The sequence below is a fragment of the Theropithecus gelada genome, chromosome 4, assembly GCF_003255815.1.
Source record: "Theropithecus gelada isolate Dixy chromosome 4, Tgel_1.0, whole genome shotgun sequence".
In the NCBI taxonomy this organism is placed as follows: Eukaryota; Metazoa; Chordata; class Mammalia; order Primates; family Cercopithecidae; genus Theropithecus; species Theropithecus gelada.
The window spans coordinates 141,496,123-141,640,301 of NC_037671.1; the positions used below are offsets into that span (position 1 = coordinate 141,496,123).

General features: G+C 36.1%; 1 protein-coding gene and 1 pseudogene across 2 annotated transcripts; one reads left to right on the forward strand and one right to left on the reverse strand.

The window, feature by feature from the left end:
* The first annotated feature begins 13,125 nt into the window (after window positions 1–13,125).
* RFX6 (regulatory factor X6) lies at window positions 13,126–69,793 on the forward strand. Its single transcript, XM_025383679.1, has 19 exons — window positions 13,126–13,406; window positions 13,710–13,866; window positions 16,629–16,752; window positions 18,461–18,522; window positions 30,679–30,756; window positions 31,882–31,909; window positions 48,262–48,369; window positions 53,348–53,425; window positions 53,540–53,653; window positions 55,362–55,411; window positions 56,449–56,608; window positions 57,819–57,963; window positions 59,579–59,688; window positions 60,635–60,752; window positions 62,197–62,319; window positions 62,977–63,183; window positions 64,534–65,046; window positions 66,272–66,484; window positions 68,960–69,793. Exons 1-19 carry the CDS (start codon window positions 13,184–13,186, stop codon window positions 69,133–69,135), a joined length of 2,787 nt encoding a protein of 928 aa, XP_025239464.1. The 5' UTR covers window positions 13,126–13,183; the 3' UTR covers window positions 69,136–69,793.
* Window positions 69,794–124,859: 55,066 nt separating this feature from the next.
* Window positions 124,860–125,322, reverse strand: LOC112623548 (annotated as a pseudogene). The gene has a single exon (XR_003119162.1). The product of XR_003119162.1 is annotated as a 60S ribosomal protein L35a pseudogene (transcript).
* Between the last annotated feature and the right edge of the window lie 18,857 nt (window positions 125,323–144,179).

Sequence of the window (144,179 nt, forward strand, 5' to 3'; positions counted from 1 at the left end):
CTCATAGAATCAGTGAGAAAAAAATACTGTAACATATAAAATACTTAACATAGTATCTAGCACATAATAAATGTTTCCTATATATTATTAAAACCTAATAGAGTCATTAATTCCTATATTGAATATTGAGCACCAGTTATGAGCAAAGTGTTACATACTATTAATGACATAGAAATTGATAAATGCAAAGCATTTATCCTTTCATTTCTGAAGAACTTATACCTCCATTCTAGCTGTCATAAGATTCAATGTGCTTTTATTCCACCATGTGTTTTTTCCAATTATGCTAAATTAGACTTTTTTCAGTTTGTCTTGGTTATATCCTCTGGGTCTTGAGTTTGCATTCAAATATATCAGATGCTTAGTTTTTGTTTATTCTATTTGCTTTTCTCTCATTCTCCATATTCTCTTCAGCATTTCTTGTTTTCCTGCTGGAACACAGGACTACACACAGGTAAATATGAGTTTCCAGGTCTCTTTGGATATCATGAAGCCACTGTACAGAAGAGATTGCTTGTTTGGGTGAGACGAGGCAGCCTGCTTCCTCAGCAAGTCTGCATGTGTCCTTTCACTGCAAATGTTAAAGTGTATCCCTGACAGGGAGAGAGAGTTTTACTTCTTCTGGGGTTTTCTACAAAGCTACCCACCCAGGGAGTATGTCATGCCTGCTGCTTACTGAATGAAGCAATGGAGATATCATATCCTTCCATTCCCTGATGGAGTAATCTTGATAAAATATGGGAAGGTCATGAGTTTGAAAAGGATATTTTACAATCATAACTCTAAAACTCAGAATTTTATTATATATGATATGGATTCATATTTCCACAAGCTTTCATGATCAGTAATTACTCTAGCTTAAACCATCTGGATTCATTCACATCAAGGTGGATGAGGAAATTATTGGAATTCTAACATAAGCCTTTTGTTGCAGTACTGACTTACTTTTTATCTTCACAGGCTTGTAATTATCATTACACTAGAACAGGGTCAAAACAGAAATTATCCTTACCATGATCATGACCCTACTAAAATCCTCATTTTTACCTTAATCATTTCCTGCATCAACCATTACAATTTCCTTATTTTGTTATGATTTTCCTGTGTCCTTTTATATCTACTAGTAAGTGAATGTTGAAGGCAGCTGGCAATCCATAGAGTATTTAATGGAAACTCCTCATAGGAGAATTTTCAATTAGTTTAATTTTCCCTATGTGATCAACCAGTAAGTTATATAACCTTGATAATTTACTTATTATTTCTAGAGGGACCAATTGACATATATCTCTCTCATGTGTTCCTTCAAAATTAACTCATGGTTATAAACAAATAATCAGCCACATATTTTATGTGATTTAAGTAATAAATCAGTAGTGATAATAGATAAGCTTTAAGGATGAAGTGTTTCACCTCATAAAATTGAAGCTTAGTTTACATTTACTGCAAGTTTGTGAATAGACTTATATGTACTTTGGTTTTACATCTGATTTTATGGTTTCCTATTTATCAGTGATTGAAGTTTCTGGAAATGTGAGTAAATAGGAATTACAAATAGATCAACCCAAAATGTGTAATCAAATGTAATTATTTGCTTCCCATGTTAGTGTAAATGTTATTACAGTTTACTTTTAGCTCTGCGTGCCATTTAATTTTTTTAAAGTTGACATACGGTTTTCAAAGTTATATATTTTCTGATTTGTTTTGTAATATTTTGATGCACCCAATTAATACTGAAAGATATATTGCTAAAATCATCATACTTTGACTTATATATGGAAACCCACATTTTTAGTTCTTCAGAATTTGGGAAAATAATCAAGAAGCCTTTTTATTTGAAATATTAACTACCTGGTGATATGGTTTGGCTGTGTCCTTACCCAAATCTCATCTGGAATTGTAGTTTCCTTAATCCCCACATGTCATGGGAGAGAACAGTGGGAGATAATTGAATCATGGGCAGTTACCCCCATGATGTTCTCATGATAGTGAGTTCTCATGAGATCTTACGGTTTTATAAGGGGCTTTTCCCCCTTTGCTTTACACTTCTCCTTCCTGCTGCCATGTGAAGAAAGATGTGTTTGTTTCGCCTTCCAGCATGATTGTAAGTTTCCTGAGGCTTCTCCAGCTATGCTGAACTGTGAATCAATTAAACCTCTTTTCTTTATAAATTATCCAGTTTTGGGTATGTCTTTATTAGCAGCGTGAAAACGGACTACTACACTTGGTATTTTTAGTGGTTTTGATTTTGTAAAATTTAGTGTCAAAGCCATCTTTTGACTTCTCTAATTGCCATCATCTTTATTTTATTTTATTTTTACCTGGAATGCCTGTTTGCTTGTTTTTCTTTCTTTCTCTTTCTTTCTTTCCTTTCCCTTTCTCTCTCTCTCTCTCTCTCTCTCTCTCTTCCTTTCTTTCTTTGTCAGAGTCTTGCTCTGTCACCCAGGCTGGGGTGCAGTGGCATGATCTCAGCTCACTGCTGCAACCTCCGCCTCCCGGGCTCAAGCAGTTCTCCTGCCTCAGTTTCCGAGCAGCTGAGATTACAGGCGCCCACCACAACATCCGGCTAATTTTTGTATTTTTAATAGAGATAGGTTTTCACCATGTTGCCCAGGCTGGTCTTGCACTCCTGAGCTCAAGTGATCTGCCTGCCTAGGCCTCCAAAAGTGCTGGGATTACAGGTGTGAGCCACCTCGCCCAGCCTGCTTGTTTTTTTAAAAAATGTAAACATGATTAGCAAACAATTGTCATCTAAGGATAAGTAAAAGTGGATTCTATCTATCACTGTTCTATTTATTTTGCACTTATATTTTTTCTTATTTTATGTGGAGTCATCAAAATTGAAATTTCACTTCACAACATCGTAGATTGTTAACTGAAAAGACAATACAGGTGAATTGCATGTGCTTTCTGATACAAGAATCAAGAAAAAATTCTACATGCAATATCATATTAATTAAATCGTGCTCACTATTTGTTTGTGAAAATGAAAAGAAACTATCTCCTGTTCTTTAAAAGAATCTGGAGAATGACTCAGCAATTTCCTGGTACTAGCCCCTCCACTCTACAAAGTAGAGAAAGTAAAACCCAGGCAATTCTGAAAGCATTTAGTGATAAACACATTCACAGAGTGATGGATGTTGCCTGGTGGAATTTCCCAACAGGTGTCCCCAAGGGGATGGCATTGATCCCCTTAGTCTCTTTCTGGCATAGAAAGTATCTGGTATACTTACTTGTATTTGTGAACAGACATCTGCTTGTCCCAGTGTGCTGGATATAACATTGTCGTTTTCTACATGTTGTGATCTGAAACACCAGGGAAGTACTGCTGAGACAACAGAGGGATTGTGATTACTGTCTCCTTCTTCAACCTGCTCCTCCTTAGCCAACCCCCCAACTCTCTTCTTTACACTGCCCTTCTGAAGGAACCAATGCTGAATTATAATCTTGCTGAAGTCCAACTTTATCATGCCTCTTAAGATTTTAGACCATGGCTTAGGCTGGGATACATTCTCTTCCCTCACATATTCTAAAGGACAATTTTCCTTGTACAAATGTGAGAAATTTATAAAATATGATACTCTATTGCTAATATTCATTTCACATATTTGATGAACTGCTTCTGAGGTGGGAACATGCATATTTCACAATGATTTCAGGTAATTCTGATGCAAGTGGCTCAGCTTCAAAAAGCACTGCTCTAATCTTTGGGTTGGGTATAGCCAATCATCTCTTCTCTTGACCTAATGTTTACTTACTTATTGTGTTATTCTATTGTTATTTATCCTCTGCAGGCACCCAAAAGTAATGTTATGGAAAGAACAGCATTTACTCAGTTCTTCCATTTGATAAATAGTCCAGCAAAGATGATATATTGGGCTCAAAAGCTTTCAAACAGAGTGAGGAATGAGAAATAAATGCATTGTACACACCGTCTTGGAACCACAGCCTTGAGTTAATAGACATAGTTATCCATTCCACTCAGTGACACAGTACAAAACTAGTAATTTAAACAAAACTAATTTGTTTAGCTTGAGGAAATTACATGAGTTCTGAAAAGAGTTATTGATTTCAATATTGTATTTTTAAAGCAGTGTATTTCATTAAAATTGCTAATGATTAGTAGATAGTATTGTGGTATACCAGGAAAGTGATTAAAATCAGCACATGAACATCTAATTTTATAACATGCAAAAAAATTGGAAGGCTAAGAAAAAATAAAAGCTATAATCCTAAATATTAATGGAGGAGGGATTCTAAGTAAAGGAGCCATTTAGAGTGTATTTCACAACTGAGCAATGACGGAGAAGTACATTGAGAAGAAAAACAGGTTTGAAGTCAGCTATTGATTACAAAAAATTCAGGGCAAATTTGTGAAAAATCATGTGTGCTGCCCTAAATTTTAGATAATTTAATTGCTTTTGTGTTGTTCACGACAGTAGATAAAACATGCCTAAAAATTCACTCTATAAGACATTTAATTTTAATTATTTGCCCTGTTATAGGAATATTAGGACTGAAAAGCAGTCTGATTTGGCCCATTCATCTCAAATGAGCACTGATAAGACAATGAGCAGTTAATTTCCTTCATCTTATAGGCTACACATTATGTTTTGAAATTAAATGCTTGATAAAATGTCATATCTTGTCACATAATTTATTTTCTGAAGTAATAGATACTTCAGCCCCAAAACTACTAGGAAAATGTGTGGCAAATAGAATATATTAACTGAAATTTTAAAAGTAGAGTTTGCTTAGCCCTGAAACACGCTTAATTTATTAAAAGGGTTTAGGGTTCACACTTGGAATATCTTATTCTGTTTACACATGTAGAGTGTGCCTTTTTGTAGACACTTCATTTCAAAGAAGCAGCTGCATAATTCTCTGGATTTGGGGGTAGAAGGAGAGATCTGCTTGCAAAATTACCTTCTACCTATGACCAGAAACTTTAGGAAGCTGTTTTAGAGTATAATATGGCAGCCAAGTTATTTCTCCCCAAAATAGGACATGTGTATACGTCTGTATGCATGCATCCACTTGTGTGAGTTCTGTAAAAAGTAAACTTGAAAATAAAGTACATATAATTTACATATACACAGACTTACAAAGTAAAAATTATTTTTCATTTGGTATATTTGTGTATATTAGTGCATTTGATCTTTATATGATCCTTTGAAGTAAGTTTTATTATTCAAAATCTCTCTCACCTTTGACTTCCTCTGTTCCCCTTTAAAAAAATAAAAAGCACACAAAACGCCCTCAAAAGCAAAAGATAAAAAATCGCTTCACACTTACTCTTCAAACAGCTTCTCTACTAGCTGCTACTTCATCATCTCTAAAGTTCAATTAACTTTTTGCGACATGCGAAGCAAAAGCCAATCTGTTACTGTATCAGTTAGTTTTTGCTTCAAATTTTAGTGGCTTTAAACAATATTTATTAGGACACTATTCTATGGGTCACCAATTTAAGCCAGGTTTGGCCAAGCTGAGCTTCACCAAGGTTCACTCCTGAGGCTGTAGTCAACTGGCAGGTCAATTAGAAATTGGTTATTTAAAATGGCTTTGTTTACATCACGTACATGTCTGGCAGTGGGGTCTTTCTGGCTAGCAGTATTTAATAGCTAGCCAGACCAACTGGATATCAGCTGAAGTAATGGGCTTAACATGTCTACAGCAAGCTAGCCTGGTCTTAGCCTCCTGGTAATGGTCTCAGGGTATCCAGAATCAGCAACAGAGGTGAAACCTCAATGCATGAGTTCTTTCCAAGCCTCTGCTTGTATGGTTGCTAATAGCTAAGTTCAGAGGCAAGATAGGAGGGTATTACCCAAAAGCATGGATAGAAGATGCATGAATCATTAGGGGCCAATATTATAACAATCTACCACAATCACCCTGTGTATATCCTCAAAATGTTCTTGAATCACTCCTTTCTTTTCTATCTTCACTGTCATAGCCTAATCCAAGTCTTCATTTTATCATTTGGTCTTCCTAACTTTCCTCCCCCACAATCCACTTACTTTTTATGATATTTTTCTTCCTAAACTCCTCAATGATTTGTTATTGTCAGTTATGATAAAGTTGTACACATTTCTTAGCTTGATCAAGCCCTCTCAAGATCTGACCTTAACTCATGGTCTTTCATGTCTCATGATGATCCTCTTCTCCAGCTGGACCCAAATACTAACTCCTCCAACCAGCTGTACTTTTTCTTGCCACTGTGCCTCTGTACATTCTATTCCCTTTGTGCGGAATGTATTTTCCCCACAGTTCCACCTGTGAATGCAAACAAATCCTTCAAGGCTGATTAAATGTGACATTTTCTGTGAAGTCTTCTGCCTGCCCTTCATGTACTCTTGTTTCTGTGTTCCTAGAGGACTTTGTACACACCATCATGTTGTACTTAACATGTTGTATTCTAAAATATCAACCTCCTCCATTAGACTGAGTATTGAAAATGAAATAAAACATCTTATTTATATTTGAATCACCAGGTCATGATATATTATTTTTGGTTGATGAATGTAAGGATGAAGGGTGCCACCAGTTTCCATTCACTTTTGTAACAAATATTTAATAGGTATCCACTATGTGCCAGCTGCTATTTAACACATACATTTAATGTTAAATTTGACTTGCAACTTTTATTTTTGCCATTTGCTATGTGTGCTTATTACAACAGTATGTAAGGAGCAGTTCTTGAATACACATACAGCAATAAATTACCTACTTTTGTACACTGACTAATATAATCTATTTTCTTTCTTCACTATTGCAAACAAACAAGTAGTCTTACATTAATCTAAAAAAGAGCATTAGACTATCTTTTATTGGAAATGGAAAGCAATGAAAGTTATATAATAACAATTGAAGACACTGGAATTTAAGGCTTAACAAAATAACTTTCAATAAAAAAATAGTAATTTTACATTCATTTAAAGGAGTGAATATTGAAATATTTTAGATGTATTTTCTCTACATTTTAACAGTAACATTATAATAAACATATATTTTCCAAGCTTTAACATATTTTATGATTAGAATAACTTTTTCTTTTCATGAAAGACCTTCCCATTTGTCACCACGAAATACTGATTCTTCGTTTCTGTCACTCTTCCCATTTCCAACTACAGGCTACCTTCCTGACTCTGATCCCTGACCAACAGGAATTCATTTCCTGGATTTCCCCCAAATTAATTTATTTTTTACATTGGTATGCAGTTATGGAAAAATGAATGGTTCTGCCAACACAGAAACTCGACCCATCAACTTGTCTCCTAAATCATAACCAACTGAATATATTTTATTTATCTTTCTCTCTTTTAAAAATGACTCCCTCAATCCTCTCAGCCTTTTATTGATCCTTCCTTTTCTTCACCTCTCTTCTTCATTTTCCATTTCCCCCATTACTTCTCTATTATTCTACATGCAATAAGGAAAAACATATGGCACAACCAAGATTGCAGGAGGAAGAAATTAGACTTGAGGAAGGAATGTAAACCTAATCTGTTGATGTTTATAGGATAACAGCAAAACTGATAGTTCATATTTTAAGAACAAGCCAGGGAAATTTGTCCAAATTTTATAAATTTCTTCCACAGCAAAGTCTTGGACTAAGTAGTAATTCTTACCTGGTAAGAACATAGCAGATTCTTAATTTTTAAAAATAATCTGGCTGGGTGCAGTGATTCACGACTGTAATCCTAGTACTTTGGGAGGCCGAGGGGAGTGGATCACTTGAGGTCAGGAGGTCAAAACCAGCCTGGCCAAAAGGATGAAACCCCGTCTCTACTAAAAATACTAAATTAGCTGGGTGCAGTGGTGTGTGCCTGTAGTCCCAGCTACTTGGGAGGCTGAAGCAGGAGAATCGCTTGAACCCAGGAAGCAGAGGTTTCAGTGAGCCGAGATGTCACCACTACACTCCAGCTTGGGCAGCAGAGCGAGACTCTGTTGCAAAAAAAAAGTCTGACCTTTCTTATTTTAAAAAAATTACTTTATTGAAACAAAATTCACACAGAAGTCATCATTATAACCATCTTGAAGAGTACAATTCAGTGGCTTTTAGTATAGTCATAATATTGTTCAATCATCATTGCTATCCAGAACATTTTTGTCATCCAAAAAAGAAACCTCATACACATTAGGGAGTCACACCTCATTTCCACTACTTCTAACCCCTGGCAAACCCATTAATCTATTCTGTCTCTATGGATTTGCTTATTCTGGACATTACATATAAATGGATCATACAGTATGTAGCCTTTTATATCTGGCTTATTTCACTTGACATGATGTTTTTAAGGTTCATACATATTGAAGCATGTATCATTGCTTCACTGTTTTGTTTCGTTTTATTTTTTTTGAGACAAGGTCTTGCTCTGTTGCCCAGGCTAGAGTGCAATGGCTGTGATCTCAGCTCAGCCACCTGAGTAGCTGGGATTACAGGCATGCACCACCATGCCCGGCTAATTTTTGTATGTTTCAGTAGAGATGGGGTTTTGACACGTTGCCCAGGCTGGTCTCAAACTCCTGAGCTCAAGCAATCCACCAGCCTCTGATTCACTGTTTTTTAATGACTGCATAATATTTCCTTATATGGATATACCACATTGTGTTTATGTATATAACAGGTGATGAACATTTGGGTTGTGTTAACTTTTTAACTTTTATGCATAATGTTGCTATAAACAGTTTTACACAAGCTTGGTGTATGAGCTTATGTTTCAATTCTCTTGAGTATCTACCTAGGAACAGAGTTACTGGATCACATGTTTAACTTTTTGAGGAACTGCGAAACTATTTTCCACAGTGGTGGTATCATCTTACATTCCTACCAGCAATGTATGAAGGTCCCAATTTCTCCACAACCTCACTATCATTTTAAAAAATTAGAGTGGGTGTGAAGTGATATCTTATTATGGTTCTGATTTGCATTTTCCTAATGAAAATGATATTGAGCATTTTGTGTGCTTATTAGCCATTTATATATCTCATCTGGAGAAATGTCTATTTAAATCTTTTACATGTCTTTAAATTGGGCTATTGTCTTTTGATTGTTGAGTTGTAAGAGTTATTCATATATTCTGATAGACGATTTTCAAATATTTTTCCACTGTGTGTTGTCTTTTCATTTTCTTGATAGTGTTTTTGATGTTCGCATTTTGGTGGAGTTCAGTTTATCTATGTTTTTTATTGCTTATACTTTTTGTACCACATTCAATAAACGTCTGCCTTATCCCAGGTGAGGAAGACTTACACCAAGGTTTTATTCCAAGAGTTGTACAGTTTTAGCTCTTGTACTTAGGTCTTTGAACCATTTTTATTTTTGCATATAGTGTAAAGTAGGGTTCCAAACTTATTATTTTAGATGTGGTTATCTAACTGAAAAGGCTATATATCCTTTTCCATTGAATGGTGTTAGTACTTCTGCCAAAAACCAGTATTTGTTGCTTCATGTATTTTGGGGCTCTGTTGTTAGGTTCATAACCTCATTTTACTTTTATTTGAAAGAAACAAAATGAAAGTCATTCACAGAAAGCAAAGTACTTGCTGTATTTATAAAATAATTTTGGTGAACAGAAAAACAAATTAGGAGAGACATGAACTTTCACAGAAGAAAATTTCATAGTATATGATTACTGCAGATAATGCTATGCCCAGAAATAACCTAGGCAAGGAGAAGGATGTTCCTCAAAATTCTTCTGCAATGAAAGACCAAAAATTTTTTTCATTGCTTATGTGAGCTAAAAATGATCTAAAGTTTCAGAATAAAAAGATTAGATATGTTTTATTGAAGGCTTACTCTGTTTCAGGCATTGTACTAGTTTCTTATTTATAATGTTTCATTTGATGCTTATATCAACTCTATAATGTGATGTCTTATGTCAGCAGGACCTGAGTCAAGCATTTTTCTACAAAAGCAATTTAAAGAAAGTGTTGCCAGGAGAAACAGGAAAGGGAGTAGGGGTAGCAGGACAGAGGAGGGGAAGAAGCCAAACATGGATGGGATTTTAGGAATGGTCTAGTGGGAGATGGTTTCAGCCCAATCCCATAGAGGAGCTCTGGGTTGTAAGTTGCACCTCAGATTTATCCAACATGAGGTCCAGGTTCCTAACCATCAGTCATTGGCTAAGTGCTCCCCAGGGGCACCTAGGCTGTCTCTGCCTATGGGCAATGGTGGTCTGGTAGCTAAGGGCAGTCCCTCCAAAGAAAAGTCCCAGGAGCTCTCAGGTGTTGGTCTTGGTGCTAGTATTGGAAACCAAAGGAGGCAAAAACAGGGTGAGGAGTGCCCAGAAAATGTGGAAGAAATCCAAGGGGATCTGAGCAGAACACCCACAAAATCTACTATAGATATGTACTATTTTTTCCAATTTTGAGAGAAGGAAATAGGCACAGAAAGGTCAAATGTCCAGAAGCACAAAGAGAATGAGTGCAAATGTACCTGCCTCCAAATTCCTTTTCCTTTTCCCTTTACTCTTGTGCCTCCAGTCATGAAGACACTGTAATTTGGGAACTTCAAACAATCTTCTCTTTCAGACATCATGTGTGTTTTTTCCCCTTAAAACAGAATAAACTTTTTCAGGTATTTTTTACTTACATTCTGTCAAACTGTAAGCAGAATTTTGTTCATTATTGTATTCACGGGCAGTTTTGCCCCTGGGAGACAGTTGATAGCTTACAAAATTTTTTTAAAGAGTATATAAAACATAAAAATCTTACAAATCACTATTTTAAAAGATCATTCTCCATTTTTATCTATTTTCTTGCCTAGGACTTTATGAGGTGTTTACCACTAATGCTTTTCTAAAACAGTAGTCTCATGAGCTCAGATTTGTTATAATAATTACAAACAGCAAATTAGGATATTGACAGCTTTTCCCCATCCTCTGCTTTCACCACATACCATACATTTGAGAAGGATGGCATTGATTCTTCTTTAAACATTTGGTATAGCCGGGCGCGGTGGCTCAAGCCTGTAATCCCAGCACTTTGGGAGGCCGAGACGGGCGGATCACGAGGTCAGGAGATCAAGACCATCCTGGCTAACACGGTGAAACCCCGTCTCTACTAGTCCCACCTACTCGGGAGGCTGAGGCAGGAGAATGGCGTAAACCCGGGAGGCGGAGCTTGCAGTGAGCTGAAATCCGGTCACTGCACTCCAGCCTGGGCGACAGAGCGAGACTCCATCTCAAAAAAACACAAAAAACAAAAAACAAAACAAAACATTTGGTATAAATCACTCATGAAGATATCTCATCCTGGGCTTTTTTTATGTTGGAAGTTTTTTGATTACTGATTAAATTTATTTACTTGCTATAGGCCTATTTAGACTTCCTATTTTTGAATAGAAGCACAAATAACTTTCACATCATTTTGTTAGGCAAACAGATTTACTTAAAATTAAGGCAAAAAGTTTACTTACGGCCTTAAGTGATCGTGGTTTTTGTTTCCATTGATCTGTTCAATTGGATAATTGCCAGATTTTCACGTAGTGTCTGTGTGACTTGCACACACACACACACACAAACACGTTATCATGTGGTCAGTATTTAAAAAAAAAATTCCAGTAATTTTCCTGAACATTTTTCTTCTTATCATTTCATATAAGTAGACGCAGTTAATCACTAGGACTCCCTTTACAGAATGAATCTGAGGGTATCTCTGTAAAGAGGCAATATTCTAAACTTTAGTACTGTACAGTTAAGCCCTCTGGCCTGAGCAGGCTCTGAGGCTTTCAGAGGACTGGGTAGAGAAAACTGGCAAAGTTGTCCTGAGGCAGTGGAGGGGTATATCCTCTTTAGGAGTTTTAGGAGGGTGGAGGGGTGAGTAGCCCCATCCTGGATCTAGCTGCTGGAGGTACCAGGTAAGGTGAAAACCTTTGACAAAGAGTTGCTGCCTTTCCCAACAAGTGGTACTAAAAATGGGGGAGATTCAAATCCACTCATAAGCTTAGCTGCTTTTGCTGTATTACTTAGACTGCATCGCTCCTTCCCATAACTCACCCTTCAGTCACCCACCACCTTGGATCCCACTTTGTATGTCCTATGTTAAATTTCAATGTAATGCAGTTTAATATTGTCAAAGTCGAAGGTTGATTTCTGTCTCTAGTGCTGCAAGAGAGGACGACAGGCTGTAGGTTGTGATGAAGCAATGTGAGTCAAAGCAGAATCCTTGCTTTTCTCGGAGAGCACTGGGCATATAAAGACTCCGGGCGTATTTGTCAAAAGAACAGAGGGTGGAAGGAAAGGAAGATGATCTGGCAGTCAGGTAACACCAACCCCAAGTCTGCACTGACCGCTCCCACCTAAAGAGAGCACAGATTATAATTTGCCCCCATGAGATTGCCATTTTGGGTTGGAAGATTGTCGCAATTTCATTTTTCACTTAAACAAACTTCTGTTGCCCTACTGCTAGATATGACATGAGTAATCGTCAGGGACGCGTTTAAATTACAAAATAAAGGTAAACGGGAGAGAAAGAATCTTTCCTCGGGGTTGAGGCCAGATCCTCCAGGGCTGGGAGACCCAGGAGTGCGGGCCACTGTGCGTCCTCAAGCAGAGGGTGCGTGATGAGATGGGATCTGTCCTCAAACGCTGAGAAGAGCCCTCACCAATCCCTCGGAAGGTTTCCGGAATAAAAAGCCCGGCTCCTGCTGTGCAAAGACTGAGCGGTACTCCGGAATACTTTTTCCCTGTTTCGGGGGTGCAGAGTCCAGGCTGCGCGGCCGGGTGCCCCAATAGTGTACCTTGAAAGTAGGGATGGGCCCAGTTACTGCTGGACTTTCCCTGCAGAAGAGAGTGAGCCTTCCCAGGATCTGTCTGCGAGCTCTGAGTGTGAAAACGGTCCTCCGACCAGCCCAGGTTGAGAGACCTGGAGGGAGGGGGAAGCTGTGGGCGTCCAGGGCGTGACCGGCGCAGGTGAAAAAGTGAGTTCGGAGGGAGCATCAGCCCGGACCGCAGACAGGTGGAGAAACGCAGTCCCACCGCGGCCCACCGCGGCCCCCGAGCGGTCTAGGCTGTACCTGTGCGCGGCGTCCCCTCTCCGCTGAGCCAGGGCACTCCGGAGCTTGCGGCCTCCTTCCCCGCCCCTGAGGCCCTCGGTCCCAGCCCCGCCCCGCCCCGCCCCGGGCTGGGGCACCGCTGGGGAACCCGCCGAGCGGCGCGCGCGGAGGTGTTGGGCGGCCAGGAGGATGGCCAAGGTCCCGGAGCTGGAAGACACCTTCCTGCAGGCGCAGCCTGCACCCCAACTGTCCCCGGGGATCCAGGAAGACTGCTGTGTGCAGCTCCTGGGCAAGGGCTTGCTAGTCTATCCGGAAGAAAGAGTGTACCTGGCGGTCGAAGCGCAACCCGGGGGCGAGCAGGGCGGCGGGGAGAAAGGCGAAGACCCGGAGCTGCCGGGGGCAGTGAAATCAGGTGAGTGCTCTGCCGCATCCGGAGCTGGGAAGGGGACGAGAACGTATTCTAAGAAGGGCACCCAATAATAATAACGCATCCCCAACATAAGGCAGAGGTAGAATGTTCTGTCCAAATCTTTGTATTTCCTCAGTAAAATGTCAAGTAGAGACTGTCAACTCTAAGAGATTTTGCATAACTCCCCTTTCCTCCCCTCCGCCACCAACCCAGTAGGCTACTGCTTTGAAGTTAAGGTACACTTAGAGGCTACTTAGTTGATTTTATATTCTGTTTTTCTTTATCATCCCTTCAACTGGCAATCAGAAATGCACTTAAACAATGGTAACTTTTCCTCTGAAGAAGAGGATGCCGACAACCACGACAGCAAAACCAAAGCAGCCGATCAATACCTGTCTCAGAAGAAAACCATCACGCAGATTGTGAAGGATAAAAAGAAGCAGACACAGCTCACGCTGCAGTGGTGAGACTCGCCCGCAGGGTACACTGAAGCACCTGTTGACGTTTGAACAGCTAGCGTCTTCAGGATCTTTGTTTTTCACAATTTACTTCTTCCTCAAACTTTTTGGGAAAGTTTAAAAAACCAATTAGAATTTAACCCAGATTTTTTTTTTTTCACTGAATTTTTAGTATAGAGACTTATACGAGTACTGATGAAGGATTTGCATTACAAATAAAAACCACATTACGTTGTTCCTTATTGACTAAAACCATATTTTCTTCAAATGTAAGCATTAATGAACGTTTTTTATGATTTATTGGCTTAAATGCAATCAGTTCAGTCCTTACACGTGTGTTATTTGATAGTTTTTGAGTTTATAAAATATGATTCTTAAAAACAACTTAAAACGAGGAAGGATCTTGACACTGCCTTTATTCATAAGAGGGCAAATTAAAAATAGTGTATACTCTATAAGATGAAATCTGTTTGAAGTAGAAGACATAGAAAAATCGCTTAAGATATCACTACTAATTTAAATAGATGTTCAACTATTTTTATAGCATCTGTCATATATAATTTATTATAATAAAATATTACAAATTGGTTTTGTGGAAAATATTTTAAAACCAAGAATTTATCAGTAGGATTTCCACATAGAGTGAACATTTTGTAATATCTATCTAAAAGAAAGAGGGCTCTAAAGTAAAAACATTATATTAAACTTCCCTACATAGTAGGAAGAAATAGGAGCATACATTTCCTCACAAATTCCATGTAAAAAACAAACTAATAAAAAGGATTACATATTTACTGATTAGTTACATAACCTAATTTTATATGGAGTATGACCTAAGGAGCCTTAGAAAAATAGAATATAAAGAACTAGTAAATTTTATTTTTATTATTTAAAGATTAAATTACAATTTACATATAGTAGTTTTTTGTGATTATATGCTTGAACCCTTTCAAATATTTGAAATATAAGCCAAGTATTCATCTAAAGTTGGAGTTTAACTATTGAAGTTGACGTCGTGTTTACTAGTTATGAATATACTAGAGCTGTTAAGTAATTGAGTTAAATATCAGGGATATTTAGGATACAGCTATTTGCAGCAGGATAACTGGGGCAAAAGCATTTTGGTTTCAGATATATTATTGAGCTGTTTTGAATGATAACTCTCATTTTTTCCATTTAAATTGAGTGTGTGGAAATATACATGTTTCTTTTATGAATAAATGTATACATAAATATGTATAAGTTAAGATCAAAGAAAAAGTTGTACCCCAGATGAACATCATACTTATGTCTAGGACGATTCAATATTTTGAAGACAAGGACAATGCCTACTACAACAATCTCAAAATAGCAAGATGAAATGTGAACATTGTGTACATGTAATTAAAATATAATTTTTAAATAGGTAAACATTTCTCATAAAAGTTTTCAAAGTTTTGAAATTATCACACATCATTTTTGTTTGAATTTTTCACATTCTGTTCTAAAAATGAATATTATACATTTTTAAAAAGTGAGTTACTCATATTTTGAGAATTTTTTTAAGGTTATAGATTATTTCAGGGCTGTTAAAAACTGGAACTGAAAATCAAAGTGAAAAAGCTGGCTGATTAATTCCAGTTTTCTCTATCAACTAGTATGTCATCTGATTTTATGTACATATATTGATTTCATATTTTGAAACACTAGATCTTAGGTTTTGGTTTTTTTTTTTGTTCTTCATTAAAAAAAATGGGTGACTGATATTTTACCTGTTCAGGGAATCCTTTCTTTAGCCTTTATCTTGTATACATTAGGATATTTTAAATCAAGTCTTTGAAGGGGTTCATCCAATTTTAATCTGCAGACTCTATATTGCATCATTTCTGCATTATAATAAATATTATCTTACTATACATAAAATTGGTATAAGTAAATTTTAGTCAAAATCACCTACTGAACTGTTAGGAAAACTGGGAATGGAATCTAAAAGTTTAATTTGTACATTGCTGTTTAGAAAGTTGTAACACAAATATGTATTTATTACATTTATATAAGTTATGCTTAGTTGCAAATTAAATGGAATTACTCCAAATTTTCAAAGGTTATATAGTTATTTTTATAATATAAAGTTGAAGGTGTATATATTATGTTTGGAGATATCCATAGAGAATTACATTATCTTTTAAGTGTATAAGATGTTTTAGATAATTATAGTACTGATCACAGTAGTAAAAAGTATAGGAATAGAAATACATCAATGTCATTTGAGACTTAAGTAAAATGGTTGATTCTCCTGTGTTTTGCAAGTAAATGCATCATTGTCCTTCCCTAATTATTCAGGGCTCAGAACTAGGTTTTGAATGAAAGTGAGAGAATGTTAGCATTTGCCAGCCTGAAGCTTGGCAGCCCTTTAGTACTAAGAATGTTTTTAAAAGTACCCATCATCTTCAATTTCACCATTCATATTTATATGTCACAGAGCAAATCATGATGAACCATGAGGTTTATATAGAAGACCTAATATTTGTGATGTGGACCAGGCATGGTTTTATGTTGGCCATGATATTTTAACTGTACTAGCAGATTTTTCACTGGGATTTTTGTACTTCTAACATTAATCCTTATAATTTGATTTAAAAAAATCCAGAATAAAAGGAAGTCTACTTATGTCTACTCATTACCTCATTTGTATAGAGTCCATATTCAGAATGGGTAATAAGTCAATGAGAAATTTGAAGGAAAAAGAAATAAAATATTTGACCTAATTTTTGTTCCTTTTTCTTAGGCTTGAAGAGAATTACATTGTATGTGAAGGAGTTTGCTTACCACGGTGCATTCTTTATGCACACTACTTAGATTTCTGTAGGAAAGAGAAATTAGAGCCAGCCTGTGCGGCCACCTTTGGAAAGGTAAACGACACATATTGGCTATAGTGACTTACAACTAAAGTCATGTCAGGCAGATAGCATGAAAACAAATTCATCTGTGCAAGTTCTCTTAGAGAATATTGAGACATTTGTTTTGCAGGCAGAAACTGTCTTAAGGACTCTGTTTGGGATTGCTATATGTTTATAACTTGATTTTGAATATTAGAACCCTAACTATTAGAAGATCTAATGTGAATTTAAGTCAAGCTTCGTTTAAGCAGCAGCATTTCCCTTCAAAGAGGGATGCATTAAAGTGTATAGTGGCCTGTGTTAAGAAGCAAAATTAAATGGAAGTGACAAGTCTCTTGCTAATGCAATTAGTGGTTAGTGGTTATCCTTATTTAGCTAGTCCCAATATATGAGTTTTTAAATAGGTTTTAAAATGTATTAAAAGTTCTCCTAATTCTCCATTTCTATATTTACATCCCGAGCCCCAAGATTTTATGATGGGATGGGTTAGAATTCTCTCATTTAAAAATATTTCTTTCTACCCAACCAGTATGGTTAGGATGGGAATCTGTATAACTGACATTACTATGCTTATATATATATATATATGGAGAGAGAGAGAGAGAGGAGAGAGACATCATTTTGAGAATTAATATCAATCTCTTAAGAAAGCCTTGTTCTTTAAGATTCGTGTCATACTGTGTTTGAGAACCTAGGATATCCCAGAAAAACTTTAGGAAGCTTGGGTCTCAAATATTGTCTTTTACAAATTGAAATCCAGATTCTAACCTGTAGAGGGACTCATTGTCCAGAAAATAATGAATACTATGGTTCAGCTTCTCATTTAAAAAAATAATAGTTTATTTTAACCTATTTATTACAGAGCGAGTGTGATATTATACATTGTGATGAGGTAATCTAGGTTCTAGCCTAGACTGGACTAATTTATTGTGAGACCTTCTGAAAAGCGCTTAATCTCTTTAAAATTCTGTTTACTCATTCTATTAAACGAGGAGTTTGGATAAGACAACTTCTAATATCTGTATTAACATTACCATTTTGTGAGTCCACCTTATGGGAATAATTCTTAACTGTTTGGCAGTCATGAAGCACCTTGAAAACCTGGTAAAACTATAGACCCAGACTCCAATAAATTAACACATACATAGTTTGCCATGGAGCTCTCTAAAGTTCATGTATGGATCTTCAAATATTGAGGTTAAAATGGTTTTCTGTAGAAGACTTTTAAACAATTTTTAATCAGATCCTAATTTTAGCAAATTTAGAGAAAGGAACATACAAAACAAAAATTTTATAACATTACAAGGGAGATACAGTAAGGCAGAGAAAGTTTTATATGTCCTTTTGGGTTGGGGATAGATTTTAAATTCTGGGTACATCTCTGTATGGAATTATATGAAGAGACCCAAATCTTCTCACTCCATACATAAATAAAGTAATAATTGCTTTGGTAGTACCATCAAGCAAAAGCAGATATTAGTATCATCTGCCTTGGAAATCGAGACAAGGTCAGTAGAGCACTTCAATAAAAAAAGTACCTCCCTGCCTCTGCTGATGTATTGCTTATCAATGTGTGTAAGTTATTACTTTTTCCAGACTAAGTATTCACTCACAGTTCATTCAGAGGTCAACATTTACTTTCCCCAAGTAATTGGCTATGAGTGGCTTGCATTAGAACCGTATACTTTCTAAAACCTAAAGTAATCGTTTTTCTTTTTAGACAATTCGCCAGAAGTTTCCCCTCCTAACAACAAGGCGGCTTGGAACAAGAGGCCATTCAAAGTAAGATACTAATGAACATATGTCAGATTCGGCTCTTGTGCATGAAGATTGACATAAATGTAAAATAAGTATTGTCTTTGTCAGTACAAAGAGAACCAGGTATTCTCCTGATGAAACAGACTTTTATCAACTGTGAGAACTAAAAAAAAAAAAAGTAGATTTTAGAATAATGTTTAAAAGGCAAATTTTACATATGAAAATCATAATATATTATTATTTCGGCTGAAATAATTTAAATGAGTCATTTTCATAATTTTTTAAATTTCATTTCTAATTTTATTTTTTTTCCAACTATGAAATAAAATTTTATTATTATTTTTATTTATTTATTTATTATTATTATTATACTTTAAGTTCTAGGGTACACGTGCATAACGTGCAGGTTTGTTACATATGTATACTTGTGCCATGTTGGTGTGCTGCACCCATCAACTCGTCAGCACCCATCAACTCCTCATTTACATCAGGTATAACTCCCAATGCAATCCCTCCCCCCCACCCCCATGATAGGCCCCGGTGTGTGATGTTCCCCTTCCCGAGTCCAAGTGATCTCATTGTTCAGTTCCCACCTATGAGTGAGAACATACGATGTTTGGTTTTCTGTTCTTGCGATAGTTTACTGAGAATGATGGTTTCCAGCTGCATCCATGTCCCTACAAAGGATAAGTACCATATGACCCAGCCATCCCATTACTGGGTATATACCCAAAGGATTATAAATCATGCTGCTATAAAGACACATTTTCATAATCTTGAAGTCATTACTGAAGGCACCAGTGTCACGAAGGAGGAATGTATGAGACTAACTATAGTGAACCAAGCAGATTCCACAAGGCTCCCAAACAGCAAGGCCCACACCAGGGGTTAAAGAGCTTCGAGTTGGAAGGAAGTGCCTTAGCATGCTTTAGGTTCTTCCTCTAGTTTTCTTTCCCAGAAAATAATTTCTTGATATCTCCTTCTTTTCTCTTCAAGACAAATGACATGCACAAATGACCTGTTTGGTCATCTCTTAATGTAAATAGAAACATAAAATAAGCTGTCACACGTTATCTTTAAATTTTCCTCTGTGTTGTGGCAGTCTCTGGAGAACCCCCAGGTACAGTTTCTTATTCAACAGCTATTTTCTCTGTGTGCTGTGTTTTCAGTTTCTCCTTTCCTTCTGCCTATAAGCATGTCCAGATCTCCTTTATGCTGAGAAAGAAAAAAGTTCCAACCTTCATGATTGCTCTAGTATTTCCCCCTTTGAATTGTTGCTTCCCTTACCACTGATCACATCCCTCTGACCTAGTCCGTTTCTCTACCTGGGCAAAAATCCAATGGCTGGTTTTTACTGTCACCCATCTTCCTTGGCTCCTGCCTAGCATTTGAACCAACTGATAATGCCCTCTTAAAATAAATAAATACAGAAAACTACTTCTATAGCTTCTCTGTCATAATATTATCCAGGCCCTCTTCTGTCTTCTACTGCTCTTTTTCTAGCTTGTCCACTGCCTCCTTCTGCCCTGACATCACATCCAACACTGACAAATGAAAGTATAATGTGGCCACATATTCAATTCAAAAAATTCTGGAAACCACATTTAAAAAGTAAAAAGGAAAAAGCAAAGTTAATTTTAATGTTTTATGTAATCCAATTTATTCAAAACATTATTGTCTCACTATGGAATCAACATAAAAATCATTAATCGGATATTTTACATTCTTCCTTCTGTACTACGTTTTTGAAATCTAGTGTATATTTTACACTTACATCACATCTCACTTTAGACTAGCCACATTTCCTGTGCTTACACCCACATATGGCCAGTGGCTTTATTGCTTTATTGGATAGTCAGCTTTAGACACTTGCCAAAAAATAGGTCCTACTTTTTGAATTCTTTTGAATATGCCTCTCCTCATTGCTACTTTCATAGCCTGGCCTTGGCTCTGTCTTTCTTGTCCATTCATGCAATTTTTCCAAACTGACCTTTTAAAGTTTAGATCCAATCATATCTCTTCTATGTTCAAAACCTCTGCTGGCTCATAATTTGTATTATTCATGACAAACTTTCCTCAACTTGACATTCAAGGTCCATCAGGATTTAGTCCAAGTTCATTTTACTATATCACCTATTTCTCACTTTCTAGCATGTAGCCTATGTACTCACCAAACAATCATCCCAGTAACCTTTGATTCACTCCAGCTGTCAGTCTTTTGTTTAAGTTTATGCTGTCTTCCCCTGGAGAATGTCTTTTCCCCTATATGTGTGTTGAAATTTTACCCATTTGAAAGAATGTCTCTTGAACTTCTTCCTTTAGATCTTTTCTTAGTCCATTGATTTATTGTAGGCTCCTTCTCTGCACCCTATGGCAGTTTGTTGGTACCTATCTTAATGTGAAATTAACTTATCTCCTCCTCTAAACAGATAATACATATTTTGAGGACAGAAACTTTGTCTCATTCACTTTTATATTCTTTCTGTAGGCCAATACATGACAGATTACCAATTAATACTTATTTAATTGATTGCAATTAATGTTAACATTATTGTGGCCTGGAAAGAGGAAATAAAATGCCAGATTCAAAAAGGCAAAATTGGGTCCCTTCCTTCTAACCAAGTCAACTTTATTTCAAAGTTTGATCAGTTTAACTGACTAGTGTCTACTGAATTTGATTCCTACTGAATTGTGTAGGTTGGGGAAAGATCAGATAGTGTTTAAAGTAAATAGATAGGTGGAAAGAGGCAAAGCAATGAAGAGAAACCCTCTTGACAGGATCTACAAGAGGGTGGGCTGGCAGGCTGCAGGGAAAGTCAATTAATCCTAGAAGGAGCCTTTAGGATTAGGGATGAATCATTAACCCTGTCCTTTGTGTTACAGTGGGGCTCTAGTACTTAGGTTGATGTAACAACATGGGGTGACTTTGGGCAATTTATTCGAATCCAAGAGCCATAGGTGTGCCCAACAGCAAGGCATTAACAATTTGAATTTTTTTTCTGCTGGGCTGATATGCCATTTGATTTTTGTGACATGACTTTTTTGATATCTTTATATCATAGAGAAAAATTAATTTTCCATATTTAAACTACAAATGGTAAAAAATATAGCAAAATGTAGTTTGTGTATCTTGTAAATAGTAATTTTTTTGATATAATTATTCTTAGCTAGGTATGTTTCTGCCTTTATTTCCAAGAAATATGCTTAGCTTTTATCTTGGAAGATAGAATATCAAAAGGCAGTATAGCCTAATGGTTAGGGACATAGGCTTTAAAGTTGGACAACTTTAAACATGAAGCTGATGTTTCCATGTATAGCTGTGTGACACCAGCTTTCCAGCTGGTGATTTATTGTAGGATTATTCAGCTTTTCACCAGTAAAGTGGATATGCAATATCTTATAGGATTGTTGTGAGAGTTAAATGAGATAAAGTATAGGAATGAACATAGGAGTGAATATACTTTGAACCCCACTATCCTTAATAATAAAAAATTAATGACTCAATATAAAACAATCTGCAATACAATTAAAAGTTATTATTTATTGAGTACTACACACACACACAGATACATGCACTCATCTCTAATCCTTGCAATAATGATAGAAGGTAGGAATTCCTGTATTACAAATAAGGAAATTGCATTTCAAAAGTTACTGGCTTGCCCAAGGCCACACAGATAATACACAATAACAGTATTGGCATTTGAATAAAAGTTTACCTGATTCTAAAGTTTATGTTTTATCTACTAGTAAAAGTTGGGAAACCTACTACTTTTTTTCCAATATCAATCGTATCAACAAATAATTGTTTAATTGAATGATTTCTGACATATAAGTTTTTTTTTTTTTTTTTTTTTACAGATCTAACAGTTCTTAAACTTTATTAATACATTAGATTCTTCTTCAGAGAACAAACACTTAACCATGCCACAATCATAAGGCATTTAATTTAGAGGTGTTTGTGTTTTATCTAACAGCAAATTTGTAGCACAAACACAATTTTATTTTCTGCCTTTTAATGTTAGTTCTAAACATTTCTCTGTTACATATTATCTTTGGAAACATTTCTAATGGCTGTTTATTATTTCATAAACTTACATTTTATAAAAAATATTTTTATGTCTATGGAAATACAAACAATTGAATGAAAGACAGAAATATAAAGTAAGTATACCTTAGAAAATCAGGGAATCATAATTTCTCCAAATTTTACTAGTAATTTTGCAAAATGTATTTTATTGTTATTGTAGTGTTTAATACAATACTTTTAGCATAGTATTACTAAACATTTATTGAATTATTTAAAAAATATAAATAAATGTGATATTTATTTTAACTTCCTTGGATTGCATACTAACATATACAAACATTGTGAAACTGTTCTGATGATGATTACTTAAAAAATGAGTTTTCAATTTGTGCCAAATTATTATAGGATAGCTAGAGTATGTCCAGTCATCTCACTGGGGACTATTAGACAGAATTTATTTTAGATTATGATTGACTCGAAAGGTTCTCCTGTACTCTGGGCATGAGATAGCACCTCCTTTTCAAAAATTGTTCTTAGATGTCTTTGAGGTTCATGAAGCAATGTCACTCTCCAAATTTTACTGGTCCCTATGTAAAACCCAAAGTTTGGAAAACACTAATCTATGTGACAAAGAGACAATTAGTAGGGCCTAAAAATCATGAATGAAGGTGGTGTCTATTTTCAAGTTCTATTTTCCTAAGTTTTGAAATAACTGGCTATTAATTACAGTAATGTCTTCACAACTCTCACATTTGTGCGTGTGCTACTTCTTTCCCTCACTAAAAATGAAAGATGAAAAAGTTTGACTGTATAAAATGAGCCCAAAATTTATTCAATTGAATGGAAGAGATAAAATATTTAAAACAGGTATACTAAAACAAAAAAATAGGCCAGATGTGGTGGCTCACTCCTGTAATCCCAGCACTTTGGGAGCCGAGGCAGGAGGATCATGAAGTCAAGAGATTAATACCAGCCTGGCCAACATGGTGAAATCCTGTCTCTACTAAAAATATAAAAATTAGCTGGGTGTGGTGGTGCGCACCTGTAGTCCCAGCTACTCAGGAAGCTGAGGCAGGAGAATCGCTTGAACCTGAGAGGCGGAGGTTGCAGTGAGCTGAGGTCGCACCACTGCACTCCAGCCTGGAGACAGAGAGAGACTCCATCTCAAAACAAAACAAAACAAAAATAAAAAAATAATAAAACAAAAAAATCTAAACACACAGGATCACTATGTAGGCCCAGATTTCATCCACTGTCAAAATTAGGAACAATTAAAAATGGAAGAATTTGTTTTCAGTGGCAAGTTCAATGTTCCACATGGGAGGCCGCTGCTCTGATGGTTATGGAAAAAAAATCTCTGAAGATGAACATGAGGGCTCAGGAAGCCTCACTCTAGGGCACCTAACAAGAGTGCTTTAGGGACAAAGCCAGTCAATTTGCAGGCAGATTAGCAGCTCAGCTCTCTCTCCAGTTCCTTCACACTTACCATCCCCTGCCAGCCAAGAAAACCAGCAACCCCTACAGTGGACACTCTACATTCCCAATACCAAGATAAAAACTGACTTTACATTCATGTTTCTTCTTTTCTTCCCTTTAATTTTGCTACCAATCCCAAAAATACATACCTGGTTTTATTATCTGTAATATTTTTTAATTCAGGTTTTAAATAAATAAAAACGAAACAAAGTTCTGTAAGTATAATAAGGAAGAATAATTCATGCATCTTTTATGGTTATGAATGCATTGAGAATAATCATTCTATTCCTGCTGACATTAATGTACAAAGTGTGATACTAAAGAGTTTTTGAGATGCAAAGAATTGTAAAATAGGGTGCCTGCTGGCAAAGAACTTTCACTATTCATCTTAATTGTTTAATAAGCATTTTACTGAAGGTCCCGTTACTAACTAGGCCCTCGGATACAATGATAAGCAAAAACCTTGTATCCTACCCTTGCTCAGAATGGCTTGGCTAAGTAAGGGAGAACATAATGGAGCCCACAAATAGATTTTACGCACATGGTAGACTGTTTGATTTTAAGTTACATTTTAATTTTTTGTAGACTTTGATCAACCAAATCTTGGTTTTCAGACATGATAGACAAAAGCTATTATCTTATTTATTAGTAGTGATTTAGTGGGTTAATAAAACTGATATGGCAGCTGCTCTTATCGTAGCAAGTTATTGCAAGTCCCTGAACAGCTTAATCCCATCATTTCCTTATCAGTTATCATTTGTGTAGTGTAAACTAACATCAGGGCTACTAGCTCAGTGGGAACATATGTTTCAGGAATTCTATATAAAGACTGAAATGGAAAAGAAGAAATAAAGATGCAGGTACAAATTGCTCAGCAAATGAAGGAAAGTATTAGGCACGAGGTAAATATTTTAGTAGTAAAAAAGAACAGCAATAATTTCATTTGTCATATTAAAAGTCTGTTATATTTTAATAACATGTTCATATTAAAATGTGGCTACAAGCATTAATTATTCTTCTTTATTCATAAATTTTAAATCAGATCTGTCATTTGACATAAGATTGAGGAAAGTTGCTAATAAATGAACACACTTTTCTTAGATAATCATAGAAGCTGCTTTTGTGACACATTTTCTTGGAAAAATTAGCTAATGATCCCCAGGATTTTTTGAGCACTTATCATATATTTTCTTTAATAGAAATGGATAATAATCATATAGGGAGAAGGAACTGTGATATGTTTGGGAATCTTTATTCAGAGTAACCTACAGGATAAGCATTAGGTAGTGTTACATAAATTTAAACAACGATTTCTTCCACAGTGAGACAAACCTCACTTTTTATTTAACATACACCAGCATATCTTCTTGTTATATTACAGTATGGATGGTAAATACTCCCTAGCAAGATTTATTTTAGGGTCGTCTATTAACCACAAAATAATGCTATAAAATATTGCAAGTGAGATGAAAAATTTATGTACACTTTGCATGAACTGTCTCTCCCCAGTTTTATGAGGTTTATCTTTAGTGACTAGGAAGACAGAAAGCTGCTCATTTATTATCTCTTCTCTGTTCTCAGAGACACTAAATCACTCGGATGACAAAATGTTCCTAGTTAGACTAAAAGGAAGATTAAAGGGAAAAGGTTATTTTGTTGGCTTCAGAAGAAACAGGGTATGAAATGTGCTAAAGCATTACAGTGGTCATTGCAAAATACTGAGGTTTGTATTGCTAGCAACAGTCTTTCCACCAAAGTACACCAATTTCATGCCCTTTATATATATTGTTTAGGTATGCAACTTTTGTTCACTCTCAGTGTGTTACTGATGACCTGGAAATGCAGTGTCAGAAGGTGGTTATTGAAAACACTCAGCTTTAAGAAAATTTGTTTTATTGGTTTCTAAATTCCTAGAGGAACAGATTGATTTAACCAGTAAATGTGTGAGGATTTTTCTTCATAGTAATTTTTAATGAATAATACAGTGAAGGGAAAGATAAAATTCTCATCCTCTAAATCTTAGAGTTTAGTATGGGAGGTAAGCCATGTATCATTAGAGATATGCCAATGATACAAGGACAAAGTTGTATAGGGTAAATGACCAAGAGAGGAGTTGTGGGAGTTCAGGAGTTTTCCCTGAGATATCAAGCAAAGCTTCATGTGTGAAAAATATGCCTTAAAGTATGATTAAGAAACGAGGACCTGATGGAAGAAGGGCTGTCCCAATGGAGAGTTAAAAAAACCAAAGGCAACACCATGGCTATGGCAAGCTATTTATGAAAAGCCAGTCATCCTGATAGTAATGGTCAGGTTTATATAGTACTTGTGATAGGGTTAAAGGAGTTAGTAGACTTCCTTATATCATGTTGGATAAGAGATTCTTTAATTTCTACCAAATTTTAAACTGTGGTGATATGTTTAAGTATATGATATTATATGAATTCTCTTAATGTGCAAAATTTTATGGTTTTGTGACACATTGTTATTTTTAATTTTTCAAGTTATTCATTCATTTATCTAACAAATGTTTATTAATTTCCTATTACAGGGAGCTTACATTCTGGGAGTTTATATATGGAATATCAAATATGAAACATCCAGATCAGTGGTGTGGGTCTTAATAATTCATGTTAGTTATCTATGGTTACATTACTCCTGTGAAACAAGAATAAAGAGTGTGTGTGCGTGAAGGCAGACATATTTGAACTACATTTCACTAGAACTTTCTAACTGTAAATAAAATTGCAATACAAAAGAGAGATATCTTTTGCATCTTGAGTGTGGAGGCAATATGGTTTGTGGAATCATGGGTTTAAATTTTGCCTTCAAACCTGTAACATTTTTAAACAAATCACATAATTTTTGAATGTCTGTTTTGGACTGGGGATATTGCTCTACTTGCAGGCTGCTGTGAAAATTTGAGATCATGTATACATACAATTCTTTGCATGTAGTAGATGTTCAAAAATGGTAACTATTTCTATCATGACTCATTATCACCTGCTTCAATGGTAGCAAATATTAATTTGGTATTACAATTCTCTCTTTGCATTATTTGTTCCCTCACAAGACTGTCAACTCCTCCAGAGACTCTCAGAGTCTCCACCGACTCTCCTCCACCTCTCTTTGAATCCTCAGCACATAGCACACAGTAAGCACTGAATACATGTAGGAAAAAAAAGAGTGTACTCTTTCACTGGTTCTCTATCTCCTGTCATGTATATAAGATTGTATTGATAGAATATGCTCAGCTACATCAACATTTCTAAAATCTAAGGTATTGCTAATAGGAAAAGGACATGCCATTTCTCTCTTGTAGAGCCGAATGTAGCTGACCAAGTCATTTTCTTCAGGTGTCAGTTTGTGTGTGGGTTTATGGTGTTATTTACATTTGACTTATACATAAAATACATATATTAATTAAAAAGCACCTTTTTAAGGTATATATAAAACAGTTACTTTTGGAATATAAATATTTTGGATATAGGTAGAGGAAGTAAATATTTCTATTTGTAAAGATATTCTGTCCTAATGACTGGGGACAGAAATAAGGGGGCCAAATCATATAGTCATTTATAACAATAAGAAATAAGTTGCATAATAAAACATTCTAAAAAGTCGTAAGAAAAAAATTACACATCTGTGTTAGTTAGAATTTATTTGGGCTTAAAATGTAGCAATTTTTTAAAAATGTGAATATCGGGTGGTTTTAAAAACTGCAAGTAAAATGTGCCTCAGTGCTGGTCAGTGTAGTCACTTTTCCATGACAGCAGGCATCAGGAGGTCATAGACTTGGGAAGAATTTGGAAACATGAATATTCCTGATCAGATTTTCAATGTCTGTTTTGTTCATCATTGTCCTAACAACTAGCACAGTGGTCAGGGCACAGTATCCACTCTGATATTTATTGAACTCATGGTCATCCCTTTGACTTGTCTTGCGATTTTTGTATACCACCTGTGAAGACAGTGTAGTTTGTTCTCAATCTGCATGGCAAACCATTTTACCACACTGAAAACAGGATCAGAGTTGAGAAGCAAGAAAATTGAAGTTATAATAAAAGAAGCTTATGCATTTTTAAGCCAATGTTTAACATGTATTGCTTTAGCAAGTGGCTAAAATGTAATTTAAGCTATAAAGCGTATGAACAAACAGTAAGCTTTGCAAAAAGAATACGAAATTACAACATCTTTCCATTCTAATGGATCTCTGTTTTCAAACATTACTTGATTTATTTCTTCTAATATATAAACATTTCTTTTGGTATCTTAGTTCTAAAATCTAAAAAATGAAATATTAGTAATTATTTCAGATTCTGGCTTATTAACTAATTCTAACTAATTCTACTAATATATGTGACTATCATCTAAATCTGCTGTTTTTTTTTCACAGTTTTAAATATTTCCCTTATCGATATCTATTAATATGGCTCCTTCGGTAAAGTCTTTATGACTTAAGTAAGCTTCTTTCTTTTCATTTTTAATTAGAGACATAACTCAGTTCAATATTTTGAAGTTTCTATTAAGTTTTCTATTTCCTTCATTTCTCCCTTTGTTCCATTATACCTTAGAGGTTCTTTTTTTCCATCTACCATAGGATTTCTTTTTCTGTACCGTAAAAACGAGCAGTTACGAGGCTCCTTTTTTCAGGTTAGCAGACTATAATTATACGTCTACGAAAATTGAGGACTTGAAAACATCTTCCCAGTCTTTCAGAATCATAAAATATCCTCATTTGCCTTGACCACCATATATTATTATTTCCCAAATATAACAACTCTTTCTGAAAACATTTGTTATAATATTTGTTGCTGCTGTTGTTGTTTTGATGTTTAAAAATCCTTTTTCCGTCATCTCCAATGACCTTGAATCAATGGAGGCAAGTTTGCTGCCGCAGTCCTGCCCTTAGAACCTGAGAAGAGAGAAGCCATCTCTGGGCCTCTTACTTTGGAGGGCTCATTCTGGCTGTCCTCCAGCTGCTGTCCTCACATGAAGCAGGAGTCCAAAGCCTGAGGGAATGTGTCCATCCAAAAACCACATCCCACTTTTGGGTCCCTGGGGCCCTGGAATTCCCTGTCCAAACTGCCCCAGGCCCACTTCTTGGGCCTGTATTGGGCATGTCCCAAGTCCATCCTCAGAAGGCCACACTGCTCCACTAGTGTTCATAACCCTAGACTGAGGTGTGGCCAAAGGTTAGCTGTTAGTGGGTGATGCAGATGCAGCTGTATCTTGGATGTGCAGTCCAGTTCCCTCACAGTGAACAAAGGAGCCAGAGCTGAAAAATGGGGTGAAGGTGTGGGTCTTCCCCCACCACCATGTTCCCATATGGAACTCCAGGAGTCTAAGAATGCTAAATTCATATTTACCTACCAGATCATTATGGAGGTAAATTGTCAATGTAAGAGGACAGGAATATTTTTGTTAGGAGTTCGTTAGCTCGATTTATAGTTTTCAAATAGCTATTCATATGATATGTAGGCTTCCATTTGTACTCCTGTCCTGGATCCTGAAAATGTTTAGGAGTGGAACTTCTTGGCCAGTAGTTCTTTACTGCTGAGGCCAGAGATGGGGACCTTGATGGATGAACTGAGGATTCATCCATTCAACCAGATGGATGAACTGTGGATTCAGATGGTGGATCCTCAGTTTAAAGGATCCACTTTAAACTCAGATGGTGATGCTCAGAAACAATGTTTTAAAATATAATTAGGCTGAAGTCCACTGGAAAGCCCCTCATTCTCTTTTTTTCATTCCTTTCCTGATCTTAGATGAATGCAAATTGAAGGAGTTGGTAAACAGTAGGTAGTTATGGGGGACGGATGGCAGAGAGTGGGGACTGACCACAGAAAGCAGATGCTACAGGATTCTGGCTATCCTCACTAAATGTCCACTATTCCACTAGCATGTGTATAATATTTGTAGTGTTTATATATGGATGCATAATATGTCAAGAGTTTGTGGCTTAGGAGAATGAGCTATAATTTGAGAATCAGTGAGCTGCTATACTTGTATTGTGACTCATGATCCATTGGCATACTTATAACAAATTATCTATGGTACCGTTACTTTCCACATGTCATTTTCATTGATTTACAACATAGCCTTCTCCCCATTGTTGCACGAAAGTTTGAAGTGAAAATAGTGAATTGGACTTTTGAGTCCTCATGAGGAAAATAATGTGTAAAGGGTCACATGCTTCATACATATTCCCATGCATGAGATTGGTCTTCCCCACACATAATGTCATACTCTTTTTTCCATTCAATAGATATGGTAAAGAAAACCATAGCATTTTCTTGTCCAGTTGACTAAATTCATGCTGAATCACTCAATTTGTAAATACATACAGTACATATACTTAGAGCCAATGCCTACATTTATACATTCTTGGGATCTGGAACCTAATGTTTTGGGGGATGTAAAAGGATTGTCAGTAGGTGATTCTCCTATCCTTTTCAAACCTAGAGTCAGAAATAACAACAATAAGTGGGAGTAGTGGCTATCAAAGAGGGATAGAGCACATTAAGATGCTACCTACCTGAAAAATGTCAGAAAAGAAAGGTCATCAGGGTTTGCAGTTCTTATTCATGGTTACTTCAGTTACACCTTAGTCTCTTTTTCCTCTTCAAAAATCTCCTTCATTAACACAGAGCTGGGTCCTGTCTTTGCTCTAGGTATCATTACTATGGGATTGGCATCAAAGAGAGCAGTGCATATTACCACTCCGTTTATTCTGGAAAAGGCTTGACAAGGTAGAGTTACACCATCTTCAAGACAAATTCTCTGTGTTTCTTTAAATATGCATGATACCTATTGAATAAAATGACTTCTTAATTTTCCTTATCAAAATGTTTCCATTTAAGCATCGGACCTTAATGTCCACTTTGTAAGGATGATTATATAATCTAGATTCCTGGGCAAATTATATAACTTGTCATAATTAGTGAGAAATTAATTGTGTACTAGGTGTTCCAGAGAGATGAAGAGGAGAAATCAAGTAAGCAGAATTGCTTTTAAATTAGTATTTACTAATAAAGCAAAGTCTATTTTCAGATTGGATTCAATAAAATAAAGGCAGTAAATGTAAATATAATTTTTTTTCTGAGACAACCTGTTTTAAAGATCTATGGGCTTCACTAGCACCTTACCAAGATAGAAAGTTTATTGTAAGAATCTCTAATCACATATACTTTGACCATGATCTTACCTTACGAAGGTGAAACTACTGACCTGTTTGGGTTTCTGTGAAAGGTAAAACATGAATGAAAATAAGCAGCACAGTGCTCTAAGCCACTGTTAGCTATCATGGGGATATTAGTAAGTGAGGTTACATCTAATGAAGCCAATGATATCACACATCATTCGTTTTTTAAACTGAAACTCAGAATAACTAGATCTGTATCTGAGATTGCCTTGTGGTATAATTTACCAGTAACTGCTCTTAGCTCTTAAAAGAAGAAATTATTTTTGAAAGTAAAGTATCTTTTGGATAAAAAACGTTTAGTCACTGAGTCATACTAAGATAAATTTAGATATTACAAGGAACATAAGGCTGCTTACTAGCCACCACCCCACTATAAAATGTAAATATAGCCTGGAACACACACACATGTTTAATAGCAAGTGTCCTTTACTTGTCTCAAATCTCACCTGACTTTTAAAAATATTATTCATTTTACTTTTTTTCTAAAGAACTTATTTTGTTGTAGTAAGTTGAGAAAGATGCTTGAGTTCTTTTAAAAAAGCAAATTTCTCCAGCTTATTTCCCTAATTATGGTATGAAATTACTGCTTCTTTAGGTTGTCTACATATCGCTGAATGCTATAGCTGTAATTTTGTTTGAACTGAACTAATGGAAAATGTTCTAATTTTTTAAGGTTTTCTGGAAGCAAGCTAAAGAATGAGGTAAGAATTCTTTTCATCTCGATTTTACATCTGCTATAATATGTCTCACAAGCTGAACAATACATGTTAATTATTCCCTTTGGCAAATGTAGAAATAAATGTTATTTATTAGGAATCCCTTGACAAAGGACTTCAGATACAGCTCAGTTAGATTTGTGACAACAAATGAATCTTTGTCTGGATCTACCAAACAACTTTCAGTTAACCTAGGAGAGATACATTTTTAATTATCTTTACCTAATATCAGATACTTACAAGACTGTAAAAAAAAAGACTATCATTTATCCAGAAAGTTTTCACTTAAATATAAACAAAAAGCTTAAGCTGAGGATATGGAAAGAATTGGTCTTTGGACTGTACCCATTTAGACAAAACATCTATTAGTTATCAAGGAGCCCAAATGCTATGCTACACTATGGTTTGTTTTACTACCTTGTGTACACACACATACACACACACACGCACACACACGTACACATGTGTATACAATCTTTCTCCCTAGACTTCCTCTCCACCCCCTCCTTCAAGAACAGACTTTATCTAAATGAGTTAGACTACCATCAGGGACTGCATGGCTAATTAGACACATGATAAGGCCTTCATTATCCTCAAGTTAACTAATCATTAAGAAGAGATGCTGCCAAGCTAAGGGCACATGACCATGTGTTGTGTAGTAAATCTGGACCTGAGGCAAAGTGTAACTCCATTAGTTTGGTGAAATGATGCAAGCATATTTTAAGAAATAATATGAGGCCCCCAACCCACTAAATGGCCAATTTCTTTCCACCAGTGCTTTTAATACAGTTAATGGCTAATTACATAATAAAAATCCTCCAGATTGCTCTTTTTATCAATGAAATAATAGCTCTTTATTAGATAAACAATTGTGAAACTGCAAAAATATTGACTTAGAGATACACTTTGGTTGAGTAAAGTTTATGTCAATAGGGAATTTAAATGATTTCTCTCAGGTGTTCTTTCTACTAGTTTGATGAGGTTGGTGGTATTAGCAAGCCCTCATCTGATAAATGGCAAGCCTTGTTTCATGGAACAAAAGAAAAATATTTCTCAGGTCTACTTTTTCCTTCTTAGAAGAGGATGCTACAAATGCTGTTGTAGATTTTATTACTAAAATTAAAATAAAATATTCTGATTAAACTCTATAGCCTAACCATTTTCTGTGGATACCTGAAGGCAATAATAGTGTACCATTACTTTGATGATTATAGAAATTAACACAACTAAGAGCTTTCTAAAGGCTCAGAACTACTCTAAATATGTTTAAAATGATAATAAAATATTTTCATAACACAATTGAAATTTTTTAAAAATTATTTTCTTTGGGAGGCCGAGGTGGGTGGATCACTTGAGCCCAGGAGTTCAAGACCAGCCTGGCCAACATAGTAAAATGCTGTCTCTACTAAAAATACAAAAAATTAGTTGGGCATGGTGGTACACGCCTGTAATCCCAGCTACTCAGGAGGCTGAGGCAGCAGAATCGCTTGAGCCCAAGAGGTGGGGAGGTTGCAGTGAGCCATGATTGTGCCACTGTACTCTAGCCTAGGCAACAGTGTGAGACCCTGTCTCAAAAAAAAAATTGTATTTAGGGTGACCAACCATCATTGGTGTGCTCAGACACAAAATTTTCAGTGCAAATCTTCATATACATCAGTTCATTTGAACATTCATAACTGTGAGGTATGGTGTCAGCATATTTACAGCTAAGAAAAATGAGGCTGAGAGATGTATTTGCTTTTCTAAGAGGTCAGAGAAAGATCCTATTTTTTTTAAACCCATGGTGAAGATATTAATTAACAGATATATGATATTACAGGTACTAGGGGACAAAATGGTGAATGAAGAGATTTGGTCCTGCCCTTCCAGAGCTTTACAGTATAGCAGGAAAGTATATCTTGAACAAGTAATTATAAGAAATTCTAAAGTGTGTCATGGGAGTAACTAGGTTTAGGGAGTTAAGGACATTCTTCACAGGAAGTGATATTAAGGAAATAACTGAGAATATAGTGGTAGTTTGGAGGAGGAGTGGAGTAGGGGAAGAGGGAAGAAGAGTGGTTAAGACAGATGGAATAGCATACGCCAGGGTTTCTCAGCCTCCATACTATGGAAATTGTGATTCAGATAATAATGTTTATGGAATATATCAAGTATATTGTAGGATGCTTAGTAGTATCACAGCATCTCTGGCCTCTACCCATTACATTCCAGTAGCAGGCCCCCACCCCCTTGTCGTGACAACCAAAAATGTCTCCGACATTACCAAATGTCAACCACTGGCATATGTGAAGGCAAGCAGAGGTGCATCACATTGTAGAAAAAATAAAAAAAATTATGCATACTATAGTATAGAATGAGGTAGAGAGTAAAATAATAGGTAGAGGCTGGATTGTGTATAGTCTCATTAGGTTAAGAATTCTGTAATGGGAAGCCACTAAAGGAGAGTTACGCCATCAGACTTGTGTTTTACAAAACTCATTCTGACCATGACATGGAGAATACATTAGAAGAGTGTAAGGCAGGAATCCAGTAGGTCCATTGGAGGCTATCTGGAGAGTCTGTGTAAGAGAAGATCTGGACTAGAATAGTAACCCTAGGGATGGAGAGAAGTAACTGATTTTAGTTGGGAAATATTGAAGGAGAAGCAGGTAGAAAGAGTAAAAAGATAATGGGTTTAATTTGGGACTTGTCATATTTGATGTGTTTGTGAAACATTTAACACAAATTTTAAGTGGGCAGTTGGATATATGTGATTGGAAAAGAGGACTTCAAGATTTAGTTTGATGGTGATTGAAGCCATGGTAATGGATAAAAACACTTAGGGAAAAAAATGAATGAGAAGACAAGAGGTTACCAAAAAACAGTTGTGAAAAATGAGAGGAAGAGCGTCAGTGAGATAATAGAGGAGAGTCTAGAGTGATAAGAAAAGAAGGAGGAGAATACAGTGTCGCAGGAGTCAGGAGAAAAAAATGCTCCCTACGGAAAGGAATGCTCAGATGGTGCTGAAAAGTCATCAAGATAAGGAGTGGAAAGGATCCATGGAATTAGTTAAGTGGAGATAACTAATGATTTCAGGGAGAGCCTTTGCAGTGGTGAGCTGGGGTTTGGTTTGTGAAATGAGTGGGAAGTAGCATTGAATGTAGAACATTTAGTCAAGTTCAGGGTGATAACTGGAAAAGGACTTGGGATTTGGGATTTTTCTGGTTTTGTTTTTGAGACAGAGTCTCTCACTCTGTCACCCAGGCTGGTGTGCAGTGGCACAATCTTGACTCACTGCAGCCTTAACCTCCTGGGCTCAAGTGATCCTCCCACCTCAGCTTCCCAAGTAGCTGGGGCTACAGGCACACACCACCACACCCAGCTAATTTTTTGGAATTTAGTTTTGAAGGATGATTAGACTAATGTCTAATGCTAATAAAACAGATACAGGAAAGAGTGAAGACTGAAAATATTAAAGAAAGGAAAGTTGAGAGCACAAGGTCACTGAGGAGGTCAGATTAGAGGAATTGGCACTAGAGAGGAGGAGCAGTGCTTCCATGAAAACTAGAAAGAGAAAGGGTAAGTTCGGATGCAAGCAGATTTGTAGATTTTTTTGGCAGAAAGTTGTGGTAGCTTCTGTTTGGTAGTTTTGCATTTCTCTCAGGAATGGTAGTGTAGGTCATGTGCTGTGGCAAAAGTCAGGGAAAGAAAGTAGGAGTTTGAGGAACTTAAAAGAAAGTCCCGAGGCCGGGCGCGGTGGCTCAAGCCTGTAATCCCAGCACTTTGGGAGGCCGAGACGGGTGGATCACGAGGTCAGGAGATCGAGACCATCCTGGCTAACACAGTGAAACCCCGTCTCTACTAAGAAATACAAAAAACTAGCCGGGCGAGGTGGCGGGCGCCTGTAGTCCCAGCTACTCGGGAGGCTGAGGCCGGAGAATGGCGTGAACCCGGGAGGCGGAGCTTGCAGTGAGCTGAGATCCAGCCACTGCACTCCAGCCTGGGCGACAGAGCGAGACTCCGTCTCAAAAAAAAAAAAAAAAAAAAAAAAAAAAGAAAGTCCTAGCTATTCTCAAGCAGGTTTCCTAGAGAGAATGTAGCCCTAATGCCCTAAGACACCCACTGAATATAAGGAATAAACTCTTTTATGCATGAGTGTTTAGAATGGTATTGATTAAGCACTATCCTTGAGAGAATTGACAAAATGGTTGTTCAAATCATTTTCTGTAGGACTTAATTTTCTCACTGATTTATTGAGATAGGTAGCAACTGTCTTTGTAGAAGACAAGAAAGATAGAAGATTGTAAAATTCTGGTATAAGCCAGAAGAAATGCAAAATATTCAGGAGCAGTTATAATAAGAGAAGCATACCGCCTTTTTGGAAAAAAAAGTACAGGTGTAAAAGAAAACTACAAATGAAATGACATACCATGTGCCTGGATAGGAATGCTAGATTATAAATACTCCAATTCTTCCTACATTAATTTAGACATTTTATATTCTAATGAAAATTTGAGTGGGTGATTAATTTTTGGAGATGAATATGGTTACGAGCTTAATCTAGAAGAATATACAGGAAGTAATAGTTAAGAGAAATGTAAACAAGAAGAGTGAAAAGGGAATTTGTCTGCCACGTATCAAAATATTATGACATTATGAGACTGAGTCAACTGTAGATGGAACAAATCTGCAGCAGAGATAGGGTACCTGACAAAAGACCCTAGTATTTATAAGGTTTTAGCATATGACCAAGGAGAAATTACAACAAATGAAGAAAGAAAATATTTCTCTGTGTCCTTTTTGGAGAAAGGTGGAGTACTATATAAATAAAATTATTCAGGGGATAATGTTAGAAAAATTGACTATTTTGCAAAAAAATTTCTATACCTCACAACTTAACAACTTATGTGAATTTCATATAAACAATTAAATATAAAAATAATACTTAGGAGGAAATATATATATCTATCCCACGTCTGAAAGGAGTTATTCACTTTCTAAGTATAAAAGCAGTTTAAGAAATTTCATAGGAAAAAGAAAAACACAGAGTTGGAAACTTCTTCGTATCAAAAGCATCATATACAAAATTTGAAGTCAAAGGAAAAACTGGGGGAAATACCTTCAGCAAATACGACAATAAAATTATATCTGTAGTACATAAAAATCCTATAAAAATATGAAGAGCACAATAAGTAGTAGAAGATGTGAATAGATGATTCACAGGAGAAAGAAAAAGCTGATAAATGCATGAAGAAAGGATTACCAAATAAACAAAAATTAAGATATCATTTTACAATATGAAACTATCAAATATTTAAAAATTATTGTGAAGTTGGCGAAGGCAGAATGAGGTAACTCTTTCATATCTTGCTGAAGGCAGAATGAATTTTTGGAAAATGTTTGGAAGATCTTCACCAAGAGTCTTTAAAGTGTTTATATCCTTTTCCTACTAATTCTACTTTTGTGTGGATTTTGTATGAATTTTTATTTTTATTTTTATTTTTTTTTTGAGATGGAGTCTCGCTCTGTCACCCAGGTTGGAGTACAGTGGCATGATCTCGGCTCATTACAACCTGTGTCTCCAGTGTTCAAGTGATTCTCCTACCTCAGCTTCCCGAGTAGCTGGGATTACAGGCGTGTGCTGCCACGCCTGGCTAATTTTTGTATTTTTAGTAGAGACGGGGTTTTGCCATGTTGGCCAGGTTGGACTCGAACTCCTGACCTAAGGTGATCTGCCCATCTCGGCCTTCCAAAGTGTTGGGATTACAGGCGTGAGCCACCACACCTCCCAAAAATAGGAAACGAAGACAGAAAATTATGCACAAAATTTTTATTGATTACAGTGAAAAACTATATGTAACCTAAATGACTAATATCAAAGAAATGGTTACATAATTTATTGTACTTTTGTGTGGCTAAATATTATTTATTAAAAGGCTCTTTTAATGATATAGAGAAATGTTAATTATGAAAAACGGACACAAAAGCAAATATATGTAAAATATATAAAACATAACTGGATATTTATAAATTATATACAGTTGGTCCTTGGCTTAAAATAGTTTGACTTACAATTTTTTGACTTTGTGATGGTGTGAAAGGGGTATGCATTCAGTAGAAAATGTACTTCAAGTACCCATACAACCATTCTGCTTCTCACTTTCAATATAGTATTTAATAAATTACATGAGTTATTTAACACTTAATTGTAAAATAAGCTTTGTGTTAGATGATTTTGCCCTACTGTAACCTAATGTAAATGTTCCAAGCACATTTAAGGTAGGCTAGGCTAAGTTATAATGTTCAGTAAGTTGGGTATATTAAATGCATTTTTGACTTACAATATTTTCCAATTGTAATGGTTTTATTGGGATGTAACCCCATTGTAAATTGAGAAGCACTGAATGACAGATAATTAATATCTATTACTATGTTGTAAAATATGGTAGCTGCTAGCCACATGTGACTATTAATTAAGTAAAGTAAAAAATTTAGTTTATCAGTCACATTAGCTACATTTCAAGTGCCTAAGAGTTATATGTGGCTAGTGGTTAGTGTATTGGACAGGAAAGATACAGAACATTTCTATCATAACAGAAAGCTGTACTGGACAGCATGGTTCTAGAATATGTATAGAATTCAAGTCAATATGAAAAGACAACCCAACAGAAATATAGCAAAGTATATGAAGAAGCAATTAATTCAGGGTAAATAAAGAATGACTAACAGTGCTAGTTGGCATTCTGGTTGACCAGTGTCCATAACATATGTTGAATACCACCCCTTGCCAATAAAAAAATGCTCAATCTAAATATTAATTAGGGAAATGAAAATTAAAACCCTAATGTGTGATTGTCTCACAAATATTACATTAACAACAATTAAAATGTCTAAAGACACACTGTTGACAGGAATATGGACCAAAGGAACTCTCATATAGAGTGGAAGGGACAATACCTAGTGAAGTTGAAGATTTACACACTTTATGACTGCATTCCTAAAGAAACCTTCACATTGTGCACAAGGAGGTGTGTATGAGGATGTTCACTGCGACATGGTTTATAATTGCAGAATACTCGAAAATAATCTAAATGTTCATTATGATATAATGGGAAATAAGTTTTTATACATTTATACAATAGAGTGCTATACTGCTTTGGGTATGAGCGAATGAATGATGGTTATAATAATCAAATTAGCATCATCTCAAAAACCTAAAGTTGAGTGAAAAAAACATATTGAAAGTACAAGGATACATACTGTATGGTACCAATTTTAAAGAACAGTATAATATTAAGAACATTTACATACTAGGTAAATTTTTTAATGTTTGAGTAGAAATGATCTAAACCAAGCCCAGAACATTATTTCTTGTGGGGGAAGAAAGGAATGAGATTAGGCAAGGCTGCTTTAGTATTGGAAATGTCTCATGTCTTAATCAGGATGGTAAGTGGGTATTTATTATTTTTTTCTCTGTATCTTTTAAAAAGTTTTAAATAGTTCAAAATATAAAAGCAAACAAAAACAACAGCAGCAAAAAACAACAAAAACAAAATAAAAAACAGGAAAAAGATGTTAAGAGCAGTTACTACTCAGTATTAATAATTGTTATTGTTTTAAATTTTTTATTCATAAATGGAGTGGTTTAAATTTCAGAAATGTCTTAGAGATTGTCTCAGAATCTGTTAATTCACAGGAATGAAACAAATGAACAAAACTTAATTATAATATTTTCTTCCTATCAAAGAAAGCTTTTCTTTTCCTGTGAGTCTTCTAGTGTGGGCCAAATTTTTGCTTCAAGCAGCTACTGAAGTTGACATTATTTCTTAGGGAATGGGTCCATTGATTTCATACACTTCTACCAGGAAGTTTCCTTGATAGCCTGAGTTTTCTTCTCTTTAACATCAACCATTCACAGCCAGTTGAACAACCTTGTACCAAGATAAATATCAAATCCTCTCTCCTTGGTATATGCTTTTCAAATATTTGTAGACTGTTATCATACTCTCCTTTGTCATCACTTAGCCAAGCTGTGCAGCTTAAGTCCTTTAATCTCTCCTCATAAATCAGACCCTCTTGCATTCTAGTCATATTTGTTTCTTTTCTGTAGGGTCCTTCTTGTTTTCTTTTAGAAATACAATTCTTAATAGTTCACCCAAGAGTACCAAAATTATCAGTTGAGAAAAAAAACAAAACAAAACAAACCCAGACCTCTGTAGCTGGCCTATGATCTGGCACCTCTTTTAGTACGATTGTAATAGCAAGCATATTAGTGAAATTAAAATGAGTGTATTTTACTATTTTAAAGATAATCACTCCTCCCTTTCTTTTTGTGTTACACTTACTGGATATTATTTGATTTATGCAATTTACATCATCTTTGTAACCAGTTGTTAACATATCCAAAACAAAATTAATTTTAAGGTTTTTTGGGGCCCTTTTGCCACTTGTTGATGTTGCACATATTGCTAGCTTTGATTACACAAAACTATTATTTACCAATATGAGAGTTTTTAAAAGTATTAGAATTAAAGTTACATACTTTATTTCTTAATATGTGTTTCTTTAGCATGCTAACATTTTTTATTGGGAAATGTATTATTCACAACACCCATACTCACCCAAATACACAAACACATGCATAGAATTTTAAAAATAATCATAATTTGAAAACTCAAGCCCTTTCTCATAATTGAAAAGAGAGAAGTCCTCTGTGCACCCACTTCAATCACTTTTTCATTCCTACTTATCAGAAGTTACCACTCTCCAGAGTACGGTGTTACTGTTTGTTTTTCTATAAAGTTTGCCACTTACAAATAGATCTCTCAACAACATATTGTTTATTATTTGCCCAGTTATATCCTACATAAAAAGAGGTTCCTTGTTTTCCCTGGGACTTTCTGCTTTCATTCAATGCTAGGTTTTGTGATTCTTTAATGCCAATATATGAAGTTCTAATTTATTTGTACTCCTGTATAATATTCCATTGTAGGAAACTATCCCAATGCATTTATTCATTCCATTGTGGATGGGGCTTTTTTTTTTTTTTTTTTGCCTGAAAAACAATGGTGACACAAGCAGTTCTCCAGGTACACATCTTTAGGAGTGGAATTCCAGGTCCTAAGATATACTCATCTTTAACTTTACTAGTAAAGCTGAAATTATTTTCCAGAGTGGTTGTATCAACTCCTGTCTCTCCAGCTGTGTGTGATCATTACTTTTGTACCTATTCTTACGCTTAGTATTAAATGACATTTTAGTTTTTGCCAGTCTTGTAGGTGTAAAATCGTGTCTGTGTTTTTTATTTGGAAATTGTTTTTAACAACTGATGAGCTAGAATGTATTTTTGGATTTTTATTGGCCAATTCTCTTCTGTGAAATGTTTGCTCAAATCATATCATTTTTTATTTTCAATTTTTAATCCTTAAGAGTTCTTTATATGTTCTGGATACTAATATCCTGTAAGTTATGTGTTGTAAATAACTTCTTCCTGTTAGTGACATGACTCAATACTCTACTGTATCTTTTGATGAAGATTTTTTTTTATTTTATGGTTAGTGCTTTTTATATCTTGTTTTTTAAAAAGTTATGTGTATTCCAAGATTATAATAATATTCTCTATAAACTTGAAAGCATGAAGTTGCTCTGAATATTTAAGTTATTTCATTTGTAATTGGTTTTTGTTCATATTTTTTATTGTGGTAAACTACATGTAAAATATACTATCTCAGCCATTTTTGAGTTTACAGTTTTGTGGTATTAAGTACATTGGTATCATTGTGTAACCATCACCACCAACCACCTTCAGAACTCTTTCATCTTGCAAGACTGAAACACTCTACTCATTGAACATAACTCCCATCTTCCCTCTACCATGTGCCTGGCCACTACCATTCTACTTTCTGTCTCTATGATTTCTACTACTCTAGAATCCTCTTTAAGTAGAATCATACAGTATTTGTCTTCTGGTGACTGACTTATTTCACTTACCATAATGTACTCAAGGTTCATCCATGTTGTAGCATATGTCAGAACATCATTCCCTTTTAAGGATGAATGATATTCCATTGTATGTATATACAGTACCACATTTTGCTAATCCATTCATCTGTCGATGGACATGTGGCTTGCTTCCACGTTTAAGCTATACTGACTAATGCTGCTATGAACGTGGTTGTACAAATATCTCTTTGAGATCCTGCTATAATTTTTTTGGCTATATACCCAGAAGTAGAATTACTGGGTCATATAGTAATTCTATTTTTAATTTTGATTAAATTTTTTGATTAAATTTAATTATTAAAATTAAAATGTAATTTAATTAAAATTTTAAATTTAATTTTGCTATGTAAAACCAAACTGTTTTACATAGCAGCTGTACTAGGTTACATTCTCACCAACAATGCACAAGGATTCCAATTTTTTCACATCCTTGACAACATTTGTTATTTTTGCTGTGTGTATTTATGTGTGTTTTTGTGTTTGTAGTAGCCATCCCAGTGGGTGTGATGTGGTATCTCATTTAGGGTTTGATCTGCATTTCCCTAATAATGGTAACATTGAGCATATTTTAATGCATTTGCTAGTCATTCATATATCTTCTCTGGAGAAGTGTATATCAAGTCCTTTGCCCAGTATGAATCCTTTTGTTTACTTTTATGTTGTTAAGTTTTAGGAGTTCTCAATATATTCTGTATAGTAATCCCTTATGAAACATGATTTGCAAATATTTTCTCTCATTCCATACATTGCCCTTCTATTCTGATCATAGTGTCATGTACAGTTACATGCATAACTTTTATGAACAAAAGTGTTTCTTTTTTTGGGGGGGGGGGGACAGAGTCTCACTCTGTCACCAGGCTGGAGTGCAGTGGTATAGTCTCAGCTCACTACAACCTCTGCCTCCCAGGTTCAAGCGATTCTCCTGCCTCAGCCTCTCAAGTAGCTGGGACTACAGGTGCGTGCCACCATGCCCAGCTAATTTTTGTATTTTTAGTAGAGATGGGGTTTCATCATGTTGGCCAGGATGGTCTCGATCTCTTGACCTCATGATCTGTCCACCTCAGCCTCCCAAAGTGCTGGCATTATAGGCACGAGCCTTTTTTATGAAGTACAATTTGTCTATTTTTTGTTGTTGCCTGTGTTTTAGTGTCATATACAAAATTTTTTTTCCAAATCACATGTCATGAATCTTCTACTCTATGTTTCCTTCTAAAATTTTTATAGTTTTAGCTCCTACATTTAGATATTTGATTCATTTTTGGTTAATTTTTGTATATGGTGTTAGGTAAAGGTCTGACTTTATTCCTTTGAATGTGGACATCCAGTTTTCCCAGCACCCTTTGTTAATAGGACTGTTCTTTCCCCATTGAATGGTTTGGCACCCCTATCAAAAATTATTTTACCATATCTATGAGAGTTTGTTACTGGCCTCTCTATTCTATTCCATTGGTCTCTGTGTCTGTCTTCATGACAGTACCATATTGTTTTGATTACTGTAACTTTATAGTACGTTTTAAAATCAGGAAGTCTTCTCTGACTTTGCTCTTCGTTTTCAAGATTGTTTGGCTACCCAGGGTCCCTTGAGATTCCACAGATATTTTTAGGATGGATTTTTCTTTTTCTGAAAAAACTGTCACTAGAATTGCATTGAATCTATATCTCACTCTAGGCAGTATTGCTATCTTTTTTTTTTTTTTTTTTGAGATGGAGTCTCGCTCTGTTGCCCAGGCTGGAGTGCAGTGGCCAGATCTCAGCTCACTGCAAGCTCCGCTTCCCAGGTTTACACCATTCTCCTGCCTCAGCCTCCCGAGTAGCTGGGACTACAGGCGCCCACCACCTCGCCCGGCTAGTTTTTTGTATTTTTTTTTAGTAGAGACGGGGTTTCACCATGTTGGCCAGGATGGTCTCGATCTCCTGACCTCGTGATCCGCCCATCTTGGCCTCCCAAAGTGCTGGGATTACAGGCTTGAGCCACCGCACCCGGCCTAGTATTGCTATCTTAAATATTAATTCTTCTAATCCATGAGAATAGAATGTTGTTTATTTATTTATGTCTTCTTTAATTTCTTTCAGCTCTTTTATGTAGTTTTTATTGTACAAGTCTTTCACTTCCTTGGTTAAATTAGTTTTAAAGTATTTTATTCTTTATGATGCTATTGTAGATGAAATTGTTTTCTTAATTTTCTTTTCAGGCTGTTCACTATTAGTGAATAGAAATGCAACTAGTTTTTGCATGCTGACTTTGAATCCTGCTACTTTGTTGAATCCATTTATTAGTTGTGTGTGTGTGTGTGTGTGTGTCATTTTTAGGGTTTTCTACATATAAAATTATATCATCTGTGAATAGAGATTTTTTACTTCTTCCTTTTCAATTTGGATGCCTTGTTTTATAATTTTAATTTTCTGTTTGCATAACTACTCTAGCTAAGACTTCTAGTACCATGTTGAGTAGAAGTGATGAAAGCAGACTTGCTTTGTTCCTGATCTTAGAGGAAAAGCTTTTGGTTTTTCACCATTAAGTATGATGTTTTCTATAGACTTTTCATAAATAACTTTTATTATATTGAGGTGGTTTTTCTATATGGCTGGTTTGTTGAGTATTATTATCATGAAAGGATATGGAATTTTTTCAAATACTTTTTCTGTACCTAATGAGATTATCATTTTTTTATTCCATTAATGTGATGTAATACATTTATTGATTTTTATATATTGAACCACCCTTGCATTCCAGAAATAAATCTCACTTATTTATGGTGTATAATCCTATTAATATGCTGTGGAATTTGGATTACTAATATTTTGTGGAGAGTTTTTGCATCAAAGTTCATAAGGGATATTGGTCTGCAGTTTTCTTGCCTTGCAATATCTTTGTCAGACTTTGGTATCAGGCAATATTGGCCTCACAGAGTAAGTTACAAAGTACTCCTTCCTCTTCAATTCCTGGGAAAACTTTGAGATGTATTGGTATTAGTTCCTCTTTAAATGTTTGGTGCAATTCACTGCTGAAGCCAACTCTGGAGCTTTTCTTTGAGTATGTTGGTTAATTACCACAAATTTGTAAAATTTCCAGTTTTTTTGCTATTATTTATTTCCAAGTTCATCCCATGTTGGTTGAAGAAGATACATTGTATGACATCTATCTTTTCAAATTCACTGAGACTTAGTTTGTGGCCTAACATATGGTGTATCCTGGAAGATGTCCATGTGTCCTTGAAAAGAATGTGTATTCTGTTGTTGTTGGGTAGATTATTCTGTATACGTTTGTTCAATCTAGTTGGTTTATTGTGCCGCCACATCCTCTATATTCTTACTTAACTTCTGTCTGGTTGTTCTGTCCATTATTGAGAATGAGGTGTTAAAGTCTCCAACTATTATTGTAAAACAGTTCATTTCTCCCTTTAATTTTGTCAATTTTTCTTCATATATTTTGATTATCTGTTATTGTCTGTTATCTGTACATACCTATTATTAGGTACATAAAGGGTTATGATTGTTAGACCTTTTTTGCTTTGTCAAAATTTTGTTAACATATAATATCCTTGTCTCTTGCACACCTTTTAAAATTTAGAGTCTATTTTGTCTAACTCCATTCTGCCAATATCTGTCCTCTAATTGGAGAGATTGATTCATTTACATTTAAAGTAATTACCATTAATCAACTCCTCATTATCCTCCATTACCCACCACACTTCCTAGCATCTTGTAACCACCATTCTATTTTCTAACTTCATGTGATCAAATTTTTTATCTCCCATATATGAGTGAGAACATGTGATATTTGTCTTTCTGTGCCTGGCTTATTTCACTTGCCACAGTATTTTCTAGTTTCATCCATGTTGTTGCAATTGACTTTTAAATTGATCTTGGATTCAGCAACTTTGCTAAAAAAAATTTTATTGTTAACCATAATTTTTGTGTAATTTGTTTTAGTTTTTCAGTGAAATCAGTTACATCAGCAGCAAATAATGCTAATATTGTCTCTTCCTTTTTGGTACTTAATCTGTCATTACTTTTTTGAGTTCATTATTATTCTAGCTATAAACTCTGGTATAGTGTTGAGTAAAAAAGGTGAGAGCAGGCAACTTTATCTTGTTTGTGATTTTCCAGAGAATTTTTATAGTATTTTGCCACTAAGTAAGACATTTGCTGTGGGCTTCTGATAGATATTCTTTGTATAATAATTAAGTTTTCCTCTGTTTCTAGCACACACGCACACACATGGGGGAGTGGGGAGAGAGAAAGAAAAAGAAAGAGAGAGAGAGGTTAATGAATGGTAGTGGATTTTAAACAAACTCTTTTTCCTGCATCAGTTGAGATGATTGTATAATATACAGCATTCTCCTGTTTGTTGTTAATATGATGAATTTAAACCTAACTTGAGTATGATCGTACTTATACACTACTTAATTTTGTTTGTTAATATTTTGTTTAATATTGTCTTAAGTGTAGTAATAAGTGAGATTGAAATATGATTTTTCTTTTTCTGTTCTTGTCTAGTTTTGACATATATGTTTTCAAGCGAATTGGGAAGTTATCCTTTTTTTCTGTTGTCAGAAAAAAATCTGTTAAGCTTGAAATTGTCTGTTTCCTGAATGCTTGATAAAAGGTCACCTGTTAAAATCTTTTGAGTCTATTTTTTTCTTTGTAAAAATATTTTTGATTACTAATTATATTTCTTTAATGGAAATAAGAGTATTCTTTTATTCCTACTTTAATTTAGTATCATACTGTGTATTGTCATTTTTGGGGTTTATATTTCTCTGTTTCTCTTTTCCTATATCACAAAATCACATATTGAGATGAAAAAACTCGACTTTCCACACAAGAGAAAAAATATATGAAAAGTGCAAACTTTTCTAAAATTAAGATTTAGGTAAATTTTTGTTATGCTTATCCAACAAATGTTAGTTTTCTATTTTGTCATATAACTTCCTTCCTTTAAGGATTAAATTATTTATTTTCTTGTTTTCTATATTATTTTTCCTATTTTTATTGACAGTAACATTCCTTGACAGTGCAATGATAATTGGTGCTCATAACTGGAAAACCAAAGCATTGAAAGTTTTTGAAGCATTTCTTAAATTAAGATAGATTAGTAAATAGAGTGGATTGGGATTAACTGTGCTATTATATCAGTTTATGATAATTATTAAATAAGTTATTAATTAAAAAATTAATAACTATACTTGAAAAGAGATAAAGCTAAAAATTTAAACCTCATTTTAAAAAATGAATTTCTACTTTATTTTCAATATAAAGCTTATTGAAATCTTATATCAAATAAGTCAACAAGAAATCAGGGCTTCTAAAATATCTGGGGTTAAAGGACTCAAAAATGTTCCCAGTTCCTTTGACTCTACCAATATAAGTTCTAGAAAGACAGGATGGGAACCCAATCTGTCTATGACAGTAATTAAGTTTTTGTCTACTAAACATCCTCAATATGACAAAGATAAAGGCATACAGTCTAGAAATAAATGTGAGAAAATTATGAGAAAGAACCAAATTTTGTCCTTGCCAGGGACACTTTATGTCCTTTATTATATTCATAATTTCATTATTTCCCCAAACTTTTGATTACAATCTGGTTTGTTAAAATTTTGCTTGGGGAGGAGGAACAATCAGTTATGGCCTGGGAGACTGATTTGCTGAGGCTCCGGTTCTGTCATGAATATACATTTGTTCTTTCTGTCTGGATTTCTTGTAAGTATACCAGCACAGTAGCATTGTAAGTTATTTGTCACTTTTCTAATTTTCTGAAAATGGCTTGAGTATGCTTTCCCCAAGAGATGTGAAAGAACAATACATGCCTGAATTTAGGGTAGAAGAAACTTTTTGTGTGACAGTCCAGTGCACTAGCTTGAGAATCGAAAATTAGACTCCAATAAAAATTTTAGTAGTACTTACCTCTGAGACTGAATAAATTATGTTCAATTATCTCATTTACTTAATTTGTAAAAAGGGAGGTTGGATTTGACAATTCCTGATCCTCTTGTAGTTAAAATAATTTCAATAGTTCCAAAGGCAGATCTTCCTAAACTTATGCCATTAGCAAATGTGTACTTAAATTTCTAAAAGTTGTGAAAACTGACAAATATTCAAAGCTAAAATTTGAAGTGATAGGAAAAATATTCTAACTATGAAACTATTTATTGAAGGTTTGAAAACCATTTGGCTGACATGTCTCATTTATTCAGTTACACAATCGAAACAGTTTACTCAAATCTCGTAAGTTCTCATGGTTTGCAAGATAAAGAAGAATTTAATTTTATGGATTTGTATTTTACTAGAATAGTACTTTGGAAGCATATAGTTGATAATGATGTATTTGTTTTCATTTTTCTAAATTATAGGGTGGCTTCACTCGTAAATATTCGCTTAGCTCAAAAACTGGAACACTTCTTCCAGAATTCCCCAGCGCTCAACACCTTGTATACCAAGGATGCATTTCTAAGGACAAGGTATCAATTACAGATACTTCTCTATTGATTTCCTGATATGTTGGCTCCATATGTCAATTTGCTGGGAATTTCATGGCACTGCAGGAAGCAATCAGAAATCTTCATAATCAAACATAATTGACTGATTTATAGGAGAGGCAAACTTTTGTTAACATTGATTAACACTTCCAATTAATTATTTACCATCTCCATGATAGTGTGTAATCAGAAGGTGGTAAAATAAACCTTAAAAACTAAACATTATTTTTCATTTAAAACTCTATTGAGGAAGAAAATACTAGAATGTGTCTGTCACATACACTTTCTTCAATTAAAAGTTTTATGTTTTCAATTATCTCCATTTTATTTCAGTAAATGGTAATCAAGCATTTCTCTAGGACAGAATCTGTCCCTAGCACTGAGGGACATGCTAGATGAATGCAAGGACTATGCTAGATGAGCAGGAACTTTCCTTACTTCTAAAATTCTGTGTCCTCTTATATTTGCATTATTTTTAAAGTTAAGAAAGAATCATTTTCCTTGGGATTCAGTTTATAAATAATTCTTAATATGACTTTTCAATGTTTATGTAATAGAGTGTAAACTAAATCTTCTATTTCTGTACTTCTAAAGTCATTTGTCGGGGATCTGTTGGCTGTTTAGTAGCAGAGACCATTATTAAATTAGAGCATAATTATTTCTACATTTTTGTTTCAACCAAAGTACACATTTCATTAGCATTTGAAGAAGACATCTCTTATAGTATATTGAGTCAGTTCATATTTCTGAGATACAAAGATAGAGGAATGTGATTAATGTCCAGATGCTTTACTTTAGTGATGGGCTTTTTGTAGAAATGAAGTAAAGATAACACGTTGATTTAAAAAAATGTTTATTGGCATATAAGTAGAGATGCATAGTAACTTACAGGGTTCATTTTTATGACAGCCATACCCTGTTAGTTAAGGATAGGCAAAATATTCTTTAAAAAGAGTGAAAACATGTCTTTTGCAGCAACATGGATGCAGCTGGAGGCCATTAACATAAGCAAATTAATGCAGGAGAAGAAAACTAAATACTACATGTTCTCACTTATAAGTGAGAGCTAAGCACTGGGTATTCCTAGTCATAAAGTGGTGACAGTAGACACTGGGGACTACTGCTGGGGAAGGGGGAAGAGGGAAATGGGTTGAAAAACTAACTGTTGGATACTAGGCTCAATATCTGGGTAATTGGATCATTCGTATTCCAAACCTCAGCATCTCTTGGTATACTTATGTAACAAACATGCGTGTGTACCCTGTAAGTCTAAAATAAAAGTTGGAAAAAAAATAAAGTAAAATATACCCTTAAAAAAAAATAGGCAAAGTATTGAAGATAATTCTCAAATGCCAAATCCAAGGAAGTCTCTCAAACTATGTTCACTTCTGACTGTTTTCTCCCATTACATTGCTCAAGTTTATCACATACTTTTTACCTTATAGATGTAATGTGTGATATGATGACTTCATATTTGAAAATCCCCCAGTGAATGTTAACATGTGGCAGTTTGTGAGGATTCCTGTGGAAATCAGGGGGATCTCAGTCTTCTGAGGGAGGGTTTTATTGAGTTACTTTTGTGGAGAGGATTGCTTCCAGGCAGACTTATCGTGAAGATGTTTATGGTGTAAATATACCTGGTGAGAGAGAGAGGGGGACCAAAAAGGCAAGCAACAAAGAAGAAAGGAGAGGTGAGAAACAGGCTCCAATAGTTTACCGGGAATTTCACGTTTCTCTGCTGGCCTCCAAGGAAGTTCATACCTGCCAATTTGAAAGACTAGTCTGTAGATCATTTCTCAGGTATCAAGGTGCTTTTATAACCCTTGGTTTCTACGTTCATTCCCAGTGGACTCCATCATAAAAGCCAGGGACTGACACTCTTTTTTGAGGACAATTTAGCTCTGTCACCTTCTTTGCCATTAGCCAGGCTCCTCAGGTAACTTATCAGTTCATAGAAAGTGTGGTGGGGCTAAAATCAAGCACTTAAGGCACCTGCTTCTTTTTCTTTTTCCTTTTGAGACAATGTCTTGCTCTGTTGCCCAGGCTGGAGTGCAGTGGCGCGATCTTGGCTCACGGCAACCTTTGCTTCCCGGGTTCAGCGATTCTCCTGCCCCAGCTTCTGTAGGTGGGATTACAAGTGCCTGCCACCATGCCTGGCTAACTTTTGTGTTTTTAGTAGAGACGGGATTTCCTTATGTTGGCCAGGCTCCTCTCGAACTCCTGACCTCAAGTAATCCACCTGCCTCAGCCTCCCAAAGTATTGAGATTACAGGCGTGAGCCACCGCGCCAAGCCAGCACCTGCTTCTTTAAGGCCGAAAGAATGGAGACTGCCCAGTGAAAAGCTGACCCCAGTGAGGGTACTGACTGAAGCCGGGGGCCTGCTGCTCGTAGTGTCTCTCGAGGCAGTTGTCTCCCCCACCATGTGCTCACTGTCTTTAGTGGAGCTAAGCCTTGCCTCTGCTCCTGCTCACTCTAATACAATGTCTATTCTCAGAAAATTGGCTAAGATTATGTTTACAAAGGATGCAAAGTACACTGGAATTAAAATTTATTGCCCTAAGACTATGTAAGTATTAAATAAACAAATTAAGTATTATACTAACAGTAAGTTTTAAAAATTTTGATGATTTGTATATAAAGCAATAAATTTTATAACAAATAGAAATACTTGTGAAGATAAAGGCTTACTTGTACTTTAATAGGTTTCAGGGCTCAAATGATTAATTTTAAAAGAGTTTATTGATACAGAATAGATGTACATATTTTGGGGGCACATGTGATAATTTAATATGCTCATATAATTTGTACGGATAAATCAGTGTAATTTGGGTTATTGATCACCTTAAATATTTATCTTCTCTTTGTGCTAGAAACATTTGTTCTCTTCTAGCTACTTTGAATATACAAGAGATTATTATAAGCTATAATCACCCTACAGATCTGTCAAACACCAGATCTTATTTCTTCTATCAAACTGTGTATTTGTACCCATTAATCAACTTCTCATTATTTTCCTCTCCCCATCCTCTTTCCGACCTCTGGTAACCACCAGTCTACTCTCTACCTTCATGAGATCCACTTGTTTAGGTCCCACATATGAGTGAGAGCATGTGACATTTGTCTTTCTCTGCTTGGCTTATTTTACTTAACATAATGCCCTCCAGTTCTATCCATGTTGCTGCAAATGACAGGGTTTTATTTTTTATGGATGAATTATATTCCCTTGTGTATATACCACATTTTCTTTATCCATTCATCCATTGATGAGCACTTAGGTTGATTCCATATGTTGGCTATTGTGAATAGTGCTGCCATAAACATGGGAGAGCGGATATCTCTCTTTGATATATTCATTTCCTTTTTTTGGATATATACAGAAAGGGTTAATTTTTGACAACAGTTATGATTTCCCTTCCATCTTTCATGTCTTACTCATCCTCATTTTAAACATATGACTTGGAATAATCTGAAAATATAATAGCATTGCCTGAAATATAGAGCAAGTCTCACTTGCATTGATGGTGACATATCCTGCTAGAGGTATTCTATAATCAGCACAGCTCCTTCAAATGGATCAATAATGTTCATGTCATGGTTATACTGCTCTGAGCTAAACCACAGAGATATGTGTATTGGGTTGTGGGAATAAAGGGAAATGCAAAGGGTTAGGATAGGACACCTCCATCACCACCACTACTCTAGATGCTATTGGAATCAAAATAGCTGACATCCATCAGTTTCTTAATATGTACTATGGATTATTCCAAACACTTTATATTTGTTAATTCATTTAGTCTTCCTAGCAACCCTATTTTATAGCTACGGTTATTATCATGTCAATTTTAGATATGAGGAAATTAAAGCACATAAATATCAAGTAGTGTGCCTAATGTTACGTAACTAGTAATAACTAGTAAGTGGCAAATTAGAGCTGAGATTGAAATCCAGGTAATCTGAAGGCAAAGCTCACACATTCAACCTCTAAACATTGCTTTTTTTCACATAGAGTTCATAACTGGCAACAGGTAGGGAAATTTCTAACATGTAAAATAAAAGTTTTAGTTTGAATGTTATTAAGTTGCCAGAATATTATCTAGTTTTAGCCTATTGCAAATTTTAGAATATATTTAAAAATTTTTAAACTATGCCATGCAAATATCCATGGTAACTTGAAAATAGAGACTTTTCATAATAGACATTCAATGTTTGAAACTTTTTTTTTGAAAATGCGTCATTTGGTATTATTACTAATTCCAGATAATGTTTAGTAAGGTCTTACTGGGTGCCAGGCACTGTTCCATATGTATCATATCTTATTTTATTTGATTTTCTTAATACCATGTAAGTAATATGTTATTATTACCTACTTAAAAAGCTTGGGGGCTCAGAGACAAAACCACTTTTGCAGTCATACCTGGTAAGTAGTGCAGTGAAGGTGGGCACCCAAGTTGAGCTGACTCCAGAGCCAAAATTTGAAATCGTTATGCCATACTGCTGCAAGCATCCACTTCATAAAACTGTGTGAAGATTTGATGTATTTTACTACTTTATGTTTATTTACCCAAATCTTTGTTACTAGTTTTACTACTTTGTTTATTTACTACTTTATGTATATTTACCCAAAAATTAATTTTAAAAAATTTAAATTTAAATTAAAAATTAAATTTTAAAATTTAATATTTTAGTAGGCATAAAACTAGGATGTTACTTTGGTCCATAGTACTCTGAAAAATTACCTTTTTCATACTATACTGTAGTTGTCCATTTGTTTGCTTTTCTCCCTTCACAAGGCACTAAGATCCTTGAAATAAGAATTTTGCCTTAATTTTTGAGTCCTCAACATTGAGCATACTGCTTGGTACATAATAGAATCTTTTAAAAAATGTGTGTTGAACAAATTAACAAGTAAAGGCAGTGTTAAAAGGGTGCTTTGGTTAAGCTTTTTCTTCCTTGAAATAGGTTGATACGCTCATAATGATGTACAAAACTCACTGCCAGTGTATCCTGGACAATGCAATTAATGGAAACTTTGAAGAGGTAAGAATGACAAAGAATGCTTTATTGACCCTATTATATATACTTTCATGTTCTGTTCTTAATGAGTTCATGTTAAAGAAAAAAGTCTTAACATACTTTTTACTCTGCAACTAGATCCAGCATTTTTTATTACACTTTTGGCAAGGAATGCCTGACCATCTTCTTCCCTTACTTGAAAATCCTGTTATCATTGACATTTTCTGTGTTTGTGACTCAATTCTTTATAAGGTAAGCACTCTGATATGTCTTAAACATGAGCCATTTATTTCTTTACATGGCATTCTATCTAAATTCTTGCAATATATTTTCAGTAAATGTATTATTTATGGCTGGAGATACACTATCATTTTTTTTCTGATGAGAAAGCAAGCAATTTAATAGTGCACGTTTAATAGTGTATGTGTTTTAATTGAAGTTTACATTAAGTAAAACAAACTCAATTTGTTTTTACAGCTAATAATGAATCTATATGTGGCACACTTATTAATATGTGAAAAATTAGTTAAATTTTATTAACTCTCTAAGGTGTTTTCAGATTAAAATAACACAATGGATTATTTTTCACAATGCCAGTGTTTTGGCAGAAAGCAGAATTAGGCACCCTCATGAGATTAATAACTTGAAAATCTCAAAAACCTCTAACTTTAATGCACTGATGTCTAATTCTCTTCTCAAACCAAATCAGAGTTCCTAAGTGTCTACAGAAGGATCTCGAAGACATCCTAAATAAGGACAAACTGATTGTCCTTCTAGCCAAACATTTAATGGGAGATGGAAAGAGGCTAATTCCTGACAGTCTCTTCCCTGGTGGCTACAGGCTCTAAGCTGACGGAGAAAACTATATTGCAATGTGGGTACTTTAAAGTGAGTTTGCCTACATTTGCCTGCTAACTTATCATAAGGAAAAACAAAAGCTTTCCCTTTAAAAAATAATCTGAGTTGGCAAGAAAACCCAAGCTGGACGCTGTTAACATTTAGGAAATAAAATCCTTCTAAGTTAGTTGCCACTATCAGATTCTCAGCTTTGCAGAAAAGTAAAACAAAAGCTATTTATAGATAAGTCCAGAAGCCCCTATGCAGACCAAGAACTAATGAGACAGCTTGCATAAGACAGCTCATATTTTTGTCCTCTATCCAGTACTTACTCATCATAGGAGAAAGGAGGAATAAAGTACAATATACTTTCTGCCTTTAGTTCAAGTTCAAGTTGAAAAAATTTCAAAGAAGAGTAAGAATTGTCTTTTTTTTTTTTTTCTGGATTGAATATGAATGCCATTCTTTAGAGAAAAACAGTTTAATTTGCATTAATTGTTTGTAATACTTAACACTTGAAAAGGCTCCCGAAAGGGGAGAGGAGGCAGCTCCATGAGGGAGTGTAAGAAAAGACCTGGGGCTCGTCCACACGCATTTCCATCAGAGCAAAGCTTTTTGGACTGTCATTCAGTTTGTCCAGGAAATACTTTTAAAACATATTTTTCCCTTTAAGTGATCTATTTTTTTTAGTCTGGTATAAAAATCCTGACTTTAAATATCTTTAAATGAACCCAGTTTCTCCCCCTCATGATGGACCCAGGCAGGCACAGTGAGCTCTGTAAGTAGAACGATGTAAGATGAGTTTCTAAAAAATCTTCCTCCCACCTCTAGAAAGTGGTCAGCTTTTCATCATAAAACAGTATATGATTACCACAGACCAATCCATTGGTAATTAACATACTGAGCATATACGTATACAGTGCTATCTCTTGTTTTTATTGTCATACATGCTCACACACAACTCATACATACATTCATGTTAGAGATAAAATTATAACTTTCAGAAAGGAGTTAACATGTTATTCTCTAGGAAGCTAGGAATAAAAAGTAGTTGGCCAATAATATGTCTTTCTATAGAAATACTACGTGAAGATTTGTATTAACCTCTTTTGCTATGATTAAGGTTCTTACAGATGTACTAATTCCTGCAACAATGCAAGAAATGCCTGAAAGGTATGTTCAGTTAATAAAACATGAGCATTCCTAGTATAGGATTTAACTTTATACATTATATTAGAAGAAAACATTAGGTAGTAATTTATTCATTTATCAAGAAGACTATTTTCTACTTGTGTCCCTTTGTATTTGCTGGAAGCGATGTGTCTTATAGTTGGGCCTCAATTAACAAAATGGGTGAAACAATCCTTCAATCCCTTTAATTTGAGAGTGGCTAAAGTGAAAAATAGATTTAAGCACTGTTGACCTTCGAGAAATTTTTCAATGGAAACTAGCTGGAGTATGATAAAAAAGATAATTAATGGAAAAGAACCACAATAATAAAAACTATAGGATAAATTATGATATTTTATTATTAACTTTTGTCTTAATTACAAAAGCAGAAAGTGGCATGATGAAATCACTGCCTTCTTTTAACAAAGGAATAAAATCTCAAATAGTTTATTGAAACAATACCAGAAGATTTTTCAAAAAACTTTTCAATATAAGAACAATAGAATTCTGAAAAAAACCCCAACTTTTTCTCTGAAAACAAAATCTAATGAAATGATAAAATTTATTTTAGTACTTTGGGGGTACAAATTCATATAGGACTGGACATAGTTGGTGCTCCAAAAATAGATGTTGCTTGATAAAACAAATTTTACTTTTTATTTACCTTTTCCTCTAGATTATTTCATCTATATGATAGTTGGTATTAGCCTGACCAATAATGTCTTTTAATCAATTGTAGTCTTTAAATATCTATTCTGTACTCTGAATTGGGTACTTGAAGTGGAGTTCGAAGAGCTTGAGTGTTTTGACCAAGATGATAACAAAACATCTCATGTACCCCATAAATATATACATCTACTATGCATCCACAAACATTTAAAAAATATATCATAGAAAAGATGATAAATGGCAGACCTAGGCTGTCTGACTTCAAAAGTACTGCTCATGAAATCATAGAATAATAATATACCTCAATTAAAATATAACTGTTTAATGCATTTTTTAACAATGAAGCATTTAACACATAGCCTTCTTTGTAGCTTATTAGCAGATATAAGAAATTTTGCTAAAAATTGGGAACAGTGGGTTGTTTCATCCTTGGAAAACTTGCCAGAAGCCCTAACTGATAAGAAAATACCTATTGTGCGAAGATTTGTATCTTCTCTGAAACGACAAACATCTTTCTTACATCTTGCTCAGGTATGTTGATTGCTAAGCTGAGAGCATTTGAATTACCATATAAAAAATGAATCTTCTGGCCGGGCGCGGTGGCTCAAGCCTGTAATCCCAGCACTTTGGGAGGCCGAGACGGGCGGATCACGAGGTCAGGAGATCGAGACCATCCTGGCTAACACGGTGAAACCACGTCTATACTAAAAAACACAGAAAAAACTAGCCGGGCGAGGCGGCGGGCGCCTGTAGTCCCAGCTACTCGGGAGGCTGAGGCAGGAGAATGGCGTAAACCCGGGAGGCGGAGCTTGCAGTGAGCTGAGATCCAGCCACTGCACTCCAGCCTGGGCGACAGAGCGAGACTGCGTCTCAAAAAAAAAAAAAAAAAAAAAAAGAATCTTCTGATAAGGACAGATTGAGGAACTTTCACAGATTGAAGGGAGCTAAGTAGACAACAACTAAATGCAACATGAGACCCAAAAATGAATGCTATGATAAAAAAAAGCACATTAGTGGGAAAGCTGGTGAAATTCGAATTATGTCTGTAGTTAATAGTATTGTACCATTGTTAATTTCCTGATTTGGGTAATATACAATAGTTACAGAAGATGATAAGAAGCTGGATGGAGAGTATATGGAAATACTCTGCACTACCTTTGCAACCTCTCTGTGATTTGAAATTTAAAAAACTTGAATGCAATTTAACATTTATTTGCCATGTGAATCTAATTGCTACAAATAAGGTTGTGAGAAATTAGCCTATGTGATACTTAATATTGTGAAACCACAAACTTAACACATTTTAAACTGCCGACTAATCGTAGCTCTTTTAAGTAGGGAGAACAAAAGTCATTCATAAATTAAGAATTACACATTATATAGTGTTAAAATCGACTTCTCTTTCCCCAAAATGATTATTTGCTTTATGAAGATTTCTTGCCTTCTAAATTTTAAAAGACAAGCTTGAGATAATTTCAGATAGGAAATGTAACATTTAAAAATTCTTATTTTATGATCATGGACAAAGAAAATCCATTTATGTTTTCTAAGTTAAAAATAATTTTCAAACTTTTAACAGAGATGATCATGAGTCTCAGCTGCTGTTTTTATCTTTAAAACAAGAAAAAAGTTATTTATGATACTTTTATCTCAAGGAACTATTTTTCTGATAGCTAAAAATTTCTTCTAGATACATTAGAAATGATAATAGTGTAGTGTCTTCTTTACTTTCTCTATGCAGATTGCCAGACCAGCTCTCTTTGACCAGCATGTCGTTAATTCTATGGTATCTGATATTGAAAGGGTTGATTTGAACAGCATTGGCTCTCAAGCCCTTCTTACCATTTCAGGCAGCACAGACACTGAATCTGGTATCTACACTGAACGTAAGTCCATTCTCTTTGTTTAGAACAAGGTTTCCCAAGCTCAGGAAATTGACATCTTGAGCTGGGTAACTCTGTTGGAGGAGCCTGTCCAGTGTGTTGTAGGATGTTTAGCAGCATCCCTGACCTCTACCCATTAGATGACAGTAGCAGCCTCCCCCAAGCTGAGACAACCAAACAGGTTTCCCCACATCGTCAAAGGTGTTCTGGGCTGAAAAATCACATCTGATTTAAAAAAAAAAAACCTGGTTTATAAAAATATTTTTAATTTACAAAATTATCTTCTAATAAAAAATAGTTATAATTACTGTGAAAATACAGAAAATATTGAGGAAAATAAAAGTCATCTATAATCTCATTACCTAGAAATAAATGAAATGGAAATAATCTGAAAATAATCAAAATGGTTTTGAGTTTTGTAAGTTTTCTTTCAGTTTTACATTACATGTGTACAAATTTGCATGTGTTTTATAGTCTTGTCATCCTGTGTTGTATGATACATATCAAAATGGTATCTCAGCACAATACTGCTTTTCAAAGCAGACTCTCTACTCAGGTTTAGACCATCTGACAGAGACTACCAAGCCAATATGTGTGGCTAGACAACTAGTCTTGAATTCCAAGGGATAACAGCCACTATTTTTTCCTCCCACTGTCTTTGAAAAGACAAAGCCTGCAGCCTCCCATACACTGGTGCACAAACTATGGACTGCTCTCTGGGGCCTAATGTCAACTCCAATTTTTATTTCCTAACGTAAAATAGTATTACCTTTTGAGATTCAGTAAACCTTAAACCCTTTAATAGAAGGGTAGTCTTAAACTGTCCTTTTAAATATTACATGATAAAACGTTATTCGGGTAAATGGCTCAATTCTGCAGTGAAGAACTTAACTTTTACTAAAGATAAAGGATATTTTGGAAAGCAGGAAATCACCAAGCTTAGGTTCATTCATTAGCTTTTAACTAATCTGTTCCATTTAATGAAAACATTAGACTCAAAATGAATATTTAACTACATAACCAACTTAATCTTCCCTAGTATATGCATACATATATATATAATATTGAAATCTATATTTCAATATATACCAAGATATATACACTTATTAAAATTTTGGGCACACTTCTAGAGGCTGAGGTGGGAAGATTCTTTGATCCCAAGAGTTCAAGACCAGCCTGGGCAACATAGCAAGACCTTTCTCTACATTTTTTTTTTTTTAATTTAGCCAGGCTTGTTGGTGCATGCTTGGAGTCCAAGCTGCTTGGGAGGCTGAGGCAGGAGGATCACTTGAGCCCAGGAGTCTGAGGCTGCAGTAAGCCATGATCATGTCATTGCACTCCAGCCTGGGCAACAAAGCAAGATCCTCTCTCTCTGTCTCTCTCTCTCTCTCTCACACACACACACACACACACACCATTGAAGAGTACAGTACTAAGGATTTTTTTGTTACTGTTTTCAATATATGATATTAATTCTTTTCACCATTTATCTGTCTTTCCCTTTCATGCTATCAAGGTATTGATGATTCCTAGTTTTAGGTTTTCTCTTGGATTCCAAGTAGAGTGCAATATTCTGTTTTCTTTTCTGTCTTTTTTTTTTTTTTTTTTTCCTGGGTAGATGACTCTATCACTGTGTTCCAAGAACTGAAGGATCTCCTTAAGAAGAATGCCACCGTGGAGGCTTTTATTGAATGGTTGGATACTGTGGTAGAGCAGAGAGTTATTAAGGTACTTTTTAATGGCAGATTCAGAAAATAAGTTTCTTGTTAAGAGTAAATGCTAAACTGGCTATAATTTTTTGACTGGGGGAGAGGGGTGGAAGGCGGTGTGTGTGAAGGCTTTGAAAAGCTTTTGATGCTCTACGAATAAGGCAGGTCAAATATTGAGATTAGGAGTATGTCAAGATTTGAGAGCACTGGGCATGGATTTCATTATATTTCTCCTTTCTCGCCCAAAGACCACAAGATGCTCTGCCTTCCCTATCAGTCAATAACATTACAGCTGATAACATCAGTAGAGAAAGATAAACCTAGAAACTGGAATGATCTGGCCCGTTTCTAAAAAGCAAGATTTCATAAATGCTGATGGAAAACATGGTTCCAAGCATTTGCATTTCTGAATTCCAAAAGCTCAGTATTTTGTGTTTTCTCTGTGGTTTCTTAATTTTCTTCAGTTAACCTAGTCATCCATCATGAAACAAGCAATAAGAACAAATATATCCATCACTAGTTGGTGTTAGCTATTCCATATCAAGGAAAGTAGTTATAGTTTGGAGACTTTTTTCCTTCTGGAAGGAAAATAGCTTACCATTCAGTACCAAAGAAGCCAATCATTCACAAAAATATATAGCCCTTCCTTCACACCTCACTTTCTGTTCTTTTTAAAGCTCTGTCAAAGAAAAATTAAAAATAAAAATATTTTGAAAATTATTTCATTTTGCTGTCTAATTCTGTTAGGAAACAGAGCCATATTGAATACAGACTTATTACCCTTAGAACATCAGCAAAGACCAGCTAACATGAAATTCCCAGGACAGATAGTTTTATTTGATGAAATAAATGCCATGCCATCTGTCCATTTGTTAGACAGTATATTTACCTCTTGATCTAACATAGGATTAATGTAGTACTGAGAGGACAGATTTTATAGTTTCATTTTGTTCCTTTACTTTTAGACCAGCAAACAAAATGGAAGGTCATTAAAGAAGAGAGCTCAAGACTTTCTGTTAAAGTGGAGTTTTTTTGGTGCTCGAGTAATGCATAATCTCACCTTGAACAATGCATCCAGTTTTGGTAACATATGTGCATTATAAAACTGTTCTTACATGAATTATATCATTTGTTCCCCAGTCACATCTCCTGTCAATTTTTAAACATGTTACATTGTCACTTCTTAAACTGTATCTAAATATGGAGCTATGAGAAAATGGTAGTTATGAACCTGGGTTTAGGAGTCAGACCATAAGCAGGATTAAATCCTAACAATGATCCTCTCTGGCTGTGGGCCAATCTGCTCACTGAAGAAGGGGAAGAATATTCTCTTCAAAGGGTTATGTAGGTACTTTGGTGAGATGATGTTTATAAAAACAAATTGCCTAGCACTCAGGAAATGCTTAATGCATAGCAGCTATTATCATTACATTCCATCAGTGCTTGGATAAATTTTATTTGTTAAACAAATGATAATTAAGACATTATTTTACAAAATTATTATTCATTGCAATATGGCAAATTTCTGCATCTTTTCTGAGCACCCATATAGCTGCACTCCAGGAATCAATAAACAGCTTAGAAGACACACTCTCATGTCTCTTACCCATCTTTCCTGTTCTATACGCCTTGGGAGACACAGAGGGTTAAGTTAGCTTTTTATAAAATTGAATACCTTCTTTTTCCTTAAAATTCCTGAGACTCCTGTTTTATACTTATAATGTTAAACTCATGGGTAGGAACTCTGCATTTGGTAGCTGCATTTCAGGAAATCTTCACATTATGAAAGAGATTACAATTAACTAAATTGTTTGTATTTAATGTTCTGTAGAATTAAATAAAATCAGTGAATTTGTATTGAAGAATAAACAAAATGCATTGTCTATTATTTGAAATAGACTTCCCATATTTAAAGTTTTATAAAATATACAGCATTGAAGTCTGGTCTTACTACGAAAAATACTTTTGTTGGAAAATCTATTGAATAGTTAAAAGAAGTTTTAGTTTTCCAGAACATATTTCACTTGAAATTTACTCTTTTAGTTTTTGCCAAATCTAAGAATATTTTGTTTCAGGCTAGAAAGATAACTCTTTACTTGCCTTTTTTCAGACCGTGTTCACCATTGTCTAATTATTTAGTACAAAGTAAACAGAAATAGAGCAGAGTAGAGTCATTCTCCCCAAGTTAAAGCTTATCACACTCCAATGTGTGCCCTCTTAAAGCATAAAGCATGTCTCACTTTCATCCGTATTTTCCTTTGATGTAATTAGTGGCCAAAGAGCTGGCAGGACAGTACACACAGAGAGCAGGGCAGGCAATACACAGAAAGATCAGAGATCCAAGTTAAGCATGTTGGTCTTAGCAGGTCATTTAAAGTCCAACAAGTATTTGTTTATTTCAGTTGCTCCTTGTAAAGTGTTGCGAGATGGTCACAAAGATAACTGACTTCTCTTTCCCTTTCCTTCTCTTTCTCTCCCCTTTTCACATTTCACACTGTCCTCTCTTCATTCTCCATCCATAAACAAGGTTCTTTTCATTTGATTCGAATGCTTCTTGATGAATACATTCTCCTGGCCATGGAGACCCAGTTTAATAATGACAAAGAGCAGGAGTTACAGAATTTATTGGACAAGTATATGAAGAATTCAGGTAACTTAAAATAACTGTTTTGTTTTGCATATTTCTTTGTTTAAATCTGAAGTTCAAGAATTTGTAAGTGCAAATATTAAGTGGGTTTATCATAATCTCAGAGTTTTTCTCCAAACTAATTCTCACCATATAGTCACACTATTGGGGCACTATTTTTCTTTCATTCATTGATATGTACAGTAGTCAAAAGTACTTTACTGGAAACTCTGAAGTATACAAAATTGGTGATCTTAATTTCTGGGAATTAAGGTGAAGTTGGAGAAGTGACTATAATACAAAAAATAACTGTAATTCAAGACACATATGGTATACTACATAGGGAAGTGGTGTAAAAATAGGTTCTATAGAGGTTTAGAGAAGGAAGGAAACACATCTATTTGGGATGGGACAACTTGCATTTTGAAGACTTCACTCCAAAGTGGATTATTTAGTGCTCTTCATCTACATCCACATCCACAAATATGCAGCTAAAAAAACCCTAGCATCACTGCCAAGAGCAAAGGTCTGCTAGTCTTACTTCCCATGGGAAACATTGCTTAGTAGTTTCCAGATTCAATACTCAACAATGAAACATTTTCATTTTCTTTTACTTGGGTGTATCTACTAGGAATATGAGGAAAAAAATCTCAAATTTCCCATTTTAAAAACTCTTTACAGATGCGAGTAAAGCTGCTTTCACTGCTTCTCCGAGTTCATGCTTTCTGGCCAACCGTAATAAAGGGAGCATGGTTTCCAGCGACTCTGTGAAGAATGAAAGCCATGTGGAGACAACCTATCTCCCTCTGCCATCTAGTCAATCTGGAGGCCTAGGCCCTGCTCTGCACCCGTTCCCTGCTGGGAATACAGACAACATGCCGCTCACAGGTACGCTAAAGAGAACTGCTTAGGTTCCAGCGCATCTCAGAGAAGCCTGTTCCTTCGTTTTTCTTAAAACTCGTAACCTCTACTCCAGGAATTCCAACAATAAAAAAGGATGATCTTAACTGAGTTTTAATAAAGATTTATAATATTTTTGTGATTTTCAGCAATGGTAATAATACTGTTATTAACACAGGTTTCATGTTTTAACACACTTCATAAATTATCTTAGAAGTATGAATAATTAATTTAGTGGAAGAAATAATTAGATGAGGTATACATAAAATTCTTAAGATGCTTTGAAGATAAAAAAATGGGTTGCTTATTTTTGGATTTTGAGGAGACTTTATTTCTCCTTCCCTAAAAAGTAGATTCGGCCTCGGTGCAGTGGCTCATGCCTGTAATCCCAGCATTTTGGGAGAACGAGGAGAACGGATCACCTGAGGTCAGGAGTTCGAGACCAGCCTGCCCAACATGGCGAAACCCCATCTCTACTAAACATACAAAAAATTAGCCGGGCGTGGTGGCAGGCGCATGTCATCTCTCTTGGACCCGGGAGGCGGAGCTTGCAGTGAGCTGAGATCAGGCCACTGCACTCCAGCCTGGGCGACAAGAGTGAAACTCCGTCTCAAAGAAAAAAAGAAAACTGGATTCTGCTATTTTAGGTTAATTGTTACAATAATTCTCCCTTTTGATCTAAGGTTCTTTTTCTGTCAAAATGAGTATTTGGCGGCTTGACCTAGCTACTCGGCAGTATTTTAAATCTGCTTATTGCCTTGCGTCTTTTTTGAAATCTTTTTTATACATTACTTCTTTTCATATACAGAATTTGAAACCTAGAAAAGCCTTATAATTCAGGGGTCCAGTTCTACCAGTGGAACATCGGAGGCCCAGAGAGTTGGTCGCATTCATAAATCACATTACTTATCAGAAGTGTTTGCATGACATTTTGAATTGACTGCTTTGAAGCCATGGCCATTTTGACATTAGAGACTTTTTCTTTTTACCCTAAAAGTCAAACAGTTTTACAATCAGCTAATTTTTTAATTATGGGGAAATATGAGCAGCAGACACCCATGCCCTCCCCATGCTACCTGTGGAGAGACCACGAAGCCCATCCCAGACTTTCCTCTATAGTCACCAAATCCGTCTCCGCTGTTGTGACACATACATGTGTTGTGATTATATTTTTTAAATTCTGGATTTTTGGTGCTTTTCAGTTTAGTTATTTTTGGAGGGCAGGAATGAAGCAAGTTGGAAAACAATACATTAATAAATCTTTTGAATATTTTTTAAAGATGTGAGCTCATCTACTTTAATATGACACTAAAGGAATGTTCTGGTAATTTTTTGCAGGTCAAATGGAGCTTTCACAGAATGCTGGTCATATGATGACACCACCCATTTCTCCAGCCATGGCAAGCCGAGGAAGTGTCATTAACCAAGGACCAATGGCGGGGAGACCCCCAAGTGTGGGCCCAATACTGTCAGCTCCATCACACTGCTCCACATACCCAGAGCCCATTTATCCTACTCTCCCTCAAGCCAACCATGACTTTTACAGCACCAGCTCTAACTACCAGACTGTGTTTAGGGCACAGCCCCACCCCACATCAGGACTCTATCCTCATCACACCGAGCATGGTCGATGCATGGCTTGGACCGAACAGCAGCTTTCAAGAGACTTCTTCAGTGGTAGCTGTGCGGGGTCTCCATATAACTCCCGGCCACCATCCAGCTATGGCCCATCCCTGCAAGCCCAGGATTCACACAATATGCAGTTTTTAAACACAGGAAGCTTCAATTTCTTGAGCAACACAGGAGCTGCCAGCTGCCAAGGAGCAACACTGCCTCCTAATTCACCAAATGGTATTGATATGTAAAAGAATTTTTCTTGGTTTTTGAGATGGCAATGAGGCAGAATCAGACATTGCGTTCCACCTCTGCTGACCAGCATGTCCTTTCACTTAAGGCTTCCAAAGATCATGGAACTTAGACATTTGGAGCTGATTTCTGTCACATACACATATATTTCCTAATTTTTGTGGCTTTCCTAAAGTTGCCCTTCTTCCTTCTTTTTTTTTTTTTTTTTTTTTTTTTTTTTTGAGACAGGGTCTTGCGCTGTAGCCCAGGCTGGAGTGCATTGGCAGGATCATGATTCACTGCAGCCTCAAACCCCTGAGCTCAAGCAATCCTCCTATCTCAGCTTCCCAAGTAGCAGGGATTACAGGCATGCATCACCATCCCTGTCTAAATTTTAAATTTTTTCTGAAGATGAAGTCTTGCTATGTTTGCCCAGGCTGGTCTCAAACTACCAACTTTAAGCAGTCCTCTCTCCTTGGCTTCCCAAAATGCTGAGGTGCCTCCCAAAGGTGTGAGCCACCACCCCTGGCCTGAAGTTGTCCTCCTAAATACCACACATGTTACAAAAAAAAAAAAGATAGGTAATATCATATGTTTGAGATCTACCTTAATAGCCCCAAAGAAGAATGTTCTGTCTTTTGAAAACATTTTTAGTGGATAATATTTCTTCCAGATAACTAAAAGCAGATTTTAAAGATTGGGACCAAAACGGGCCAATAAAAATTGGAAGTTAAGGGAACTGGAGAGACCTGTGACCTTGAGTCACCAAAATAGCCTTTGTGTGTAGACATCTTTGGTGTCTTTCTCCAAAGTGTAGGCCAGTCTTTGTCTCCCCTAAATATGCATCTATACATGAAAGTAGTATTTTTGTGACAGGTGATAGTGCTTTTTTCTTTCTTAGTAGGTAGCTCTTGTTAATTTAGATAAGGGAAATCTGACAGAGGTGTAAAAAGTTAATACAATTATTATGTATTATGTATTATGCTATAATTATTATATTACATTATGTATGATGCTACAATTCTTACGTATTAAAAACAAAAAAACAGCACAGTAAACCTTATCTATATACAAGCGCAAATCCAGTTCTGTAGCATATATAGATAGATACACATGTAATACTTGCAGTTTGATATCTTTAGCACATCACCTAATTACTTTGTCACCTTTTTGCTTTCTGAAAGTTCTTTGTAGTAAGTTAACAGTAAATTCTCAACATTTTCTGTTACAGGATACTATGGAAGCAACATAAACTACCCAGAGTCTCATAGGCTCGGATCAATGGTGAATCAGCACGTTTCTGTCATCAGCAGTGTTCGCTCACTGCCCCCCTACAGTGACATCCACGATCCACTTAACATTTTAGATGACAGTGGTAGAAAACAGACCAGCTCGTTTTACACAGACACATCATCTCCAGCTGCATGTCGAACTCCAGTCCTAGGTAAATTATTTTAGTAGTTCTTGGAAACATTTTAAGAAGTCGTTGACCTCAGGTATGCAGCATTACTTGAGGGAGATATGCTGAGGTGAATTGAGCAAGCATGTTCCCACGGTTGATTTATTATTATTACTTTGGATCTAAAGTTATATTTTTTGTATCTGACTACACAGTAATAGGTTTTCATTTCTTATTGTGTATATCTCTATTATGCAACCTACTGCTAGATCTGTTATGTTTTACAAAAAAATAGCTGGTATCTATTAAGGAGGCAAAAAATTAATATGACCTGTCAAATGCACTCTAAAACTGTAAGTTTTAAAAGGGCAGTAATAATATCTTTTTCTCACTCTTGATTAGTGTTGGACCCAGTTGTAGTGGCAAGAGGTATCTTTAGGTCTCATGATCTCCAAAAATCACTCCAAGATTTAAAAGAACTGGTGTCCTGTGATGGGTGCTACTAGCATTCTCTCATTCTTATTTAAAATGTGATTCAACACCTCGAGAAAATGTTGCTATTTTTATTGCTCTCTGACATATCATGTAAGTAAAAATAAGAAAAACAGTGTGCTTGCCATGAAGCCTCCTGGAATCTTCTTCCAACCAGGTTACCTTTCTTAATCCTCGTCTATGAAGAAATTCTGCAACTGGTACTAGTTGCATCACCAGCACCTAACAAAATGTCTGCCACATAGTAGAAACTCAATAAGTGAGTGAGTGAAAAAAGGAATAAAAACTATATATATATATGTATAGTCTATAAATAATTAGTATAATTAGTATGTTATTAGTAATAACATAGATTTAGTCACTATAGATTTAGCTTCTAAAATTACTAATAAGATTTCACAGGGCAAATATATATTCACTAAGTATCAAGGCAGAGTGTTAATATTTATATGAGATGGTTAAAATCCTCCAATGAAATTGATTTCAGACTAGCATAAGTAAAGGGCATTGACACACAACTAGAGCATAAGGGAAAATGGAATCAATTTCATCTCTCCTCACTCAGTGTACCTTTCCAATAATTCAATAGGAAGTACTCCTTCTCTTCCTGTCACTGTCACACATGCTCCCTGAGCAGAATCTAGCAGCTCATCTCCTGCTATCTGCAAGTGGTCATTGCTTCTAGGTTACTCTAATGAAGCAGAAAATTCCACTTCAGGAAGTTTTCTCACCATGAGACTAAAATGTACTGTGTTGCTATTGTTACTATTAGTTCTGTTTACTTGAAGAGATAGTGGAAGCTTTGACGAAACATAGGTTTAAGAGTAGGGTGGAGTCTAAGCTTTAGTTGATCAGAGCTGGCTTACAAGTAGATTGCAAAGTGTGATGCAGGGTAAAATGAGGGGATAGAATAAGTGGATAGGTAGTGCAAGCAGAATTGAGTTCAACTGTTTCTTAATTATAAAGCCTGGTTCTTAGACAGAGAGCATGCCATGTCAGCAATAAGAAAGCAGCAACCATATATGAGGGAAATACAGAGTTAGTGAGCCAGTTAGTGAATTTTATTGAGAACCTACTAGGAGCCAGACTCCATTCTAGATGTGAGGATATGGTGGTGATCAGGCCATAGTTCTTGCCTGTAAGAAGTTTACATTATAGTAGAGGGACAGTAAGGCAATAAATATATGAGCAAATGCATTAAAAAGATAATGCCAAGTACTCTGAACTTGATTAAATAGGGTAAAATGACAGATAGTAAAGGAGGAGCTGCTTTCTGTAGGACAGCTGAGAAAGGAATCCTGAGGCAGAAACATTTGAATTGAAAGCTGAGTGATGAGAAGGAGGCAAAGATGTGAAGATCTGAGGGAGGAGTTCCAGGCAGAAGAAGCAGTGAATACAGAACCGCTGAAATCACAATAAATTTGAAAACAATCAACGGGCAGAGAGCAGGCCAGTGTGTCTTAAGCATGTTGAATGAAGGAGAGAGTAGAGCAAAATAAAACAAAAAGCAGGGGCGCATCTACATAGGGTAAGATGCTTGGATCATGTTCCACGGGTATGGGAAGCCACTATGGCATTTGAAATGAGTGAAAGTTTGATCTGCTCTTCAGCAATATCATTCTGGCTGCTCTCAGGAGGGTGAGTGGGTGAGACAAAGGTGGAGATCATGGGACCAGTCAGGAGGCTGCTGTGTTGGTACAGGAGAGAAAAGATGGTGGTTTGAACTACAACCACAAAAGTGCAGATGGAAAGAGAAGGTAGATTGGGGGATGTAGTTTGGTGATAGCACTTAAGTTGAAATTGAGTTTTCTTTGTGAAATATGTAGAGGAAATAATTTCTGGCAGACTAGCAAGTGGGAAAAAAATGGAAGAAAAGATAATAGATCTGGTAAACCATACAGACTCAAATTTAGAATAGGTATGTGTGCTAAGTGCAAAAATAAATACAGGGAATTAAAATGAGTGGCATTTGCAGAGAAAAGAAAATGTCGATCAATTTTCAATTGCTGATTATATTTTCCCTTACAGCTTCCAGTTTGCAAACCCCAATTCCTTCTTCCTCATCCCAATGTATGTATGGAACTTCCAACCAGTATCCAGCTCAAGAAACCCTGGACTCCCATGGAACAAGCAGTAGAGAAATGGTGTCCTGTTTACCACCTATCAACACTGTGTTCATGGGAACAGCAGCTGGAGGCACTTAAACCACCAATGTGGGAGGGGGTGCTAAAACTTAAAAAACAATCTCTACTGTGCAAATATCATTATTCACTCAGACTTCCATAAGAGTAAAGAAAAATGAATATGCAGTGGCTGACATTGTTTTTAAGTCACTGGTACTATGGACAACTCCATAGTGAATGGAGTTACTTGTAGAGTTTGCCCTGCACACTAAGAGTTTAAAATGTGAGCTCATTATTAATCATAGTTTCAAAAATTATCAAATAAAACCAGTGAAGATTTGAAGATGCAAACATTTCAGCTATGAAGATTTACATTTCACTTTCTAATTTATTAAACATCTGTGTGCCCTTTTATCTTTGGTTTCTTTTAAAAGTATATTTAATGCCTTTACAATACCTTTAATTTATTGGGATCTCAGAATCATTGTTTACTATCCCTTATTTGACAAAAAGTCAAATGTGTATGTTCTACCTCCAATGGAAATGTTTACAAGGTCAAGACTTAATTCAATTCAGCCAATACCAAAGTTGCTTGACTTTCAATTCCTGTGCATTAGTGCGATGATTTCTGTCACATAGCAGCATTCCGATTCTATGTAACTGAATGGAGATGATAAGTGCTTTCCCCTCTTTATTTAAAAAAGATTAAAAGGAATAAAAGAAATAATGTATGGAAATATTTTTAAAGGTGTGGTGCTCTTGGGGCTGGTACTGTTTCTGAAGAGTACTGGGGATTTACTCTTTAATCTCAGCTCCTTTGGATATGAGATTAAGGAGTAAAGTTGTTTGATTAAACACTATAATTTTAAAACATTTGCATATCATATCCTTGCCTATAAATATGAAGAAATTGTGAATTATAGACTATTTGAAACTTTGCAGATTTAGAAGCAATCTTTTACCAAGTACTTTCTTATACATTGAAAGTAAATGAGTGTTCAGGGATTAGCTTGATGCAAAGCCTAATTCAGAAGTGAAGGAATCATTACATATAAATTAATACAATTTGATAACACTATCTTTCTAGCTGTGTTTCTTTTTCTTTTCCATATGTCTTCACTGAAAGGTCTATTGTAACGTTCATGGCATGTGGTAGGAGACTTCCATTAACTTTACAGGCTTCTCCTATAGTCTTATAACAAGCCTCATATTATTTGTTTTAAGGATTAGGTTATACTATAAACCCCAGGTACATCATAAAAGGATCTATAAGCACCAGATACTCATTATACATCATGATGGAATTTGGTAAAACAAACTGTAGATTTTTTTTCAGCAAGCAACAAACAATTATCTGTGGACCTGTCAGAGTATGGCTACCATTTGCTTAGTTGTATGTTCAACGGTATGCAGTTTATAATCTAATTAATTGAACAGAAAAAGATTGCAACAGTAACAAATCGTGAAGAATAGCAAATTAAATGTTCTATTCTTTGTTCTAGAAATATTGTAGAAATACAGAGGAGAAAAGTAATAAAGACTTGGAATTAAGTAGTAAACAAAACAGCTTTAAAAAGCTTTTGGCCATAAGTCTTGAAAATTAACCAAAATTTTAACATATACTAATTAAATATATGTTCAGCATCTATGTGTCAGACACCTCATTATATAACAACATGGAAGATACAAAGATGGGAAAGACACTGTCATACCTTATACATTTTTGTGTAACAATGAAGGGGTAATGCGATAGAAAATAGAAGCTCCCAGAGGATTTTTGAGTAGAAAGGCAACGTGGGGAAAGTGATGTTTAGGGAGTATCTAACACTAGTTGGAGAGAGGGACTGAATCGGATAGGGGAGAAATTAGCCTGAAAAGGGGGCTATTTGGAGTTTGTTTCTCTGATCTAGATGTCCAGTGGATAAACACAGAGAATACTTGGAAGCAGAGGGAATGAGATCAGGGAGACAGAAAGAAGCATTTCAAAAGAATGTATTTAAGGATTTTCTCTAACCCTGTTTGCAAAGGATTTCCCTACCCTATTTGTAAAGCATTGCAGTGTAAATAATTTGCCATATATTGATACCCTCTTTGTAAATGAGAGAAAATGACCCGGAGCAGGGAGACGCTTACCAGACAAGTGAACAGCATCTCTGGGTCTCATTTGCACCTGGCTGATAACAAAGTGCTCAATCTTGACGCCAAGAGACAGATGACTAACTTGCTGTTTTTGTCAGGCAGTGGGACTTGAGTTTATCTCTGTTAAATGCATAACAGTGTTTCTCCATGCAGGCACTATTGGCTTTCAGGCAGGACAGTTCTTTTATCTCACTCTTCTGCATATTGGACAAGATTTATATCCCGGGCTCTCAAACACTACATCTCAATAGAACTCCCTTTCCCAGTCATTGTGACAACCAAAAACACCTCACAGTTTTTCAAATGCCTCTGGAGAGGCAGTGCTAGTTCTGCGTGAATTAAAGGTGACAGCGTCTTTAATTTTACCTAGAAGGAGCATGAGACAACATAGTACCTCTCTGCCCTTCAGTTACACTCATCATTTAAAAATGATTTCCTTCATGGATCTAAGCCTGGGTGCTCAAGGCGTTTTCTGATATTCTTGTTAATTTTAATAGGTTAAAGGATCTTGCCTAGCATTTTAGTGTTTCTGTTTCCAAAAGTAAGTATATTATTCCTCAAGTAGTTTTTAGAAGTTGTGAAGCATCAATTATAAAGTGGCCTGTTTCTGCTAATGCTTGTGTGAAATGTGAAATTCAGGTTAGAAATCAGAATTCAAAAAATGCTTGGTTTATAATCCCATTCTTTTATTTTCTTTTTCAATTTTTTAACTTTTTGTAGAGATGGGGGTCTCTCTATGTTACCCAGATGGGTCCTGATCTCCTGGGCTCAAGTGATCCTCCTGCCTCACAAAGTGCTGAAGCCACCATACCAGACCTCTAACTCAATCCTTGAGTAGCATTTTTCAAACCTTATGTTATGGTGTGGTGGCTGCTGTAGATAAAAGACCTAACGACAAATGAATGCTCCAATTAACTCAGTAGATTTTTCTTTTCTTTTTTTCTTTTTTTAGACGGGGTCTCACTGTCGCCCAGCTCTAGTGCGGTGTGCAATCACAGCTCACTGCAACCTAGACTTCCCAGGCTCGGGTGACCCTCCCAAAACTCCTGAGCTCAAGTGACCCCCCTTCCTCAGCCTCCTGAAGTTCTGGGATTACAGGAATGAGCCACTTCAATCCTGGCTTCAGTAAATTCTTAATAGAATTTAGAGACCAAGAACCTGTTTTACAACAACTTAAAACCCAACTATATCATTCACATAGAATCACATGTACCTGGTTTATTTTCCTCAACCCTGGCTTCAGTAAATTCTTAATAGAATTTAGAGACCAAGAATCTGTTTTACAACAACTTAAAACCCAACTATATCATTCACATAGAATCACATATCACAATGCACCTGGTTTATTTTCCTCTCTGCAGGTAGTGTTGCACTAATAAAAATTAGAGCTCTCATCAGTTATATGCTCCCAAGTATGCTTTCAGGTCAGAATGTTTAAACAAAAATTTATGCTAAATTTCCATTGTAGTTGTGGATGTAAAAGCCTTTCTCTTTGTTCCCCTTTCAAAGAAAAATCCAGGAGACCCTTAAGGTCTAACATGCCCAGAGCCTATTTTGGAAATGGAGAGGGGATTATTATCACAATACCTACACAGGGAAGGCACACTGGCATTTAGTGCCAAGACCATCCATGTCAATGTCCTACAATGTGTGGGTCAGATTTGCACAATGAGGAATTGTCCTTCCAATAACACTTCTATAAGGAAATGAAGGCCAACCAGTATGCTATGAGGTGGTTTCCACAAAACTTTGCCCAATAATGACACTTCATATTATCTAACTAATCCAATCAGATAATCTCAGATGCTGGTGAGGTTACAGAGAAATAGCAACACTTTTATACTGTTGGGAAATTAGTTCGTCCATTGTGGAAGACAGTGTGGTGATTCCTCAGAGACTTAGAACCAGAAACACCATTTGACCCAGCAATCCTCTTACTGGGTATATACCCAAAGGAATATAAATCATTTTATTATAAAGATACATGCATATGTTCCTTGCAGCACTATTCACAATAGCAAAGACATGGAATCAACCCAAATGCCCATCAGTGATAGATTGGATAAAGAAAATGTGCATATACACCATGGAATACTATGCAGCCATAAAAAGGAATGAGATCATGTCCTTTGCAGGGACATGGATGAACCTGGAAACCATTATACTTGGCAAACTAAAGCAGGAAGAGAAAACCAAACACTGCATGTTATTATGTATAAGTGGGTGTTGAACAATGAGAACACATGGACATAAGGAGGCGGACATCACTTTCTGGGGCCTGTTGGGTGAGGGGCAAGGAGGGGAGCATTAGGGAGAGCATTAGGGAAAATAGCTAATGCATGCGGGGCTTAATACCTAGGTGATGGGTTCATAGGTGCAGCAAACCACCATGGCACACGTTTACCTATGTAACAAAACTGCACGTCCTGCAAATGTACCCAGGAACTTAAAAAAATAATAATTATTATTAAAAAAATCTCCTCAGGAACGACGACTGCAAAACTCACACACACACAGTCTAGAGAAAAAAACAGGCAAAAGAGTTAGGCTGGGAGCGGGAGACAGAGAGAAGCAGAGGGAGAGAGAAGCTGAGTTGTGAGTAGGGCCCTGGGCAGTAATGGTTGGCTGCCTCTAATGGGACACTGAAATGACAGCTTCCCAGACCTGCAGTAGAAACCAGAGCTGCAGCTATGCCATCTTGACCAGTGATAAACAATGCCCAGTTCTCTTCTGCCCACTTACTTGCGTTTGCCCTTGGAAACTTAAATGGACTTGGTCTTCGTATAGTCACTCCAAGTACAGCTGCTTTAACTATACTACTAGGTAATACTACAGTATGTTTCCTCTTCTGCAGAAAATCTTGATAAATAATACATTAGTGGTTCACTGATTTTATTTTTCAACAAATAAATCTCTTCTCGTACAAGTGCAGTCCATTAAAATATGACAAAAATACTGCCAATTCTTGAAAGTCAGCCTAGGTAATGCATTTTCCTTCCTTACCTCTCCAAAAAGGATACAGGAGGAGGAGGTGGAGGAGGAGGAGGAGGAGGAGTAGGAGGAGGAGGAGGGGAGAGAGAGAGAGGAGGCAAGAGAAGGAGGGGAGGGGAATGAAAAGGAGGGGAGTGGAGAGAAGCGGGAGGGGAGGAAAACCTTTGAGATACATCTTGTGAAACCCAAACTCAAAGTTCCAACTATTTTATAAAGCAGGAGGCAAATGAGAGTGATATGTCTGAACTCTCCGGAAAGGGATATTACAGGGACTTCAGTTTCCTTATAACGGGGAGTGGAATTAATTGCCGTAGCAATGTTACAATAGCAGCTATGAGCTCTTGTAAGGCCTGGAGTAGTAAACTGTTCACGCTGTATTTTGAGGACGGATTTACAATCCAGGGTGAGACATAGAAATTTATACAAAACCTTCCAGAAAAGTAAACAGTAGTGATTATGGCATACAGGACATTTTGTTCTTTGGGAAAGATAAGAAATGATGAATTTATATAAAAGGTTATTATACCATCTCATTCAATTATTGAATTTTAAATTAAATCCTTGAGTTGAGTTTGTAAATGGCAGAGAACATAACCTGTCTGTTCCAAAAGCACACTGATTAAATGAAAAGAAAATAAATTGTAGTTATTTCTTGATTATAGGCATTAGCAATGACTGGAAAAGACTGGTAGTTGTAAGCAGACTCTGAGGAACGATCTATTCACTAATTTTGAGACATTTAACCACAAAATAAGGTCTCTCTGTTCTTACTGATAAAAGGTTTTAATTAGTTCTCTAATATCCAAACCCTATAAATAGAGTTTGCTTTTTACTGATCTTGGCTACATAATACCATCATATAAATGTTTTCTATTATAAAAACAATTTATTTTCCAGAACAAGCAAAATCGGTTTTTATTTAGGTTTTTAAAGAATCTAATCCAGTTGGAGAGATCTCTGATTTTTCCCAAATATCTTTAAAAAAATCTATATTTTCAAAAATATTCATATGAAGTTTATGAGGATAAAATTGACCCCTTGTTAGTTTGACCCTTTTACTCGTCATAAGATGAGGTTGTGGTAGAAGACTCTCTGTCCATCCAATGGCATGGGAAGCTTTGGACATATACATGTAAAATAACTCTAGATTCTTGTTCCTATTAAAAAATTATCTGAGTCTTTACAAATATTTCATTTGATATCAATATTTAAAGTCTATCAGTTGCTTGAGTATTATTTTCTTTCTTTTTAAACAACTGAATTAGGCTGGACACAGCAGCTCACGCCTGTAATCCTATCATATTGTGAGGCTGAGGCAGGAGGATTGCTTGAGGCCAGGAGTTTGAGACCAGCCTGGGCAATATAGTGAGACCTTTTCTCTACAAAAAAAATTAAAAAAAGTCAGCCACATGCGTACCTGTAGTTGAGCTACTCAGGAGGATGAGTCAGGATGATCACATGAGCCCAGGAGGTCAAGGCTGCAGTGAGCCAACATTATGCCACTGCACTCCAGCCTGGGTGACAGAGCAAGACCCCTTCTCAAAATTAAATAAATAGCCAGGTGCAGTGGTTCACACCTGTAATCCCAGCACTTTGGGAGGCTGAAGCAGGTGAACCACTTGAGGTTAGGAGTTCAAGACCAGCCTGGCAAACATGGTGAAACATGGTCCCTACTAAAAATATAAAAATTACCCAGCCCCAGTGGCACCTGTAATCCTAGCTACTCGGGAGGCTGAGGTGGGAGGATCACTTGAGCCCAGGAGGCAGAGGTTGCAGTGAGCCGGGATTGTGCCACTTCACTCCAGCCTGGGCTTCAGAGTGAGGCTGTCTCAAGAAATAATAAATAAATAACAGAATTAGAAAAGGCAATGCATGAATATTGTAATGAGATAACATTGCAGTGATCTCAGGCTTGGTTAAGTTTTGTTAAGAAATTCATGTGTTGAACGTTCCAAGAAATAGTCTCTTTCATCCCACATTTTATTGAATATGTCTGCTCATACTGGTGATAACAAGAATAGACAAGATTTCTTCCCTCATGAAGCTAATAGTTATGAGGAAGGGCAGACAATAAACTCAACATTTACACAATTGATTACAATTAAGAAATAATTAATTGAAAGTGTGAAAAGTGAAGGCTGCTCAGAGAAATGATAACAAGAGTTAGGATCATGGAAGTGTGTGCAGGGCAAGGTATAGGGCGGGGATAGCTGGTCAGGGAAGCTCCTTGGAAGAAGCAATGTCCAATCTGAGACCTGAAGCATGAGTAGGAAGTGGGTGGTGATGGGGAGAAACTTTTTGGTGGAGAGAGAGTGGTGGTGAGCAGCAGAACCACTTGTTCAGGACAAGAATCCAACATATGAGGAACTAAAGACTGGTCATCAAAGTTGAAAAGATGTGGCAGATCACAGAGAGCTAGGAAGAGCGGCCAGAACAAGTCGGGAGAGCAACTACAGAGGCTTTCAAACTTTAACGGTGATCTTAGCGATTTATTGTTAAATGTGAGAAACTTGTGTGATTGTGAAGATCTATAAAGAATTAGAAGAGGCTGGTAAGAATGCCTAACTGAGATTTTTATAAACTCTGAAATGCTGAAACATTTTCATGATGAGAACAGCCTTGCTCTCCTAGATTTCACAGTTAACAATTATTTAATAGGCTGCAAGTTCCTTATATGTGTCCAAAGACAACACATAATCAAGAAAATTAATCTCATGAGTTTTTTTGTGGAGGTTTCAAATTGGATCTCTTTTTAAAATGATTTCAGCCAATATAAGGTTTTAGTAGAATTTTCTATTCTTTCCCCCGACAAACCTAATCCCAGACATCCTTTCTTGAAAAACACACTTAGATAACAAGAAAAGGAAAAAGCATGTGAATTCTTTTAAATGGTGTTTTCCTGTATTTCTGGCATGATTGATTTTAACCCTAAAATTGAGGAGAACTAAAGGTGAAGAGGTCAAAACCAAGATTTTTCAGTGTGATGTGGTGACTTGACCTCCTGTCTCAAAATAGATGTCATAGAGCTTCCAAGTAAGATTCGGGTGAGAAACACATTTGCAAAAGTGAAAAATTAACTACCCAATATGATACCTGCTCTAAAGTAAAGAGAAACCATTGTTTTTATTAGTTAAAAACAAGGGTGGAGTTCTTACCAATCAATAGTCAGAATGAGGGTCAGAGATTTACAGCCTGCAAGCATCTTTAAACACACCGAAGCAAATATGAGCTTTGTGGGCAGTTTGTTAATCAAGCTTTGTCATTTGGCTTTGTGTACTTTAGCTTATTAATGCTTTACACATGGCCTCTATGAAAAAATAAAACTTTTCATGTTTTTTGCTATAATATTTTTACGTTAAAAACGGCAACGTTTCTTGCCTGTGAATTTCAGGGGTAATATATTTGTACTATCTGTCACCCCTCCCTGCCATACACACACTGTTTTCCACTTGTTTCTTATTGTCTGGACCCCTGTACAATATACTGTGCCCATTTTGACTTTCTACTCCCCAAAGGAAGATTCACCTAGAATATGTGCCTGAAAGTGATACCTGATGTCAACATTTTTACAGGAAGTGGGGTTTTCAGTTGGCTGGGGAATTACAGACACTTGGACATCAAGCCAGCAGAACGAAGCCCACCGGGGGAACATTGAACCTCGGAGGAAAGATAACCCTTTAGCATATCAGTGGTTCTCTTACATTCTGATGTTCCCCAGGGAGTAAAAGGGAACAGTGGCCAAGAACGAACTAATTAATCCTAGAAACTAGAAAGAATTGCATGTCTTTGGCACATGCTCCAGTGCTAGATGGCTTGACCTAGTGAAAGTCTAGTATAGCTTTTCTTGGGTTCCTTGATTTGAGAGTCAGATGGGGGTGCAGCAGGCACTAAGATGTGTCAGGATGATGTAGGCAAGTCTCAAGCTTTCCCAGGAAAGACATCTCTCCAAAATTCCCATACTCATCTCTGTGTCATAGCTTTGAATGGATATTGAAGTTTCTATTAAAATATAAAGACAGAATTAGCTAAAATATGATTTTAAAGTAGAGACCAAATATGTATCATTTTAAAACTCTTACCACAGAGTCAGACGGATCTGTCTAACACATTATTTGTGGGACGATTTAGAAAACTTCTCAGAGAACCATTTTTCTCATCTGTAAAATGGGTTTAATAATAGTATTTATCAAAGAAGGTTTTTGTGAGAATTAATTAAGCCATATAGCGTGATGGTTTTTGACACATTGTACAGGCTCAATAAATAGCAATGGTTGCTAATTATCATCATTACTATCCAAATCCCATGAAATCAGTAGCAGTGGTAAAAGCAATGCAGACTGTTCTTTTATGTCTTTATGTGTAACATGAACTACTCTATTGCTAGAGTTGTCTAATAAGATAACGTAGGCCAGTGCCAATTAAATAAGAATTCATTATACAAAAGTAAAGGGAAAAAAGCAAAATGTAGTAAATCATTAACTACTCCAATGTGGTTTCATAGAGGTGATACTCATGGGGTAACAATATGGTCTGAATTGTTAGATATGAAAACAAGATTACGTGCAATATTTTAAAACAATTTATTTTTATACATATATTTTTACTGGTTTCATACAATCATCCAAATTCTCTCTCTATTAATCAGTAATACTAGAAGGAGAATTGTCAATGTTTATTTCAGTCTAGTTGTGTTTGTTTTCACAGACCTGCAATAAAGTCATAAAAATATGAAATTTGTCTGTGAAAATTTCTATTATAAAAAAATATTTTTCATGGATTAATTTTTCTTCCTTAAAAGTCATTTAAATTCATAGTTCTATAAGCATATGTGATTAAATTTATAATAAAAAATTTTAATGAATTGGACATTTCTAATACCTTCATAACTGCTTAGGGACAAGATGCTATCTTATCTCTTCCTTATTATTATAAGGAAAATGTTTACCCTAGTCAAAAGGCCAGTCTCCCAAGCCACTAAGCTGTACATCCAACTGTCAATTGAAAATCTCCCCCAAAATGTCCCCCCGGCCCATGAAGCTCAGTGTGTACAGACTTGGAGTCATTTGCTTCATTCTTGTTGCATTCTGACCATGTATTTCTCTCCTTGTTAAGTGCTAAAAAAGCCATAAACCTGGAAATTATCTTAAACGCTTCCTCACTGCCCCTTCTTCTGGTCAGTCTTTTCCTTCTAATTATCTTCCTGAGCCCTCTCACTCTCTTTATCTTCATGTACAACCCAGTGCAAACTCTTCTTGTTAGGACTGTGATATTAGCCCAATTCAATCAGTTTCTCCATCATATCTGGAGAGATCTTTCTTAAATACAAACTACACCTCTGCTCAAGATTGCTCACCTGCTCCTCTTTGACCTCGAAACAAGGCCCACTCTCGTCTGTATGAGTCTAAGGGTTTTCACTTTTCCTGCCTGGAGCTAGTATTAATCATTATAATGTATATGCTTTTGAGGACTTCATCTGCAACTGGAAGGCTTACAGAATTTTTAGATGGCAAAAATAATCACTGTAGGTACTGGGATTTCCTTTATGTTTTGTGGTCAGAGTGGAAAGTGTAGGAATATAATGATAAAGGATCAATAGAGATGAAATTGCTTATAAAAATCAATAGCTTTAATGGCTTTAAATATTTCAGGACATTAGCATTTGACACGAACTACGTTGAAAGAAACCTTATTTAATGGGCATTTTTGGCTCAATTCTCAGTCTCTTAAATGTGTGACAAAGTGATATTGAAAAGCTGAGGAAATACCCTGATAGACCCCCATGACATAAAGGCATATCGAGATCTAATTGAGGCAAACGCTGAGATAAGAAAATTAATACACAGGAATTTAATAAACTCTCTCTTCTGCCCCTCTTGTGCTTGGCTGATTTTTTAATCTTCTGGTATCGGTGTCTTGTTCTCAAACAAGTCTCTCCCGAAACTCTAAAGTCCAGGTTAGTGTTCCTCCCATAAGCTCCCATTAGGTCCTTCCCCAACATGGCACTTATGATATTTTTCTGTATCCTGAACTAGACCATACGCTCTGGGATGGCTGAGGCAATTTTCATGTTTATTGATATAATCCCACAATAAATACACGATTAATTAAAATTGCAAATAAACACCTTTAAACTCAGAATAAGAGTAGTCGCCTTTGGGTTCATCACTCAAGATGCTGTGCACCAAATAACATCTTGAGGCCAGAGACAATCTGGACAACAATCATTGTCATCTAACAGGACCAGAATTGCGCGAAGTATAGAAACTTACGGAGGCTGGACTTGCCATGGCATAATTACCACTCTAACACTTTTCTTGGGTAAGAAAGTTGTGTTACATATGCACATAAATTTTTGTTTACCTATGTTTTGTCTTTAGATTTGATTTTATTTTGAATCAAGGGCAAGGTTGAAACGCAAGGGGGTTCTAAGAACTAATGTCTAGTTATTTATTTTCATAGACTAGGCTCTCAGAAAATACTGATTAATGCACTAATTGTTTGATTGATTGGGGAGGTCTGGAAGATGTCTTTGTAAGTCACCAAACCCAGGTGTACATCCTAAATAAGTGATTGTACTTTTGCTCAAGGAGACAGATGATAGGATGGTCATTGTAGCATTATTTCTCATAGCAAAAAATTAGAATATCTTAAATAACCATCAATGGATGGATTTTCAAAATGGGTAAGTATTCATACAATGGAATACTATACTTGAGGCAAAATTAATGAAATCTCTACATATTAGGAATAAGTTTTGAAAAGTTCATGTTCAGTGGAAGTCAAGTTCAAAAGATTAAAGTCCAGTATTTATATAAATTTAAAAATAAAACCATAAAATAAAACTATTGTTTATAAATATGCGTATGTGGTGAAACCAAGTCAGTATATGATTACCTTTGGGAAAGGAGGCAGGGGAATGAGATTTGTATGTGAAATACTTGGTTTCATTTTTAAAAAGATACAAAGATACAAACATATAATAAAATGTTACATATTTGTTCAAGTACAGTGATGGATACATCGATATCTATTATATTTTTCTGTGTACTTTTGGTAACAAAATATTTCATAATTATTTATTAAGATAAAATAAAAATAAGCTGTAAGAAAAGAGATCCTATTCAGTTTCAAAAATTCAAACGTAATTTACCCATTGATATTAGTTGAACAGGACAGCAGTAAGTGGAGTAAAATATATGCTATTGAGACTTAAGGGGTTATTTAAGTCTCATTAGCAAATGTTTATATCTCCAGGGAGGCTGATTAAGCAGTAATAAATGTTTCATTAGAGAAGATGGAGAAAACTGTTTTTCCTTTGACAAAATAAATATTTTTTCTAACTATATTACAAAAGCAAAAGATGCTCAGAAATGCATAAACTGACCTCTCATAAGTAAAGACTATAAAACATAATTTTACATACATACACATATAAGCTTATGTGCACATATGATTTAACAACATAATTCTATGCATATTGGTTTACATTTATGTATTATATGTGAACCTTTTTTTCTATATTAACTAGCTTCCTTTGACAGAAAATTTTGGTAGCTGTGTAGAGTTTCTAAATATGGATATTTGTAACTTACTTAACCAATTCCCTACTGTTGGATATTTAAGTGATTTCTAGACTTAAAAATATATAAATGTAGTGATTTCCTGGTTCATTGGAGATAATATGGTCTAGAAGATCCTTCAATCCCTGCATTTTATTTACTGAGCCCCAACATATAAATACACAGAGTTGATTTTTTTTAACATAATATCCAGGTGATGAGCTAAATTTTTCATGTATTTTCAGCATGTCTTATGTCCAGGAGACAAAACCACTATAACACCCCGGCCACCTGTTGGCATGTCTGGAAGTTGGCATCCCTAGGGTAAGACTACATTCCCACAGTGATTTTTATCTGCCTACTTTGGAGGTAGGGAAAAGGGTTGCCACACTAAAACTGTTCCAAGTGAAATTCTTAGGGGATGATTAAATTGTTTAAATATTCTTAAATGGGTCTTCTTTCCAAAATAATAATATTGATCAATGGATGTATTCTTTTAGTCTTCACAACAACTCTATTAATATATTTCTATTCACGATGAATGTCAGGAGAACCTGCTTTGTGATAGTTTTAGGGTAGATATAGCAAAATAACCTTGTTGGCCTAAATTCCAAAAAAAAAAGACCTTTTGAAAGATGACATTCATTTGCACTCAGATTAACTATGGGCATATCTTTGGAGACAGGGGGATGCATGAGAATATGGCAACAGTCTAGGTAAGAGAAGATGAACACATTGCACAATGGAGAACATGAGCAAGTAAAATTTAAGTGAGGGGAAATACCATTAAGCAATCATGCTTAGTGAAATTCAGACACTAGGAGGTCATGATTTGATCCACTATCAAGGGCAATGTCATACAATTCATTCTTTCAAGTTCAGTTAATATTGATGAGGTATAAACACATGGCTTCCTCCCTTGAAATTATTTCTCCATGTAAACACACCTCTCAATAGCCTAGCAACTCATCTGCCTTCTGCTTTCAAAGCTAGATTTATCATGCATTCCCTTAGATAAAAGGAATGGTTCAGACACATCTTCAACATCCCTTCCCAAGGTGTAAAATCCAAATTTCTGCTCACGGTCAGCGCAAATAAGCTCCAACAAGCAAATACTTTTTAAAGTTATATTAAGGAGAAAACCTACAGAAAAACCTACTTGAACTGGTTTTTCTGAGGCAGGTTCTTGTGTTTGTGTTTCTGCTGAAGTACAAATAACTCATGGGAGGAAACCCTATGTGACACATAAAATCTGTGTGTATTGCCTGGAATCCCTTGGGCTATAAAAATTTTTACAATCAGTAAAGATGATACTGCAATACTGCAGGTAAAAGATGGTTAAGGCTTCCACTCTTGTGATGAATTTGATAGGTTTAAAACACTTACTAATTGAATGCTGGGGAGAGAAATGGTAGTAAGAGAGATGGGAGCGAAAAGGACTGATCTGGAGAAAAGGTATGTGGTGAGGCTGATAATTGAGTAAGAAGTATAAGAAGTGTAGGCCTTATGTCGGAGACATTCTGGTGAAGAGTGACAAGAGACGTAATGATTTCACACAGTTTTGTGGTTTCTTTGAGGTCATGCCTGGACTGGCTTATTTCCGGTCTGAAACTCAGGGGAACTCTAAAGGTTGAAAGTATGCACTTGATGGTCATTAAGATAAGGTGTTAGTTAAAACTATAAGTGGTAAAGTTCTTTGCCTAGGGAGAGTACATAGACTGACCAGAGCAGTGAACAAAAAGAAGATCCCTGAGAAACTGTCCTCTTTAAAGAGGAGAAACAGAGAAGGCATCCTTATAGAGACTGAGGGTTGGAACTGGGAGAGGAAAAAGAGGACAGTTGTAACTTAAAGTCAAGGACGTGGAGAGTTTCAAAAATATGTGCTGGTCAATAGTGGTAAACAAAGCATAGATACTCCATTAAAGGTTTGAAAAATATCTATTGGGCTTGGCAATATAATGATTGATGGGCTTTGCGAGGGCAGTTTGAGCAAAAGCCAGTTTGTATGAGTTTGGATTACTTAACCCAAATGTATGCAAATTTAAATGTAAATAGGAAGTGAGAAAAGGTAGACAAATGAGTATAGAACACTCGTTAAAAACTTTTTCTGAACTTCTTGCACTTGAGAACATGGGGCTACGGGGTCAAGAGAGGGATGGTTTATTTTGTTTTTTGACTGGAAGAAATTTAAGCATGCTTATGAACTACAGAGAAACAACCGGCAGAGGAAGGCATTGAAGGTATAAGAGAGACAGGTAGTGGATGGAGTGACAGACGGGAAGCAGTATCCTTGGTTGCATCAGCAGGACTTGCTAATATTTTTCTTCTCACTGCCTTCCCATGGCACTCTCTATCCACATGCTATTCAACATCTATTCCATCAGATTCCTTGGCAGCATCTGCCACATTACTTATCCATTTATGAGCCTTATTCTTCCAAGCCTTCCCTGAAAATCCTCGAAGAAGAAAAATGGGATAGCCTTGGTGATTGGTGAGTGAAAGCAGAATCTACACCAGAAGTATTTCTCTATTTGGTTGTGTGCTTCTTAATTGCTATATCAGCAATCAAATGACCTAAACAGTTATGTATCCCTCTTATGATTTAGTATTCCTTGTCCAAAAGCAAACCCTATCAAAGTGACACAATCACAAAAATCTTTATAAGGTGGGGATTTCTACAAAATTCAAGTTATGCACACATCTCATAAAATTTTCTGACTGCCTGCATTGAATTAGGGTAGGTTTAATACCACTGTACTATACACACATACACAGAGAACACACAAAGATATATTACTCTTCTGGTGAAGCAGGAAGTTCTGATATAGCAATAAGGCGCATACACATTTAGGCTAGTCTAAAAGTAGATCTTACATTTTTAACTTTTTAATTACCTAGTGAAATGTACAGTAGATACACTTCCTCCATTGCTAACCCACAGCCCACCTCTCAGATTCACTCCTATACCCCCAGGAGTGACCTGGAGGACGGAGTGAGGTTTAGAAATGCATGAAGGTGTCCTGATATTACATGATTGTTTTTATAAGCTGAAAGTTTAATGCTTTGTTATTTTAATTTCATTAGTGTACGTGAAACTTAAAATGGTCACAATGTGAAAATTGCATGAAAGCAGCCTTGTCAGAAGGACACGAGACTTCCTCAGATTACTCTGTTCTAGCTTTTCCTCATTCTTCAAATAATCACACTTTCTATCAATGACCATCTCCTTTTTTTGCTTTTCCCATCTTTCCCTCTTGAAGTTTATGGCTGATATGACAATTCTTTATCCTCTGCCCCCACCCCATGGCCAACTATCACTGCCTTTCAACAGTGGTTCTAGAAGCCTTTTCTGAAATGATCCATCAAAATGCTAACCAACAAGTATTGTTAAGCACTAGGGACTATTATTCTGAGGGGTGGGAACACATTTTCTAGAGCCAACAGTAACTGGCAGCTTTGCTTCATTTAATTTTCTGGGACTTTTCTGTACAGAGAACACTACTAACATTTAAAATCTGAGTCCTGAGCCTCAGAAACAGTGCAAAGAATGAGACGTGGGCAAGAAAGGTGCTTGTAGCATCAAAATGACCTGGAAGTTCATTGTTGTTTATAGTTTTTCACATCAGAAACTTGGATCTGGCCGGGCGCGGTGGCTGAAGCCTGTAATCCCAGCACTTTGGGAGGCCGAGGCGGGCGGATCACGAGGTCAGGAGATCGAGACCATCCTGGCTAACATGGTGAAACCCCGTCTCTACTAAAAATACAAAAAACTAGCCGGGCGTGGTGGCGGGCGCCTGTAGTCCCAGCTACTCGGAGGCTGAGGCAGGAGAATGGCCTGAACCTGGGAGGCGGAGCTTGCAGTGAGCCGAGATCGCGCCACTGCACTCCAGCCTGGGTGACACAGCGCGAGACTCCGTCTCAAAAAAAAAAAAAAAAAAAAAGAAACTTGGATCTGATGTATTAACATCATTTGAATGACTTGTATTTGAAAAATAGGATTCATAAAGACTCTAAGACACTGTAAAAATTTTCTTCAAGTGCAAAAAGAAAGATAGTAGTAGAGCAAACACCTACGGAACCCTGAAATGAATTTCCTCTCTTGTCATTTTTCTTCACAAACAAAGAACCTTTGTCCTGGAAACTATGATTAGCATATATCTACTGCAAAGTATATATGCATGTTTTGGAGTTTCTTGGCATAAAATTGAGATTTGTGTCCTTCTTAAAATTTAAAGAAGAAAAAAAGAGAAATAAAACAACAAAAATACAGTAGTAGGACAAGAAAAATAAAAGCAAACAAACAGCAAAAAGACAAGCTATGGCTCTTTAGATGAAAAGAAATCAGCTAAGCACACATTTCCATTCACAGAATGGCAGTTCCTACGCATGCATATTCAAAGCAACTTTAAATGTTCAGTTCCTATTGTAGCTAGTCCCTTTATTTCTGTAGATTTTTTTTTCTTGATGGTGGCACAGATGGACTCACAATTGGAGAGAATGTAAAAAGATTCTATTTAGCAGGTGAACTAGGAAAGCTGACCTACCTTCCTCTAGCTTGGTTGATCATTACCTTTGATCAAATAAAAGACCACATGTTCCAGATGCCCTTATGCCCTGCTTACTGCAGTGAGAGAAAGAAGGGAGAGAAAGACAGAAAAATAGAAAGAAGACTTAGACAAGATAGATATTATGTAAATTTGCATATCATCTGAATGCGTGCATGTTTCATGTGTCCACATTCTTCATTAAAGACACACTTAGATGAGTTGAAAACAGCTCACAATAAATTTGTTTATTCTTACTGTAGAGTAAATGATAATCTCTTGCAACAAATTCAAACTTCTAACATTAAAAATGTCATGCAGTATGTTCATAGAAAAAAAATTTTGGACACAAAGATAGGCATGAGAAAGAAAAGAGTGAGGGGTGAAAAGAATGGATGTAGAAAGAGAGCCAGAGAACAGTTATTCTTCATGACTTCATATTGAAACTTTGAGGATTCAGATATGCAGAGATCCATATAACCACCTCTGCCATCTGGTCATGTGTAGTAATGATAGAATTTGTGGATTTCTTGACGTACTTTGAGACTTTGGAAAGTGCTATGCTTTAAGGAGCATTAGATACTCAACAATATCTTCTTGTTTTCCGTTTGAGCTTACTACAATTGGTAGATACTTGGATTTCCACAAGATATTACTAAAAGCAAACATTCAAAAAATGAGTTTTTTGTTTTCCCAAAATGAATTTTAGAACTTAGTTCTCTTCTGAAACACATAGAAAGATATCTAAGTGTGATAGAATATGAGACAGATAACAAATTAGAATACATAACACATTTTTCTTAAAAATACTGTATGTAGTTTTTTTCTGGTTATAAGTATAAGTAAGAATACGTTGAGAGGGTGATTTGGTATCAAACTATTAATAATGATTTTCCAGGGTGGGAAAATCACAGGGAACTTTCTGTGTAATGATTTCCTGTAATCATTAAATTTTGTTGACGACCATTGTAATTAGAAAAAAAATCTAAAACATTTTGTCTTACAAGTTGTATTAGGAGTTGGTAATTAAAGCATAATAACAGTGGCTATCCTAATAAATGTTGGATAATTTGCTAGTGACTAGAGGCTAATCAGCGTTTTCTGGAGAATTCTGCTACTGAGTAGGCCCTCAGTAGCAGACCTACTGAACTTGATGGCCCATTTGAACTTGATGAATCACATTTGAGAACAGATTTAACCCGAATACTTGCCTTGTTTTTAAGGAACTTCTTTGAATTACCCCAATTTATTGGTTTTAAATCAAGCAGGAAATGATAGGCCTATATTGAATGGTGACAGATATGCACTCAGTAAATTCAAGAGTTATGGTTGTAATTGGCCAAAGCAAGATGAAAGTCAAAATATAGCAGACTATTCGTACTTTTCCAAACCAGAATTAAAACCATAGCTGTTTAATTTGGACAAGAAAAGGGTTTCGGAGACTGTATCTAATGGAGGTAAATAAATAAACTTGGAATGTGGGAAGCTCTTAAGTCTGAATGACAAGAAGAGTGTTTGGAATGATGAAAGGTCATGAGAAGCCTGAAGACAGCCCTAGAATGATTTCACTTTGAGTATGAGATTGTCTGGGTCTCAAAGATAAGTATATCTTCTTTCAGTTTTTAAAGGAAAGTAAAGCTGAGTAAGAGATTTCATTTTATTCATTAACTTTAAGAGACAAAGACCAAGATTTTCAAGTCTAAGCCTGAAAAAAAAATGTGACTGGACAGCAATGTCATTTTATTTGATGTTTCCAGGGCTGCCGAGACAGAAGGACTTGACCAGTGTGCAGTGTCCCGACAGAAACATGAGGATAAAACTCAAAGTCTATTCTTCTGACATCAATAAAGTCATTTGCTGAATTCTGATAGTATAATTTCAAATTGTAAAGAGAAGAACTTTGTACCTTATGGTAACCTGAAACCATATGTATCTAGTAGTAAAGATTACTTTAAGCTAAATTTGTTAAAATGGCATTTAATGGCCATAGGTATTCACCAAAGTGAAATCAGAATCTCTTTCTTAAGTCACAGGGATAACAAAGATCAAGATGTGTTTTTAAGATTTGCATCGCATCCTTGAAGGTTAACAATGTGATTATATTATTGCTACTCACCTTCAAAAGCTGAAAATGTTCTGGGGCAAAGTGGAGCATATTTGGCTGCTGCAATGCACCATTAGTCTCTGCAGCTACACCTAAAAAATGAATCAATAAGACTTTCACATCATATACAATTGTTACTTAGCTGTTGCTAATAAATTTTGTCTTTCTCAGGGAGATTTTGTAACTTGGATAAATAGATGCCTTTCATTCATTCATTCCACAGTTGCCTCATTTCTGTGACTTCCTGAAAGAAGCATATCCCATGTATACACTGAGATAGCTTTCAGTGTGTACATGGCTAGACGATAGCATTTCTTTAGCATGTATTGTCTGTAATCTCCTGTCTCCAGGAAGAGCATCTGCAACTGGCTTTGTCAAACAGTCAGACTGACATCAAAGCTGGGGCCTTTGTGAGTCGGCAGACTGGCAAGATGAGCACAGCCAGAGGAGAACAATCGGTGGCTGAGGCACAGATGATGGGTTCCCGTGCTTTCTCTCACATCTGATTTACTTCATCTTATCAGTGCTGATAAGAGCAAGACAACTATCTGAACTGGACAAAGGCTAATAATAGAATATTATTAATGCATTCATATAACATCTAAAAGAATACTTAGAACTTTCTGAGCAGTATGAGGTTGATCTTCTAACTATGAATTGTGTTGGCCACGGTTTTTCCTCCTGAAGGATTTTAAGACTTTTCCACCTCCCATGTCACTGATTATGGAATGTGAAGTAGGAGTTTTAAAATTATTACTTTAGTGGAGTCGGGGTCTTACTACGTTGCTCAAGCTGGTCTTGAACTCCTAGACTCAAACAACCTTCTTGCCTTAGCCTTCCCAGTAGCTAGGATTACAGGTGAGAGCCACAGCACCCAGCAAAATTCTTTGTTGTGTAGAATGCGTAAGCAGTGAATAGGAATACCTGCATTGCCAAAATAATTTTCATTTCTTTGGAATTCTTTTTCTCATGTTAGCTTTAGTTCCTTTTCAAATCTACATATTTTACATTTTTCATTGATTTTCTATAAATTTTCTACCAATTAGGATAGTTATATATCCTAATTTGCCCCTAATTTGTGAGTTTATACGATGCTTTTTAAAAATAATTTTTATAAACACTTATAAACTCGTTGTATTAAAAATAAAATTATACATATATATATATAGTTTTCCTAAATATAAACAGGACAAAATTTTATGAAGTTTTTATTTGTCTTTTCATATTAATTTAATCAGAACCACCGCATATGTATTCTGTCACATCCATGGTTTCAAGGTAACATACATCACTGAGGCAACTCAATTGCATGCATACTTTTTTAGTAATTTGTATGCGCCCAGCAGTGTGCTTTTTTTTTTTTTTTTTTTTTTTTTGAGATGGAGTCTCCCTCTGTCGCCCTGACTGGAGTACTGTGGTAGGATTTCGGCTCACTGCAACCTCTGCTTCCCAGGTTCAAGTGATTCTCCAGCCTTAGCCTCCCCAGTAGCTGGGACTACAAGTGCATGCCACCATGCCTGGCTAATTTTTGTATTTTTAGTAGGGACGAGGTTTCACCATGTTGCCCAGGCTGGTCTCGAACTCCTGACCTCAGGTGATCTGCCCACCTTGGCCTCCCAAGGTGCTGGAATTACTGGCATGAGCCACCACGCCTGGCCCCTGTTAACTATTTCTGTGCCTTCATAGCATCAATTAGCAACTCTCCTCTCTTGAATTCCAATATACAATAAACAGTCATCACACATTAATTATAGCACTCTTTTAATAAATAATACATCTACATGTGTCTGCTATATGCCAGGCACTGTGCTAAGTGTGATATACTCATGACTTGCGTAAACCTTCCCATCGGCCTTATGAGGTAAGGTGCCATTGCTATCTCCATTTTACAGATGATGAAATTGTGTATGGAAGACAGGCAGGTTTCCCCAGGCTCCCTAGCGAGTAGGTGGTGGAAGCTAAAAGTTAAAGCTAGGCACCTTGAATAAAGGTTACATTCTGAGCTATGACAATTCTGCCTTAGATGGACACTGTGGTCTCTCTACTCCTCACTCCTATCACATCCCTATTCAAGTTTTATGGTCAGTTATTGTTGGCTTGGCATGAGCTATTTCAGATGAATCTCTGAATTTCACCTTTTGCTCAAAGTCTTCAAATTATTTTTTAAAAAGGGAAGGAAAGAAGGAAGAAGGAAAAGAGAGAGAAAGAAAGAAAGAGAAAGGAAGAGAGGAAAAGTCTTAACTAATAATAAATTTTGTGATAGTTAGCAATTATTTCCCAGTTTTTTGTCCTCTCCCTGAATAGACGTAATATATAATATGACAGATGTCAGCCAAAGAGAACTAGGAAGTTGATTTAAGTTCACTATTAAACCACACATTCAGTTATTTTTTATTGATGAACTATATTGGATTTAAAGGTAAAATGCCTCAAGAATTTGTTTTCAGATAGAGCAACTGATTGTGATAGAAGTAGAAATTTTATTATACTTCTTAACTGTACCAGGTACTTTAATACATTATCTCATAAAGACCACACACAACCCTGTTATGGAAGTAATTTTATTTTCACTACCTTATAGATGACGGGACCTCAGCTTATGAATATTAAGTGACTCCCCCAAGTCCATGAACTAAAAAGTGTCAGGGCCATGACTTGCGCCCTGGTATGACTCCAAAGTTTATATTATCGAACTCTTTTTGCTGCATCTCCCAAATTGCAAAAGGTGCAATTTATGGTAGCTCATGTCCACAGCGTGGGGATGGGTGATGGGACTGATTCTATGCCCTTTAAGAAGGTTTAACAGGTGCAAATTTGGCCACTCTTCTGCCTCTTCTTTCTGGGAATGAAAGGCAGGGCCTACAGTCTTTACATCAATGCAAGTCAATATATTTCATAAGCCACTTATTTTAAAAATATTTTACCTTGCCCCAAACATTCTACTTGTGCTCCATGAGCCCTCTCGATGATACGCACTATAGTACTCTTAGATTCCTGACAGTATCATGACAAGTTAGCAAGAAAAGTCTCCAATACTCTGGTTCATATTAAAACTTGTCTTCTTAAAAAATAAATTCTAAAAATTGTGGGTACATACTAGGTATATATATTTACAGAGAACGTAAGATATTTTGATACAGACATGCAATGCATAATAACCACATTATGGAACGGAGTATCCGCCCCCTCAAGCATTTATCCTTCATGTTATAAACCATCCAATTATACTCTTTTAGTTATTTTAAAATGTACAGTTAAGCTATCTTGACTATAATCTCTCTGTTGTACTATCAAATACTGGGTCTTATTAATTCTTTCAAACTATTGTTTTTGTACCCATTAACCATCTCCACCTCCCCTTCTCCCCTCCCCACTACCCTTCCCAGCCTCTGGTAACCCTCTTTCTACTCTCTATCTCCATGAGTTCAGTTGTGTAGTAAAAACCCATCTTTACCCAGTGCTGACTAAAGAGACCTCTGCTAGGCAGTGTCTAGGAAATAATGTTGTTTTTACAAAGAGACGGGTGAAGAGAGGACCTATCCTCCCCTTCCTTCCTGCTTGGTATGTTTGATGTCAGGACACACCACCTGGGACTGCTGCAGCTATTTTGGGACCATGAAGAAGAGGCCAAGAGAATTCTAGAGAAGGCAATCCAGTTATTTAGCTGCACTGAGCTTCTGAACCGGCCTGGGGATGCACATTTCCAACCTTCCTGTTATCTAAGCAATAACATATCCGTTTTGACCAAAACACACACACAAAAACCAAAACTTGCCTTTAACATCACATTCATTCTCTAATCAATTAATAATAACTCTGCACGTATGAGAGGAAACAAAACACCTTTGAAAAACAGCAGCAGGTAAGAAGGTACTTTCACTACCATTTATTTTGAATTCTATGACAGTCTTTCTTTTCCATCTCTCAGATAAATTTTTTCCTTTTTTTTTTTTTTTTTTACTGATATGTTAAGCAAATCAAAGCCCTAAAATCAGAACTCTGATGTTTAAGAAAAAAAAAAGCCACTGTAGTTTTTTTTCTGTACTTTGAAGGGAAAAATAGTTTACCTTCTCACTACAACAGATGGTTTTAAATGCAGTGATTACAAAATTCTGAAGGTAAAATGGTTTAATTACAAAGTCAATACTGCCTCTAACCTGGGCTGAGTCTTTAGCGTAAAAACAACAGACGGAGCAGTGCAAACGCTGGGACAATGTTTAACCAGAACTTTGCATAGCTACTGCAGTAGGGCTTTCCATGGGGCTTTAGTAAACCACAGAACTCACGATTCTGGGTTTCTATTCATTGAATTATCTCAAGGTGAAGAATCATATACACGTGTATATATTTCACTGTGCAATATACACATGCACACACACAAGTCTGATGGGGTCTATTCCTGGAACCTGAACCCCAATAGTATGAGACAGGGTTCAATTTCAGCAAAAATGAGTGATAAGAAAAAATTATGGATACACAAAAAAGGAGTTTGTCACAGGGATAAATTTTCAGTTCATTTAAAAAGGACATTATTCTGAAATCATATGTTACTAAACCTGATTTCTAAATGTTAAATTGTCAGTTTTTGCTTAAAACCCAAAGGAAAATTAATGACATAGTAGAAAATGATTCAATTGCTAGATGTTTGTAAAGATGTTTTAAAAACACACAAGAAGAAAACAAAAGCTAAGTTTGCTTTTTTAATAAAAAATTATCTTTCTCCAAATAGAAAGATGGGTGGTTACAAAAATTATTCAAGGATTAAACCCTAATTCTTATTAAACTTGTAATACTGAAAAATCACTTTGAGTGCCTCTTGAAAACTTCCCCACATGCTTAACTGCAGTATACTTTTATATCAAATGACCCGGTTAGTGATTTTTTTTTTCATTTTATACATTTAATAGAATGAGAACCATTCATGAAAACTGATGTAAGAGAAAAGTGCAAACATTCTCCCTAAGGTGGCATATTCTTGCCTCACATCCACTAAACATTTAATACAGGCAATTACAAGATAGTTTGGGTCATTGGACTAAGCAGATGTGGGAGGTCCTAAATAGTTAAGTAAAATAAACATTTCTGATGGTCTTATCTCTGAGTCTTCTGATCTTAATAAATGTCACCAGAATAATCTAAAACAACTCTTTAGCAACTCTGCAGGGAATTAAAATCAGAAACATTTTGCAATTTCTAATCTGTTTAGGTTGCTCTGAAAGGAAAAATGCGTCATTCCAGCAGGAAGTGTATGGAATTATATTCAACAAAACTTGGAAAGGTTGGTGTTGAGGTTAAAATGTGGAGAAAAGTAAAAAGAAATAAATAGTATGTTCTGAAAATAAAATAAAAATGGCATAAAAGTACAATTTTTAAAACATTACATTAAGACAAAGTAAGTAAACTGAATCATAATGACCACACCTTAATATCTCTTTTGGAGAAGTGCTAAAATTTAATTGCCCAAATTCTTAGTGACAGGACATAGCTAACTGCTTGCCTAATTTCATTCTCTGCTACATGTTTTCTAAAAAGTCCTGAAGCAAAGGATGAACTATCCTAGTTTTTAAAACTCACTTAGAATTAAGAAATTCTTTGTAATTCCTCAGTGAGAAATTCTTGAAAACCATTCATTTGAAATTCATTTACTCAGTCTTTCATTTCCCACTCTTATGCCCCACTTAATAGGCAACCATTCTAATGTATTTAATGTACAGCTTTTTAAATTTTGCACCGAATTAGAAATAAAGACATACCTAGAATTAAGGCATAGAATTCACTGAGTGTATACCTAGGATAAGTAGGTATTCGTGAAAATTCACTGAGTGTATACCTAGGATAAGTAGGCATACTGTGCAACTAGTTCCAAAATCAAGAGACAGACATTGCCAACACCCCACAAGCTTTTTGTGTGTCCCTTTCAAGTCACTGTCAGCTCAGAGAAACCACTATCCTGACTTTTGGCAGAGGAGATTGACTTTACTTATTTGGTACATTATATCAACAGGACCATACCATTTGCACGCTTGTATGTCTGACTTCCTTAGCTCAACATTGTCTTTTTAAGATACATCCATGTTTTTGTGTTCAGCTGAAGATTGTTCATTCTTACTGCTATAATATCTCATTTTGTGAATATACCACTATTTATTTCCCTTATTTTTGATAAACACATGACCATATTTCTGTCAGGCGTGTGCCTGGGAATGGCGAACTTAAGTGATAATGTATATAATATGTTCACCCTTAGTTAATACGGCCAAAACTGGAAGACAAACTGAATGTTTTGCTGAGCCCTTTGTTTCTATGTTCTTATACAACATGAATTCTCATTTGGTATCCACACAACTTTACAGTTATTAATGGTTTTATGTTATTCATCTCATTCTGCTTTTCATGTTTTTTTCATTCAGGATTATAGATTTAAGATCCATGCGTGTGGCTATGTGAACATCAAGTCTGTGACTTCTAACTGCACATCATTATATAATGAATAGTGACATTTTTTAAATAATGTATAACGACAGAGGAATGGTTTCATTCAACAACAAATTACTACAGGCCCATTTAACACAAGTTTTAAAAGGCTTTATGAAAATAATATTTTGGAAAAAGAAGAACATAAAACGGTTTACAAAGTATAATCTAAATTTTATTTTAAATGTATATATCTGGAAGGGAATATACCAAATATAAGTAATCTGTATTATAGTATAAGATTTGTGGTACTTTTTTCTTCTTTATGTTTTTGATATTTTCCAAGGATATTATGATCATGAAAAGCTCAACAGCAAAAAAAGTAACCTATGAAATACAAAACAGAGTACTGTCTTTACATGAGCTAATATGTGTTATAAAACATTCTTTTAAATATTGTTATTATGTGTTTTCCTACTGTTTCACATCACTTTTTTCATAGTCATTATTTACACTTTGTGTTAAGTCATTAGTTTTGTCTCTCAAATACAACCTTGTTTTAATGTGTTCACCTTTCTTCTCACTTTAGTTTCTTCGATTTTGCCTCCTTATTCATTAGAGAGGCCTGCTAGAAGTCAGCACATCCCTCTCTTCTCAATGGAGCAGCTCTCTCCCCTCAAAGCTAACAGTTGGTATTTTTCATATTGTTGAGTGTTACGGAAAACCCACATCCTGTAATCGTATGTTAAGATGCCTTTCCTCGTCTCGAGTTCATTTCTTAATTACCTGAATTATTATATCTAACCCACATTGATCATACTATAAGTGGTAATTGTTAACATTACTAAATCTAAATAGGGTCTCACATTAAATAGAGCTTTTCTATGATTTTAATCTTTGTTTTGTTTTGTTTTGAGACGGAGTCTTGCTCTGTCGCCCAGGCTGGAGTGCAGTGGCCGGATCTCAGCTCACTGCAAGCTCCGCCTCCCGGGCTTACGCCATTCTCCTGCCTCAGCCTCCCGAGTAGCTGGGACTACAGGCGCCCGCCACCTCGCCCGGCTAGTTTTTTGTATTTTTTAGTAGAGACGGGGTTTCACCGTGTTAGCCAGGATGGTCTTGATCTCCTGACCTCGTGATCCGCCCGTCTCGGCCTCCCAAAGTGCTGGGATTACAGGCTTGAGCCACCGCGCCCGGCCGATTTTAATCTTTGTTAGGGCAAAAATGTTTGTTCCTCAATTTTGCTTCTACTTTAACCTGTTCTTTGTCCTTGGCTACAAACAGAAACGGAAGTGGGCATTTCCCTCAAGCAAGAACCAAACCCAACCCTTCGAACGAGAGCACGATTGTTTACAGTTTAGAAAGGAAAGTAGAAAGGAGAGATCATCTCATTCCAATGATGAAGGCTGAGTGACCTTTCCAACCTTGCATAACTGGATAAAGTCTCGTCAGAAATAAACTGGAGGTGGTAGCTTGACTTATTTTCCAATGCTTTTCAACCACCATATACTCTTCCATCTCAATCTAACCTTAGGGATGAAACTATTCTTTCTTTGGTTGTTGTTGACATCTAACTTAAAATGTGTTATTATAGAAGATCTACATGCTATTCTTATGTTTATTTCTCAATTAACCGAATTATAATATGTAGCCCACAATGAGAATACCTTCAATCATAGAACAGATTAAGATTTGTCAAATGGGAATGCATAAGCGGGGCTGCATCATGACTTTCACGGGCCCCAGGCACTTTTCTCTGTATGGGTTCCTTCCTCCATATAAAAATATTAAAGTTTTACAATTTAATAAGTGGAGAAAAGCAATAAAGAAAATGAAATGGGGAGGGTGATAAGAACTATGACAAGAATAATCTGGTCATGTAGCTGGCTGGGTAGGAAGCTCCTCTCCTGGCTGGTCCACATTTATTCACTACCTCCCTTGTTTCATCCCCTTGGAGTTGTTCTAGAGAGCCCTTAGAAGACCATTACCACCACGCTCCCAAACTATCCTGCCTGCTTACCCTTCTCTCTCACAGAACATTTTCTGTCATGCAGCTTGTCCCCTCAGTCCCCTATTCTCTGTTATGTAGCAACCCAGAGGGTGGATCATCATATAAATAAATGTCCCAATGTGTTAACTGGAGAACGTGCTGCTCCAAGTGGGAGTCACCTCTTCCTTCTTTTCCCATTATAGGGAAAAACATGCCCTGATGTTTCCTGGTGGCCTGATGTTTACAAGGTGGTCATCTAACTTGATGAACTGACCTGCAGAATTAGAAACTCTGGACAGAAAGCAGGGTCTCTTACTGGCAGGCCAGCACCCTTTTCACAGCCAGCCTCCTCTGCATCCAAGCCTAAAACATCACTGCATAGCATCTCTGTATTCTTGTTCTATGGAAAAATAATTTCAAAGCAGTATGCAATCCAAGGGTAAATAAAGGAGAAAATCCATACATTTTTAAGCCTTTTCTTGGTTAACGACTTTTACTAATGATGGCAACAAAATTATTGAAGCCTGCAATAAGCCATCCAGTGGTCAAATAGGTCACCTATGACCAGTATTAAGATTTAAATATCCTTTAAAATTAAACACCTTGGGGTTATTAATGTTTCCTTTCCTCTCAAAATTTTTGTGTTGAGAGGAGGTATGGGAGGAAATGTATTAGCAACAGTAGGATGTGGAGAATAACTCTAAGTACATTAAACATCTGTTGATGGAGCCATTAGCACAGGTTGTAGATACTGCCACCTGGCCCTTATTCCATTTTGCTCGAACTTTAGTACCTGAAAATATACTGTAGTAATTTCGTTCCACTTCTTTTAAATCTTTTACTACTGCATTAAGTGGAACATAAGCATTAATTAGTTCTCACTGAGACAAAAAGACCTGCTTATGGCAAAAATCAAATGCCAATGAGAAAGTGGCAAGGATTAAAACATCACTTAGCATCTCAAGCTGGTAGTGTTCCTGCCTGTATGAGAGGAAGTCCTTAAAACAGCAAATGGAGGTGAAGGCAGCTAGAGTTTATATAATCATGTTATTCAGTGAGAGAATTTCAGCTCCTTCCTCTATCATTTCTATGGGTTATTTTCAAGTGTAAGATTAGATTTTTCATGGTCAGGGCATTAAATAAAATAGGATCTTTAAAAATAAGTCTCCATATTCCCCAAATGCTAAGCCTAAACTGTTTTTTTTTTTCTTAGAAAAGTCATGTGAACAAGTGCTTGTCCTGAATTTTCATCAGATTTACAAAGTTCAAGTAAAGGCATTAAGCTTTCTCCTGAAAGGATGATTGACTTTCTTGATTTATAGCCCATTCATTCATAGTCTTCTATAAAACATGGTCCCCAAGCTACAGAAGCACTGTGTCTGACTCAATCACAAAATCAGGCTACCCTGTGTGCTGGCACATGGGCTCCTTCTATGCTAACATTTTCTTCACATACAAAGAAACCCTACTGAAGAGATTCATCACGTTTTGCAGAGATGCTCTAAGAGAACTAAGCAATCAGAGTTTCATCTTTCAGCTCGTCTATGAAGTGTCCCCATTTCCAGCTTGGCCATTTGAGATTTGAGGCTTCAATCTATTAATGTAAATGTCATGAATGGATGGGTTCCATAGTTCCACACACCACAGATCCGCAGTATTCCTTGAAATTGTTCTTAGGTCTAACTAATGTCATCTCTCTGTCTTTATGTAGATACACTATATTATCCATTAGATGTCATGGAACTCTGTGGCTGGACATCAGTACCAATATCATGGCTAAAAAGATGTATCTTGGACCTAAGTTTGATGTAGTTGCACTGGGTTACCAATTATAATTATATCAAAGGCATCTGTTTTCCACTCTTACCACAAATTGATGGAGTGAGTTCTGGTAACATTTAAGTTTCATGTATTCTTTGACAATTCAATCTAGTTACTGTATTTACTTCCATACAATTTGTATTGAATAACTTGTATTGAATAACTTGTGCTTTAGTTTCCTTCTCTTCAAAATGATGAAAATGATTCCTGGGCTATGCATTTAATGGATTACAGGTATAAAACGAAAACACACATGTATTTTGAAGCACGGATGTAAAGAATAGCTATTGATAGCATACCATTGTTTCCAACTTTTTCTCCTCCTTCCCATCCCCAGTGTCACTCTTCTAGTTTGGAAACTTTGTATGCCTTACCTATTACTTCAGTGTAGTCATTCTGGGAAAAAAACAACTTTTTTTCTTCTGGCTGAAATACTACTGATTCCTCAAGACTCAACTGACCTACTTTTTTCTCCCTAGAGATTTCCCAGTTCTCTCAGGCCTTTTCTCACAGAATTAATTGCTTACTTACCATGTCTTATGTAACATTGTTGTTGTTGTTGTTGTTGTTGTTGTTGTTGTTGTTTTTGAGACAGGGTCCACTCTGTCACCCAGGCTGGAATATGCAGTGGAAATCATAGCTCACTGTGGCCTCGAATTGCTGGGCTCACACAAACCTCCCACCTCAACCTCCCAAGTAGCTGGGACTGTAGATGCACGACCACGCCTGGGTAATTTTTTTAAATAACATTTGGTAGAGATGGAGTATCACTATGTTGCCTGGGCTGGTCTTGAACTTTTAGCCTCAAGCAGTCCTCTTACCTCGGCCTCCCAAATTGCTGGGATTACAGGTGTGAGTCACCGCATATGGCCCATTGTTAGTTTTTGTTCAGTCTATTTCTTCAATTAAGTTATAAGTTCTTTGAGGGAAGAAATCCTGGTTCGGTCACATTTTCATCCCCTAAAGTACCCAGCACAGTGTCTTAAGACTTCTTGAATTGAATGGAATTGAATTGAATAAGGCTAACGAAGAAACCTGGCAATGAACTTTCTGTTAATACCAAATTAAAATTATTGATCTATTGCCAAATTCGGTGACCAGTTTTTTTAATCTTCATATTTAGAACATCTTGCAGCATTTGACACAGCAGATCACTTTCCGTTTTGAAGCACTTTTCCTGTGGGTTTTTGAGACCTGACACTCTCCTTTTTTCCCTCCCATTTTACTGACTACTCTTTAATCTTATATTCTGACTCCACTTCCTCTGCTCACCTGCAAATGCTAAAATATCCTAGGCCTCTGTCTTTAACCCCCAACCCATTGATATAGTTTGGATGTTTGTCGCCTCCAAATCTGATGTTACAATGTAATCCAACACTTCAATATCAATGTTGAAGGTGGGGCCCAGTGGGAGGTGATTGGGTCATGGGGGCAGATCCTTCATAAGTGGCTTGGTACCCTTCCCCTTGTGATGCGTGGGTTCTTGCTTGGTTAGTTCATAGGAGCGCTGGTTGTTTAAAAGAAGCTGGCATCTCTCTTTCTCCCTCTCTCACCATGTGACTCCCTACTCCCCCTTCACCATTTTCCATGAGTAAAACCTTCCTGAGGCCTCACAAGAAGTCAAGCAGATGTTGGTGCCATGCTTGTGCAGCCTGCAGAACCATAAGCCAAACAAACCTCTCTTCTTAATTCATTCCCCAGCCTCAAGTTTTCCTTTATAGTAAGACAAAATAAATTAACACACCCAACGACTAACTCTTCCTACATAATATCATCTTGTCTGCACGCATTAAATACCACTGATATGCCACCAATCCCATGTTTATATCTCCAGCTCAAAGTGCTCCACTGAATTCTGGGCTCATATATCCATTTGCCTTATAGATTTCCACCAATATATTCATTTACCTTTCAGGGTGACCAGTTTTCATCTCGAATTTATCATGTCTAATGTAAAATTCTAGATTTCCTTCTATTCCTTCCCAAATCTGGATACTCTCCCAATTTTCTCAGCAAATTGGTAAAGTCAAATACCTAGAAGTCATTTTCCATTTCTCCCAATCCCTTGTATTCTAAACTCTGCCTGAAAAATGCATCTCACATCTGATCTCTTCTCTTCATCTCCACTACTATAATGCTGGTCAAAGCTGCCATCGCTTATGGCTTAGACTGGAATCTTCGAGATTCCAGCCTTTCTCCCACAGCCTTTTCTCCACACTGCTATCAAACTAAACTATTGAAGAGTATAAGTCCAATCATGTCAATTAAACTCTTCCAAAGGCTTCCCATTGGATTAGAATATAATCTAAATTTTCTTCCCATATCCTGCAAGGCTCTGGGTTCTGCCTGAGTCTCCCAGTTTGTCTCCTGCATATTCTTTCTCATACATTCCACCCCTGCAGGGCACTCTCAAGGGCTTCTCCCTTTGCTGCCTAAATACTCTTCCCTCCTCATCATTTAGGTCTCAGCTCAATGTCCCTCGTCAAAAGGGCCTTCCCTTACTGCTCCAGCTATGGTAGCCTTGCCTCTTACCCTATGACCCTCTATCCCATTATTTTATTTTATTATTTGAAATTATAGCTATCACAAAGTATTCATTTATTTTTACATTTGGTGTCTGCCTCCTCCAACCCCTCTTTAAATCAGATACTTTTCACATTCATTGTCTGTGACTGTCATTTAGGACAATCCCTGGACAATAGTAGGCACTCACAAATATCTATTGAATGAATTGATTTTCTACTTTATTCATTTAACAATCATTGAGAATGATTTACATATAGGCTCTGTATATGTGCTTATTATATAACCTGATAAAATATGGTTTCTACTTTCAGGGCATTCACGACGTAGTAGAGGAGACAGCAAAATAAACAGAAGTAGACACAGTGGGCTGTCCTTGTTGAGGAGCATGCAGGAGCTATGGCAGCATGTAGCTGGGACATGAAACATAGACCTGGGTTGGTTATAGGAAATTTGGGAAAAGGGTTTCTGAAAGATAGTGTCTATTAATGCCAAAACAAATTGCTACAAATTAAGCACCTTAAAACAACATCCATTTGTTATCTCATAGGTCTGCTGGTCAGAACTCTTTCCGGGCTCAGCTGATTCTCAGCTTACAGTCTCATGGGTCAAAATCAAGATATCAGCAGCACAGTGTTCCTTTCTGGGCTCTGGGTTTGAATTGCATTTAAGCTCATTCAGAGTGTTGGTGGAATTCAGTTTCTTGCCGTTGTAGGACTGAGGTCCTCATTCCTTGCTGGCTGTCATCCAGAGGCTGGTCTTTATTGCTAGAGATTACTCACATTTTTTTTTTTTTTCCCCAGCTTTCCATGTAGCTTTCCAGGAATGCGGGATAAAGTCTCTCTCATGCTTCAAGTTTCTGCAACTTCCCCTTCTGCCTCATCTCTCTTCTGCCTCTGGTCAGAGAAACTTCTCTGCTTTTAAGAGTCCATGCAGTTTACATTGGGGCCACCTGGAAAATCTGGGATTATTTTCCCATCGTATGGTCTACAATGTAAATTGTGTCTGTAAAGTCCCTTTTATCAAGTAACATATAAGATACTCATAGGTTCCAGGGATTAGAATATGGACATCTTGAGAGAATGTTAGTTTACCTACCATAGAAAAGATGCTTAACCTAAGTCTTTCAGATTAATTAGGAGTTATCTAGGCAAGAAATGTGAAAAAAGAATACTCCAGGAAATGGGAAAAAACAGAGAATCATAAAATCCTTGCCAGTCATTTCACATGGATGTCTGTGTATGTGGAAAGGGTGTGGGGCCAGGTCTAAGGGTCATAAGATGAACAGAAGCCAGATGTTGAAGGACCTTGTGCACCACAGGGAGGAGTTTGGAATTCATTATGAAGCCAACTGAGAGTCATCCCATAGGCTGGGAGCTCATGATAGGATTGTGGAGAATAGCAACCCAGGTAGGGCAGGGTTTGCTGCAAGAGCAGAGGAACTTGTACCTAGGACTGTCGGAATACTTCTGTGATCCAACAAGTGAAAACTCGAAGCAGCAGATTGTGCAAAAACCTGCGTAAGATGCTCCAGATAGGCTGGGAAGACTCAGGTGCCATGATTTCCTACTTCCTACTAGGACCACGAAAGGATCCCCAACCCCAAATTATCTCACTTGCTGATGTCTGAAGATCTTAATTTAGTTTTAATATTCAAAATTGTCCCAGATAGAGATGAGTGTTCACTAAACGCATCCTTCTTTTCTAAAAAATATGCTCTCCCTCCCATCATGGTTCAGCTTATTAAATTGGTAATTCATTCAACAAAAAATACATTGAAGGCCGGGCGCGGTGGCTCACGCCTGTAATCCCAGCACTTTGGGAGGCCGAGGTGGGCGGATCACAGGTCAGGAGATCGAGACCATCCTGGCTAACACGGTGAAACCCCGTCCCTACTAAAAATACAAAAAATTAGCCGGGTGAGGTGGCAGGCGCCTGTAGTCCAAGCTACTCGGGAGGCTGAGGCAGGAGAATGGCGTGAACCCGGGAGGCCGAGCTTGCAGTGAGCCGAGATCGCGCCACTGCACTCCAGCCTGGGTGACAGAGCCAGACTCAGTCTCAAAAAGAAGAAAAAAAAAAAAAAAAAAAAATTGAAGGACTAGTTTAAGTAGTCTGGAGCGTCCATTCACACATATGAATTAGTATTACCACATTTATATCTTCAAGGTCTTCATTTTTCTACCCTCTCTAAGGACAAATAAAGCTTTGTCGGTTTTGATCTTGTTCTTAAGACTGGCTTTTATGAATCACCCACTGACTAATATCTTTCAGTGTTTTATATTGCTGGTTTTTTCAAACTTGTAATTTCAGACGTGGTTTCAAGTTTCAGCAAGTTTTTTATTACATATATATGCATATATAAATACATTTGTACATAAAATATTATATATGCAGATACATAAAAATAGGTAATTATACATATATGTAAGTATACATATACGTATGTACTATAATGACATATATTTTTTATAAATATCTTTGAAAGATAATAGAAAATTATTCTAAAACCTTTCCACTTTCTAATCAAGATTGTCTGATTCAGCTAGCTTTCTTTCTTTCTTTCTTTTTTTCTTTTTTTTTTTTTTTGAGAAAGAGTCTCGCTGTGTCTCCCACGTTGGAGTTCAGTGGCGCGATCTCGGTTCACTGCAAGCTCGGCCTCCCGGGTTCACGCCATTCTCCTGCCTCAAGCTCCCGAGTAGCTGGGACTACAGGCGCCCGCCACCACGGCGGGCTAATTTTTTGTATTTTTTAGTAGAGACGGGGTTTCACCGTGTTAGCCAGGATGGTCTTGATCTCCTGACCTCGTGATCCGCCCGCCTTGGCCTCCCAAAGTGCTGGGATTACAGGCGTGAGTCACAGCACCTGGTCGTCTGATTCAATTTTCTTAAATGTTGATTACATTCAGTGTGAGGACATGTCCCACTCAAGAACCCACACCCCAGCAGTCACCATCACTGCATGTTTCTAACAGACACTTGGTTTTAGCAGAACAAAACCATCTGTCACGTTAAATTAAATGTTAATATGAATGGTATTGGTTTTTTAGTTTTGTTTAGACATAATTTGAAATTTCATTTTTGTTTAATAAGGTTTGTATCTAGTTTTGTGGCCCTATGTATATAAGTAACATATTTTAAGATCAAGTTCATACTGGGGGGAAGTTCTTGACAATATTTTTTATTCCTAATTTAAGTTTCAGAAACACAACTTTATTGTTTTAATTATTTGCTTGCTACCCTTCACAAGACAGGTGATTATATTCCAGTGATATGATTGAGGGGAAGATGGGGGAAAAGTGGAGTTACTTAGAGAACTATAGTATCAAAACATCTCCGAATTTGAAGGAAAGAGAGATTACGTAGTTTCACAAGGACTCTATTCTGCAAAATTCTATACTACAAGCATGCGTATTTCTTTTTATTGCATTATACATTAATTGCATTCTATATATAAATTAAGGTGCATGCTAATAATTTTTCTTTACAATAAAAAATCAATACCTAATTTTCTGTTGAAGTTCTTGTGTAAAGTAGAACTTTAAGAGTAAAAAAAGAAACCTGTTAAATCCAACTCCATCACACATACATCTATATTTACGGATTTAAAACGACAACAACAAAGCCTGGAGAACTTGAACGGCTTGTCCTACAACTTGTTGGTAGCTTAATCAGAACTGATTTTTTCTATATCTTAGACCCAGACTGAGACAGGCCTGCTTATGACCTGTGCCTACGGCACTTTACACGTCTCCTTCATCAACTCAGAGTCACTAAAATGACCAGTACTTGCCTTTCCCTACTGGATTCAGAGCTCTGTCAAGACAGGAACCCCTTATGCCTGATTCATGATGTAGCCCAGTGTTGAGCACACATTTGGTGAGACAGAGAGTGGGTACAGGGAAGGGCAAAGAAATGAAATGAATACAAGGAAGGAAGGAAGGAAGGGAGGGAGGAGGGAAAAGAGAAGGAGGGAAGGAAGGGAAGAAACAAGGGAGAGATAGGTCAGGTCTCTAAACCTTCAATTTACTCTTTCTACTATAGCATGCTCCATGCAAAACCTTAAATCTACTGTGTTTTTCTGGATTTTCACTTGAGATTATAATGCTGTCACACCAAAAGGGCCATAAGAATTGAAGCTAGTTTACTATGATACCGTAACTGAAGAAAACTTTATGAAGGTAAGACTATGCATATTTCACTAAAATTATATTTCTAAGCCAAGCACAATGCCTAGCATGTAGTATGTGCTCAAAATATACTTATTGGATAAGTGTACACAGGCGTTTTGAGAAGATGAGGGAAAAGTGTCACAGCCCACTCATACAAATCTGTGACGTCTTCAGCCAAGCAATTCATTTGTTTAGAAAATGAATCACAAGAAAATCAAACACATCCTCAGCAAATGGATTACAGGAAAACGGTCTTTAATCCAATATTGCAAGATTAAAAGTTACATTTATAAAGGATAGGACAAATACAGGGAAATAGAACGTGAATAAAATAAAATTAAATGCCTTAGTAAAACGCTACAGAAAGAAATCCTGTTTCCTCTAAAATAAAGATTGGACAGTTGGTAAACTCAAAAGGTACAATGATCTCTCCCAACTGAGACCTTAGGGCAGAGAAAGTGCCCTAAGAATGAATGACCACTCTTAACCACCTGTATTGCAGAAGATCATATGCAGGTGTTGCAAACTAAGGAAGGACAATGAAAAAAAATCAGTGGGAAGAGCAAACAATGGGTGAGTCTGGGGAAGCAGTCAGGGAATGTTGTGGTGGGTTAGTGGTAGGATGAAAGATCTCAGTATGGTAGCATGAAGTGGCAAAGAGAGAGCCCAGGCTTTGCAGTTGAATAGATTTGGACGGAACACTTCCCAGCTATGTGACTTTGGATAACTTATCTTCTTTGAGCTTTAGATTTTTTTATACATAAAATGAGGACTATGACATTTGCATTAGAGTTATTATGTAAATAGTTGCTGACATGCAATAAGCACTCAACAGATTTATTATTATTATTTTACTATTACTATTTCACTATTATTTTTATAATTATTTTACTATTATGATTATGATTATAATTGCCCCAGCATCAGGGATCTTTGAACATAAAGGGGAAAAATGGTAGCACTATTTCACTTTGATCTTTCTAGCAAGCTCCTAGGTGATGCTGATGGGGCTAATCCATGAACCACACGTTGAAAAGCCAGGTTGAACCCTTTTGGAATCTCTGGCCCTCGTCCATAACCACAGTTCAACAAGATCTCCAAGTGAGTTCTATGTAAACCAAAGTGTAAGAAGCACTAATGTAGAGTACAGATCTTCTGATGCAAGGATTCTTTCTACAAGAGAGACTGTGAGGACAAATTTACTTTGTGCTAAACAATAACAATTATGTTAATGGGGGTACATCATCTTGAGTTTTCTTCTCCTTGTGTCCTGCAGGAAGAAGGATCAGTTGAGGAGGCAGCTGATGCTACAGAGGAGCTGACCCTCACTCACTCTCACTGAGGCAGCTAAGCTGGAGCTTGACTCCCTTGCTTTTTATAGAATGAGGACTTGCAAACAGCTGGGCTGTTGTGTTCTTAGAGTGTTACTAGCTAGGCCAAAATGGATCAGCTATTACTAGGGTCCATTTAAGCCTTTCTTGTGGCTTGGTTCATTTTCAAAGGCAGAAAGTAGAAAAGGTGCCTAGTGCTTCTCCCTGTCCAATGCAGCTAATTGCCCCTCAGTTCTGAGCAAAAGGCATCCCTTGTGCTTTGGTGCCTGAATGTATGATAAGGTGCAACTGGTTTACTTGTCTGGGGCTTCTCTGGGAGAGATTTGTGGCCCCAAATTTATCACTGGGGCATGTAAAGGGACACGGGTTGGAAACAGCAGAGACTATTTTCCTGTCTGAATCTCTGTCCTTAATCGAAAGTAGAATGGCTTCTACTTCACTATTGGTCAGGCTTCGAGGAAACAGAAATGGAGAAGGGGGAAAAGGTATGGGATAATTGAATAAGGGGAGAAAATTAAAAGGAATTTTCTAACTCTGAAGAGAAATTCAGACCACAAAAAGGAGAATCTTGGATTCATGTCCCCTGGCTCCATATTACCAGAATAAACTTTGTATTACAGTGGGGTAAGAATGAAACAGGTCTGCTATGGATACTCACTTATCAATGAGGAGCCAGAGTCTGTACAATAGAGGTGAAGTAAGAAACAGGTTCATAAGAGAACATTGTATCTACAATCTATCTGCTTCAAATAGCCTCATCCTCTTTTGAGAAGCCACATCTACGCTCACTACTCCCCCTGCTGGATCTACAAGAGTAAATTCCCAGGTTCATAAACTCCAAATCATTCATTTAATCTACTCTCTATGAATTAAGCACTTGCACTGACGTACACAATGACATTTTGATGGAATGGGGAGAACAAGGCCAACTCTTATATTTCTGACAGTTTATATTGCTGGATAAAAAAGGAAAATCCAGCATAACTTATTTTCCATAGGGAAAAAAAAATAAAAGCAAAAGGCCCCAGATGTAGACACATTCTTGATAGCATTGATATGTAAGTATTCCTAGAAATAATGACTAAGTATTCTCCATGTACTACAGCATCAAGACTTGCACAACTTCTCCTCTCCTATCTCTTTCTGTAAATCTCACAGCAAGGACAGTAAGTGCTTCATTCTTTCTCATTGTAAATGGAAATGCTCTTGGCATGCTGGCTTCAATGGCAAGTATTGCGTTATTTTAAAAACTTCCAGAGAAAAACAGTAAGAATGATTGAACAGCTCACCATGGGCAAGTAAAATCTATTAAAAGCATTTTCCTCTTCTTATTCTTTATTTCTAAAATAGTTTGTCATAAACATCCTTCCTTAATTCCTCTTTCCATCTTACTGAGGAAGCTTTTATCATGGGATCGTTTAAAAAATTTTATTGTGGATAATTTCAAACCTATACAAAAGTGAAAAAGATAGTACCACCCTCCACACACTCATCCACCCAGATTCAACAATTATTGACACAGGTCCAATCCTCAGTGACTAACTTCCCCCTGTAGCATTATTTTCAAGTATATATCACACATATTATTTCATTTATAAATGTTCTAGTATGTATTCTAAAGCATAATAGAATATTATTCATTATTATACATAGATTAACACATATTTATACTGTTATTATATATTAATATATAATATCAATCTTATATAATGTATATTATATAAAAATTATATATCATTCATTATATAGAATGAACATAACTATATTATTACTATACCTAAAATTAACATTTCTTAATATAGAATATCCAGTAAGTGTTCAAATTCTAAATGCCCTATAAATCATTAACTTTTCATAATTTGTTTGAATCAATTTCAAAGTAAGGTTCACAAATTGTGCCTCATCGATATGTATTTTAAGACATTTTAATCTACACATTTCTTCTCCAACTCTCTTTTCTGTTGCAATTCATTTTTGATGAAGCCAGATTGTTTGTCCCATAGAATTTCCTTCTGGATTTTACTGATTGCACCTCTGTGTATTTTAGTGAGGTTTTTTTTTTGTCCTCTGTATATTGATATTTGAGCTTAGAGGCTTGTCAGATAGGTTCAGTTTTTTAAGCAAAATTACTTTATAGGTAGTGATGTCTTCGTCTGCCAAGAAGTATCAAGAGTCTGATGATTCCTCCTCTGTGCTGTTAGCAGCTGTTGATGCTCAATGCTAAACAATTCATTCACTCATTGTGGCTTGGAAGGTAATGACAGTAATGATATTCTAATTCAATAATTTCTTGTTTACTTAATAACTGGACTATTTCTATAGAAAAATACTGATATTTGGTTACCCAGTGATAGAGTTTGTGTAGGAAAGACAGGTTGAGTTACTAATTTTTACCTTTTATTTACTAGTTATCAAAATAATGAGGTTGTTCCCTAAAACCCTCCAAAAGTGACTAATTTATTTTGTTTCTAAACACGTGTCTTTAAATGACCTTTAAGGTCAGTCTTGGAGTAGTTGGGTTTTGACACAATTCACAGGTTTCTACCGATTAATTATAAATTTGCTTTTCCATTATTCTTTTTCTATTTTTTCCCCTTTTTTACAGTGATACGTATTTTCAACCTTTCATTTGGATAGATAGGTCTCTTTTTTCCTTCAGTGTGAAGTTACTTGTTCCTTCTCCTAAAGCCTTGAATATTTATTTCTATTTTCTCTCTCTCTGTCACCCAGTCTCAAACATAAACCTACTCATTCACGCATTCATTCATTTATTTGTTCATCCATTAAACAATGCCTATTGAGTGCTAACTATGTGCCAGGCATTGTCCTAAAACAGACAAAAATTCCTTTATTCTTAAAATTATATTGCAATGGGGAGGACAGGAAACATACACAAGATCAAAAAGACCTCCTACTCCTGTTTTTAATGCCGTCCTCCCGTTTTTGTTCCCCTTTCTTCCCAACAGTGTTGTCTTCAGTTTTAAAGCCTTTTGAATTATAATAATGAATGAAGCTATTTTTTTTGGTATGGAAGTTGGCAAGAAGTTGAGATGCAGGGGAACTGAAAGAGTTTTTTTTTTTTTTTTTTTTCTGCAGTTGTGAATGTATATGTATTTCTGTATGTCAGTATATTTATATCTAGTTGTGCCTATGTAATAACTTGGCCAGTGGCTAATCAGGGAGTTTGAGGGTCTGAAGTCAGGTCCCTGAAAATGGTATTGCAGAAGAGAAAGAGACCAGTGATCACTGGTGTGCTAAATACTTTGGGGACTGGGATACAATTTTTTTGATATTGTTAATACTTTGTTTCTCTGCCTAAACTAGCCTTTCTTAAAATGATACATGTTTGAATTTCCAGGAAAGCATATGAGAACTACTAATGCCCAGGACATAGATGAATATGTCAGAATTTCTGGGGGATGAGAATGGAGACGATTCTAAAAGGTCTCCAGGTGATTCTAATGTGCAACCAGGAATGAGAATGTGAGGTTAAACTTTTTGCTAAGTAATGACCAAAAAAAAAGCAAGTTCTTCAATACTATCATTAGAGGGCAGCACTGCCCCAAAAATTCAAAAATTCGACCCGTCCTCAATGTCTCATTGCACTAGTTTGATAGACATTTTTTTTGCATTTTAAATTAAATATCCTACTTTCATAAAACTGCGCTTGGGTTCCAGAATTATCTAAGCTTTAACTGTATTTTATAATTCTATAAATTTTAAACTAATAAAAAATTTAAAATTTTAAAGTAGATTCTGATTATAACAGCAATTTCAACAAATCGAGGTCATTTCAAACTACATTAAAATTTATTTCAGTATTTATTTATTTTAATTGATACATATTTTTGCACAGCATGATGTTTTGATACATGTATAGATTGTGTAATGGTCAAATCAGGGTTTTCAGTATACTCATATATTTATCATTTTTGTGTGGTTAGAATATTTGAATTCATCTCTTATAGCTATTTTGAAAAACAAAATATTTAACTACATTATTTTAAGCCAACATTATTTGAAACTACGGATGAATAACTCAAAAAAAGTTGCCATAAAAAATAACATTTCATTTTTGATGAAAATTGGGAGAAATATTTCAAGATTTGCAAATTGTATTAATTTTTTAAAAAATAACATGAGTTGTCAGCATGATTGATTTCCAATCCTAGAGGCTCAAAGTGTACAAAGTTGGACAAGATCAGGAAATAATAGAAAGGAATGTATTTCATAAACTTGTGTCAGTGTCCGCGAATAATTTGAAAATGCTTGCTGTACTGATTAGATTCGGCAGATGGGAGAATTCTTGAGTCAGTAACCCAGCCTGATTTTATACAAACATTCTCACTTCCTGAAAACTATAATGAAAGGACATTATATATTTTTAAAGGCTTTACCTCCAGTCTGCATTATATATGAGTGGGGTCCTATCAGAAGATGACAGAGAATGTAGTTGATCTAATAAAGATTAGGTTGAAAAAATGATTATTCCCTAAATCTTTTCGGGGTGGAGGGAGTATGGGTGTCAACTTGGTGGAGTGCTGTTTGAAAAGTAGCATTAGGTTTACTTAAACATGGATTTTATGGCACCATACGGATCAGATCTTTCTTCCCTCTACTTTCACTTGTTGTCAGTACGTATGTTTAAAAAGTAAGATCTCGTCTAAGAACTGAAAAGTCCCACAACAGAAGTCTGTTTATCAAGGGCCTCATTTTACAATGAAACTTACCTGTCTCATTGTTCTGAGTACTGTATAAATCTAGTTATTTAAAGAATTAATGCAGCAAACCCAGAAATACTAACACTTTTTTATATTCATATATGTATAGTCATTTGGATGTAGAAACCAATTTTATACACACACTTAAGCATACACACATATCCTCACCCACGGACTCTGGGCTTTAATGACATTATGTTTCTATTAAAATTTAAGTTCCATCTACACACTATGCCAAAAAGTCTCATTAATGCAAAAATCATCATTCCACAACATAGCCTCAAAATTCACAAACATTGCAGCTTTTTACTCCAGAGGTCCTTATACACACAGGCAAGATTTCTCTTCATTGCAGATATTCCACTGCATCCTTGTAAGACTTGAACTAGACAGATATAAGATTATAAACTAGTTATACCCACATTTATGTAGAAGAAATTTGTTTAAAGCACAGTGAGAAAGGCAGCAAAGATCAAAGACACCTCCCCTCTTGTAAATCATATTGCTCTTCTTAGGCAAAACAGATGTGTACCCGATCTTTCTAGCGAAAATACTTTTCATCTCTGAAGATGCCAAACTGCCTCTCTGTATTGTGCTCATTCCTCAGCTTGTATGAATGAAAACAAGATAAAACATGGTGTTAACAGACAGCAAAGAGCCTTGCACGTAATGGTGCAAGGACAATGAACATTTCTAATCCCATGCTTGGAACACTCTGCTGCCCCCACATCTGCTGGTCTCCTTTCCTATAGTCACGGGAGCTATTTGGCCATTTTGCTTGAGCGCACAGAAGTCAACTGATTCCCCAGTCCCTTTGCCACAGGCCTGCAAGCGTAGGATGGAAAACAATTTCAACATTCGCTGCTTGGACTGCCGCCCTTAGAAGCACATTTGTTGTTCATACATGGTCTTTTGGCTGCCTTCTTTCCCAGCCATCTGTTAAAGGAGACACCGTGCCTGCTCCGATGGGACGGTGCCACTATTTCTACAAGACTCACAAAGTGTATGTATCTTAACTACCTGGGCTTCACAAATTTCAAAGCACATTTACTGATTGGCATTGAATTTTAAAAGCAATGCATAATGTTTATTAGTTTAAAAAATCATTATTAAAGACTATTTCTTAAAGCAGTTTTAGGTTTGCAGTAAATTGTGAGGATGTTTCCCAGATATGCCAAATATCCCTTTCCCTACACGTGCATTTTAAAACTGTAGAGCTGAGAAATAAGTAAGGGCTACATTCTGTGTCCAGATAACTTGTGAAATTCCCAAAAGAACTATCCGGATCTCCTTTTAGTGGGGGCAGACAATGATATTGAATGCTGCTTTTTCCATGATTGAATGCAGGATATAAATACAGCTGCATGCATCACTGCTTTCTCCTTTCATGTGACCAGCTCTGAGAAAGCAGTGACTATACCCCTGTTATCCTCTTATCCTCAGGGTTACACATGTCTCATCAATTCACAGAGATCGTTTATACACTCGGAATATTTGATTTGTGTATAATTGATTATGGTTCAGTCCCTGAGAGCCAAATTTTCATTGGCAAGGCCATATTAGCACTGAGGTTTCATGTATGTGGTAATAGAGTTGCTCTATGATATTCCTAAGGACTGGGATTGCCTTTCCAAAGATGGTTGGGTTGAGTTTTTTGTAGCTTTCAGCTTGTACATTTTTGAAGTTTGCCATTTCCCTTTTCAAGTTTCCGATGTGCTTTTCCCCAGATTCCTAAGCATTCCCGGGCAGAGTCTGAGCCTGTCTGTCCCCAGGTCTCTGTCAGGTTTCATCTTTCCACTGGATAGGTCATCATGTTTTGCAGCCAGCTCGTATATCCTTCTGCACTTGGCTGATGACCAGTTCACATATCGACATCTGGATCGGAAAGCAAAGCTAATTTGGGAAGCAAGACTAACAAAGCCAGCCAGATACCACCTGAATGAACTCTAGCACTGACTCAAACAATAAAATTGTTATTGTGTGTGATTACCACCAAATTTTATCATTTCTCAGTCTTGTTCCTCCAACATTCCAGTTAAAGTAATGATTTCTTAACTGAGACTAACACATTAAGAGAATAATCTAAAACCATGTATTTTTTGTAAAGGATTATCAAATTTATAGTATTGTGTTCATGCTCAGGACTAGATGATTATTATTTATCTTACATAGAAAGTAAAATTTATCTTCTTTTTTACAAAGAGATGTGGTAAGTGATGAAGATATACTAGCTCACTTCATTCAGGGGGGTTTTGTTCAGGTGATGGGTAGCTGTAAGTGAAGTGGTTGCATATTGTGTGAAGAGTACTACTCATGCAGAGTGCCAGGCTAGGCAGGGAAGATCTAGAAGAGTAATTGGGTGGAAAGGGCAAACAGCAGATGGAAGTTCTCATGAGCTGAACAGGGTAATGGGATAGCAAGCAGTGAAATGAGCTCACTGACTAGTCCAGGAGAGTGTAATGGGCGCCTCGTAACTGAGGATGAGGAATCTGATCTCAGAGCCCCGTGCAACAGGAAGCTATGACTGGTTCTGCGTACTGGGCTAGGGTGTGGTAATCCAGACTGTTATGATCTGTTTGTGTTCCCCCAGAACTAATATGTTAAAGCCCAATCCCCAATGTAATGGTATTAAGAAGTGGGGCCTAATCAGGTAATTAGGTCACAAAGAGACAGCCCTCATGAATGAATTAATTCCCATGTAAAAGAGCCCCCAGAGAGGTCACTGTAACTTTTCACCATAACTTCACATGCCCCTTCTGCCATGTGAAGTTACAGTGAAAAGACTGCCATTTATGAATCAGGAAATGGGTCCTCACCAGACACCGAATCTGCCGGTGCCTTCATCTTGGACTTACCAGTATCCAGAACTGTGAGGAGTAAGTGATTGTTGTTTCTAAGCCACCCAGTTTACAGCCTTTTGTTATAGCAGTTTGAATGGATTAAGACACGAATTAAGGCTTAGACTGAATGTAGCCTAAAAAATTAACATCATAGTGGGACAGAGCCTAGGGAGACTTACGGCTGATTGCAAACCTGAGATGTTCTAGCCTACAAATGGGTAGTTAACTGCCTCTGACAGTGAGCTCTGAGAGAGAAGGACCTTGCATATCTTTCTTGTACATCATTACATTTCCAGGGTTGAACACAGAACCTAGTACAGTCATGCACTGCATAGTGACGTTTTGGTGAACTATGGACCACATAAACAAAGGACTATGGATCATATAACATTATAATAAAGCTGAAAACTTGCTATCGCTTAGTGATGTTGTAGCAGTTGTCATTATCATAGTACAGTTCATCACTCACACGTTTATGGTGATGCTGGTGTAAATAAACTTCCTGTGCTGACTTTTTAATAGTTATTTTACAGTGTACACTTATTTATTAAAAAATAGTTAATTGTAAAGCAGCCTCAGGTAGGTCCTTCAGGAGGTATTCCAGAAGGCATCGTTGTCTTAAGAGATGACAGCTCTAGGCATGTTATTGTCCTTGAAGATCTTCCAGGGGGACAGGATGTGGAGGTGGAAGACAATGATATTGATTATCCTGACCCCATGTAGGCCTAGACTAATGTATGTGTAAGTGTCTTAGTTTTAACAAAAAAAGTTTAAAAAGCTAAAAATTAATAAAAACCTTATAGAATAAAGTCATAAAGAAAGGAAATCTCTTGTGCAGCTGTACAATGTGTGTTTTAAGCTAAATGTTATTACAAAAAAGTCAAAAAGGTAAATTGAAAAGTTTATAAAGTAAAAGTCACAGTAAGCTAAGGTACATTAATTACTATTTTTTAAATCTAGTGTAGCCTAAGCATACAATGTTAATGAAGTCTACAATGGTGTACAATAATGTCTTTCACATTCACTCACCTCTCCCTCACTGACTCACTCAAAACAACTTCCGGTCCTGCAAGCTTCATTCATGGTAAGTGGCCTATACAGGTGTTCCTTTTTTATCTTTTAAGGTACGATAATTTTACCGTACCTTTTCTATGTTTAGTTAAGTTTGGGTACACAAATACTTCCCATTGTGTTACAATTGTGTACAGTATTTAGTATGGTAACATGCTGTACAGATTTGTAGCCTAGGAGCAGCATGCTATATAGCCCAGGTGTGTAGTAGGCTATAGTATCTAGGTTTGCATTAGTACATTCCATGATCCTTGCAAAATGATGAAATTGCCTAATGATGCATTTCTCAGGACATATCCCCATTGCCAATCAGCTCGTGACTGTATATAGTAGGCGCTCCATCAATATGGTTGAACACGTGAGGGAGTAAGAGAAAAAAGTTTTGTGTGATGGTTTGAAGAAAAGAACACTAAGAATTGCAATGGAATGGCTTTTTTGTGTGAATGGCAGTTATTATTCCAAAATCCTTGGGTTAGGACCATAGGTAAATTTGCCACAGCTTCAAAAACTTCAACTTCAGGGACCCTTACTTGCACAGTCACTCTTCAGGATCGTGGTAGTGACTTATTAATGAGCACATGTGTCTTCTGTTCTTGTAAAATTAATACAAAAGAAAGACATTTTAACAACAATGGATAAGACTACAGTCTTTTTCTACTCTTAATTTGTCTGGCTCATGCTTACCTTCATGTTGTAGTATTGAAGTAGCTGGGATTCTTTTTGGAATCTGGCTATAAGGAAGTTACATTGAGGCTATATTTAGTTTGGATTTAGTGATTTTCAGTAATTTTTAAAGTGTAGCTAAGTTACAGGGATACTCATGCCCACAGTGACAATTCACCTAGTGTGGTGACACAAAAGGCCAGGAGCACAGGAACTCTCAAACAAAACCACCTACTTCCAGAGACAATGTTAAGTGTCTTACTGTGCTAGTACCCAAAGAATGTATGGTAGAGGTGAAACAAGTTTTGAATTGTTTAGAGCTAAAAGCTAGTTCCATGAATTTTTTTTTTCTCTTATATCATGTGTAGATTTAGAAGCCTGGTTTCCAATTCTCACTAACACCTAATCAAAGTGAATTTATTCTCCTGGAGAATGTGCTCAGTAATACAGTATAGAACATTGCAAATTCCAATTGACTACATTTTTTTTTTTTCCTTTAAGAGACAAGAACTGGGCAGAGTGGCCCATGTCTTAATCCCAGCACTTTGGGAGACTGAGACAGGAAGATTGCTTGAGGCCAGGGGCTCGAGACCACCCTAGGTAACACAGGGAGACCCTGTCTCTAAACAAAGAGAGAGACAGGGTCTTGCTTTCTTGCCCAGGCTGGTGTGTAGTAACGTGATCATGGCTCACTCCATCCTCAGCCTCCAAAATCATGCAATTCTCCTCACTCAACCTCCTGAATAGCTGAGAATACAGTGAGTCCCACCATGCCCAACGAATTTTTAAAAATTTCTGTAGAGACCAGGAGTTGGAGACTAGCCTACGCTGCCTAGACTGGTCTTGAACTCCCGGCCTCAAGCAATCCTCCTACCTCAGCCTTCCAAAGTGCCAGGATTACAGGCATGAGCCACCACAGCCAACCCATATTTTTTTCCTTTTTGACAAATGTTTTATAAAATATAATTTATCAGAATTTTTATATCACCAGGTCATAACCTTTTGCCAAGTTACAAATAGGAATATGACTGTGCATTAAGTCACATATTTTATTCATCCCAACTATTGATTATAAAAAACAGATTTCTATAATTCATGGTAGAAGAGAGAATCAATTACCTTTCTATTCTGTCTATAAAATATTTTTGGAATTACTGTAATATAATTAGGTGATAAAACTATGCAGACAAAAAAGCAGGAAAGAAGGTATATTAGAGTTATATCAGGCAACATACTAAAAATTATATGTTGTTTTTCTTGGCTTTTATAGTATTTGTGATATTTGTCAGCTTTTAGAATTTGTAATGGTTAGAATTGCTTTTTTCATGTTGAATATTTGTTTAATTTTATATTCATAATTTTACATTCTTTCTCTCTTAAGAGTTCCTTTCCCTAAATTATACAAACTTCGGGATCCACAAAATCTAATTAAAACAGAGGTGGTGAAACTGACAGGGAGAGTTTCAAAGAAAGATAAAGAGGGGCTAGAAATAGTCGGTTCAAGATATTGGATTAGCATATTTAGGAGTAGAATGTAGCAGAGAGATTAAAGACAGACCGTGTAAAATTGTGTCTCATTTGCATGCAGGGGAGCCAAGACATTGAGTGATTTTAAAAAACTGAATTGAATAGATTATAGTGACATTAGTAGAAAGAAATACTGATAGATACAGACACAAGTCTGAACCCGAAAGACTTCTATTTCCAGTGGACATTAGTGAGATATAATCCTAAAGGTGAGATTATCAAGGTAGAATGTAAAAGTAAATTCCTGGAAGCTCGGATAGGAAAAAATAATACTGAAAAGAGCTACAGAATATATAAATGAGTTATGCATATATTATCTGCTGATAAGCCACTTTAAAGTGAAAGTAATTTTTTCTTTAACATTTGTTAATATCAGTACTGTTAATCTCTATAATATAATAATAATAAAAATGATATCTATTCAGAGGAGTTTTTAGCACTCAGATATACATTAAAAATGCTTAGCAAAGTGTCTGGCCTAGAGTAAATGCAAACATTATACTTTTGAACTATGTATTATTAAAGTAAAAATGAAACCAGTTGAAGTCTGCAAGACAAAGAAAAAAACTTCATGACAGAGCAGGCTTAGCTGATGTTTACAACCTCATTGGTTATAAATCACCATGCAAAGTAAATATGTGAACATGTATTTAATATTTTATCACTCTATGAAAAAGTTAATCCTCAAGGAAAGTTTTAAGAGACTGGAAGGAATACAAATTTAATAAAAGAACTGGCTTAATAGTATTACCTGTTTGAAACAGTAAAACTTTATTTCCACTAATAAGATGCCACTTAGTGGCATATGATAAAGCTCAAGGAAATTTCACAAAGCCTAGACTGATCTTCCTGATCTTTTTCACTCCTAGACAGTATCTTAAATATATCAAGGACAAACCTTGATACACAGACTATAGAATGGTCATAGAAAAACCTCATATACACAGACAACTTTCAAAAGTTTCCCAACATATGTCTTTTCAATATGCTAAAGTTGTAGTTAACAGAGTCTGCAGAGAGGTAGTTTCCAGTTTTTCTTCATCCTGATTTTTCATATCAGAAAATCTGAAATGTAAGAGAGCTCTAAGATAATCTCTAATACCTTAAGAACTAGATAACCAGGCAGCATTACCAAGTTTTTACGGCTTAATTATAACTGTTTCTCATAAACTTTATTTCCAGCCCCTAATTCAACTGAAGGAATCTCCACATTTATGTTTTATCATGTAGCTTTAAATTTCCTCCTGAAATAATATTTTATTTAGAGTTACAATACATCAAGAGACACCTACAGATTTAAAGAAAATGCAAATTGAAATAACAATGAGATGCCGCTGCACACCTATTAAAATGGCTAATACTAAAAAGAATGACCTAGGAAGACCTGGAGAGAATGTGAAACAATTGGAAACCCCATACATTGCTGGTGGGAATACAAAACGATATAATCAGTTTGGAAAAGATTTTCAATTTTTTAAAAAGTTGAACAATCACCTACTATATGCCCCAGCCTATCCACTTCTAAGTGTTCATCCAAGAGAAATAAAAACTTATGCCCATATAAAGGCTTGTATGACACAAATATCTATGGCAGTTTTATTTGTTAAAAATTGCTAATTTATTTGCCAAACATTAGAAACTACCCAAATGTTTTTGTATTTTTAGTAGAGACAGGGTTTCACCGTATTAGCCAAGCTGGTCTTGAACGCCTGACCTCGTGATCTGCCTGTGTGTGGTGGCATGTGCCTGTAGTCCCAGCTACTCAGGAGGCTGAGGCAGGAGAATCACTTGAACCCAGGAGGCAGAGGTTGCAGTGAGCCGAGATCTCACCACTGCACTCCAGCCTGGGCGACAAAGTGAGACTCCGTCTCAAAAACAAACAAACAAACAAACATTTCCGTCCCCCCGCCAAAAAAAAATACCCAAATGTCCATCAACAGGTGAATGGATACTTCACCAAACAAAAAGTGAACTCTTCATACACACAACAATATGAATAAATCTTGAAATAATTATACTGAGTGAAAGAAGTCATATGATAAAGAATACTTATCATAATTATTTTATATAAAATTTTTAAAAATATGGACTAATCTACTGTAATAGAAACCAAATCAATTGTTGCACAGGGATGAGGGGATAGGGAGGAGCAGGAGAAAGAAATTACAAAGGTGTGAAGAACATGTTGGGGACAATATACATGTTCATTATCTCGATTTTGATGGTAGCTTCATGAGTATATACATATATCAAAGCCTATCAAATTGTATACTTTAAATATATGCATCTTATTGAGTGTCAATTATAATTCACCAAAGCTGTTAAAATAATTAAATAAAATTAAATATTCATTATTAAATATCAACTAGAAATGAATGAGACTTTCTATTTAAAATCACTCCAGAAAATTACCGGCTGAAAGAGACATTCCTAAATAACATTTCTAAATTACAAAATGGAGCTGAAAAGCCTTATTAAAATGTTTTATGTTTTAAACAGTAACTGAAAATCGTGAGACAAGTAATATTATACAACAAAATTATAACATAGCCTTTGGAAACAGAAATAACAGAAAGAAAAACAATGTAACAATGTGTCATGTTTTTGAGTACAGAAATTAAAATGTTTTGGACTTTCAAAGAAAGAAAGGACAAATTTTCCAAACTTGTGTAAAATTAACTTGGTAATGATAATGTGATAGCAAAGCATTTTATGAGACTGAAAGGGAGTGAAATATAATTTTCTTAGGGCTTCATTTGCTCGTCTTTGCCTTGTTTCTTAAAATAAAAGCTGAGGTCATTTATGTAAGACCTTTCTTTTTTACTAATACAGGTTTTTAGTACTTTATAATTTCTTCTAAATACTATCTTAAATGTATCCCACAAATTTTGATGTGCTGTGTTTTTATTTTCATTAAATTCAAAATACTTTTTAATTTCTCTCATTGTTTCTTTTTTGAAAAACTTCTGGGTGTGTCTAGAAGCATGTTATTTAGTCTCCAAATATTTGAAGATTTTTCCAGATATAATTGATATAATTCTATTGTTGATTTTTAAAATTTATTTTCACAGTAATTAGGAAACATTATTTGTGTGACTTGACTCCTTTTAAATTTATTGACACTGGTTTTATGGCCCAATAAAATATGATCTCTCCTGATAAATTTCATGTATACATTTTTAAAAGCTGTGTACCAGCTATTTTTGTGTAGATTATTCGATAAATGTTCATTAGGTCAAGTAGATTGGAAGTGTTGTACAGGTTTTATATTCTTTACAGTGATATCAATTATATTAATTATTGAGAGATAATTGCTTAAATCTTCAACAATTGTGGGTTTATCTGTCTCTCCTTGCAGTTATGTCAGTATTTGCTTCATGTGTTTTAAATCTCTCTTCAAAGGTATGTCAGCAATTAGATTTGTTATGTTCTCTTATTGAATCTTTATGAAATGACCTCCCTTATCTCTGGTAACATTCTTTTGCTCAGAAATCGACTTCATCTCATATTAATGTAGCCATTCCCATGTTTTATTTTGTTTGTTTGTTTTTTAGAATGGTATATCTTCTTCCATCCTTTTACTTTCACATATTTGTGTCTTAATTTTTAAAGTATACTTCTTATAAATGTATATAGTTGAAATTGCTTTTTTATCCAGCATTCACAAAAGCAAAGCATGGAATCAATGTAAGTGCCCATCAGTGGAAGACTGGATAAAGAAAATGTGGTACATATTCATGATGGAATACTATTGAGCCATAAAAAAGAATGATATCATATTCTTTGCAACAACATAGATGGAACTGGAGGCCATTATCCTAAGCTTACTAACACAGGAGCAGAAAACCAAATCTGCATGTTCTCACTATAAGTGAGAGCTTAACATTGTACACATGGACACAAAGAAGAGAACCACAGATACTAGGGTCTATTTGAGGGTGGAGAATGGGAGAAGGGGGAAGATAAAAAAACTACCTTTCACATACTCTGCTTGCTTATTCACCAAAACTCACAACACACAATTTACCTATGCAACAAACCTTGCACATATACCCCTGAAACTGAAAGTTATAAAAAATACATGACAATCACATCTAAAAAATGAAAAATAAATAAATAAAATTGCCAGCACATAAAAAAATCTTTGCCTTTTAACTGGAGTGTTTGGATCATTTACATTTAATGCAATTATTGTTATAGTAGGGTTTACTCTACAATCTTGCTAGCTGTTTTCTGTTTATGCCATTTTTGTTTTTCCTTCCTTTTATGCCTGTTTTGTATAAATTCGTCATTTTTGTGATTTCATTTTATCTCCCCTTTTTATATTATTAGTTATGAGTCTTTGTCATGCTATTTTAGTAGTAATTTTGGGGGTGTATAGTATACATATTTAACTTATCACAGTCTTTCTTCAATATTATACCTGTTCGCATATGGCATAAGAACCTTACAACAGTGTACTGTTGTTTCTTTCCACTCAACCTTTGTGGTACTTTTGTCATACATTTTATTTCTTTGTATATACTAAACTCCATATATAGTTATTTATTTTTATTGTAAACATTCATCACTTTTTAAAGAAAATTAAGAAAAATGTCTCTATTTTTACCCATGTAGTTACCTTTTTCTTGTGCTCTTCATTCATTTACATAGATGTAAGAGTCCTTTTATTATGAATTTTCTTCTTCTTAAAATATTTTAATATTTTTTGTAAAGCATATCTGCTGATGATTTCTGTCTCAGCTTTTGTAGGTTGATATGGTTTGGCTATGTCCCCACCCAAATCTCATCTTGAATTCCCACATGTTGTGGGAGAGATCCCATGGTATTTAATTGAATCATGGGGGCAGGTCTTTCCCATGCTGTTCTGGTGATAGTGAATAAGTCTTATAAGATCTCATGGTTTTAGAAAAGGGATTTCCTGCACAAACTCTCTTCTCTTGTGTACCATCATGTGAGATGTGCCTTTCACCTCCTGCCATGATCATGAGGCCTCCCAAGCCATGTGGAACTGTGAGTCCATTAAACCTCTTTCTTTTGTAAATTGCCCAGTCTTGGGTATGTCTTTACCAGCAGCATGAAAACAGACTAATATATAGGTCATATGGTCTTAGTTTACCTTCAATTCTGAAAAATATTTTCACTGGGTAAGGAATGCTAGGTTGACAATTTTTTGTTTGTTTTTTTGTTTCAATTCTGTAGAAAACTGCTCCAGAAGAGTACTTCTAGAATGGGATAGTAAAGACACCTGAAACCCACTCCTTCATAAAATCAATGGTATCACTAGCATAAAAAATATCAGAATAAGAATTTCAGAACACTTGAAATTAACCAAAAACTTGCATTAATCCAATGAGTGCTTATTCAAGGAATAAGACTGAATATCTGTGAAAACCACAAGCTTTGTGGCAATTTAATTTGCCACATCCTCATCCTCCTCTAATAAGTTCTGTGGAAGCCTTGAAAATCACCAGCAATGTAATGATGGTAACCATGAAAACCAGTAATTTATTAGTCGCTATAGGGGATGGAATGAGTTTGGATTTCCAAAAAGCTGCCCTATCGCCACAGGATTGTCATTATCTGATAGTTCCCTGAATACTTCCACTCACAGAACATGTTTTTATTTTATCTTACTTTAAGATCCTTCAGTGTGAAAATATTTTTCCGTGGGCTATTTGTCAAAAGCAAGTAGCAGCAACTGTTGAATATTGCAGCTATCTCAAGTGGTGATAATAGGGCAAACAATTTAGCCAAAGAACTGTAGCAGCTATACTAATACCAGACAAAATCGACTTTAGGAATTGTTACTAAAGAAAAAGAAAGACATTTTGTAATGATAAAAGGGTCAATTCATCAAGGAAACATAACAGTTATTACCAAATATGCACCTAACACTAGAGCTTGGAAATACAGGAAGCAAAAAAGCAGACAGAATTGAAAAGACAAACAATTCAATAACATTGTTAGGTACTTCATTACTCTAGTTTCAATAATCAATACCACAACTAGACAGAAGATCAGCAAAGTATTAAAATATTTGATTACAAGTGTAAACCAACTAGACCTGACATACATCTATATAACACTCTATCCAACAATAGTAGAATATTTATGTTTCTCAAGTGTATATGAAATGTTCTCTAAAATAGAACATATGTTAGGCCATAAAATAGCCTCAGTAAATTTAAAAGGACAGAAATAATTCAAAGTATATTCTATGACCACAATGAAACAAAATTAGAAATCTTACTTTAAAACTGGGTCAGACTTAAATGGAATAACTAAAGCTGTACAAGTCTTAGAGGAAAACATAGTTGTAATTGACCATTATCATGTATACGGCAATGTTTTCATAGAAATGACTGAAAGCCATAAGTGACAAAGGAAAAAGTACATACATTAAACTTAAAATTAAAAGTCCATACACAAACTATAAAATGGAAGAAAATGTTTGCAAATAATATATCTGAGAAAGGACTTGTATCCAGAGTATACATAGAACTTTCAAAACTCAACAACAGAAAGACAATCCAATGTTAAAATGTGCAAAGTATTTGAATAGACATGTCTCCAAAGAAGATATACAAGAAGCCAATATGCATAGGAAAAAATGCTGAAAATCATCTGACATTAGGGAATGCAACTCAAAACCACAAGAAAGTATTGTTTTATATACATTACGATGGCTATAATCAGTAAGACAAACAATAACAAATATTGGTGAAGATGTGGAGAAATTGGAACCCTCATACTTTGCTGGTGGGAATGCAAAATTATGTAGCTTCTGTGAGAAACAGTTTGGAAATTTCTCAAAAGGTTAAACAGAGATACTATGATGGCCAAGAAATTATACTCTTAGTTCTTTACCCAAGAGAAATTAAAATATATACTATACCACACAAAAAGTTGTACACAGATAAAATTATTCATATAAGCCAAAAAGCGGAAACAAGTCAAATGTCTGTCAACTGTTGAATGAATAAACAAAATGTAGTATATCAATGTAACGAAATATTATTTAGCCATAAGAAGGAATAAAGTACTAATACAGGCTACAAAATACATGAACCGTGGAAACATTATGGCGAGTGAAAGAAGTCAGACATAAAAGATAACATATTACATGATGTCATTCATATGACATTTTAAAAATAGGCGAATCCATACAGACAGGAAGATTAGTAGTTGCCAAGGCCAGAGTTGGGAAATGGAGACTGACTGCTAGTAGGAACAGGGCTTCTTTGGGGATAAAGTGTTCTGGAATTAAATAGTGGTTATAGAGGCACAGATTGTGAATATACTAAAAATTATTGAACTGTACAATTTTAAAAGGTGAATTTTATGGTATATGAATTATATCACAAATTTTTAAAAAGTTATCTAAAAAATGTTGTTACACTGTTTTCTTTTTTTTTTTTTTTTTTTACAAGAGCACAAATCCACGTTTATTTATTGATTTTTCGTTAGTTTAAATCCTTGAGGGGTACAGCATCACTCGGATTCTGTGTCCAATGGCCTTAGCAGGAAGATTGCTTCGGAATTTGGCACGAACCATGCCACTGTTTCCATGGGCCCAAGTTACCTTTCCCCAGATGACTCTGGTTTTATTTGGTTTGCCGCCTGGAGTCACTGTGTTGTTCTTTGCTTTGTATACATAAGCGCATCTCTTGCCCAAATAGAATTCTGTTTCATCTCGGGCATAAACACCTTCAATTTTAAGAAGAGCTGTGTGCTCCCTTTGGTTCCGGAGACCCCGCTTATAGCCGGCAAAAATGGCCTTGGACCACAGCCTTCCAGACATAGTTCCTTTTGGAAGTCCCGTTCCCAGCAGGCCTCCACAGGAGCCAAGATGGCGGGAAGAGGACTGTTTTCTAGTTTGCATTATTTCTGACCAGAAGTCTGCTGTCATCTTATTTTGGTTCTTCTAAGTACAATGTGTCTTTGTGTTCCTCTGGCTGATTTTAGGATTGCCTTCTTTTCACTGCTGTTATGCAAGCTCATTGTGATGTACTTTGGTCTAACTCTTTCAGGTTTCTTGTGCTTACACTTTATTGAGATTCTTGCATCTGTGAGTTTATTGCTTTTATTGTGAACTTTGGAAACTTTCATGTACTAGTCGCTCACAACTTTTTTTTTCTGTGCCCCTCCCCAACATTTTGGGCACGTTGATTACATATGTATATGAGGCTGTTGAACTTTCCCCAAAGCTCACTAAAGCTGTAGGGAAATTTTCCCCCTTTTTTCATTTTTTTTCTATCTTTAAATTTATTAATCTTCTGCTGTGTCTAATCTGCTATTCATTTAATCCAGTGTATTTTTCATCTCAGCTGTTGTAGTTTCCATTTTAGAAGTTCAAATTTGTCTTCAAAAAATTTTTCCTGCTCTCCTTAACATGCTCATGCTTGCTTTCCTCTTCCTTCCAGAATATCTGAACTATGCTAATGCTAACCATTCTAGTGTCCTTATTTACTAATTCTACCATGTGTGACCTTTCTGGATTTATTTATTGATTGGCTTTTCTTAATTTATGGGTCTTATTTCCTATTTCTTTGCATGCTGGTATTTTATATTGGATACTAGATGTGAATTTCATCTTGTTAAATGTTGGACATTTTTATATTTTGTATTCCTTCACATATAATTCATTCCAATTCTAATATGCAGTTAGGTGACCTGGAAACCATTTGTCCTTTTCGAGCTTTGCTTTTAAGCCTTGTTAAACAGAATTAGAGCAGCCTGTAGACTCAAGCTAATTTTTCTGCATTACCGAGACAATGCCCTTCAGAGTACTCTACCCAATATTACGTACATTACATGGTTTCTGCTCTCTGTCTATTGTAGCACATTCTATTCCCAGTGAGAGCGCTTAGGGTTGTTCTGCCTGCTCCTTTGGGGTTGTTTCTCCCCAAGCTTCAGGTAATTTCCTTTCAAGCATGTGCTAATCAGTACCCAGGAATCGGTAGTGTGGAGGGAAGACACTCTACTCATCTCCTGGGGTCCCTCTCTGGGCAGCTCTCTCCTCTCCAGTATTCTGTCCTGCAAACTCTAACTACCTTGCTATCCTGAGCTCCCAGCTCTATCTTTTTAACTCTGGAAAACCACCAGAACTTGCCTGGGTTCCTCCACAAGGTGACCTGAAAACTCTCCAGGCATTAATTTGGATTATTGCAGGATATCTAGTTTGTTTCTCATCTCTCAAGAATTGCTGCCCTCTACTTCCTGCTGTCCAGTGTCTGAAAACAATTGTTTTCTGTGTTTTATCTGCTTTCTAGTGGCTTAAGTTAGGAAGTTAAGCCCAGTCCCTGTTACTCTATCTTGACCCAGAGTGGAGATCAAGTTATGTATTTTTGATATTCCCAAATTTATTTCACTCTGAGTATAGGAAGTTATAACATTAAATTGTCTCCCAACTATTCCTGGGAGTTTCTCAGGTGATTCCTCTCCTGTGCTTCAGAACACATTTCTCAAGTTATTCATTCATTTAATTATTCATATAATAGGTATTTATCTAGTGCTTATAATATCCAGGCACTGTTATAGGTGCTTCGGACACAATGGAAGACAAGAAAGACAAGGTTTCTGCTTTTGACAGTTTACATTTTGTTGGGACAGCCAAACTGAACAAGCAAATATCAGAAAGCAGCAAATGCCATGTAGAAGACAAGTTAGATGCTGTAATAAAGAGTGAATAGAGGGATGGATGGTAACTAAGCTTAGGAGTTACCAAGAAGGTGACACTTGATCTGAGGCCTGAATGTAAGAAAGTATCACCAATAAAAAATTGAGGAAAGAGAATTCCAAGAAGAGGAACTAGCAACCACAAAAGCCTTAAAATGAAAATGACAGATAGAAAGAACAGTGTGGCCCAAATACAGAGAATGATGATGAAAGCAGGAGAAGATAGAAGAGAAAGGCGTGAACTCGTATTCTCAGTGCAAAGACAACGTGAGTGAGACATGTACCAGCCACCGCTTATTCCTACCAATACTGGTCTCTGTTCTGCCTTGTGGGCCTAGCCAATTCTGTTCTGTATTTAATCCTACCCTCAAACAAATGCTAATTACTCTAAATCAATCATGGTAATCCTATGTATCTGGCTAGTGACTGGTTTTGAAAAAGGTGAGTGACAGAGACCTGGAAAATGAGACCTGAGAAGCAGTTTTGTTTTTTTTTTTAGGAAAGATTCCCTTCTTTATGAAAGGAGACCCACAGAAGAAGGTGGCCTCTCCTCTTTCATTAGACCAATGATTATCAACTGGGGACAAATTTGTACCCTAGGAGACATTTGGCAGTATTTGGAGATGTTTTTGTTTGTCACATCTGGGAGTATGTTACTGGTATCTACTAAGTACAGGCTAGGGATACTGCTAACCATTTTACAATGCACAGGACAACCCACATAGCAAAGCAAGGAGTTATCCAGTCCCAAATATCAATATTTCTAAGGTTGAGGAAGCCTACACTAGATACTCTTGGGTCTAAATGTGATGGCTACAACTGTTGTGGCCATCTTGCAACCAGGAATATTAGCTGATATGCTAAAGATGAAAACATGAAAAAATAGAAAGACCCTAGAGATGTGATGTCTTTGAGCTGCTAAATAAACCAACTTATAACCATATCAGAACTTCTTGTTGTATGAACTATTACCTATGCTTATTGTTTGGACTATTTTGAGTTAAGCAGTTCCATATGGGAATCTAGAGTCCACAGGAGAGATGACATATTATTTGAGAGTCACCAACAAATAAATGAAACTTGAAGCCATGGGACTGGAAGAGGGCATGGGTCAAGATCCAACATCAGGTAATGCCAGCATTTGTAGACTGGGCTGAGTCAGCACAGAAGACTAAGAGTCAGGAACAGCTAATAATAATATCTAATGCTTTTTATAGTGATTACTCCATGCCAAGCATTTTTCTAAATTCTTTGTAAATATTAACTCATTTAATCCTTATAATAACTTTATGAGGTAGGGTTACTATTATCGTCCCATTTTACATACAAGGAAAGTGAGTCATAGATCAATTAAAACCAATTTTTCCAAGGTTACAAAATTAGTAAATGTGTAAGTTGGGATTCAAATCCAGGCAGTCTGGGACTATTGCTTCAGTGTGTCCCCTCCTAAATTCAGATGTTGCCAATGCGATAGCATTAGGAGGCAGGGACTTTAAGTGGTGATTAGACTATGAGTGCTCCTCCCTGGTGCATGGGATTAGGTACCCTTATAAAAGGACTTGATGGAAGGCTTTTGTCCCTTCTTGTGCTTTTGCCTTCTGCCATAGGAGGATATAGTGTTCTTCCCCTCCAGAGGACTCTGCATTCAGAAACCACCTTGGAAGCAGACAGAAAGGATGCTAATTCAGGTTAGGAGTCACTGAGGAGGTGACACTGGATCTGAGGCCTGAATGATAAGAAAGTATCACCAATAAAAATGGAGGAAAGAGAATTCCAAGAAGAGGAATTAGCAAACACAAAAGTATTAAAATGGAAATGGAAAATGTGTATTTGAGGGATAAAAATGACACTGTAGCCAGAATATAGAGAATAATGATGAAACTAGGAAGAGACAGAAAGTGGTAGGAGGTGAGGGAACCTCACTCAAGGGAACCCTCACTCGGTAATGAACCTGCCAGTCTTAATCTCAAACTTCTCAGCCTCCAGAACTGTGAAAATTAAATTTTTGTTTTTTAAAAATAAACTAAACAGTCTCAAGTATTTTCTTATAGCAGCACACATAGACTATGAAAGGCACCAAAGTCTAAACTATCTTATTATACAGCATTTCTAGCATCAGAAACATGTGGTTTCATAGATGGTAAGAAAGGTAAGTGCTTAAGAAAAGAGGAAATAGTCAGCTGTGTTGAATGCTATTAATAAATCAACTAAGAGGAGGGCAAAGAGGTGTCAGTTAGATTTGGCAACATGAAGAACATTGATGACCTTGGGACATGAGCAGTTTTCAGTTCCTTAGATAAAAAATAAGCTTAGATATGTGGATTCAGAAGTGAATAGGGGTGAGAATTCTAGATTTAAAATTTAGAATTTTATTTAATTGTTATCTGTTTAATTGTTGTGTGAAAATATAGGAATGAAATAATATTGTAGACTTTAAGTAACTAAGACCTAAAATACATAATATAGACAAGACGATTATGGTAAAATTAGCCAGATATGAATTAGAATACCTCAATTGTAACTTGAAATAATTATAAAATAGGCATGTGATTGATTTTGCCACCTGCCAAACATTATCAATGAATTTTTCATTTCATTTATTCTCTAAATATTCTTTTCTCTTATTTTTACCCTCTCATTTTGCATGCTTTGAAGTAGAAACCTGTGCCTCCAGAAGGAGCACAATCATGTCTATCAAATTATGGCCTTGACTATCACTGAGGCATTGAATTCCACAAGTACGTGCCTCTTAACCTTTAATGAGCAGCAGGTTACTGTAATTCTGTGTGTGAATTTCTGGGACAGACATTACAGGCGTTTCTCTCATTGTGATAAATGTCTAGGGAATCTCGCTGCAATGTTGGCATAGTAAATCTTAAATTTGAGTATATCCTAGAGTCAAATTATGGTGTGCTACACAGGTGCTACAAACAAATTAGATAAACATTTTTGTTTGCCTCTACTGGCTTTAAGAGGCTATCTTATGGTACCAATGTGTTCTTTAGAGAATTGGCTGGTCATGTAATACTCTTCTATACCTCTATAATTAAAGTGGTTTGCGGCTCAAACTCTTAAACTGGACTTTAAGCAAAACGGCCATGAAACTCCACTCTTCGTAATGATAAAATTATTTTTAGGGATTAAAAAGAATGATTCAAATTGGGATACATAAATAAATTAAGTATATTATCTTGAGTATTATTTAGTCTGAATAATATTTTCTCTAGGGATACAGTCATGGCCGTAATTCCACAGAAGTGGCATTGTGATATGGTGTCAACTGTGTTTTTAAGACCTGTGTTCACAGAGGTGAAATTATTACATTTCTGTATTTTAAAAAGTTATTATCAAACATCAAGCTGTTGACTTTTCCTGTGCTAGGTTTCATTTTAATAATCACAGAGAAAGAAAACATTAGGTTGCTAATATAGAGCCCAGAAGAAATGTTTGCAACTAACTAGTGGTACAATTTTAGCTAGTTATTTAACCCATACGAGTCTCAATTTTCTTATGTGTAAACTGGGAACAATAATGTCTATTTGGCATGTAATAAGTTATCAGCAAATGTTATCTAATTCCAACTCTAGTGGGCTGGTAGCATCATATTTATGTACAAAAGTCAGCACATGATCAATGTGATGATTCCCATGATTCAAATGGAATATGACAATCAGGGTAATTGTGGCCTAGGAAACCACTAAGCACACAGAAGATACTCATTTATTCAGATGTAAATGCAAATGTAGGCCTAAATTAAAAAGGATGTATTAGATAAGTTATCAGAGTCATTCCTCCTCCAAACTGAAATAAAAAATAAACACCTACGTTCTGCCTAAGCAAATATAAAGAATCTAAGTGCAATGCAAATTGGGATAAAATTGTAGAACTTGCCTGATCATTTAGTTCTGGAGTGTCCCTCACATTCAGTCAACATGGCATGACTCCTTGGCTTTGATTTTTGGCACTAATTGTGATCTTTAAAAAAAACCTCGTAAATTCATTTGATTGAGTATCTGTGGCACAGATCAAGTTTTTACTGGTAGAGCCAAGTCATGAACTTTCCCTCTGCTTTTCCTTGGCTCACTCTCCAAAGTTCTCACTGCTCTTCCTGCAAAGGACAGTGACTTGCTTGGCTGCCAGCTGCCATGGCGCAAGAGTCTGGACTCAGATTTTTGTCTCTAACAAAACCAATGAACGTCTGCATTCAGGTTTTGTTTGTAACAAAACCAGTGTTTGGAAATGAAGACATTCAGTTTATCAGTCTCTGGTGACAGAAAACAACTGGTTTGACTAAAGTTTTCACTTCATTAGGAGGTGATTAATGCCCTGAATGTAATACATATTGAAGTTTAATAGAAAGAATACGGACTTAGGGATCAGAAAGGCTGGGTCTAACATCAAGACTTTAAAGCACCTCTTTGATTTTTAGGTACTTTATGTATATAATGGTTGTAATCAAGCCTGTGCCATAACATTTTGGTGAGGAATAAATGAGGTAGCATATGTAAACTTCTTGGGTTTAAGGAAAGGCAACTAAAACTGGTAGGAAAGAGGGGAGGAGAATGGGAAACGGGGCCCAGTTAGGTAATAACAATAATATACAGGTGAGAAATGATAAGCATGTAACAATAGTAGTGGTGAGAGATTAAACACACACACACAAACACACAATGTTTCTGGGATCTATTTTAGGTGAAGGAGTAGATGTAGCTGGTAGAAGGGTAATAGAGATATAAAATGTAAGACTGTGGGAGAAGCAGAGCTTCAAGGAACCAAAATGGCTCTAGTTTTGCACATGTCAAGTTTAAGACGCCCACTAGATATCCAAGCAGAGTTCAGGGAAGGGGTACAGGCTGAAAATACAAACACAAGAATCATCAGCATATGGATGATATTTAAAGCCATGAGGCTGAATGAGATCACCAAAGAAGCACATGCAGAAAGAAAAGAGCAGAAGATCAAGGGTTGAGCGCTGAATGAAGCCTTGAGAACAACAATGTCCAGAGGTGAGACTGATAAGGATGTACCAGAAAAGGAGATCAACTAAGATGATCTTCTTTTTGAATTCATTTACATTTTCAATATCTTTGAACACCATTGTGATTTTCCAGAGTGAATAGGAATTTTCCTGACATTCTTTCAGAAAAATCTAGAAAAGGAATAGTTGTTATAAATTATAGTGTTATAAATTCAAGGTGTAAAGAATACATGTGTAACAAAGCTGCACATTCTGCACATGTATCTCATTTTTTCAGAAGAAGTAAAAATAAAAGAAATTAATTGATTTTAGACTTTTAGTTAAATACATATGCGATTTCTATAAACATAAGGGAATATTAAAGAAAGAATGGATGTGTGCATGTGATTTCACAGTATTCCAATTTGTTTCCTTTTGTGTAAAAGGTTTAATTTATACTGTAGTTCAAAGGTACAAAGAATAAATCCTCAACATGTGTTTTCATTTCATATCTCAGTTTCTGCACCCTTTTATTTATAGCAAAAGATAAATGAAGGCAAAAAGTTCACCTCAGAATTTGTCCTCCATAGTAGTTTAAAAACACAAAGGTTTGAACTAGTGTTTTGAAAGACAGGTTCTGTTTCAACAATTTCCATTTTTCTAAGAATGATCATTCAAAAAATCATATAGTGTGCAAGGAAGACTTTATGTAAGATGGTATTCTGTAGCAGGGTGTTTGGCTTTCTCCTTTTTGATTCCCTTATTGTCAACTATTCATAACACAAACGCTTTTGTCCTTTTCTCCCTCTCCCTGCCACAATAGACCAAGTAATTAACCAAGTGAAGAGGCTGTCAATTAAACACTGATACTAATCTAGGCATAAAAGGTTCTTTAGGGAACATTGGTTTTGAACATATTTTCAGCATTATCATCATTGATTTTATTCAATCCAATTCTCATACAATCGAGTGCTCCAAATATTTACATGCCATCCAGGCAACACTCGCAACATGGATGACCCACAGTGTAGAAACAGCGTTCACAAAGAACGTACAGAGAATAAGCTCTCTATTGTGTCTCCAAGGCCTGTTTTTCCGGGAATAGATGTTCCATCATTAATTAATGTCCCACATCTTTAATGATAAGATTGTCAAGGACAATTAGGGAAATGATTACAAGTGTCCTTGGCAACTGGAATGCCCCGCAGATTTTAGCTTACTTTCCCTAAGTGTGGCTGAAAGGTCATTTCTTTGAAGTGTGAAGACTTAAGCATGCCTTGCATTGGTGGCATTGTGTTCAAATGTTACACAAAAAGAAGACATGTTTTTAGCCTGATTTCTTTGGCACAAATAAAATATTTAAAAATAATTATATTGTTATGTCATTGCTTTAGCAATTAACTCTCTAGTAGTAAATTCACTATCTAATAGTAAATTTTCTTGGGAATTAGTAGGGTTTATTATTACCTGTCTTGCTAATCTATTTGATAAATTTATATAAGCATGCTATTCCTTAAAATAAATCCATTTTTAGCTATCACTAGCTGTCAATGAATTTTCTCCTGTCTCTTACTTTTACTTCAATCTGTTGATACATTTATCCAAAGATACAGCTTTGTCTAAGCAGTCCCTGTAAGACCTTTGGGCTTCAAGAATAGCTTCCTTTTCCAAACCGTTGTCAAAAACTGTGGAGAGTCTGCAATGTTACTCTATATTTAGGCTAATGAGTTGGCCTGCCACAGCCTCATTGATGCTGGCAGAAGACATGAGCCCTGGGTCAGTACTCAAAACTTTATTCCTCAAGGCACTGCAAACAGCAGGAGTATCACGTTCGTTGCCATTCTTCTTGCCTCTCAAGTCCCACAGGGGTAACAAAACAGGCCCAAGTGGATTCACACACAGAGAATCACAGCTGAAGAAGCTTAAGTTTAGAGAACCCTGATCTTTTATAACAGGCAGTAAGCAAACCTGTGTGACCTTTGCTCCAGAGAAAGAAATTATCTTTAACATGCTGGACAGGAAGCAAACCTGCTTGCTGCTTAGTGGAAGACACTCTATTGTCTGAGGCTGTTTGCTATATGAACATCCTTGTGAAGATAAAGGTAAGAAGTGTCTCTGGTTGGAGGATATGCAAAAACATGAGAGACCCATGGAGAATTGTCTCCCAAACCCTTTTTCTAGAAGTAAGACATTAATCATGAAAGAATGTCAAGATGTTTCAACTACAATTACTTTTGGAAGGAGTTCAAACTACACATGCCCCATCCCCCTAACATTTTAATAACCCATTTTAATAACCTTTCCCCACCCACCCCTACCCCTTTCCCCAAGCATATTATTTCCTTCCTGATAGTAAAAGACCTGTGACATTTTCAATGTTTTTCTTTTGTATAGCCACAGACGTATGAGTCAAGTCTAATGCTCAATCCCATAAAATTATGGCAATGCATATCAATAGTTTATTTACTTCTTCCTTTTCTCTTAGCCTCAATCTTTAATTTACTTTCTATAATATATTGCACATGTTCTGTATTGTAAACTGCTTTAAATTATTTTGGGAAAGAAACTGCTACATATATTTTAAATCAATGCCAAATAATGAAAAGATTGGATAGGCCAAAATAGTTGACTACATATATAAGTTTCAAAAACAGATAAATCACAAATAATCTTTCTAGAGGCAGTACAAAGCATTTTTTCATATTTATTCATTACATAGTTATTTGCCAAACTTCTTTAAATATTGGAAAGATAAGAATAAACAACATCATAACAATGCATAAAACAGGCCATATGATTTAAAATTTTCATATTATTTACTGGTAATAATAGAAATGTGTTTATTATATTTAAAAATATGAGAAATTGAAAGAAGAAAAATGAAATTATCCACAGCACCCCACCAGCCAGATATAAAACAATACTATTAAATGTAGTTCCATGTCAATTTTTATATATAAATATATACATCACATAATCAAAATTGTATATGTACAGATTACTTTCTGTTTTTTGTTTTATGAGGATATTCAAACTATACTGATGTTATTTAAAAATGTAAGTTTTGAAATGGCCTCATTTTTTCATCATATGGCCAAACTATAATTTACTAAAAATTTTCCTGTGTTTTACTATTTGTTTATAATTTTCCCAGTAAAAATTCTGTAGCATATTACCTTATACACAAATATTTGTCCATATTTATGATAATGTTCTTGGGACAGAGTGATGGTTAATTTTAGGTGTCAACTTGACTGAATTAAGGGATACCCAGACAGTTGGTAAAGTAGCACTTATTCTCAATTCTTGCATTAATTATCCTCAATGCTTCAGTAGGCACTGAGCCCATCCCCCTCTGCTGAAAGGGGAAACCAGGTGGTTTGGCATTTGATTAGACCAATAAGGCTTTCCCAGGTGTGTCTCTAAAGGCATTTCTGGAGAAGATTGGCATGTGAGTCAGTGGACTGAGCTGGGGAAGATTTGCCCACAATGTGGGTGGGCACCAGGAACTTTTGTTCCTGGATGGAACAAAAAGGTGGAGGAAGGGAGAATTCTCGCTCTCTGCTAGAGTCGGGACACTCTTCTTCTCCTGCCTTTTGATAACAGAACCCCAGGTTCTTCTTTGGGTTTAAGACGCTGGGACTCACACTAGTGGCCCCCAAGGGCTCTCAGCCATATTCTTAAGGACATTTTGACTGTTACAATGAAGACTGATTCAGTAGCCCTTGGGATTCTACAGCCCTACATTTCTTAAACATTTCCAGGTGATGCTGCTGCTGTTGCTGCTGGTCTGAGGTGGGTATTTTGAGCAGAAAGGGTCAAAGTTGCCCTTTCTTGTTCATCAGGTTCTTTCATCATGATGTCTTCTGGGATGGCAGGATTATCAAAGTCCCTCAGTTTTAACTAATAGAGCCAGAGAACTGACATAGCCCTGAGGCAATATGATGAAAGTATAAGGATATCCCTGCCTAGAAGTTAAATGAGTTAAAATTTATAGTATTATTTTGGGACTATAATTAGAATTATTTTAGGTTTATTGGTATGGGAAAGATACAGTCACTATATTAATAGCTATTTATTATGTACTGGAGTCTTCAATGCAACAGCAGTTACAATGAATTCACAGCCTGATTAAACATGTGATAATACAGCTCTTCTCTAAGATCCACCAAATATTTGACAAGGTACTGTCACCTGATGTCCTCAAGGTTAAGTATTGCTTTTGGTTTGCTATTTTCTTAACTAATGGGAACCTAAGGGACTTCTACTTCATACTTTCTCTCATGTACTAACATGCTACTCCATATGTCAGAGAAACAGACAGGAATTTTATCAGATGTTGAAAAAAGTGTATTTTATACATACAGGAACTGATAAAACAAACATAGAATAGTTTCATGGACATGGACTCACTCTATCAATCTCACTATGAGATAAACTTGGACCAAAACTTCACTTATTGTCTGAATTCCATAAGCCTCCACTCTGAAGGGTATACTACAAGTAGCATTTTGAACTCACAGCAAATAGCTCCAAACCAATGTTCCATAATCCTCCAAAGATATATATCCTTAACTAATCCTAACCCTAACCCTCTGTATATTCTGATCCTGGAAGCAGTTGCAGATCCCTTTATGGATGACTGGGTGGAAGATTTACTGAAGTCTCTGAGTCTGTCAGTTGGCACAGGTCTGAAGCCATAATTCAAGTCACGATAACTGAAGTCTGGCTTTTGTGCATCAGCCCTAGATTTCTTTTGGTTACACAGACTAAGACCTCGGAAGGCTATCCATCTATTTCAGTTCTAATAATCAGTCAGCCACCACGAGAGGCCTGCTGCTTATTACAGTAACCACATCTACCTGATCCTTGAGGTTAAAGATCAACATCATTGATCTCATTATTCCCACTGGAAATAGGGACCATATTTCAATGACAGCATCTCCTTTCATTCTAGCCTCAGAGAGCAGCACTACAGCACTTTTCTAGGCAACTGGCATTCCCCTTACCTAACGTACCTGTCCATGTCTTGATGAAGAGTGCCTGAGCCCTACTGGGGGATAGGATTGGAGGAGGACATAGTTGTACATGATAAATCTACTCCATCTTCTTTGTCCTTAAAATACCTAAACATTTGTAGTTTGTTATTTGCATTAAGGCAAATAATGTCTGGTATCTCATGTTGATTCAGCTTAAGCCACTGTTGAGTTCACTTTTGGTTTACCAGCTGAACAAACAATTAAAATAATTTCCAGACCCTGAAACTTGAACACTAAATCCAAGATTCCTGGGAAGTGTATTTACGTTTCACCCTATCTCATCAAGAATTCCCAGAAGCCATTCATATATGCTGCCTGGCTTCATCCAATATAAGTTAGAAAAATGTTTCAGTGCTTTTATAATGTAAACCCTTTCCTTCTAGGTTGGTTTGTTGTTATTAGCTCTTTAGAATATGCTGTTATTTAGCTCTCACTATTTAACTGAGGATAATGAGGGGCAGTAAAGTTAGATCACGTGAAAACTTGGCATTCTCTTCCAGGCTAACTACCTTGAGTAAAGTCATAATAGAGACCCTAAGCAAGGCAAGACTAGTCTCTCAAACCGAGGCTACTTTTATTAGGATTGGAAGTTCAGAGGGATTCTGGGGTCTGAGATGCTCTGACTTATTGAAATTCTTTAAAATTTGGCCATTTCAAATCTCGGTGTCTCATTTTTTCCCAACAAAAGCCTTTATTTTTACATGAGTCCTAAAATGACAGTGACATCAACCAACCTTATAATTCATCAACTGCAGGGTCAGACACTGTGGCTACAAGAAGGAATAGTCTCATTTAGGGCCAATATAAAAACTTCCTAGCTGATTTTTTACTTTGTCTTCAGCTCAGAATTTAAAATCCTCAGACAATTATTTTTTTCCCTTAAAGGTCTGCAGTACAATTATTAATATAGGTGAACTTAAAAACTCACTGTAGTATTTTTTTTTTTTGAAATTATGCTCCTGCACCAAAACTTCAGTATGATGTTTCCATTCTATTGTTCTGTATTTTTTTTTCCAATTTGTCCAAGTAGTTTATTTCTTTTCTGTTTTCCCCAGTCTTTTTTTTTTTTTTTTTTTTTTTTTTTGAGACAGAGTTTCACTCTTGATGCCCAGGTTGGAGTGCAATGGCACGATCTTGGCTCACTGCAACCTCTGCCTCCCAGGTTCAAAGGATCCTCCTGTCTCAGTCTCCCAAGTAGCTGGGATTACAGGCGCACACCACCACGCCCAGCTAAGTTTTATATTTTTGGTAGAGATGGGGTTTTACCACATTGGCCAGGCTGGTCTCAAACTCACAACCTCAGGCGATCTGCCCACCTCCGCCACCCAAAGTGCAGGGATTACAGGTGCAAGCCATCACACCCAGCCCTTTCTCCAGTCTTTAATTATGTTTGAATGCAGGGAAATTGATCTGGACTTAGATTTGCCAATAAATAGAGCACATGAATTCCCCCTTAGTTCTTACTCTGTACGTGGAATTTGATAAACCTAACTTCTCAGATCTATAGTTAGAAAGCAGATGTAATCCATAGCTCCAACTTCACTTCCCATTGAACAGCAGTATTTTATGTCATAAAGCTCTTACCCATCACTCTACCTTGTTCTCTATTATGCTGCAATGATGCTATGCATTAAAAACTACCATTTTCAACATACTCACTGCCATCATGCCTTTCCTTGTTACCCATTGTATTAATTTGTTCTCATGCTGACAATAAAGACATATCCAAGACTGGGTAATTTATAAAGGAAAGAGATTTAATTGACTCACAGTTCCACATGGCTGGGGAGGCCTTAGAAAACTTACAATCATGGCGGAAGGGGAAGCAAACACGTTCTTTTTCACATGGTGGCAGAAAGGAGAAGTCTTTGGCAAAAGGGGAAAAGACCCTTATAAAACCATCAGATGTCCTGAGAACTCACTCACTATAACGAGAACGGCAGCGTGGGGGTAACTGCCTCCATGATTCAATGACCTCCTACCATGTCCCTCCCACGATACATGGGGATTATGGGAAGTGCAATTCCAGATGAGATTTGGGTGGAGACACAGCCAAACCATATCACCCTTTTATATAAACTTTATGTAACAACCTGTAGTTAATCACCACCCCTACTCCACCTCCAATTTCTGGCATGTTTTCTTGGACCAAATCACTACATGAGCAAATAAAAGTAAATAAAATACTTTCCCCCCCCCCCCATGTAGTAGGAAAGAAAAGTATTCCAGCAACTTCAAACAGAAACTCCACCAAGCTGGCCAGTTTTACAGTTAGTATAGAATATGGTTCTCTCAGCCATGCTATTGACCAGCACTGTCCATATAAGATGTGAGCCACAAATGCAAGCCACGTATGTAGTTTTAAATTTTCTGGTAGCCACATTTAAAATGTGCTCAATAGTCACATGTGACTGGTGGCTGCAATATTAGACTGCAGGTCCTGACACTCAGGGAGAGATACAAAAGTCTCCATTCCTGTGTTCATCTACGGGTGACTCTTTTTGGTGGGTGAAGCATAAGTGAACTGCCAACTGTTTTTCCTAATTCTGTGCCTTCTTCCTTATGGTTACTAAAATTTCTGCCCATCTTCTAGAAATGGGCTGATTATCCATTTAATTTTCCGTGGCGATGTGTTTTATCTTTATCTGTATAGTTATAAGTGTTTTGCTGAAAATTGGGAGATGTCTACCCAGACATAATTTTAAACCCTGTCAGATAAATTTTAAGTTTTTTTTCATTAGTATATCAGCAGCTGAAAAAAAATTTACTCTGTATAATAAGTTCAAAGTCTAATGCATGATAAGGATTCATAGTAGCAAGAAATCTCTTCCATAACTTTTGTGTTTATAACAAATGTGTGTGTGTGGACAGGTTTCTAAGTAGTTGCTCTCATTTTTATTTTCTCTTTGTAGAAACAATGTGCAGTCATGCATCTGAAGGTTTTGCAGGAAGCTGAAAAATGTTCCCATTCTCTGCATTTGTTTACCAAACACGCTGCTTCACAGAAAACTAAACAATCCTGAAGTTTCTGTTTCAAAAAGTGGCTATTTTACAAGAATGTGAATAGCTTAGAAAGACAAATCCTGTTCTTTTAAATGTTCAAGACTAAATAACCCTTCTTACATTAAGTGGACAAAATTCATTCTCGAAATTTCCATTTTATTTAAAGTTGACACCTTCCTTTTTAAGACACTTTCTGTTATAAGAATTTCTATTAAAATGTGCAAATCTCAAAATGCAGAGAACTTGTGATATAATTAAAATAGGAATATCAAAACCTGAGATTCTTGCAATGTAAAAATCCATTAATTCCTAATATTATAATTATTAAAAATTCAGATTATAAAATTCCAATACTTATAGTCTTACTATGAATTAATTGAAAACGACTAACACCAACTAAACATATATTTAACATTTTAATAACTCAGTTTAGTGTGCTTTTGAAAATAGATTTAATAAACTAAACAAAGTTAGCTGAATTGACTACATTATTGGTAGCCAATATATAAGTCGACATAGATATTATCCATAAAAATACTGATTTTTAAAAAGTGAAAAACCATTAGTAACATTAAAATATGGTTATATTGTATACTTACTTCATCCAGATGTAAAGCCAAAAAAGGATCTTGATTATTTGGGGCAGGAGAAAACTTTGGAAAAAGCTATTTACTTTAAAAATTTTTAATAACGCCATGCTAAAACTTCATATGGGACATATATACAGAATATAGTCAATGTCTTCCATTAATTTAGTGATGCTTGACTTCAATTTCATAAGCAATTAGACATGTAAACCAAAAAATAGTGTTAGCTGTAGTTTAAAATCTACTACTAGTAGTCAACATTTATGGAGAATTTGTGATCTATAGGAAATATTCTAAATTGCTTTCATACATGTATTAATTTCTCAATAATCTTATTCCAGGCACACCTATTAGTCCCATTTTACAGGGGAAGAAACTGAGAGTCTATGTAATAAAAGAAATTAGGTGATCTGACACTGAATGAAATTATCCTTTCTATTAAATGATATTTAATCAGAAAATGATTATTATAAATGATCAGTAGCTTGGAATAAAGACAAAAAAGTATGTGTTCTTAAAGAGTAGAGATACTAATAATTAAATGGAGGTTGTGAATTAAGCAATTACTTCTGATGAGTACAATCAGCAATAACAAATCAGGCAAATCTTATGGAAGTCCTATGAAAAGGTTTGCAGAGGAGCAGCCTGCAGTTTTTCCTTTAACTTAGGAAAGTCAAAAGTCAGTGGTGGGAACCATCTGGAACCAAACAAAAGACCTAATCCTTCTGTATGCAAGGGGCTTAATTAATTAATTAATCCTTCCGTATGCAAGATCTTAATAGAAATGATCTACTGTGAATAGAAGCAGCCCAGAAAGAACCTGAGATCTTGCCACTGGTACAAGAGTCCCTATACTGAAGAAATGTTTAATGGCTCTTTCATTCCTTTTCTCTTTTATAGGTGTTCCTTCAGCACTTGATTTTGTTATGAATGTGGATATGTCTATAATATTGTTTGTTTTAAATTACTCCAATTGTTGTATACTATTCAGTTTGGACTTCTTGGAATTCTAAATACGTAAACTGCATTCCAAATAAACAGCAATACATCATTCACAGAGTAAAATCTCTACATGGAGAATGAGATTAAATCATTTTAGTGAGAGATAAGTTCATTAGGACACTTTGAAGGTTGATGGAATGTCTGGAGTTAAATGTATTTTCAAGTATTTTGAATTCAACCATTTAATTTAACTCAGTGCATCTTTATTGAATAAATCCTATAAACAAGACATTCTGAGGATACATATAGTTACAAGCCACAAACATTAAGAAATTCAAGACTCTACAAAGTAGATGTGTCTGTTATTAAGTATAACAGAAGAAATAATGTAGTTAGTTCTCTGAACATAGAGAAGGGATAAGTCAATTAGTATCAGGGGACTGAGGGGAGGTCGTGCTTGTAACTGCAGCAGCCATTTTGTGACTGCAAAGGAGATATTACTAGCACACTGAGAATAGCAGAGCAGAAGGACAGCAAGGGTCTGTGGGTCTTTGAAGACATCCTTGAGCTGCTAACCAATCCAGCAACTGCCTACCCCTGAATTTCTTGATTAGGAAGATTAAAAACTTGATTAAGATAATGCCGTTTTTCATCCATCATTCAGTTCTTGCAGCTGAAATCACCCTACCTTTGGTGTTAGGGATCTGTTGGCTGGGCTATAACAATGGGTTGAACAAAGCTTAGGGGTTATAATAAGAACAGAAAGGTGGGACCAAATGCAAAAAGGTAGAAGAGAGAGGAATCTGCAACTCCGAACATTGTGGTTTGGATAGAAGGAAGAGACAAACACATCTGAGTTTTAAGGTCTGATTGATTGTATGCATGACTGATATCAATAGGAATACGAGAAAAGGAACAGGTTTGGGAACAGAAAGTAATAAATATAGTTTTGATGTGGAGATACAAAACACATTTAAAAAAAAGTCTCTTACTTTGTTAAATACTTTTGAAATAAATCATACATTAGTTTATGATGAAATAAGAATGGTAGTATTTCCAATGGAGTTAAGTATGCCTTATTTACTCCATACTGAAATGAAATTTATCCAAGGTTGACTTTGATATTGCAAAGTAAACACTGGCTACTTCTTACTGGTTGAAAAAAAAGTAGATTGAATAAACATATTAATCTCTGTTTTCTCCTGAAACTTGATTGAGAGCAAAGCATAAACAAGCCATCTAAATCTACAAGGGCGAAGAGAATGGACACCCCCTCTCAGTAGGCTACTGGAGAATGTTAACCAGCACAATAAGGAAATGGCTCAGGAGGATGATGTGGGGCTCTGGAATCAGGGAACTGGACACAGGAAAGGGGTGAAGGAAATTCCTAGAATGGTGATGAAGGAAGCCCTAGGATGACAACAACCAGCCTCATGATCAGCAGCCGGTACTACCTGGAACAAAGGGTGCCAAGCAGGAGAAACTTATCTGAGGAAAAAGAGATCTTTTTTAAAAGGTAGATTTATCTGCCCTCTCATTTTCTCTTCACATGACTAGCTCTTTCTTGATTTCAGTCTAACTCCTGAGGAGACTGGGAGTCTTCCCATGTACCCAGAAGGAAAAGAAGAACTAATGTGGTAAGCACCAGTAATCTTTACCAGAGTTTCCAAAGCTGAATAATCAAGTTACAGCCGTATGAGCCTAGATGGAAATATGGAGGTAGCTAGGAGGAGAATAAGCCGGGAGTGGAAGGAGATTGGCCTGGGGCCTTGGAATCAGCAGTAGGGAAAAAAGAAACCAGAAATTTCTGTAGAATTTATTGTAATAGCCTACCAAAGTGATGTTATCTTTTAAACGCATAATGTTACAGCAGTCACCTCTGCTGAAACCTGTATTCGATAAATTCTAACTCTCCACTCAGCTGCCACTAAGTCTAGTGATTCAGCTTAAATGCTGATCTGCCCTCCCTGGGCTAAATCTTAGTAAAGTAGACTAAACAATGGAGAACACAGCTCAGGGATACAGGAAGGATTTGCTCTCTGAAAGCTCAGCCACAGTCTCCCTTGGTGTGGTGACAAAAAACCACTTTAAGCACTTTAAATCTCTATTCAAAACTATCGTTTACCTGTTTTATCAGAGTATTCTGGCCGGTGTAAACACGTCTGGAAAGCAAATCAGTGCCAATTTGAGTTGGATGATACTCTACTAAGTCATCGGCAGATTCTTGGGAAAAAAGGAAATTAAATTGTACGCAATTAAATGTTAAATTACACATGAACAGGGTCTGTCTGACTTTTTAAAAGAAATAAATAACACTTGAAAAGTTGTTTTCATCTATGAAAGTATGTTAAAAGGCTATCAAAAAGAAAAATGGAGGATTTCAGATATAAATATTATCTACTGATACTATTTTGCCAAATAGAAATTGCAAATTATAGAGGTAGAATGCACCTGAAGAGTCAACCAGTCCAACCTTCTTGATTTATAGATCAAGAGGCCCAGGGAGGAAAAGT

Coding starts and splice junctions, on each gene's coding strand:
- RFX6 (XM_025383679.1), top strand. CDS start 13,184: ATGGCCAAGGTCCCGGAGCTGGAAGACACCTTCCTGCAGGCGCAGCCT. Junction 13,867..16,628: donor ACACAGCTCACGCTGCAGTG/GTGAGACTCGCC, acceptor CCTTTTTCTTAG/GCTTGAAGAGAATTACATTG. Junction 48,370..53,347: donor GATGCATTTCTAAGGACAAG/GTATCAATTACA, acceptor TCCTTGAAATAG/GTTGATACGCTCATAATGAT.